The sequence below is a fragment of the Glandiceps talaboti genome, chromosome 22, assembly GCF_964340395.1.
Source record: "Glandiceps talaboti chromosome 22, keGlaTala1.1, whole genome shotgun sequence".
NCBI lineage: Eukaryota > Metazoa > Hemichordata > Enteropneusta > Spengelidae > Glandiceps > Glandiceps talaboti.
The window spans coordinates 13,476,079-13,620,257 of record NC_135570.1 but is presented as its reverse complement, the minus strand read 5'-3'; the positions used below and the strand labels follow the sequence as shown (position 1 = coordinate 13,620,257).

The 144,179-nt window shown below is 36.7% G+C and overlaps 8 protein-coding genes across 8 annotated transcripts in view; 4 read left to right on the top strand and 4 right to left on the bottom strand.

Annotated features, from left to right (window-relative positions):
* Positions 1 to 6,078, bottom strand: part of LOC144452204 (kynurenine 3-monooxygenase-like) — a 10,101-nt gene extending 4,023 nt beyond the window's left edge. The window contains exons 1-8 of the mRNA XM_078143253.1: positions 5,951 to 6,078; positions 3,711 to 3,780; positions 3,044 to 3,141; positions 2,766 to 2,855; positions 2,141 to 2,189; positions 1,790 to 1,877; positions 978 to 1,146; positions 228 to 479 (exon numbers count right to left, since the gene is read on the bottom strand). Of these exons, the coding sequence (XP_077999379.1) occupies positions 228 to 479; positions 978 to 1,146; positions 1,790 to 1,877; positions 2,141 to 2,189; positions 2,766 to 2,855; positions 3,044 to 3,141; positions 3,711 to 3,780; positions 5,951 to 5,992 (858 nt within the window). The 5' untranslated portion in view covers positions 5,993 to 6,078. The remainder of the gene's footprint in view (positions 1 to 227; positions 480 to 977; positions 1,147 to 1,789; positions 1,878 to 2,140; positions 2,190 to 2,765; positions 2,856 to 3,043; positions 3,142 to 3,710; positions 3,781 to 5,950) is intronic.
* Positions 6,079 to 36,763: 30,685 nt separating this feature from the next.
* LOC144452069 (uncharacterized) lies at positions 36,764 to 58,691 on the top strand. The gene is made up of 15 exons (XM_078143079.1): positions 36,764 to 36,973; positions 37,562 to 37,657; positions 38,575 to 38,690; positions 39,136 to 39,246; positions 39,655 to 39,804; positions 43,971 to 44,157; positions 46,018 to 46,110; positions 46,720 to 46,835; positions 47,452 to 47,562; positions 48,137 to 48,300; positions 54,620 to 54,795; positions 55,728 to 55,820; positions 56,647 to 56,762; positions 57,404 to 57,514; positions 58,521 to 58,691. Exons 1-15 carry the CDS (start codon positions 36,835 to 36,837, stop codon positions 58,689 to 58,691), a joined length of 1,950 nt encoding a protein of 649 aa, XP_077999205.1. The 5' UTR covers positions 36,764 to 36,834.
* Positions 49,592 to 53,575, top strand: LOC144451915 (putative glutathione S-transferase 6). The gene is made up of 5 exons (XM_078142821.1): positions 49,592 to 49,772; positions 51,227 to 51,319; positions 51,528 to 51,643; positions 52,281 to 52,391; positions 52,707 to 53,575. The coding sequence occupies exons 1-5, from the start codon at positions 49,640 to 49,642 to the stop codon at positions 52,884 to 52,886; spliced, it is 633 nt and encodes a 210-aa protein (XP_077998947.1). The 5' UTR covers positions 49,592 to 49,639; the 3' UTR covers positions 52,887 to 53,575.
* Positions 58,692 to 64,990: 6,299 nt separating the features above from the next.
* Positions 64,991 to 81,524, bottom strand: LOC144452068 (Golgi-associated plant pathogenesis-related protein 1-like). The gene is made up of 4 exons (XM_078143078.1): positions 81,296 to 81,524; positions 66,719 to 66,940; positions 65,567 to 65,647; positions 64,991 to 65,160 (listed from the first exon to the last, which is right to left on the bottom strand). The coding sequence occupies exons 1-4, from the start codon at positions 81,522 to 81,524 to the stop codon at positions 64,991 to 64,993; spliced, it is 702 nt and encodes a 233-aa protein (XP_077999204.1).
* Positions 81,525 to 107,134: 25,610 nt separating this feature from the next.
* On the top strand, positions 107,135 to 110,680 carry LOC144452048 (uncharacterized). Its single transcript, XM_078143056.1, has 4 exons — positions 107,135 to 107,213; positions 107,528 to 107,605; positions 107,906 to 108,544; positions 109,863 to 110,680. Exons 2-3 carry the CDS (start codon positions 107,551 to 107,553, stop codon positions 108,541 to 108,543), a joined length of 693 nt encoding a protein of 230 aa, XP_077999182.1. The 5' UTR covers positions 107,135 to 107,213; positions 107,528 to 107,550; the 3' UTR covers position 108,544; positions 109,863 to 110,680.
* A 257-nt stretch (positions 110,681 to 110,937) lies between these two features.
* On the bottom strand, positions 110,938 to 120,999 carry LOC144452212 (FAD-dependent oxidoreductase domain-containing protein 2-like). The gene is made up of 8 exons (XM_078143262.1): positions 120,983 to 120,999; positions 116,872 to 116,996; positions 115,485 to 116,165; positions 114,154 to 114,405; positions 112,911 to 113,156; positions 112,262 to 112,451; positions 111,830 to 112,061; positions 110,938 to 111,423 (listed from the first exon to the last, which is right to left on the bottom strand). The coding sequence occupies exons 2-8, from the start codon at positions 116,882 to 116,884 to the stop codon at positions 111,253 to 111,255; spliced, it is 1,785 nt and encodes a 594-aa protein (XP_077999388.1). The 5' UTR covers positions 116,885 to 116,996; positions 120,983 to 120,999; the 3' UTR covers positions 110,938 to 111,252.
* A 4,695-nt stretch (positions 121,000 to 125,694) lies between these two features.
* LOC144452067 (FAD-dependent oxidoreductase domain-containing protein 2-like) lies at positions 125,695 to 130,817 on the bottom strand. Its single transcript, XM_078143077.1, has 7 exons — positions 130,805 to 130,817; positions 129,131 to 129,811; positions 128,389 to 128,640; positions 127,745 to 127,990; positions 127,157 to 127,346; positions 126,331 to 126,562; positions 125,695 to 125,865 (listed from the first exon to the last, which is right to left on the bottom strand). The coding sequence occupies exons 1-7, from the start codon at positions 130,815 to 130,817 to the stop codon at positions 125,695 to 125,697; spliced, it is 1,785 nt and encodes a 594-aa protein (XP_077999203.1).
* A 7,021-nt stretch (positions 130,818 to 137,838) lies between these two features.
* LOC144452285 (centromere/kinetochore protein zw10 homolog) overlaps positions 137,839 to 144,179 on the top strand; it is a 20,578-nt gene continuing 14,237 nt past the window's right edge. The window contains exons 1-6 of the mRNA XM_078143351.1: positions 137,839 to 137,894; positions 139,087 to 139,283; positions 140,742 to 140,849; positions 141,151 to 141,231; positions 142,921 to 142,986; positions 143,714 to 143,849. Coding sequence (XP_077999477.1) covers positions 137,858 to 137,894; positions 139,087 to 139,283; positions 140,742 to 140,849; positions 141,151 to 141,231; positions 142,921 to 142,986; positions 143,714 to 143,849 — 625 coding nt within the window. The 5' untranslated portion in view covers positions 137,839 to 137,857. The remainder of the gene's footprint in view (positions 137,895 to 139,086; positions 139,284 to 140,741; positions 140,850 to 141,150; positions 141,232 to 142,920; positions 142,987 to 143,713; positions 143,850 to 144,179) is intronic.

Genomic DNA, 144,179 nt, shown 5'->3' with positions numbered 1-144,179 from the left:
CTTTAAATTGCATTACATTACATTGCATTGCATTACATTACATTACATTACATTACATTACATTACATTACATTACATTATCATGTGTGAGTACATTACATTATCATATGCGAATATAATAGAACATATCAGATTGTTGGGCTTATTTGTAAAAATAACGATTTATTATATTTGAAAGGGATTTTGGGATTCGTCGAGTATGCAAATTTATGCAAGTTCTCAAGTACCTTGATTGACACCATAGGCAGCGGCTTACTACCCAGAACTGTTTGTTTTAATGCCTCTTCTCCAATTAATGGAATTGAATCTGGGAAATGTGTCTGCCAGAAGTTCATAATGTCGCTTTCTGTCTTCAACTGTTTGAACGTATCAAACGGTAGGAACAAAGTACAGGTGAATGACCTATCGAGGTTGGGTAAGGCTAGCAACATAAACTCTCCTCTAGGCCACAGATGAAGGTAATTCATGTCCAACGCATACTGTAGAAAAAGAACAGAAAATCGGTACTGTAGAAGATTGCTTTCCAGGTGATGGTGGTGGTGCTGGGGCTGGTTGTGCTGGTGATGGTGGTGGTGGTGGTGGTGGTGGTGATGGTGCTGGTTGTGCTGGTGATGATGATGATGGTGGTGGTGGTGGTGGTGGTGGTGGTGATGATGCTGATGCTGATGGTGTGCGGGGTGGGGTGGGGTGGGGGCGTGGGGATTGTCGAGTGTAAGAAGACACGCAAGACAGTTATAGTTAGTTAAATAGTGACATGAGGTTTTGAAAAATAAATCATTTTTTTATAATAACTTATTTTTATATTTAATTATTTTTTTCAGGAACGAATCATCATATTTCTATTGAGTCTATTTATCACTTCGAGCATTAGCAACCCATGTATTTAACCACATTGTCGAAATTATATTCAAAGGATCCAAAAATGTCCGTAGCTACCTAAAACGACTATATCATTTCACAAAGGAAGTTTACCATACCTGTCCATCTTTGTTTGGTGGTATATGAAGTTCCATGTAACCATGGCAATGGTATTTTTGACTAAAGTCCATTTTTTCTTTTCTCATCATCTGGGTTCGGACCGTGGAGAATGCACCATCACATCCACAGATCAAGTCAGCTTGTGAGCAAACCTGTTCACCGTTTGGTCTGTAAGAAATTGAGTTATATTATGTTATAGATATACGTATTTCAAAGACACGGTCTATATAAAAAAACAGTGTCCAAATAATCCAGGTATGTCTTATTAAATCCGTCTTACTTTCGAACAAAAGACGTCATCAGAAATCACGGTTTTGTAGCCACTGACTTGGCGATAAATACCGTGCGTTGTTTTCTATTGTCGGTCGGAATTTGAAGGAGCTATTTTTTTGTTGAACCAAAAATGCAAATTATCACGTATGTACAAGTCACATGACCGGAAGTTACATAAGAAGTACATAAAACCAAATGTTAACAATTTCATTGAAAAGAGTGGATCAAGAGCTTTCAGAAAATATATAGTTATGGATGTGTAGTATCTGTACTTTCTTAACTACAAACTAATATCAACAAGGGACGTTGAGGATGACCTTTGACCTCAAGAATGAAATATCGGTGTGAATATCACTTATCTGGCAAAGTTATAGTACAAACGAATGGTCCTGTTCAACAATAATAATAATCAGTTAATTCCTTGTCTAGACTTCTTATCAACACCTACATATACCAACACCTACACATACCAACATACACTGAAAAACACTATAAAGACGGCCACTGCGCATGCGTTGACAATTGCGTGAACACTTACCCTTGAAATACAACTTCACTGGTTTCAAAATTACAACTCACTGCTTTGTGCCTAAAAGTGGTCTTGACATTGTAATTGGTCTCTGTATCTGTTACGAGAAATGTACACACTCTTGATATTTACGTATATGCATAATTATATGCTGTATATTGTAAAGTGAAACTAAATGTGAAGACAATGGTAAAACTGTTACTATGCTAATTGAAGAAATCAAAACGTAGAGTATCTTAAAACAATTACATTCCATACAATGTCGCTTTGTTTTTACAGACCTCTACCCACGTGGAGGGTCTATGGTTTTGACTAATTTATGACTATACATCTGACGATTCAATGATAGAATGTACGTACCTGACAGGAGGATCTCGTTCACTTTGTTTCTATTTATAGACATGAGACACTGAAAGAATAACCCGGAACAGAAAATATAGTCAACGTGAAAAATATTAAACATCTGCTCTAGATAGGGATTTTTATATGAGATGTACGTATATGACTGTGTTATTTGTATTAGAATACATTGATAACTAGATATACAATTATTACATTGACGGACGGACAAACGGACGGCAGGACAGATAGATAGACAGACAGACAGACAGACAGACAGACAGACAGACAGACAGACAGACAGACACGTACGTACGTACGTACGTACGTACGAACGCTCACTCACCTATAGCTACATACCAAATACCTACATCCATCCATCCATCCATCCATCCATCCAGCCATCCATACATACATACATACATACATACATACATACATACATACACACACACATACACACACACACACACATACACACACATACATACATACATACATACATACATACATACATACATACACACACACACACACATACATACATACATACATACATACATACATACATACATACATACATACATACATACATACATACATACATACATACATACATATAAATTCATTGACATGTTTAACTTACCTGTTCGTCCTTTCCATACCTCATTGTGTAAAATGGCCCCTCCGAAGGGTGAATATATCGTCCATATACAGGAACACACTGAGACAAAATCTTAGGAAAAAAAGTAGAATTATTCAATATATGCTACTGAAATTGTGCAATTTTATCATGTCTTACGGTTTATGATTATTCTAGGCATGGTTGTAAAAATATTTTATCAGGATAAAGTGTTAATTGAAATCATAATGTACAACTTATAATAGTTGGTGATGCACTGAAAGTGCTTATTTTATACATACCTTGTCTTTAACTCCTAAATAATGCAAGACCCTGATTCCTCTATCTGATAATGTTAAATTAATGCTCTTTCCTTTCGTTGGTGTGAAACCACGTATGTCTACCATAGAAAGATACAGACAAAGACAGTTAATAAATTATACTAATCAATTGGTCATTCTGTGTGTCTAACATCTACTTAAACAATTAATACGTATACAATCATGTAGATCAAATTAAATCATCCACACATCAGCCCTTTCGAGTTCTTTTTCTTTGTTCATCCATCCATCCATCCATCCATCCATCCATCCAGCATCCCATCCCATCCCATCCCATCCCATCCTATCACATCCCATCCCATCCCACAACACAACACAACATAACATAACACACAGCACAACACAACATAACCAACGCAACGCAACACAACGCAACGCAACACAACACAACACAACACAACACAACACAACACAACACAACACAACACAACACAACACAACACAACACAACACAACACAACACAACTAAGCTAAACTAAAATTTAAATTAAATTAAACTAAACTAAACAAAACAAGACCACCTTTCAATTTATTTTGTCGGAAATACAGCTGTTTTTATTTGATAGGTTGTGTTCTTTTATTTACAATTTGCGTACAGTCACGTGACGACAAGTTAAAAACTACTAACCATCTCTAGCTTCGAACATTTGTACTTGGAAACCTTTCCTCGAAAGAAAGCAGGCTTGGGCACAACCGACCTGTAAATTTGAGAAATAGAAAAATAGAGAACTGTTAAGAATGTACCATGTTGTTTCCCTTGACGTGACCGAAGTCAATACAGACAGATAACAGTAAAAACACATGAAAATGAGCATTGGACAAGACGCCGCACCAGACCAGACCAGAACAGACCAGACCAGAACAGAACAGAACAGAACAGAACATATATGATCCCCGGACATGATCAGACCTAACTGGTGAGACCACTCTCCCAGCGTTGTTTCTAAATGAAAGTTTCATTGAAAAAAACTCTCTACATTGGAAGATATATTGCCCAGGGTCAATTGTCGTATACTTGTAAAAGGCAACGACAAAATAGTAATTCAGCGCTGATCTGGCGTCTCTGCCTCAAAACCTAGCAAAGACAAAGCCAACTTTAAACCGTACCCAACAGTTCAACATGATGTCATCATTTATAGTAACGTAAATAATTAATTCGTATCACTCAGTGCCATTATCATCCCCTTTCAATGCACATGCGCAAAAATATTCGTCTGACTACTTGACAGAAGAAATCAGATTCATCTTTCCGTCCTTCGACCACTACTACGGATTTCTGTATATCATTTATGAAATGCCCTGACATTATTTCAACTAGTCATGTCGTGCAAACTCTCAACCAGGTAACTATTCAGATATGACGGATATTATTACACACTTGTTGCCTGACTATGAGGACACTAGTAGATGTCTAGGGCTGTTGCGTAATGAGTAATAAAAAAGAAAGAAAGAATGGCATAACCATTTGTAACAAAAATGTCGGGAAAATCACATACTCTCATTTACCAAGCCTGTACGGCCGCCCTAGGTCTATCACATTGTGTCGATGCAGATCTAGAGTTGATTATGAATAATTTATTATGTATTGTGATTTTTTTTACTCTGGCTTAAGAGGTCTCATTATAAGTTTATGGTTGGCAACATCTTATTTACATACGTGTATGTGACGTAAAGATTTAACAGGCAACTTCCTAACGAAGTCATTGTAGAGCTCGAGAGAATAATGATAACGAAACCGAAAGTACGAGTACAACTGCTAATTTAAGAAACTCATAAGTACCTCGTTTTAACTGGATGATGGCCGTTTTCATTCTAAATGTGATAATTGAAGCTGTGTCAGCGTGTTTATTATTTTTCTGATATCGCATATTCGTCAGTGTGGGTGGGATTTACCCACTGAGCTATATTCACTGCATCACTAATAACGGCGCTGACATCAGCCGAGCAGTTCTTAGTACTATCATGGCAAAATTGTTGCAAGGTGATGTACTTTCATTGTGCATGCGCAGTAACGAACTCTCCTTGACTTTCACTCCGACATGCGACATGCGATAGGCTCTCCGCCAAACAACGTAACTGCAACTGTCGTTGTTGTTCCCCAAGTTCGTATCGATGCTAGAAAACATCGGACTAGACTTTCTTTTTAAGTCTAACATGTAATGGTTGAATTTTTTGTTTTGGTATACTGGAGAGGAATGCATGTTTGATGATATTGAAATCCAGACCGGTTTGTTCTGAAGTTATTATTTGTGCGTGCTTTAATTTTCAGTTTCATTTTGCCATTTGTGAGATAAACAGTGGAGTGGACGCGATAAATGTGCCCAGAACTTGAAGCTAAATAATTAAGGCAAACACGGGGAAATTATTTCCATGGTAATAAAAAACTGCAAGATGATTAGTACGGTGAGAAGGCTAATATTAAGGAACTCGGCGCGCAAGTCCATATTACTCAGTCGCATGAGAACTTATTTTTACTGCGGTTCGCAAAATGCCGTTCAGGCTTTATGGTCAAACATGGCTTATCGTAGTCACATTCACACAAGTAACATCAACAAAAACAGAAAAAAAGTATTAGAACAGGCAAGAAACGTACAATGTACAACGAAGGGTTCTAAGACATCACATGTAAAGTTGTTCACTGCCCGTAAAATCACAACACAGTCAAAATAGTTTGCAATATAATATAGGATAGATCATGCGAAAACTGAAATAAGTACTTGACAATTGCTACCTTGACCACCCGCATTGCTCTCAATAAAAAGAAGAGGGACAGAGCGAAGAAAAGTGAACTGCGCGCCAAATTTATGAAAAGTAGAAAATTATATGTTAATCAAAATATTACTGTTAAACATAACATTCAACACTTACCGGACCTCCTCCGATTACGATGGCGTTCTTTTTGTTTGACATATTCTCGTTCTCTTTCTCTCAGAGTAAAACAAAAAATGGTCTTGAGCGAACAGTGTTTGAGTACATGATACGCCTTCACCGATTTCTGATTCTCAAATGATGTGGTCGTTTTAGTATCTCTGAGATATACAGCAAATCACAATTGCAAACACCGTCGTCATGTTCTATATTTGGGAAATTCCAACCGTAGGAAACTACCTACATTGTAATTTGATATATTTTAGGCGGGAAAATACCGTGCTATGTTAATGTTTAATGATAATTGATGAAGCATTCATGCTCAATGCAGTTCAAACTGAACGGTTATTGAATCCTTACATGATCTTCCACATCAGGCTGTTGTAAGCTTCTGAATGTGTGGTCATGGGCTGTTAGCTATACACTCATATTTGCTTTGTAAAATCGTATGTTTTTGCGTAGTAGTAAAAAGAACTTGAGGAACGAATCAGCTGATTGATCATCGGTTCCTTATAATTATATCTAAGACTTTCAAGTTATGAAATCAGCTACCAAGAAAAGTGTGTCATGTCGAGTTCCTGGCTTGAATACGTTATTGGGGATCTCCCAATGATAAGAAAGGTGCTCGACAAGGTTTCCGGAAACCCCCTTTCATGTGTGTATATGTTACAATGGATATTTACGTACATATCATGCACAATAAGGCACAACTGCAAGTGTATTTAGCTAACCAGGATCAACCAGCTGCCTCACAGTCCAAATTCGCACGTGAAATGTGTAAACTGCGGGACATGTGTGGGTGTAGATAAATGTACAAAGACGTACTTCTACTTTGTTTGTCCGTTAATGGATAATTTTTTACTGAGTAATGTTGAATCACCGCCTAACTGAAAGTAGGTCAGTATACTGTGACAAGATAATGACTCTGATAGGCTACAGGTTACGGATCTACACTTATATGTAAAAGTGACCATGGTTTGACGAATTTAGATCTTTATACTCTGGAAAGTAGTCTGTCTTCAGATCATTTGTTCGTTTGATTGATCCGATACCAGTCAGTGTTAATCAATCCATATGGCTAGAGGTCATCGAACTCAAAGATCATGCTTACCTGAATACTGCTGATATTTCAACAACAACAACAACAACAACAGCAACAACAACAACAACAACAACAACTACAACTACAACAACAGTTAAAACCGCCTAATCGCGCGCATGCTGACGGTTTGATCCGTGTCAGTGCACTTACTGTCACATGTCATTGGAGTCTACATACAAAGAACGTACATCACGTCAGTACTAGCGTTTCAATATTGGTCTATTGTTAGTCTAGAGTCAAAATATGTATATCTCTGTGTCAAAAACATAATGTCCCATGAGTGAAACACCAAGCCTATATAATTTGAGCTGTAAGACAGATTGAAATAGACTAACAAATCGAAAGTGAAACTAATTGCGCTGAAACAAAAACCGTCTGATCCTTTCCTTAGCTTGTGGTGATATTTTACTGAAACTAGGGTGTCCTTTTCAACGAATCAAGACAATGCCATTTTCATATGTGTGTGTATATATTTTGTGGTTAACCCCTTCAATGGCCTCTGCTGCAGCGAACCACTGTATTAGCCCAGCAGTCTTCTCGGTGCGGCTGTTGCTCACAATTTTTAACTCTGTATACATCAGAAGCACTGAAATTGATAATGATGAACATTAGTCCAACCGGTTAAGACTATACGTATGGTATGTCATTTATGTACATCTATAGTCCTATAGTCATTGAGTATTAGAAGGCAGCCAATATGTGTACCTATGTCTAAGCTTAATAAACTGGACTGTGCAAGTTAAACCTCAGACCAGTGGTCAGAGGTTAAACTGGCGTTAAATATAATGTAATTGGTTTTTTTTGGTGATAGACTCGTTCCAGTGCAAGATAAAAAACTTCAAGTTGATGAGAGATATTCTACTTCACGATATTATATGCATCGTTCGATTGTAAGAGCGAAGGGTCGATAATGTATGTCAACGTACAGTTGTCCCGACACGTATAAGATGCTACGTTCACTCAACTCAGAAAATCAGACCACATTTTTCATTATTATGTACACTGTACACTTTACCTTGTATTCGTATTTCAGACTCCTTAACTCGCGACTGATTAATCACATAAAAGATTACAATACATTGTTTCTTGGGGAATCCCAATAGGTCACGAGTAGCACGGCAGCTGCCTTCACAGACCAGTGTGTGATCTTGTCATTTTGACTCACGGGTAGTGCAATAGCTGCCGTCACAGACCAGTGTGTGATCTTGTCATTTTGACTCACGGTTAGCACAATAGCTGCCGTCACACACCAGTGTGTCACGGCCCTTGTCATTTCGACTCACGAGTAATGCACTGGCTGCCGTCACAGACCAGTGTGCGACCTTTTTCACTAAGTTCATATACATACATGTAGTCAAACAATGGCACCTCATGACCATACCTGGTTCACAACATGCTGTTAAAGTAACACATTCATAGAATAGCTATATATCTTGTAGACAAACGTTTTTAAGGGCGAACTGAATATATCGAAAATGGGTACTATTTAGTTTGAAGTTTTAATCACTGAAAAAACATTTGTTTTTCAATTTAAGATTAAAAAACAATTTTAAACAACATAGACCGTATTTGTAACTAAATAATTGCAAAACATGTATATTCGTACGTACACTAGGAGATGATTTATACACACAAAGACTGGCCATCTCAGCCAAATTGTCAGTTTAAAATGGGCACAATCTTTAACGTTATGATTCACGGTGGTCAATTCTGTTACATTGTTAGAATCAAATATACTTAATTCCAACTATTAAACCATGCTGAATCGTCAACCTAAAATAATATTTGTTTGGTTCCGGTTACCCGACCCCACCTAGCTTATCACTGCCGACCCTAAACTCTTTGTTTACGTATTCGAGAAAGAATAACAAAATCGCAAAAATTGTGGTCTCACGAGAAATAGTGGATGCGGAAACTGACATCAACTTAAAAAGACAGTATAAAACTATTCTTCCAAAATGTAATGGTTGCATATCTGATAGGAAGAAATAAATATAGCACAGAGACCATTTGGAAAACAATTGAAAACCTGAACTAAAAAAAATTTATACAATAAAATAAAATAAAAAATCTACCTACGCCACTTATTCTAAAATTGAGCGTAATCGGAACCACGCACAATTTTTCTATTAGGCCTATTAAGGCAAAATAAAAAGTATTGTGTGTTTCTGACAACCCGACCGACCCTGGTTTAATAAGCCGCCGACCCTAAACATTTAAAAAAAATTAAAACAAAAAGATAATAATAATTGTTTGTCTTCTTCACGTCTGTTTTCTTTCCCCAGTGATGCCTGTACATATTTCATCAAAGTATCACAGAAGGGGTATTCTGACCGACATTTCGTTTGCTTTTCGGTCTAAGCATTATTTTTTCAATAAAAACAATTAAAGAGATCAAATCAAATCAAACCAAATCAAACCAAACCAAACCAAACGAAATCAAATCAAACCAAACCAAATCAAATCAAATCAAATCAAACCAATTCAACCCCATATCTTGCACTAGATGTTGGACCAAACCAAACCAAACCAAACCAAACCAAACCAAACCAAACCAAACTAAACCAAATCAAATCAAACCAAACCAAACCAAATCAAATCAAATCAAACCAAACCAAATCAAACCAAACCAAATCAAATCAAATCAAATCAAACCAAACCAAACCAAACCAAATCAAACCAAACCAAATCAAATCAAATCAAATCAAATCACATCAAATCAAATCAAATCAATCTCGACCTACCTACCCTAACCTCTGAGGCCATGTGATCGGAAAAAACACATTTTCTTCGTCTAATGATTAGTTATTGGAGCTGTCAACAGATATTCAGATATAGCATTATGAAAATGATATTATGGCATAATGCTTCGCTTACCAAAACTCCGAACGACGCGTCAGTCTTGGCTACCAAACCTCTAAGGCTCTAGATCTGTACAACATCCAAAATTGTACTCCTAGACTATACGTCGATGCTAAGTTGATACTAGCTAAGTAATTTTGATAATTCAAATGAATTTTACACTCATTTTAATGACCATAGAAAAAACACCATCAACCGTAGCAGATATATAGACTGATATGGTAAACGGATCCAGGTTTCTAAGCTTTCAAGATACGCCGTGTCGGGGCGCCCTTACTCATGCATATCTGCCTATAAAGAGAACAATGTCAATAAAGGCCGATGAGGGCGGATCGACAGGATGATCTTACCTTCTAAAATAAGTGTAGCGCTCAACAAAAATCATTTCATCTGTATTATACCTCACTGCATTTTATAATAATTTCCTTGTACGTGATTTTTTTTAAATAGATGAATTTAGATTATTTCCAAGATCCATGTCAACGTTCCCTCCGATGATAATAATCTATTATGAAATATTATTTTCCCCGTCTCACTACAATTATCATCTTCAACGTCATCCAGACTATTTTTATTAGTTTTATTGAGAATAAGTTGAACTTATGTAGATCTTACTTCTGCTCTGAGTCTTACGTAATATGGTTACATATTTGCTGAGGAGAAATCCCCTCTGCAGTATTGATACTTTTTTTCAAAAAGTTAACGCCTGCCCATGGGTGGTTAGCTCGTTGATGCTAATACATTCAAGGATAACGATTATCCGTATGCAGTAAACCTTCAAACTTCCCCCCATTGGACTGTTACAGGTTAGTATGCAAACAAAGTGTACAGTGATTTTATCTAGGTTAACTCGTTATTAGCCTCTTGCCAGTCACGTGGTCACTTGCCTTGTTGTTCACATCATGCCAAACATGGCTACATGGTGTACAACGGTCAAATAATAAACAAAATAGCAAGAAGGGAGAAACTTGCCTATGACCATCTTTACGCCAAGCCTCTGACTTATTCATGTTCAATGTATTAGCAAGCAAATGCATAGCATACTTAGGCGTTCAAGGTTTGGTAGCTAGACGCGGCCCACCATTGTATACTACAATACGACACCACCCTAGTTACAGTTTACCTCATTGGTATTATTTTTAGAGTGACATAATATGTAGTTACGGGTTGAAATATGATACTGACAAAATCATCAATATGTACATATCATATTTCCATTTATGTACGTACTATTAACAATATACACACGGATGGTCTGATGAATTGTATTAACTATTCTTACATTTGATCAGTTACTTAGGAGCTGTGATATATATATTTGTGTACGCACTATATGTACCATATATTCCAAACGTTGCTCTGGTACTGTTTATGCAGAAAAAATACAACGCACTACCACCAGAAATGGGTCGTCTTGAGGAGAAGGTAAGTATTAATACATGCATATTCATGTACTGACACGTATCATGTATATGTACATACAAAAGTATGAATAACAAATGAGTTATATAATATATATAGAGTTGTTGAGTTATATAACAGTATAGTGTTGCGCATGCATACATGTAAACATACATACATACATACACACATACATACATACATACATACATACATACATACATACATACATACATACATACATAAACACATACATACATACATACATACATACATACATACATACATACATACATACATGCATGCATGCATGCATGCATGCATGCATACATACATACATACATACATACATACATACATACATACATACATACATACATACATACATACATACATACATACATACATACATACATACATACATACATACATACATATGTGTGTGTGTGTGGGGGGGTATCTGTGTATATGTGGGCATGAATACTCCCGGCATTACTATATAGGCTATTCTATCAAACTCAACAACGACAGGTGTTAATGCTATAGCATAAACACACGTTTACCAGTCGAAGGTCATCACCCAAGTTTGCAATTACCCATCATGCATGTCGTAAAGTAACGCTGTTATTCTTTTTATGTTTTTGGATATCCAATGTTAACACTCACGCTGTACCAGTATTTATTGTTTTCTGTCCGCATTGTAATGCATAGAGTCTTACGTTATATTATTTAAAATACCTGCAGCATTGTTTTATTTAAAAACATCATACTTACCATATGTTATTTCTGACCATGAAAAATGGAATTATGCATATTTCGCATTAGTATGTAACCGGGACATCATAAAGAGAGAGATCGTATGTATGACGCCGTACCAGTTGTAATTGAGAGTCTTAACCATGGGTGAGCATAGTGATCGCTCCAGGGCACGCTGTGAGCGACAATCACCATCATGTACCATCGGGACGTTGTTAGTGTTGACGCTGGCTCTTACAGGATACCTTATTTTGGGTATGTGGGTATTTTCAGAACTGGAAGGTGAGCTAGGAAAATCCAACGAGGCGTTTAACAATTTTGATGCGATTTTACAGAACTTTACAAGGACTCTTGCAAGCCTATGTGAGACCAACGTTGAAAACATTACCCTACTTGCAGAAGACGTCTTGAAGGAATACTTTAAGTTTGTGGTTGAAGTGGAAAAGGGTCCGACTGGGCCGGATTTATGGACTTGGACAGCATCTTTGCTATTTTGTGTATCGGTGGTGACAACCATAGGTATGACGCCAATTTTTTTTTCTTTTCTTATTTCAAAACCACAGGCATACATAAATCAAACAGAGTTAAACAAATATGAATCTGTAATTTTTGTTATCTGAAAGTGTTTTGTACAAATACAACAATGTTTGACCAACTGTATCTCTTAGCCTGTCTAAAGCTGTGCTACAACTACCTACTAGCAGCAAGTTTCTCTATCGATCACATTGTAATCTTTCACTCTCTGATGTTTAATTAGTGTACATTTCACCAGTGGTGTTTTAAGTAGAGTCTTCAGGATAGCAACACTGTGGGATATCTAACCTAGTATGATAAACAAAGTTGCAATGTTGTATTTTGTTCTAGTTGTTAATTCGACATCAAATGTTGGAGTTGTTTGTTTACCGTCTGAGTGAAGTGAGTGAGTGTATGTGTGTCATATTATCTGTGTAGTGACTAGCCAGTCTAGGTCTTATCAACAATTTGTTTACAATTAAACACCAGGGATTGAAAGATTACACTGTGATCAATAGAGAAACTTGCTGCTAGTAGGTAGTTTCAGTACAGCTTAAGACAGGCTAAGAGATACAGTTGGTCGAACATTGTTGTAAGTTAAACTCTCACCATTTTTTTTTTTTTTTCAAAGATAATAGCAACTCATAGATCAATTAATTTATAAAAATCTATATCATTAAGTTGACCCATAGACCGACGACTATGGATGCAGAACATTAATTATATGACGTCACCATGTACAATTGAACGTGAACCTCGAAAACATACTCAGGTTTTGAACATACAGGGGTATAACGTCACTTTCCCGAGATCCTTTGCGGTTAAATGGCAGTTTTCAGTCAGTTCAACATACCAACATGTATCTGGCCAAACTTCAAAGTCTCAAATCTTAATATGTTCGATTTTATTTGAAACAAATATCATACACATGTTGAATAGAGTCACCAGGTACTTTGAGAGTGATTGAAAGACATAAATAGCCATGAATATGTTTGGGCGGACTTGTCATCTAAACCTTTGCTGATAATTTGTTCAAGTAATTTCAACCCATTCCCAAGAAAAAAACTCAGGCCTCACCGAACAAATTTTTGAAATAGAGGTCAAAATGTTTTTATAAAAATGAAACCATTTTCTGATAATCCAATATGGCCACCGAATACTTTGGAATGAAAGATTGGTGATTTTCTTGAAACAAGACAGTGGGCCCCAAAGTTATTTTATTATTTCAAAAGGACCAGGATGAAATTTGCACATGGCAAAGTTTGGACAGATTTGAAGAACTTTTTTTTTAAACTTTGATTTTCAAGAAGTTCGTCCACGAGGTGCTTTCTACCTTAATAATTCAATTGATGTGAGTCAACGGTCAGCAAAAGTTAATTGATAAGCCACGTTGGGGGCTTTGCTCATATAGTCATGTGGTATGTATTTGGCATTTAACGTCGTTCATATATATGAACTAATAAACCTGAGAGGCAGACGACTGCTTCATGATATGTACTTCACTATACAGGTGACCTCTTTCAAACGCAGTCCACCAACAGGCTTGTGATATGAATGGAAAAATACGTTTCCTGGTAGATATCAGAAGCTAACCTGTAATCGATCACCTGCGGGGTTTACCAACCTTTGTCGTCCATGCAATAAGCTACACAATATGGCCTGAGTAGTGAACATTCGGTAAGATCGATCAGGTGGCGACGCAAAGGTTAAAAGTACAACATGTACAATTTATTTCGTCATTTCTTTTGATCAAATTTTTATTGACAGAGAAAAACAAATTACTGTAGTATCATTTTACTAGATAATACATCTGTATAAAAGTAAAAAAACAACAACTTTTAAACGTTTAGGAAGCATTCAGTAATTGCAAGGCCGGGAGGGCCAAGGGATATCTAGCCCGGTCTAGCGCGTAAAATGTGACTCTCCTTAGATTCCAAGTGAGTGGCCCTCCCTCAATTCCCTTTCCTCTAAAACATGACGTCCCGTTCAAATATCTCAAAAAAATGTGAAAATGCTGCTAGATGTAAAAAAGGGTTACCAGTTCCAGCAGAACCAATGATAAGGACTTAACCTACAGCTGCCGATATTTTGTCCTTGATAATTTTAACTGCATGGGTTGTTTCCAACTACAATTCACCACAGTTATTGTGCGTGAAGGCACTGCATTCATTAATCTACTTGATCTAATTAGCAGAGTTGAAGGCCAGAACTCCAAATACTAGACCGGTGCGCTGCCGACGTTGTCCAGACATACACACGTACATGTCGGGAAACACCCCACTCCACCACACTATCCAAAATGTGCGCTGTCTCCCCCCTCCCCACTCCTTCAACCTTGTGAGACCCACTCCTATCCTCATACCGCAACTAACAATTCACTGCATGGTTGTCAGCAGCGATTTTGACTGGTATGTGATATCGCATTACAGTACAGTGGTGGCAGCGGTTGGATCTTGCTACAGAGGGATGTGGACCCTGTTGCAGCGGCACAATGCCAAAATCACAAAATAATGCACAGTTGGGTAATACAATGAATCAGAGTAAAATGTGACGCTCCCTTTATTCCTTTCTTCTAACACACAAATGTATGTTCTTCCCCCGATACCGCAACCCCCCCCCCCCATCACCCCCACTTGTAAATATTAAAGGCTCCATTACCCCAAGATAGCTAGGTACAGTTATATATCACATTCAACTATTGGTGATTTCATAGGAAGGAACTGGGTGGGGTGATGGGGGTGGTTGTGGGTGGGTTGGTTGTTATTTATATGTGTTGAATGTCCATATCGCAATACTAATGATATGAACTTTGACTTTGTCTGTGTACGAACAGCTTTCTCGTTAATCACACTGTTCCCATGGTTACAGGTCATGGGTCATGAAACAGTAGCAATGGTTGTAAATCAACTTGAATCATGTTTTGTATGCACGTATGAAGTGAACATTATTTATGTTTGTACACAGATTTTCATCCTAGCACTCATCAAGGTTTCTTGCATAACAGAGGAATGCGACAGACAGACAGACAGACAGACAGACAGACAGACAGACAGACAGACAGACAGACAGACAGACAGACAGACAGGCAGGCAGGCAGGCAGGCAGGCAGGCAGGCAGGCAGGCAGGCAGGCAGGCAGACAGACAGACAGACAGACAGACAGACAGACAGACAGACAGACAGACAGACAGACAGACAGACAGACAGACAGACAGACAGACGGACAGACGGACGGACGGACGGACGAACTCCTGGCTCTCTAGCTAGTTGGCTGGATGGCTGGCTGGATGGATGGATGGATGAATAAACGTTTTAATGAATGGATGGATGTTAGCAGTAGATCATATGATTATGGCCAGGATGGATTGAGAGATTGATGTTTGCAATTATGGTTTCTTTACATTGGTATGGATAGTCGATACTTAATAAGTTGGATTATATGATTCATAAGTATCAATAAAAAGTGTGATGAGTCTTATTTTGATCATTTTTACTCTTCTGTTTCTACACCAGGTGATGGTTACTTAGCACCAGTGACAACCTATGGTCGAACGTTCTGTGTGTTTTACGCCATTATTGGAATACCGTTGACGCTACTTTTCCTCTCGTACGCGAGCGACGTCGTCGCAATGCCGTTTCGATTAGTCGTAGGGAAGTGCCTTCATCGCGTTTCCAACACACGGACAACCATAGCCAGAAGAGTGAGTCAGTTTGGATCTACCCTTTCAGCAGAGGAAACTAACGGAATACGACAAATAGCATACAACAGCCACCATAATGCTTGTTTTGTGGCCGAAGATGACGTCATTGAAACTGGCGATCGTGATCTATATTCTGTTAAAGTAGATGCAAATGGACATGACTTTGGATACGAGTATGTTGTCAAAGGACAGAACACTAAAACTGATGACGAACAGACGGTGGAAAATCGTGATTTCTCGGTTCATAATAAAGTGTGTGTCACGTCAGTTGTGCAAAGTGCAACGGATAAAGAACATACACAATTTAAAGAAATGTCAGAAGTAGATCGTGATTGTGGTCAGCATGACTGTGAATCTGGAGACACAAAATACGTGATGAAACACACAGGATGCACAGATAACATAGAAACGACATCGGAAGACAGCGTGAACGTAGAATCGCTAGACACTGTCATCTCGAACGCATCGATTAGTGATTGTTGCAATTGCTGCCGATGTTACCATGAAAGGGGATACGCGGTTGGCGACGTGCAGGAGAGCGTGTCAGAGTCAAACAACCTACCTTCAAATGGAGCTTTGGGTGATGCTAGATATGGCCAGAAGTATCATCATGATCGAACAGAATCCTCAAAACATTCAAATTTCTGTGAAAGCACAACAAATTCGAACGATGTCGGTCGCGTTGGTGCACTAAACCGGATCCGAATCAAGGAAGTCCCAAGAATAAGTATAGGTGTTCAGACGGATAGCAACACAAGTGAAAGTTCAATGACCTCTTACAGAGATGAAAAAGAAGTCCCATTATCTATAATTTCACTGACTGTTACTGTGTACCTCATAATTGGTGCTGTTATCTTTAAAGCTTTCCAGGGGTGGTCGTTTGGTGAAGCGTTTTATTTTAGTTTTATAACCCTCTCCACTATTGGGTTCGGGGACATGGATATGAATACGGACTTGACAGCAAAGGAGCGCAGATTAGGAGCATACGGTTTGGTGATATATGTTTTCCTAGGGCTCGTAATATTGTCACTTTCTTTCAAGTTGTCCACAGAGAAATTCATAAAAGTAGGAACTGCTCTAAATCGATGGATACATAGAATGTGTAACCCTAGGCCTATCAAACAAGACAAGAAGGCAATTACCCGTTCTCTAACCTCGTAAGCATATCCAGCATTTCACTTCAAGCATTTCACTTCATATTCAAAACTATCACAGATCAGGTTTATCAAAAAAATTTCATAAATTCGAATCCTTAGTGCGCTTATTAAGAAACAAAAGTAAGGTTGGCAAACCCGTCATCTTGAATAGTGCACTGTGGGAACTGCGGTATCAATCCATTGATAAACATGAATCACTAACTCATTAATTGTCAAATTGTTTACAAATGTTTATAATTAATGGAATGTTACCACACTTACCACAATGCACTATTCAAGATGGCGGGTTGGCTAGTCCCCTTTTCCTTCTTAATAAACATGCACCAACATATACTTAAATTCAATTTTTCTATTAGCTTCTGGATTTGTAAGGTATCACACCACTCTGTTTCATCGAAATATTAATAACAATTATAATAATTATTCAACATTTAAATCTCGTCGCAGTATTATATGTATGTGTGAAGTATGTCTCATATTATGTTTTCCCTTTTTTTCTTTCCTACCTCTGCCACATAGATTTTTATCAACCAGTTATCACCCGTGAGTTTTATCATGTTATTATGTTCACTGCCTTTGGTTATCGGACACACAGAGAGAGAGAGAGAGAGAGAGAGAGAGAGAGAGAGAGAGAGAGAGAGAGAGAGAGAGAGAGAGAGAGAGAGAGAGAGAGAGAGAGAGAGAGAGAGAGAGAGAGAGAGAGAGAGAGAGAGAGAGAGGGGGGGAGGGAGGGAGAGAGAGAGAGAGAGAGAGAGACTCAGAGAGAGAGAGAGAGAGTGAGTGCTCAATCAGCTTGGAGAGCATATTATTATGTATATATATATAACAGTATATGTAAATGTCTGTATATATATAATTATATATATATATATATATATATATATATTTATATATATATATATATATATATATATATATATATATAATTATATATATATAATTTATTGTGTCTGTGTGTGTCGTTCAAGTTTGCAATACGCTGGTATCTATTTAAGGTTGATCATATAGTACCGTTCTATTATATCATTTACCAAGTAGCCGCATATCAATCACCTCGTGATCAGTATTATTATTGACCGTTGCACCCTCTCATCTCTTGTGTTACTTGTGAAACTAAATCCAGCGAATATTCGTGTTTGAAATATGCAAATTATGTGAAGTACAGAGTTTTGTTCACTTCGCTAAATACCAACATATAGGGGGTAACTACATGGCTGTTATGCCCACAGCACGACAGTTGATGGACACTTAGTGTAACGAAAACAAAGAGCGCATTGAAAACCAGGGCAGGAGCAAACAAGACAAAAATTTTCTAGAGGTCAACAAGATAGGTCAACACATAAAATGCAACCGTCTATTTCCATACATACATACATACATGCATACATACATACATACATACATACATACATACATACATACATACATACATACATACATACATACCAAGCGCAGTTCCTTTGCCATAACTCATAATTTACAAATTATAGGGTCGAGTCAGACGATGTGTCACACAGAACACCGTATGCTTTTTTGTCTGTCAAATTTGTCGTGGAATGAAAGCTTGTGGTACAGTAACGTGAATTCATTTCACACCATTTTACTAACGTCAGGTTCTGTATCAAGGGAAAAGCGCTCAGAACATCGAACATGGCTTTCGACTTCTAAAAATACTGCCCGAACTACCCAATTTTGCGTATTCAAAAAAACAGACAATATAATGTAAACGACAGATGCAATGGGCATGTATATGTTGATGACAAACAGGTCATTGACCTATGGTTTATGTTTGTCAAGGAGTGGTTTAATTCCATTGCATGATGAATTATTCTATCTGCCTTGATATTTTTAGGTTTTATCACTGTGATTTATGCTATTGTATGATGTTGGTTTGACCCAGCCTATCTTTATAGCTGCGAACAGCTTTGACCGTTGGCACAGTCTTTTCATATTATTTGATATATGAACCTAGAAATGTAAAGACCGCGAAAGCTGTTCACAGCTATTCACAGCATAATTCCACATGGGTATCTAACAAACGATTCGTTGCAACAGTTGCAACATGTAAAGTTGTAAACAGCCTGATAAATGCATACACAGGGACTTCGGATAAGCCCCACTTATCTACTTTCATTACATATATATACCATCACGGCCATATTCCCTTTTATACACAAAATATACATAAGAGTGGCTTTGACAAGTTTATCACAAATACAACGTAAATGGTACATGATATAACAACACACACAGTCTCAGATATTGTATAAATACATGTTTACCTTCGGATATACAAGCACTTCAACAAAACATGAAACAAGTCAAATGTGAATTTCATCTATTCTGATAACCTAACATACCATGTGTTCTTAACATTGCTGGTACAATTGTAAGACTATCTCCACTCATTCCTTCAAACATTATGTTAAGTGTAACAAAGAAGTATATGGGCAGCATGCGTATGGCGCAAAAAAAATGTTCTGACTTTTGTGTGCTCATTTTTTTGTAATAAAATTACCCTAATTCACCTTGTCATCCTTTTTCTACGATGACATTAATTCTATTTCACCGTATCACTACGCTGTTTCATCGTATCACTGTGATATTTCTCTGTATCACTATGTATTTCACCATATCTTCATTGTATTTAACTGTATTGCTATCGTAGTTCACTACTTTTTATGAATAAGATATTCATGAAAAATGATATTCTTCAACAAATATGAGTCATACTCCAAATACAAATTAATAGCAATATCTTGCTAATTACATGTTGTCATTTCACGCTACGTTTAAAAGGAAAGTCAATGTCATGTCAATACAGGTGATGAGTATCGAGGTTTTAAACAGCAAATGCGTTTTATACACCCGTGAATCAAGAAACATTCCACAATAAAGACTTGGTGGTCGCAATCTTTTTCAACTGGTTGAAGAAATAAGTGCTTTGACTACATCAATTCTTATTTATCCGTGATATTACATGGACGCGTACGTTAAAGTGTTGCTTCATGTTTTCAGAAACTCATATCGTCATCAGCCTTATGTAACTGATCAATTACTGCACCAATTATAATGAGGAAGGCGTTATCAATACTTTAGTAGCATAGCTCAATTAAAAAAATAAATATATTATTATCATAGGCTCATTTATTATATTTCATATTAATAATTGATGTATCCGGTAAGGACGAAAATATTTTAGAATCCACTAAACAGCTACTGGACAGGATAATTCACCACTTAACCTAAATAACATCACAAAGCATTTCGATGATGCAAGCATATTTACATACCCGCGTCATCAAAATGATGCAATCCGTATTGCTTGGTGGTTCAATCTACTTTGTAAAATACAAATAAACCGTTGATTTCATTATTGTAAGGGTGTTCAAGACAACATTTTTTAAAACTAAAGGACAGGACAACAAGACCACACCAATGGGTTTCTCCTTGTCCATGCTGTTCATGAAAACCCTCTTACGCGGTCTTTCTTTTGGCGAAGCGTTTATTAGCCGAAAGTTATGTGTTTATTTGTGTGTATGTGTATATATCTGTCTGTCTGTCTGTCTGTCTGTCTGTCTGTCTGTCTGTCTGTCTGTCTGTTTGTCTGTCTATCTGTCTGTCGAACAACTAAACTCTACGCTATTTTGCAGCAGCGATATGGTTATTTGTCTAACACATACAGTATAGCAGAAGAGTTCCAAATAGGCTTGTTTGCCATATATTTTCTTATTTAATGAGATTGTGGTCAGTATTCAACTACCATGATGCATTGTGGTAACATTTGATAAAGGAATGTGATTTCGATCAGCTAAGTCTAAGGCCTAAAAAATAATTGTTTGGTTCCGGTTACCAGACACCACCTAGTTTTCACTGCCGACCCTAAACCTTTTTCAACGTATTCAAGAAAAAAAATAATAAAATCGCAAAAATTGTGTGAAGTCTCACGAGAAATAGTGGATGCTTAAACTGACATCAACTTAAAGACAATATAAAACTGTTCTTCCAATCTGTAATGGCTGTACATCTGATAGGAAGAAATAAATAACTCCATTTGGAAAGCAATGGAAAACCTGAACTAGACTCTAACACATGAAAAAATATATAATAAAATAAAAGAAAAAATCTACTTACACCAATTATTCTAAAATTGAGCGTAATCGGAACCACACAATTTTTTTATTAGGCCTAATTAGAATAATAATTTTGTTGTACCAAAATATACATAAAATCGAAAAAATAATGGCACGATTTTGGCGGGAAACTGGTTGGTCCTGCACAAGTTAATAACAAAAGCCTTGTAATCAATCAGGCGTGATGAGTCCTGTTGTGTCAATACATTTACTATCATTAATATTTAAAGCAATTATGTAGTAAAAACCCACAATTTGTACACACAAATATTTCATTAACCGTATAAATCGATTCATAAAACTTTCATACATTGAACTGATCTTGACCAAAGCTATCTGTGATCAAGTTCACTTCGCTGTCCATCAGATGGCATTGCTTCAACGTATCAAGTTCAAGGCCAGTACACAATTAATTGCAAATGTATCAAATTTCATCAGCATTCATGCAAGTCACCGCCTTAACATAGAACACAACAACATATTTTGAACATGGCGTAAACCTTGAACTTGAACTGAGTTTTCTCGGTCGATCACACTCAACAAGTACTTCTTGTCACGCATCCTACCTTCATAACATACAGGGTCGGTTTCAGTATCCTTGTTTGTTTGTTTGTTTGTTTGTTTGTTTAACTGACTCGATCGTCATCACTACTGTGTCTTTAAGTTGTGCGAAAGCAGAAAAGAACGAATTATGGTTAGTAAGTACAGATTAAATCAAAACAGGAGTCAGTCCATAGTATGACACCTTAAAGAACTGGAAACCGTGTCTTCCAAAACTGAGTTTTACAATTACACAATATGAGTCAGACACAACTAATTCCAATAAAAAAAGAACATTTCGATTATTCTATGATCACATCATTGGGGTTAGGTCTAAAAGCGAGTGATATTATAATCAACCAAGTTTTGATGGCAAACATTCGAAACATTACTGTTAATTGAACAGCCTTTTTATAGGGACCAGTTGCGTTATTTTCAAAGTTAGTATTTACAGCACCCGCTAATATATTAATTGGAAAGGAGGTTTTCAAAAATCGCACAGAACCGCCTAGATAATACAAAATAAATGGACGGTTTTTATTAAAGTCTTATATAAATAAAGTTACAAGGTTCCATATCATCTTCGTCCTGTGCCTGTCTTTCTGTTTCTGTAAATATTTTTCTTTGAAAATGTTCAATAAAAATCAAAATTAAAAAGGTTCCACTGTTCCTATATTCTGCACGAGTATATGGCATGTTTCTTTTGTGAGTATGTCTATTTACACATTTTTTATTTCGATCACCGAATGACCTTGAGAACTCTCAATGTAATCATACTAATGATTAATGATTAATGAATGCACATTTGCAAATTAAGCGGTTAAAATAATGATTAGTTAAGTCATGCAATAAATATTGATATTTTTACGTTGTAAATTTTATGATGGTGTCACGGTAATAAAAATGAATTAAATATTACACCAATCTCCTTTTAATCAAGAATTTAATTTAGAAAGGCAGTTTCAGTGATACCGTTGACTTATAAAAATTACGATGATATAATTATCTAAATTCCTTAATTTGTAATACAATTGCTAAATTTTAGGTCAATTACGATATAGGTAACAGAGAGCGAATTGATTGATGATGACGTAATACACTGTTTTGTTTGTTTCATAACCATTGTTGTTTAAATTTTCATACAACGAATGACGTCATTCGAATATGAATCGACCTTGATAAAGAAAGAAACTAGAACATGATATGGGATTGGACTCTCACTTCTCCAACTTATGTTTACCCGGAAATAATATTCATTTTATTAAAAAAAAAAAAAAAAAAAAACTCCAAGCACACTAACTCGTGCATTTGATTCTATATAGTTTGATAACGTCTGGCCGACAAAAAATGTACATACCCACTAAATCCATCGCAGTTTTATTTTAGAAACACTTACTACGTAATGTAACTGATACAGGTGGCACGAAAATAACAACAGCATTTGATATTTCTTTGATATAAATAACAACAGCATTTGATATTTCTTGATATAAATCATATTTGTTTTTAACCTTATTCATGGCTTTGTCTCTTTCTTGCTTCTTTCTGACTTGGTAACGTTACATATAAGCAAAATACTATATCAGGGTTAGATATGTTTACAAAATTTAATTATAAATGATAAAACAACAAATTTCACAAAAATACAAAGTATATATCACATTGACGCAGTAAAGATGCTAATAAAAAAACACACCATTACTAAGACAGTATATACTAGTATATTATTATCATCGCTGTTACTTCTGCACAACGCATACCCCCCCCCCCCATTAAATATATGCCGTGTGTTGTTATTTGTCATTTAGAATACGTATGCTTGTCTATTTCAACAACAAAATTGAAAGGTACTGGTAGATCAGTTTCGTGGATAGAACAAGACAATGAAAGAGAAAAACAACCCTTTCCTTGTCTGTAGATTTAGTTTTTAGATAGGTGTGAGTTAATTAGAACTAGGGTCTATAAATGAAGGGAGCAACTTAACACAACTACATTAACTACAGACCACTATATATATATCTATATAATTGATTTGATACTACACTTACTAATTACATATGCTGACGCTTGCAGTTGGTGTTGTTATAGGATTATGCCACTGACTGACCTGCACTGAATATATTAAATCTGAATTTGTTAAAAATAATTTCCTGTGTTTGGAACTTATTTTGACACTTGAAATATCCTTATTAACAAGTTGATATCAACATGTGAAGTAAGTATAGTGTCCATAATTTTAATCATTGTAAAAACAGTTTTTTCCTGTCACAGACTCCTTGCACGTGAAAGGTTAACATACACAACGTATAATTATGGTTATCAGATCATAAACACCATGTTTTGCTATTGCCTAGATTTTCATAAATTTTCGAAAGGTTTGTACCACACTACAAATTATTGTCGAAGCTGACTCAGAACGATTATATTGAGATTTTAGTATGATATATATATATATATATATATATATATATATATATATATATATATATATATATATATATATATATATATATATATATATATATATATATATATATATATATATATATATACTGTTATCAACTTAAATATCAAGATAACTCACATATGCTAAAAACCAAATGCCCCTTAATAATCTGTTTTGATAATAACAGAAATGTCACTTACATAAGGTTGTATTGTTTTCACAATACGGCCTGTTATTGTTTCAAGCATTCGGTTTGGAACATATTGTAAAGTACGTACGATAGGAAAAAATGATCTCCAGAAATATAATTAACTCTTTGTATATAAGCAGGCCAAGACCAGATGACACAAGACTAAAAACAAAAGAACTATTGTAATGAAAATGTTCTGGTACATAGCAGCTGATGATATGAAAACAAATTAATGAGATTTCTTCTCTAGAGAATAAATTAATATTAATAAGTCCAGAGATATACGGATACATAAAGTGGGTGTAAGGTTTATTGAAGGGTATGTTACATTTTGTGGTGCTAGAGTTTCATTTTCCATCTCATCTCTGGACCTCACACCTGTTGATGAGCTACGAAATACATCTTCTTGTTTCAAGTATCATATTGCTCGATGTGCAGTGATACCCTCGACTGAGTGAAATTCTCTGAGTGAAGTATTTACCAGTAACTCATAGAGGAACTATAGTTGTGTATATATATATATATATATATATATATATATATATATATATATATATATATATATATATATATATATAATTGTTGTTGTTGTTGTTGTTTTATATATATATCGTTTTTGGAAATATTTCGAAAATATTGAATTTCAGATTTCGGAATTTGTTGTTGTTGTTGTTGTTGATGATGTAGTTGATGTTGTTGTTGTTGTTGTTGTTGTTGTTGTTGTTGTTGTTGTTGTTGCTGTTGTTGCTGTTTTTGTTGAGTTCTTCAGACACTCGATTTCCGTAACAGGGTGTGATGGAATCTACTGGTTTTGGTCAATATTATTTGGAGTCATCACGTCAACAGTTTGATTAAGAAACACTTCATTTTTGGAGCAGTTCTCTCACATGAAACGGTAAGGAATACGTCTTACTCTTGGAGCTTTACATAATAAAGAAATATATTGAGTCATTTGTTAAACTTATGTTCAGCTGCACATATCATACGACGACAGTTCATGAGTTGCGGTGTGGTGTGGTAATAGTGGATCCGCATCATAAATAGAGCGCCTCCAACGATGAAAGTTTTAAACAAATATCATCGGCGTTGAATTCGATGTTCGTGCTATCTATCCATTGCAGGCGCACAATGTACTGTAGTTGAGTAAGCAGCTTTCATCGATTCTAAAAGTGGAGAATGTTTTGTCTCAAGCCACGAGGATTTTTTCCAATATAATGCATGAAGGTTTTACTGTTTAAATATATTTCACGGTTGACTTGTTAATTAAGCTCTGTTCTGTAATCCAATCCATTTTTTTCCTGATAAAGCTGAATTCTTGGGCAAGGCATTACATTACTACACCTACTAATAGATAACAGTGCCTTATAAACGTTTACCTGGTCGCTATCTACAGTGCTATAATAAATGTTATATATATAAAATGAACCTGGTGAAAGAAAGAATTGTATTCTCGCGAAGGAGTTTAGAAAATATATCAATTACAATAATATATCTGTCATCGGCATACTAGACATGGTAAATATGTGATATTGCTTTTATCAATAAATCACTTTTAGAGAAGTCAAATGTGTCCCAGAAATTTAAAAGAAAAGAAATATTTCCATAGCTTGCCATATATATATATATATATATATATATATATATATATATATATATATATATATATATATATATATATATATATATATATATATATATATATATATATATATAATTGAATTGAAATTTATTTCACCAGAACTTATACAGATTATACAGCTATTGAATAAATATATAGAAATGAAAGAGAAAAAAAATACAATGTCTAGGGACAAAATAAAATTCTGGTGAGGACCAAGGACAATAGTTCTTTCTGAACTAATCGAGGTCTAAGGCAATATATAAACTGACACATATAAGTATTTTTCAATGAGATTTGGATATATTTATTTGGGGGGAAACTAATGCGAACCACCGTGACGGTGGATTATCGGTTAAATACTGAATGACAGTGAGTGACGCAAACATACGAAGCCATCTTTACAAAAACCTATGGTTGAAGGTAAACATATAAAAGAAGGTAATCTTGCAATTTTACATCATTTCTTGTACGAAAGTAATAACGAAATTAACAAATGGTTCTTTTGCTCTGACATTAATCCTATAAATAGAATGATTTCTATGGTTACTGGGACTACCTAGCTCTTGAGTAGGTTTACAATCCGTAGCTACGCTAAGCCATGGAATCATAATAATGGTGAGATAACACGTGTTTTGAATTAATAATGTAACAAGACTTAGGGGTGCTACTTAAAGTGTCTGTGTTAAATGGAAAGTGTTGAATTAAACACACAGATAACTACATAGTATCCCTAGATCTCTTTCTCTTATGTGTATACATAGATGATACATAAACATATACAATACACTCACAGACATAATGTATAGAGAGATTATATACAATTGCATACTGAGATTATATATATATATATATATATATATATATATATATATATATATATATATATATATATATATATATATATATGTCTGCATATATACATATAGAACCGGAGGGAGAGAAATAGAATGCCAGCGAAACAGACATAGACATACCACAGACACTCACACAAGCAGAGACAGACAGACAGACAGACAGACAGACGTACGTACATACATACATACATACATACATACATACATACATACATACATACATACATACATACATACATACGTACATACGTACGTACGTACGTACGTACGTACGTACATACATACATACATACAGACAACACGCACACATACGCGCACACATACGCACACACATACACACATACGCGCGGGAGCACGCACACACACACACACACACACACACACACACACACAAATAAACAGAAATACATGTCCGTGTATACAATGAGGCCAATGGCGGATTATCTTTAATAGGTTTATATACTGTCGTGGCATTAATAAATTCACTAATACATTCCATTACCATATCAAAACGGACGTCAATCAATCAATTGATCACCAGCAATATTACATGCAATCCAGGAAACATTCTGATTCATTCAATTAATCATGTATCTAATAACAGAATACATTAATATAACTAATCATTATTATTTGACGAGCCCCCATTAACTGTCCTACAAGGACAAAATTCAAATGAAACGATTCAAAAGATGTAGAGACTGAAGTAAATGTCAAAAATCCCACATTCCAAAAACAGTATGCCTAGAAGAAGAAAAATCAACTGTAGAAAACTGATAAATTCTAAGCATTCCATGCAAAGAAGAGTCGATCGTCTGTCGAAAAATCTACAGTGTCTCTGCAATACTTTCAACCATTTCATAATAAATACTAGAACATTCTACAAAAACATTGAATTTTGTTCAAATTTCTGATATAAAGATTCGGATATAATGACTCCATGTAACGTCTTCTAATTACCACTCGCTTGAAGCGTTGCCATGGTTACGACCCCTGACAGTATAGTCAGTCACAGAAAGCACTTCATAAAAGAGAGACGTGATGCCTTATACATATATAGATATTGGATTTGAAGACTAGTCGTTAGCAAGATCCTTTGCAATTACTCGATCAGCAGTTTCTACTATGGAGGGACGACAAAACAATCGACAGTTACGTTGCTGTCGAGGCCAATCCGTACTGCTTAGTAAATTATGGACGTCTTTCGTTGTTACATTCACCTTGGCTGCGTATCTCCTCCTTGGTACGTGTGCGTTCAGACAAATCGAAGGTGTGCACGGCAAACCGAACGAAGCATACAAGAACTTGCGTGCAATCAAAGACAATCTGACGAGGGTGATTGGAAATTTGTGCGATGAAAATAAAAGTAATTTCACTCTCTTGGCGTCAGCAATTTTAGATGAATATGGTCGTCTTCTCGTCGAAGCTATGAAGGGACCGACAGGATCCGATCTATGGACTTGGACATCTACGTGTCTGTTTTGTGTATCTGTTGTTACAACAATAGGTACGTAGTTCTTTTGTTCATCAATACACTGTTTCATGATGTAACAATAGCAACGTCTAAATGTTTTCAATTTTTCACTTAAACAATGGCTTACATAAGAATTGATATATATATATATATATATATATATATATATATATATATATATATATATATATATATATATATATATATCCTGCTAGCAAGGATCAAGCCTCGATTGCAAGCAAAGCATACACGTTTTGAATATTTAGTTTTTTTTCAGTCTAGCTGTGTTCACATTTATTGTGTCTTAAGGTTAGCTATAACTCTTTTTTTTTAATGATGTAACTATTGAGAATAGCTTCACCCCTTGAGAACTATTTAGGTTTTTGTAATTATGATTTATGTATAAACTCGTTCATGTACAACATGAATACGTCTCATAAAAGTGTGAAAATGAAAACATTTAGAAATGTGGGGTCATTCAACAATAGAGCAGTGTGGTTATACCATGGCAAATGCAAGTAAATTGTATTTGGAAGCGACTATTAATGTATTAATGTATTTTCCAATTAGATTTACTGTTCTGTAATATTTAATAAATTATGATGCATATTTGAATGAAATCATTTCTCTCCAAGTAATTAATTCCGACAGTCGTGTAATATTAATTAATAATTATGATAACGTACGTAATTGTTATCATCTAGATAATATTGTGTGTGACATACATGTTATGTTTTGTGTTCTCTTGCGATATTCTATACACCTACACTTCGCTTGGATGACAATGGGCGAGCCAAATTAATTTCGATAGCAGTGTCGTTTCCGAATTTATCGCTGTTACATATATAAACGCGGGCTTTCATTTCCAGGTGTAGAGAGATGAGACTGACAATGTTATTTCAATGTTCTCGTATATTGTTTTACAAGAGTACGTAGTCATGGAAACTGTCACAAACCCTGTAAACATGTTAGTGTGATTATGGCACCACCTGCTTCAGACCTTTATGTGCAGTTAAATTATACCTCGAACACCTGTATAAAATCAATGGTTGTCGTTAACGAAGTCAATTACCGAGAAAAAAATATCTTCTCGCCCTAACCTGACATTTTACATATATCGACCAATATGTTTCATTAGAATCTAGTCAGTGTATTGACAGTCAGTGGTTAGATTTGTGTCTAGCTGATACTAATATCCTTTGTACCTTAACATCAAAATATGAGTTTGTCATGAATTATTGTAGCAGATAGTAGAGGCACGTGAGGTGAATGAAAATAATTATGATATTTTAGACTAGTATTCACACTGTGTTGGTTGCAGGGGGCTCAAAGTTAGATATTTGAGACAAATTAACAAAGGAATAATATCACAGATGTGTACACACAATGTTGATGAGACAAACAGACAGAGAGACATATCTAGACAGAGAGACAGACAGACAGAGAGACAGACAGACAGACAGACAGACAGACAAACAGACACTCATTCATCATGTGTATGTTTCTCAACTGTAACCATTCACGTGATCTTATTGTATACATAATGTACTGTCTCCTTGCCTAATAACTATCTTTGCCGTAACTTTAAACGTTATCTTTAATTCACTAATTTCGTAAAATTACGAATCTTTCGTTCAGATAGGTCTGTCTATATGTCGAAATGTCAAACATCATCTTTGTGATGCAATCTAATTGTTTTGACAAGGGGAAAATTACCACACATGTACGTTTTAAATAATATATATGATTGATATATAAATACATATTAGCTCATTCGCTAAAGTCATATTTTTTTCACCATGTTATTCTGCGTCTACTGGGCTACTCAAGTCTAGTAAGGGTGTTTCGAGTGACAGTAATATTAAATTCTGTATTTCTGACTTCAACAATGATTTTGTACCTTTTAACCGTACTTAACTGAGAGGGTAGGAAATGAATAAAAAGGTTCTGAAGTAAGTCAAACAGTTACTTGAACATTAAATGGATAGAATTTTCCATCTTTTGCGGAAAAGACATTCTAATAGGTCAATTTATCAATGTATCAAAGTTATCAATCAATCAATCAATCAATAAATCAATGAATCACAGAATAACCAATACACCAACCATTATACTATTCACAAACCAAGTTGAAGTCTTAGAAGGTACAAAAATATGGATTATACACCCTAGTCTGTTACGTCATGACAACCTGTGTCCACGTCACTGGTTCTGCGGTCGTACTCAAAATATGAGTCAACATTTTTATGTGCTTATATTCTGTGTTTATTTCTTCATCTCGAAAGCAAAGACACATACATATATATTAGAGAAATTAATTAACAAACTTCATTTTCAAAATGTTTATAGAAATGATCTGTTTTAAAATTAATCTAATTGACAGTCGAATATATTTTATGTGAAGATAAAACGCGCTCGCGCACGTATACACTGACATTAACTTACTATCAAGCCCCTACGTATCCTAGAAATTATCTCCCTACACCGATTTCCGCGCTTTCTGTCGAATATTTCAAGTCTATGCTATATAGAGATTATGGGATAGCTTGATACATGTATTTGTGTGTTTGATAATTTGTTTGTTTTTGTGCATGTGCGCGTGTGTTCAAATGCGCACACGCCTGTGTTTATTCATCGATAAGAAATACGACTTTTATAAATCATATATAAGCAAAAAAAATATTATGCAAGATCATATAGTTGTGTTTGAGAAATCAGAAGTATGTATTAAAACATCCTTGAACTCCCTGAAATCTTGCAAAAGGCAATCGTGGTTTAGATGGCTTGATTAAATTTCGATGTACGTATATTAGCTTACAAGGTTTCATTAAATACGTCCATTCACCTTGGATACAATTTGTCAGATTCTGTCAATTCGATTCACAATTGGCTAATAAGCACATATTCTCATAATCATTACTTTAATTTCGAATTTACCGTATTACCAAAAATAGACATATGTTCACGAGGGTATCAGGACAACTGCCCCAGGATAATTGCCCCCGTAGGACAACTGCCCCTCAGACAACTGCACCCGCATAAAAAACAAATCGCAAGAAGATTGTCTGGGCAACTACCATCTAGATGAATATCAACCTCATTGTGTCGCATGCGCGCGCGCAAAAAAGTGTATCTTTAGATATGTGCAGATTTCTTGCGCCAATTATTAGAGGCAAGGGTGAAACCACAGTGTGCAAGTATATTAATTTTCCTGGGTCATAATATATCATAGGTCTAACTACTTCACATTACTACTGCTACGATTATTGAACAAAGAGCAATACTGTAATATTTCAATTTCAGAGGTACATTCCACGTTAAAATTAAACTACGCCACTTTCATTTTCTATTTTTTCATTTCCAGGAGATGGTTATCTCGCACCAGTGACGTCACTAGGCAGAGCTATGTGTATGGTGTATGCGTTGTTCGGAATACCCATAACTGTTCTGTTCCTGTCCTACACCGGTGACGTCATCGCAATGTCGTTCAGAATTGCTCTTGGTAGATGTATCAAATTGTTTCGCAATAAACATTATCGGAAGAAAGGAGTGGCTAAACGGGATGACATACATGTAGATAAAATTCAAAATGTGGTATCCTTAGAAACGGATAACCGGGGTCAAAGTGACCCGGATGTTTCGATGGAAAGTGGAAGAGGAACACAAAACAACGGATACATCTGTGATAGCATTGACTTCGAAGACATAATAGTTAATCCGCGGAGGACAGATGAAACGAACGGTGAATTTTCAGTACACCGATTCGGAGAAGAATTCCATGAAACCAGCTTCAGTGGAAATTATGTGTGTTTGGAAGGAGACATATCAGAAAAATACACACTGGAAACAAAGAAGGGAAAGCTGTTCACTAATTGGAGGAAAGAAAAACCGAGACGTTCACATTCCTTTAATGGCTTTGACTGGAAGTTATTTTTAAATGGTCATCACTATGGCAACAGTCTGCGTCAGAGTGGAACACAATGTCTACAAATACCTTCCACATTGACGGACTCTTCAAAAGAAAATCTACATATTGGGGGAAATACTAGTAACCCTAATGAAGCAGAATTCTTAAAAGGTGTAATACGCATGCGCAAAAACCAAAAGGAATTACCACTATGGCCTAATGAAGTTAATGCTCCACACCGATTGAACAAGTTCGAAGCAAAAAGTACAGGTACTCAAACGAATAGTAATAAAATACAAACCAACCAACAAGAGGACCCGGATGTACCTATCTCAATAATGGGGGTTATTTTGCTACTTTATTTTGTAGGAGGGGCTGAAATATTCCACGGGAATAACGGATGGTCATATTTTGATTCTGTGTATTTCAGTTTTATCACCGTCACCACTATTGGGTTTGGAGATATGGATTTCGGCTATGATTTCCATACGAGCGAACGAAAAGCACTAGCAGTAGGATTAATGATGTATATATTTCTAGGTCTTATAATACTATCGGTGTTTTGTAATCTATCCACCAAAAAAATAATGGAAGGTGGGAGAAAAATTCACCAAGTTTTAAATGGATGCTTTAATCACCGCCATAATAGACTCGGGGGAGTAATGTAGTGTCCATGGACGTACAACCGCAGACATCAGACCGTTGACGAACGGAACCTGTTACAAACATGTACAGTACAGGGAAAGTAAACAAATGAATCGGATTGATAACACTGGGTATAGCATGTTGGAAGACCTGTATTACATACCAGGGTTTGATAAGAACAGTTTTATGGCCTCTTTATGTGTACATGAAATGCCAGGGAAACTTAAATTGTTTGTGAATGTGAACGCTGATGTAAATTAGCCATAAAACTGTTTTTATCACACGATATAGTGTAATACAAGTCTCTGTACTTCCAACAGGTTGTGCCAAGTGTTATTAATCCAATTCGGGTGTTTACTTTCCCTGTTTGTAACACCGAGGTTCTGTTCGTCTACTGTCTGATGTCGGCAGTTGTGGAACTCGACCAGTTGTGAACTCGGCCGACTATATACAATGTAAGTACATACCTGAATGTAATGTGTAAGTAATAATTACTTGCCACACTTGGCCAAATTGCCTTGCCGTAGACCATATACCAAATGTCTTACGATGTGCCTTGTCCATGCCAGACTATTGTCATGTAGTGTTCTGAGTGTACCATACGCACAAATCTGATACCAGCAATTCATTTCTGAATCATAAATATCAAGAAACTGCAGAATTTATAACTTGCATTCAATTAAGACTTCACTCTTATATTCTTGTTACATTTACATTGAGCCAATCCTTCATACTATGTTATAAACATTGTAATAATTTTTCTAAATGGCCGACTAGCCAACTTCGTAACTGATGGCCGACTTCTCTTGATACCATCTTTTCCCAATAGACTAGCCCAGTACTTCTTCACAGCACTGTACGGTCCCGCCGAGACGCGACCGTACGTGCTTCGTTGCGTTATCAGAAACATTTTCCGATCTCAAGCTGGCTTGCGAGAATATTTTCAAACGTTTTGATGTATCTGTTTACTATTCAAAATAAAGTAGTTATATGCTTTCCATCACCATCTCGTTTTGCTTGTCCTTTTTTGCAATCTTGGCGAGAGGCGTTTACAACCAACGACGCCCCCATGCGGCCAGATGTATTTATTTAAGTTGTTGTACATGTAACAGCGCAGACACTAGAAAGAACTAATGAAACATTGTGTTATGATAGTACATATGCAAATGCAAAATCCATAGACAATTTAAGCACCGTGTAATCTTCCAATCAACTCAATTAGTAAAATCGATAATGAATCATACAACGAGGCATAATGACGTCATATATTGCACTTATAGACATTATATTGGCGGAGGCTCGAATTGAGACATTGAACCGGACAGATTAGAAAATGTGTCGCGAACAAAATTTCAATTCGTCCTCCAAAAAAAATAACTGATTCCAAACCATACATGTTTCTATCCCATTTCAACCAGGCATATACTCAAGATAAATATTCAATGTATATATAAATCCCGGTTCCCAATATTGAGCAGAATTGAAGAAACATGAAAAGACCGTTTTCTAAAAATTGCTGGAGAAAATCGATAATTTGTTGGAAATCTAAATTCAAGGCTCGAAACTCGAAAAAATCGTGATATAAATATTACGTTGGTGTCGCAAAACATAGAATTTGAGTACTATGGCCAGCGTCTAGAGGCTGATGTTTTCTGTAGACTTAGTAGTATTCATTGAAAGTATAGGTGTGGTATATTTACTCTCTGTCGAGAAGGCCGCTTCGCAGTGACAGGGAAAACACCTTTTGTGGCAGTATACGTCAGTATGAGGCTAAACACAAACAAACTGAAAAGTTTACATTCTGCGCATGCGAGGTCATCAACCCCATACCAAAAGCAATACATATCACGGACATAACATGTTATGGACATGATATGATGTGTTCTAGATCTGCTGAAGCCATATCACTTTCCAGGCACATGTGAAGTGACAATGATTTTAAAACTAAATATTTGAAAACTATGCCATCCATTTAAAGGTATGTAATTCTATTAAAAGACCATGCCGAAATCAAGTACAAATACACACAACAAACACTCAAACACTGATAATTCGAAGTTTGTGACGTAATGCGATATCGTGATACTCCATACTGGCTCTCAGATGAGACCATTACGTAATACAAATCGATAATGCGCGTGCAAACTCATGTTTACACAGTGCCAGTAGTCCCTATATGGTATCGTTAAGATCTACACTTCCACTCACAGTATAGTCAAAGTCGTTACTCTAGAAGTCCTGGTGAGATGCATGGGATGCAATTTGAAATTCATCCACAGCCACCCACACAGTCATTAACATCATGTCTTTGTTAATCAATCACAAAATACTAACCAATATCACAGTCCCTCATAAAGTTAGTGTTTATTGGGGGCAGTTACATAATGTCCAAATGTGGTATATTTGTCAACTCAGGATGCTACTTGTACACTAGTCTATCAGCTAGCCCTCGGATGTTCTTCCGATAAAATACGACACACAGCCGAACAACGCTATCGAGGATGGAACATCCGAGTTCGGACAAGCCCTCACATGCGAATTTCGTTCGCTTATAGTTATAGCATCGAAAGAAAGCCCGAACGTCTAGCAGCAAGACTACTTGTACACCAGATAGAGTTGTACACTGTTTACCTCCCTGTAACAGTCGGGGGTTCACTGGTTGGATGAACAATCTACCATAACGGTGAATTGTCTGTTGTAACTCAGACCACTAATTATAGGTTGTAAAGGAAACGGTAGAAACTCGGTGTGATTCTGTAACTTTATTCAAGAAATTCTATTGAAGGTGGTCGCAATAAAGGCAATCAATTATCAACTTACTGTTGTATAGACATTATTGTGACAATGAAAGCCCGTCTTTTGTGCACTACTGGCGTGTACATGGTATGGGTTACAAGACAATTTTTTGTATGCAGTATCGCACAGGGTACCTACTGCACGTGTAGGTCTAACCTCAGACCTCGACCACTAAATGATTTTTTTTAGTCTGAGGTCTAACATGTTTCAATTTTAACAAGCTTTCCATATCTGCCACAAGAGGCGTTAATTCTCTGCATGGATGTCCAGTCAGAACATGTAATTACGTAAGTACATGTATTAGGGGAGACTGTGTACTTGCTGGCGGCCATGAGCAAATAACGATCCTTGCAGCCAGCTTGTAGTTGGATAATCCCTCACTCATAGTTTTTTTGCAAGTCATAGCTATTAAAAAATGCACCGAAATCTGGCTCCTGGTAAGTGGAAGGCAGGTCATGTTTCACTCGAAGCTACACGTAGCACTGTGTTGTTCAAAAATAATCCGAAATACTAATAAGCTTATGGCGATCTTTCCAAAAATGTCAATTTTGTAGCATTTCAAAAAGGTGACTCAGAATGACTTGCATTTATTTGGCGTAAACTTGCAAGGGAAACTAAAATATAAATCGAGATGGCCGTCTTACACATACAAATACCTCAGTGGATGTGATCAAGATCAAGTTGTTCACTCAAACCTTAGACCACTAACGAAGCTCAATCTCAGTTGACATTCCCTGAAAGTGTTCAATCTTCTACGAACTCTATAGCACACCGTCACCAAACACATCATGCCGAACTACAAACTTCATTACTTCGATACCACAGGCCGTGCAGAGGTGACCCGTCTTATGTTTGCGGCTGCAGGAGTTGAATTCGAAGACATTCGGCACACTTTTTCGGAATGGCCCGAATTTAAGAAATCGGACAGTAAGTATAGTACGAGATCTTCGACGCACCATGGAAGTACCACCCACTTGCTGGTATGGTACTTCCATGGATGTACCAAGTGAAATGTCGACTCTGGGCCGAATTTTTAATGTCTATATTTGACTTGAGGTGTATATTTTCACCAACACAGACAATAAATAAATTTGTATGATTTTTTTCTTAAGTGTAAACAAGCCAACTACATTTTTAAAAAAAATCATACAAATTGATTCGAGTGTCTGTGGGTCACCAGTGTCCAAACAGTATTTAATCACGGTGTATCGGTTCAAAGCCCGTCGTATTTGAAATATGTTAGCATTCCCAAAGTCATAATCAAAGGTCAAAGGTCATTCATTGCACCGTCTCCATCATCACATGTACTCTAATCATATTTGTATGATTTTTTAATGTATAGTCCATACATTCTTTTTTTTAAATCATACAAATTGATTCGGGTGCCTATGGAATGAACGTGTGAACGTTATGATAATTCCGCTTTGTTATTTTAATATCAACTCAGTGCATATGAAACATTGTCTGAAAGTGCTTAAAATAATTTATAAAAATGTTTTAATTGCTTCTTTACAGAGGTCATATTGGGGTCACTGCCGATACTAGAGGTGGACGGAAAGACAGTGATAGCTCAGTCTTATGCTATTGCCCGTTACGTGGCCAACGAATTAGGTGAGCGAAAATTTCTGATTTCATCTATGGAATAATGGTAATCTTATAATACTATATAATAATATGTTGTATGTGTACAATATAATATTATGTAATGCCATATCTCTTCTCAACTGTAAATTTCTTGATATTGAATACATATTTACATATGTAAATTTAGACCCCCTGGAATGGAACTTTCTGAAGCTAGAATTTCCAGCCATGAATTTATAAACATCATTTTATTGACATTTTTAAAAAGTTCGCTAAACTTGTAAATCAATATGATTACGCTAATATAAGTTTTCTCGACTTTTACCTATGAGATAGACTAACGTCATGCCCAGCCTGCTTGGGGAAAGGGAGGTTAGACCGCGCCCTCATACAACGGCTGATCTGTCAGTCTACCTCTGAGACTATCGAGGCTAAATATTAAAAGTTTATTAATAGCATGTGCGCTGGTATTCACTTGAGTATATAAGAACAGAAAATATCAAAATAGTTTACTCGCTGAAAAGTTTCAATAATAATTTCTTAGTGATATGTGATCCCTGGAATGCTGCCAGTGGTCAACCATGGTACCAATATTATGAGTGAGGATCATAGCAATCATAACTGCATCCATAGCAACATCCTTCTCAGTACCAATGCCATGAATGTGAATTCCATCGAGGATGACTACATCCGTATCATGGCAACATCTAATTACAAGTACCCCATCATGAACTTGGATCCCATTCACTGATTTGTAATAAACACAAACAATCAAATAATACACAATCATCAGTATAGCAATATCATGACCACAACCATGAGAATGTCAAAATGTACATTCGACTATTTCCGTATCAAATAACCATTAACTATTAAATTTACTACATTTGGGGAAATAAAATGTGAGTAAGTCTACCATAGTGATTACCTTCGTCTCTCTACAGGGTTTGCTGGAAAGACTAATCTGGAAAAGGCACGTGTAGACATGATAGCTGATGCGGTCCTTGACCTCTTAAACGGAGCAGTCAAATTTATGTTTGAGGAAGACAAGACTTTACAGGTAGGAAATGGGTTGATGGGTTGATGGATGTATGTATGTATGTATGTATGTAAATCAGTATGTATGTGTGTATGTGTGTATGTGTGTATGTATGTATGTATGTATGTATGTATGTATGTATGTATGTATGTATGTATGTATGTATGTATGTATGTATGTATGTGTGTATGTATGTATGTATGTATGTATGTTTTACATGTATGTGTGTATATATATGTGTATATTATATATATATATATATATATATATATATATATATATATATATATATATATATATATATATATATATATATATATATATATAAAACTATAACTCAATTTAATTATGTAAAATGTTTGTACTGGAGTAAACTGTCAGATATAGGTAATGTCTTTATTTGTCAATTATTGTATGCATTAAATGCGTACGTCACTGAAACTACATTTTGTATGTTACTTTACAGGAGGAGTACAAGAAGGTACACGTGACCAAAACAGTACCAGAAAAATTTGCAGCATTAGAAAAACTACTTGTTGCCAACAACGGCGGTAATGGTTTCTTTGTAGGAGATTCGGTAAGTGTGACAATCCAACTCTTTAGTGTTTACAAATATTTTTTGCTACTCTATAGAAATGAGACATGTTACAAGAAAACATTTCAAAACGATAAGTCGCAATCAAATTATACAGAAAGAGGCAGGCATGTAGAGTCGGAGAGAATCATACAGATATAGACAGACAGACAGACAGACAGACAGACAGACAGACAGACAGACAGACAGACAGACAGACAGACGCACAGACAGACAGACAGACAGACAGACAGACAGACAGACAGACAGACAGACATACAGACAGACAGACAGACAGACAGACAGACAGACAGACAGACAGACAGACAGACAGACAACACTTTATTTACAAATAGAGAGTTTCTATGGTGCACACTGAAATTTTAATTTTCCTATTTTTTTCAATTTCAGCTGACTTGGGCTGACTTAGCTTTCCTTGCCCACACCAACATCCATATCGCAAAAATACCAGAAGTAGATTTTTTAGCTCCAAACAAAAAACTGGCTGCTCTGCGTGATCGTCTGTCGGCGCTCCCTAGAATAAAAAAATGGATTGAGGCACACCCCAACTGAAAAAAAATGTGAAAGCGGTGTCCATAGCCAATGAATGAAATCGTGATGGCCTGTTGTAAAATATAGTAGTGAACCTTTAATAGACCGAATTACATTATTTTACACCTCAACTTTGAAGTAAACACATCATAAATCCCTGCGAAGAGTCAGGAAAACTTTTAACTTGCAGCACGGCTCTGAAATATATATTTCTATTCACAATGTATTCTTTGTATTTTCGGCATTAAAATTCATTTGGGACTTGACACAAACAATCTGTCCGCACTGCTGAATATTGAGAGTGTGCATGTGCATGTACTGTGAGTCTGTGTGTGTGCTAGTGTGCCATGTGTTATAGTATATCCGCATTACCATGGATACAATGTGCATGAGTTTCGGGGGGGGGGGTGAGGACTCGAATAAGAGTCCATTTTTAAAATGACACTCGACAATGTTTGTGAGGCCACATTTTCTCTTGACCTTGGAATTGAAAATCTGCTTTGATCCGCCCCTCTACCTCTCAGTAATCGGCAAAATGGAATTATATAACAGGATAGGGCTTTTCTCACTGAGCCAGTGTGACATGTTTTGTGACGTAATAATTCTAAACCAGGTACTATAAACAAAACCTTACATAAGGGCGGCCCTTTTTATTTTTCTGTTTCTCATCTCCCGACCGACCCTAATTTGCAGCTCCGACATCAGAAAAAAAAAAGTTTTTTTATTTCCGACCGACCCCTGAGCACAGCAAAATTGTAAGGTTCCCCATGGCGTCTTAGGCCAGTTCTGCCGAGGCCACGACCTTGCGACATTGGCCCCCTAAAATTACAAATGAAGCAATAATTTTCCCACCTTGCGTCGCTTTGGCGCATTCATTTTACGGCAGACATCAAAATTATCTAAGTCCACGGCCGGACCAGGCCAGGCTCTGACTCGACGTGAATCCCACAAGAAGTATACTGACTGCGTAAGGGAAAGTTTTGTTGACATCATATAAGATACAGTGACAACGCGCAGTTCTATTGTTAACATAAAAAATGCCACAAAAAGATCAACTTTGATAAACTTAATCTACAAATTAAAACATTAGAGGGATTAGATGAGACGTCGAAATGGACGTCTCTCGTCACATGTTTTGTCTACTGTCACTGTCGTGACCTCTGACCTAATCACTGACGTGTGCGAAACACTGAACTTGCTACCGGAACATCTATCTGCCATGCCACAGCTCAGAAGCCTTCGTGAACCAAATTTATGGGACAGGTTGTGATTTTCATTTGTTGATGGGTTAAATTAAATGAGTACATGTGTATTTTGATTCCGAAAAAGCTGTGTTAGGGGATCGTGTTGCATGATGTTGACAGTGCTAGTGACACATGTGTTGGGCACTGAATCAATGCGTAATCACTGGCATGGCCACTATAGACGGCCGATGCATGTGCGCCCGGTCAGACATGAAGAACGAACTTGTTGTGCAAATCAGAAAAAAATTAATGTAATATTTACAGAGCATCCCAACTTTGACTTTGTTGATAGTTTTAGTTAAAGATTCAAGTTCTGAGTTTCAAGGACACCTAATGTCAGCTTTCCGTATCATTGCAAGTTTACGGTAGGTAACTATGCTGTCATTTGATATAGCAGGACCAAATCATGATACACAGCCAGTAACGGTTAATTAATAAAAAATAAATTATTTTAAAGTTTGTTTGACTATTATTTGTAAGTTTTTCGTTCACATTTGGTACTTTTTAAAGTCAGGGATTTTTTTTCTTCAAAATGTCATGAATTTGAAGAGGGAATGATAAACACAGCAGTGTACTAACAATTTTAAAAATGAAACAAGTGGTTACAAGTTTAGGATTTCTCAAAGTTTTTATTCAATCATATGTTCACTGTGACTTATTTTGAAGTTGGTCATTGTCCTTGTCTGAAAAAAGGGAATTATAAATTTTAGCACTGCTATTCATTGATATTCAGATTAAAAATTGTGACTACCTGGCTGTCCAATCTTTCTAAACAATATATCATTCATATATATATATATATATATATATATATATATATATATATATATATATATATATATATATATATATATATATATATATATATGTACATCAACATCTCCTGACGAGTGATTTACTCACGAAACAGGCTCTACCCTCAACATATACTCCGCTCTGCGTGCAGACGTATCGAGCACTGTACTACGGACAAATCTTACCACTGACTTCCTATATATATATATATATATATATATATATATATATATATATATATATATATATATATATATATATATATATATATATATATATATATATATAACTTAAAGTTACATAATCTTAATTGCCTTCTTTTTCTAAGGTGTAATGTGTAGTACACTATTTTCAAAAAATAGCTTACTGGGAACTGTTATTATGAATGGAATTTTTTTATGTTGTTAGGTAATGGTCTATACGTAATGGAATATCTCAGACCACAGTATCTCTATAGTGGTCTGAGATAATTTATATGAATATTTCATAAACAATAATAATTGACCCCACTCCCTGTCAAATGACACCACTTTTTGGAACCAAGGGGCCTGTGTCCCCACTTGTTGGAAACCTTGGCAGAACACCGCCGTCTAACCCCCCCCCCCTCTCACCCACCCACCCACCCAACCCCTTTGTTACGTCAGAGCAGCATGTGTCTTTCATCATGGCAGAAGCCATTGAGGTTTGATGAGGGACAGGGCTCAAAATTAATACTGTCACGCGGTACATTTTGCTGCAATGCAATAATAGCTCAGAATATTTCCATCATTTTCAAAATTATGCTTAAAATTGGTAAAAGTCATAGCCGTTTCATGACCCATGACATGCATGACCTTTGAAGACATTCCAATGTTTACATTATTACTTTTAATTACTTTTAAACAGTAAATCCCAAAGGGGTTCTGAGTTCTAGAAATGCTTGACATGTTATCTGGTGGATTATTTTGACAAGTTCACACTGAAGAAAAATGTTTCATAGAAGTAATGTTTTATATAAATGAAAATTCATCTAGCACACTGATCAGTGACAATCACGTACGTGTTTCAAAAAGTTACACACTAAAGTTCAAATTGGATAACTTGAAAACATTGTTAGCGATGGCAATGCCACTTTGATTAATAGGACGAATGTATTAGTACTCCTGATAAAATCACACAATAGTTCATGGCTACAGATATACACCCATCAGGATGATAAGTATTTAATCATCTTCTTACAAAGTTGTTCTACAGACTTGTCAACCTTGCTAAAATGAAGGAAAGAGACTTGTAACAAGGAAATCAATAAAGAGAAGAGAAATGAAGTTGTATAGAGACTAACAGGACAGAAAGGACAGAGAATAGAACTGAAAAAATACATTTTTTTTTCTTGCCCCCCTTTTTTTTTTATTTCGCCCGCCCGACCCGCCTGACTATTCCATTGGAGATGAGAAACAAAAAAAAAAAAAACCTCACCCTAAGCAATTACGCAACACGAATCAATACAGTCCTAGCGTAAAATACACATACATCTTATTACTAAGTCATCGCTAGTCGAGGTCAACCCTATCACTGAGAGGTGAGTGCTGGCTGACAGCGTGGTACGAATGTCTGTATCTTTGCATATGGTCAATATACTGTTGTGTTCCCATCGTCTGGAAATGACGAGGACCTTTGTTTGGCTCGGGAACCTTATAAGTTATATAATTTTTTTTTTAAATATAACAGAAATAAATCGAATAACAAATAGAAATTAATTATATAGTTACAAGAAAACATTTCAAAACGATAATTCGCCATCAAATCATACAGAAAGAGGCAAGTAAGACAGTCAACCCATTGACTAATTGATTGATTGATTTCGCAGTGTCGTGGAATTTGGAGAAATAACAGGTCAGCTCTAGTCTGCGAGAATGACGTAATTCAGAATTCCATGTTTCCTTTTCAAAATAAAGTGGCTTTCTCGCGACAAAAATCAAGACTTTATAGTGGTGCGTATGTGGCATACGGCATGGCGTTTTACCCAGATATCAATAATGTTTATGATGTTCGCTATTGTACGCTAAACACAAGGTTAAATCCAGGTGGCTCGTTTGTATATGACAAGCAGGTCGGAAAGGGTGTTTCACTGTTGACACAACCGTTGGAGACAGTTAGGACTCGCGTTATTTCTTAAAAATCGAACTAAATTTCAACCGATACATCATGCCAAAATACGTCCTCACATATTTCAATGTCCGTGCCCGTGCAGAGGTAAGCCGCTTGATATTTGCCGCTGCAGGTGTGGATTTCGAAGACGTTCGTGTTTCCCGTGAGAAATGGGGCGACATGAAGAACTCTGGCAGTGAGTAATGATTTTTTTTTACCCAATGATTTAATGAACTCTGTATGTATCATTAACAACCTGTTAGTGGTTGTTCACAGACCATTTCAGGTGTACCTAACCTGAAAGTGTGCCTTCAAATTCTCCGGCAATAAGAACTAACAAATATAGGTTCTTGTAAGGACATTTGTGAGCCTGGATTGGTGTTACCACTTGATGGAGGTCACGAATTGTGCAATACACATGTACACGTACACACACTCTCTCTCCTTTGTGTCACCATTCACTTGTATACATGAATGTATGGCTCCACTCCCTTTAGTATGACTAGATGCCAAAATGACAAGCCATCATGTTTTTCCCCTAAACTTATACATAACGAAATCAAATTTAAATGCTTAATCACGATACGTAGGGTCAAGGGTGTCATATTATTGACATTGGCTAATAGGTAAACCTACAAACTCTCACACACTCCATATTTTAGTAGTTCTCTGTGACCCAATTAAAAACTTCACGAGCGCCTCAAACACTGCTAGCATATACGGAGTAAGTCAAGTCGTCCCTTTGTGTTGAGGGGTCGGGGTAGGACCAACTCGGCCCATTGCCAACTCGTCCCATCGCCAACTCGGCCCATTCACATGCCAACTCGGCCCATTTACATGCCAACTCGGCCCATTTACATGCCAACTCGGCCCACGCACGTCATGACGAAAATGTTTCTGTCATTTTCAACGATTAATAAAAAAAGATCAACCCATTTTAGAGTGCATGTCGTGTCGAAGTGGGCGATACGTTAGTAATAAACGCAATCATTTATTTCAAAGTGTTTCGGTTTTGAAGTTACAATCACGTCGAGTTGTACATCTTGACTATTTACGAATTGACGAATAGCGGACTAAATATCTATAGTCAAGTTGGCAGAGAGTGGGCCGAGTTGGTGGGCCGAGTTGACAGAGAGTGGGTCGAGTTGGTGGGCCGAGTTGGCAGACGGTGGGCCGAGTTGGTGGGCCGAGTTGGAAATGGGCCGAGTTGGACGTGCACCGAGGGGTCACGTCAGTATGATCTAGCTAGACCAGTGCACCGTCTGCAAGCAGGACTAATGCATCCCACAATTTTGTAAAATTTAGCTTGCCAAGAATCAAGGTTTACACAAAATCTTGCTTCTGACAGGGGTTCAAAGTTCATATCTTCATGTACCATTGACATGAGACTCGTAGTCAGGAATTATCGTAACAAATATTAATTAATGCACCATCGAACAGCAACCATCCACTGCATGCAAGTGTGTGTTTTTATGACATTTATGTGCAAATCATTGCGCTGTAGGCCATCTGATTTAGTACAATATATCAGCCAGTAGTGTGACTGACGTCATAGACACGTGATAATTAATTAAAGGGGTACAGGCTGAGTTTAGGGGCGAGAATTATGCTGCGTATTTAAAAGGTACTCGCAGTATTCTACTTACTGATGATACTTAACCATCATTTGCAAATGACTGAACTCAAACCTGGCATTAGGATATAACATATAAACGATGACGTAATTTTTGATAAGTACCAAAAATGGCATTTTTGATCGAGTCTTGCGAAAGAAACAACTACAACAACACTTTTTCTGACGTGAGAAATGCAAGCTAGTTGATACAAGCTTTGTACTTGATATATCAACTACTCTATCAATTCAATAATAAATGAAAGGTCTTTTCTTGCAAAATTTGTTTCACGGTCAAAGCTCACATTCTAGTAATAAAGATTATAACTAAAAAAGTCAAGTTTCAAGTTCATTTATTAGTCCAGTCAACAGAACAACAAATATTATCACCTGTCATTCATTGATTTAATACTTTAATATCGTCTTCATTTTAACTATTTTCAGAGTTCCCATTTGCTGCCTTACCTATCTTGGAAGTGGATGGAACTACAATCGCACAGTCTTATGCAATTGCCCGTTTTCTGGCTAATGAATTCGGTATGATTAAAGTCCAATATCTTTTCTCTTATGGGGACGGGATGCGGGGAGCTTGTATTTCTGATGTGGTGTAGCCAATATCGGCATGTGGTCACATGTCAAAGGTTACTACCTCCCTGGATTGCCGCAGAATACACATACAGCTATTGGAAGGTTTGCAAATAATGGGTATCATACATACTCCTGTATATATAAAGCGGTGTTCGATGTTCGGCAACCAGAGTACTGTATTCAAAAGCGTGTTTGTATGCATACTCGGATGAGTAAGCCGATTTGATGAAGTCAGTCTTACATAATGCTAAGTGAACAACATTAGCATGGTCTTTGAAAATATCCTTGAGTAATTATAGTGTACGAAAGACCTGAACAGCTGATAATGCGATCCACGTGCATGGCGCACACATGGATCGCAAGATTTATTGTCCGGATCTTAAACAGCCTACAAGTGTCAGCAAAAAAATTCGAAACCAAATGAAGTAGTCGACATTGAACGTGTGTACATGCATATATTGATTGTTGTTTTGTCCAGATCTATAAAATATACTTTTAACTTATTCCAAAGAGAATTATTTTCAGTATGTAGATATATTCTGTTCCTATTTGTCACAGGACTTGCTGGGAAGAATGATTTGGAGAAAGCAAAGGTAGATATGATAGCAGATGCATTCCTCGACCTTTTCAATCAAATGGCAAAATTGTGGTTTGAAAAAGACGAGGATAAAAAGGTAAGCTCACATACGCCCATGCATACACCCACGTGCACGTGCACGCACACACACGTACACACATTACACACATATGCTAAGATATGCATAACATCGCAAGTATATACACACATACACCTGAGCAGAGACAGACGGCCAGGTAGACAGACGGACGGACGGACGGACGGATGGACAGACAGACAGACAGACAGACAGACAGACAGACAGACAGACAGACAGACAGACAGACAGACAGACAGACAGACAGACAGACATACAGACAGACAGACAGACAGACAGATATATAGACAGACAGACAGAAAGAGACAACAAGCCAGATACACAATTGAACAAAATAAAATTGACAACTCTCCAGATATTGTCAAATATTATAGATAGTACATTGTCTCATCTCATTACTAAGCCGAGTCATGCAGACCCAATACAAACAAAACTATATAAACTATCAGTGAGTGAGTTTATTTATTTTGACTCTCTTCATTTTACCATGGCATTGAAAACACGTGTCTTGGTTATACGTTATGAATAACACTAGTGCGTCATCAGAACATCAAGATGTTCCACGTTGTAAATGTGCGTTCGTAGAAATACTTTACTCCAATTATTTATTTTCCAGAAAGAACTCAGGGAGGCGTACGTGACGAAATCAGTACCAAACACTTTGGCTGCTTTGGTCAAACTTCTAGAAGCCAACAACGGTGGCAATGGATTCTTTGTTGGAGACTCGGTGAGTAAAACAGTAATCAAGGTAATATACGGGATATGCGACGAGCTCAAAATGTTTGCCTCGTGACGAGCTCAAAATGTTTGCCTCAGGTTCTCGCATTAGTGTTATCTTATTCAGTAGCGCCAAAAAGGACTAGATGGGCTTCATTCTTTTGTTCAGGACAAACCCGTTTGATAAATCTGCTTGACAACTATTTTTAGTCAAATTTCAATCCTAATTGGCCTTTCCAAAGTTTGCCATGGTGGCGCTCTACTTCCTGTCTGTATGTACCTTAGGGTATGCATGACATAGGTTACTCAGTTAATCATAGAGCACTGCTGCTTTCCCCGATGTCTGAACAATATGAAAAATGTCCCTGATTTACACTTCTGCAGAATACCAAGGGACAAAGCATTTAAGAAACGGTACAATGGGGGGATGATACCCTCAATTTGAGTGAAGCTGCTGTATTCCCAATTTCCTGTTTGCAGTCTGGAATGGCCTAGTGGAGACAATATGCCAAATATTGTCACGACTGTTCGCTAATCAGTGTAAAATGAATGATGGTTCATCTGTTCTCTTCCTTGAATTTCAGCTGACCTGGGCTGACCTTGCTTTCCTTGTTCAATGTGACTACTATCTCGACCAACTGAAAGAAGAAGATGTACTTGCTCCACATAAAAAGTTGGTAGCACTGAGAGAACGTCTGGTGGCACTTCCTAAACTAAAGACATATCTCGACACAAGACCCCAAACACAGTTCTAAACTTGGACATAGATTGAAGACAACTGCGGCAACGATTGAATGATTTGAAAGTTTATGATATGCATATGTATTATTTATGACTAATACAGTACGTCATCAATGCATGCAATTCACAAAGCCTAAATGATGCTCAAAGTCAAAGGTGAAAGGTCAGCAGCCGTGTGGACATTTGTCACATTACTTTTTATGTTGTGAAATTTGTTTAAATTTTCTTATTTGAAACAATAAAGTGATATTGTTAATGGTATGTAAAGACTGTGTGATTGTATTGCCTAAGAATTCCATATTATGACAGAACCCCATGACACGTGAGTGTCAGAGTGGCGTCCTCGGGGGGGTATTTGCACGACATGCAGTGTACTCAGCAGCAGTACTTTCACGAGCATAGCGACCAAGCAAGTGCAACAGAAAATACTGCAAGCACGAGTGCAAATACCCCTGAGTATTCCACAATGGTATTCACGCTTCATAGGGTTCTGGGGTTCATATAATGGGATATGCAAATATCATGGGGAGGGTCACGTTTTACAAAATGGAACAAAGGGGAGGGTCACTTTTTACGAATGGAGAATGGGAGAGGGTCATGCATTTCATAACAGACCATGTATGATTTTCTCCGCCCCCTGTAAATACTGAAGGCTCCCAAACATTTCATTACGAAGGTCCTTTTAGAATGGAAAAAATTGCTAAGAAATGATACTCGTCCTCAATACATACAAATCATGTGCAATACAGTATTTACAAAATCTTTGGTTGGTCAGCAGGAATGTTTTCATGTCGTCCCCCCTCAATTTGCAAAGGATGCGAAGAGCTGCGAAATCTTGACAGTGCTGTTCTAAATTTACACATTTTAACACAACTTAAACATCTCTCTGGTTCAAGCATTGATTTGAAAGGGTGGTAGGAATGAAGCCTAGGAGAAGAATCAATATCTAATCTTCCCAATCAAACCCTCTGAAGATTACGTCATGATCAGCCATTGTTCAAACTCTTGTCTTACTGCAGTGTCATTGGTGCCATTTACATACAAACGATATTACTATTTATTGCCTTTTTAGTTATTTTATAAATTAATTATATTGATTTGGTAATGTGAGACACTAACGTTGTTCCCGCCAAAATTGCTTCATTTTTAAGTATCCTGAGGTACTTAGATATGAAAATAGATATGAATATAGTGTTTATGACATTCGCATTGTACACGTAACACAAAGTTAAATCAAAGTGGCTCGCATGTATATAAAACGGCAGGTCGAGTGGAAACGATTTATTGTTGGCAAGTAACAGATAGGAACAGAGAGTTAGTAACACTGAACCGAATTTCAAAACATCATGCCAAAATACGTCCTCACATACTTCAATGTCCGTGCCCGTGTAGAGGTAAGCCGTATGATATTTGCCGCTGCAGGTGTGGATTTTGAAGACGTTCGGGTTCCATTCGAGCAATGGCCCGAAAAGAAGAAAAGTGAGTATTTGTTTGTTTCATAATTTAACTCATCGTCATTTCCCACCTGTTAACAGTAGTTCAAAATTCATGTAAAGTTCAAGTGTACCTGACGTGAACCTTCAAATCCAACGTTAAAAGGTCCAGGTTCCTGTAACTTAGGACATTTTAGAGCGTGGGTGCACGTGGGTGTCATCTTTGTTCCCATTCTTTGTCACCCTATACATGAATGGAAAACGTGTAAAAAGGTCTTGTTTATGTGTGTTTGTGTTAGTGTTTGTTTGTGAGTGCGATCATCAGACAACGATGCGTGAAACTTCGAGTTACAACCAAGAAAGAGTTCCAGAACTACCAAAACTATTGCGCTCTGCCACTGCGGTATAGAGCACTGTCTTAGCAGATTGATACTCACCGAGTTATATATATATATATATATATATAGACGTCAACATTTAAGCTTAAATAGCCCCACCCTTGTCACGGTATGAGTAGTTATATAAGTCAATGTGCCAAGTCATATATTTACATAACGCAATCACTGAAACTTTCAATCACGATGCGTAGGGTCAGGGGTCATCATTGGCATTAGTTTAAAGGTACTCTGTTGGTCATGTGACTCTGATCTGACCCTTACAATCTTATTACACTGTGTACATTTTGATTAAAACTAGGCCTGTATTTTATAACGTGTACGTAATCAAGCGTGGTCATTAACCCAAAATTTTGTAAATTGCAAAGTTAAAAAAAATCGTACCGAGGTTCAAAGTTCATATTTTTAACACACACTACACATGTACCTGCGCAGCACAGTGAAATGTTGGTGCAAATCATGACAATGATTATATATTGCAGGACTACTTGTCTGTTTCCAAATCACCACCTAGTAATGTAAATGACGTCATAGACTCGTGCTAGTTAATTAGCATGCTACACAACAACAACATCATCATCCACAACCATAACCACCACTAGACTCTCTCACAGTCCTCGAAGCTTCGCTTAAATAGCTAAAACTTGGGTTGTTTTGTATATAACTACTGCATATATAATTGTATTCATATACTAGTATCCCAGTATCCCAAGCCCTGTACTGTGCGCCCTCATTGATCACATAGGGCTAACATTTTGTTGATGTGTTAGGCGAAGCCTTACCACCACAACAACAACAACATCAACAACAACAACAACAACAACAACAACAACAACAACAACAACAACATTTCAGATGTGAAAAAGACAAGCTTGTTTTCAAACACTTACTACTTAGAGCGACTACTTGTCAATTCAATAAATGGGAATCGTTCAATTGTTTTACAGTTAAAGCTCACATTCAATAAGTTTAGAGCTAAAAAGTCACGTCATGTTTACCAGTTTATTTTATTACTCCAGTCAACAGGATAACAATTATTGTTCCCACCTACCTGTCACTGACTTTATTAATAAATTACTTTCATTTTTATTTTAACCATTTTCAGAAGTTCCATTTGGTGCCTTACCTGTCTTGGAAGTGGATGGTACTACAATCGCACAATCGCTTGCAATTGCTCGTTTTCTGGCCAATGAATTCGGTAGGATTAAAATTCAACACCTTTGTATTTAATTAATCATCATGGGGAGATCGCCTTAGTTTGGGAAGGGTCTTTAGCCTAACATTGTATAGTTGTGTAGTCGCAGTTATTGAAGACCTGGACAGCAAAACTTGCTATTTACGTGCCTCAGTGTACCTATATTATATTAAATGTGTATGTAGATTTTTCTCTTTCTACATTTCTATAGGACTTGCTGGGAAGACTAACTTGGAAAAGGCAAAGGTAGATATGATAGGAGATGCCTTCAACGACCTTTTCACAGGAATAGTAAAATGGTGGTTTACGAAAGATGAAGCTGAAAAGGTAAAGACACTATATAGTACGTACGTACATACATACATACATACATACATACATACATACATACATACATACATACATACATACACACACACACACACACACACACATACATACATACACACACACACACACACACACACACACACACATACATACATACATACATACATACATACATACATACATACACACACACACACACACACACACACACACACACACACACACACACACACACATACATACATACATACATACATACATACATACATACATACATACATACATACATACATACATACACACACACACACACACACACACACATACATACATACATACATACATACATACATACATACATACATACATACATACATACATACATACATACATACATACATACAGCTAGTCAGTCAGTCGGTCGGTCGGTCAGATACATAATTGAACAAAGTATTAACATTTCACAACGTATACATGACGCTACAAATATTATCACAATATATGAATACAGACATGAGCTAATTATCCACTATGAACAGCAGTGGTACGTGTCATCTGAACATAAAGTTCTTCTATGTATACGTTGTAAATGTACATATACAGAATGACTTCAATTTTGTTTATTCATTTCCAGAAAGAACTCCGGGAAGTGTACGTGACAAAAACAGTCCCAAACACTTTGGCTGCTTTGGTCAAACTTCTAGAAGCCAACAACGGTGGAAATGGATTCTTTGTTGGAGACTCGGTGAGTAAAAAGCTCCAACGTAATATGATATTAATATGCAATTTTTGTGTGACGAGCTCAAAAATTTAGCCTCAGGTTCTCGCATTCGTACGTGCTATCGTATAAAGTAGAAAAAGAGGACTTCATTTGTAGTAGAAGTCGTTTGTTCAGAGGACCAACTTTTATTTTCCAAAATAATCTGCCAGACTACTCTATTTCGAATCCAGTTAATTCGACGCTAATACTGAAAGTGGTATTAAGACGACGATGGCTCTACACCAAAACGCCTTGGGCTAACCGAATGATGGTTCAAATTTACTCTTTCTTGAATTTCAGCTGACCTGGGCTGACCTCGCTTTCCTCGTCCATTGTGACTACTATCTCGGCCGATTGAAAGACGCCAATTTACTGGCTCCACACAAAAAGTTGGTAGCGCTGAGAGAACGCCTGGTGAAACTTCCTAAAATTAAGAAGTATTTCGACACAAGACCAGAATCGAATCCAAACTTCTTGTAACGAGTGTGAGATTCTATCTGAGACTGGCACCATTCGCGATGTGTGGGACTGTTTTTCTCGTGTCCTCATGATTATTCCGACAAAAACAACATTTACAGGGTCTTTACTCAGAGTCACGCATAGGCTCTGAGCGTGGGATCAGTTTGATATCACATTTCTTGTCCAAGACTCTCAGACCTTCCATGACGCAAGAAGTCTGTTGTCCTATCAATGCCAACACCTTACTACAAGCAATTTGAGACTGCGTTCTGCAATTTCTCAATGAGACAGTGCATTTGACTACACCTACGACATTCCATTTGGATATACAATGACACTTGCTCATTGATAACAGAAGATTTGACTACCAGTACGATGCCAATGCAGTATCAATAAAGCGCCTGTAGTAATTTTGTCATTGATTGAATTGAACACCAGAGAATAATACCCAATCAAAAATTTACGCGCGTGTTGTTATGTAATGCTCAAATCTCTACAGTTGTCTGAGATAATGTGTATTGACTGAATAAAGTGACTGAACAAATATAACATAAGTGTCATGACACTATTATTAGTAACTGTGAATAAAATTTCCATTATAGACTATTATCAAAATTAAACCGAAATCTGAGAGTAGTCAAGATTTGACATGGACTTTTAGTGAGATGTCCAAACTTTCCGAGGCTGAAATTATGTTTTGTCACGGTGATGGTGAATGACGAATTTGTGACTGTAAATTTTATGGTCAATTATTTGGAGAATGGTGTGACATGTTTCAGATGAATTTCAAGTGGAAAATGCTATTAAAAGTCACAACTAGCATAGTATATTGCATGTGCACGTGTGTTTGATCATACAATTGCTGCCCGCGCTAGGGTCGTTTTAAATGAACTTTTGATGTGCATGTACTTCAAGTTGGAGGTAATAATTATGACGTAACAATCACGACAACTTGATTAACAATCACGTGATTGTGATATTTTTAATTAAACGGAGAAATGCATTCAAATCGATCACCTTACAATTTTAACAGTCCCCCCCCCCACCCCTGGTTGTAACAGTTGTACCCCCCCCCCCATGTGACAATAGTTTACTCCCAATTTACCCCCATGTGACTATTTACCAACCCACCCACCCCACCCCCTCCTAACAGAGTACGTTGGTTTGACTCCCAGATTATAAATACTTGAAGCGTGCTTATGCCCGGCTACAGCAACGCCGCCCCCACCCACTAAAATGATGAACGTTCTCTTACCAGTATTTTAAATCATAAAGTCCCCACCCCTGCCACTGAACTTGAACACTGGACGTTAATTCCCTTACCATAATTTCAGTCACCTATTTTTCGACAATTAACTTGCTGAGTTATGTGCCGCAGGCTATCGATTGGTGATGACGTGTCTGGTGAGCAAACACACGTCACAGATTCAACATAAGCAGCGAGAGAACAAATAAATCGGCGAAGTCAAGTATTTGTTAAGCGATACAAAGAACGATTACTCCACTGAATCACCGCATTCCCTACCCAGGACCTCCATTATCCCCAAAACAACAAAATAACACTAAAATATTAAAACATGCCCTTTCTGCCTTAACGCAGGCGTTTGCGTTTCTGGGATGAAAATGTGACCCGAAACTAAAAATAAAATCAATGTGGCTAAGCTGGTATTTAAGCAACCTACGGTGTGCGTGGAACCCCACTTCAATTTGCGATCAACACCGTAGTACCCTTGAACACAGCAGAGCAGCTGATTTCTCCTAAATTTTGAGGCACAACTTACCCTATACACCATGCCACAGTATAAACTCACCTACTTTAACGCCAAGGCCCGCGCAGAGGTAACTCGCCTCATTTTCGCGGCTGCAGGTGTTGAATTTGAAGACGTCCGTGTTGAGTTCGCAGACTGGCCACCTTTGAAGGCCAGTGGCAGTGAGTAACCTTAACATTTTTCTTTCACAACCATGTACACCTTTGCTGATTTATTGTATTAAGTTCGTAAATGCACCGGTTAAAAGCGAAACAGGACCTAAACGTGAGCAACACTATCTGTTTTCTTTTTTTCACCATAATTTTGCACAGCAGGTGACACTTAATTTTACTATTTAGGTGACTGGATGCCAACTGTGGTTTATAACCACATAATCCATAACGATAACTGTATAGCAACTAGACTAGCTGGTCACATAGCATTTTCAAGGATGAGTAAACTATGTTATAAACCAAATGTATTTTTTCTCCTCAAATTTTATATGTCACGTTTTCAAAATGGCATCGTAATTCCTTGAAATTTTTAACATTTCATCAATTTTGATTGAGAAATCAATACAAAAAGTGCACTGTCATGGATTGTATGCACCGTTCAAAGCTGACATTGGTGATTAATTTGCATATGCCTACAGCACCTGTACCTCAGTGTTCAATACTTCCACTGACTGTAAAGGCGATCTTCTTTACAACAACGACACGTCACATCATATTATAAGTGGTATCGACATGATTCAATCAGGTGGTTTAACTTGACCTTTTAGTCCATCTTAAATTTGCAATTAAATGCCAGTAGACTCGCAATGATACAAAACAATCTCGGGTCAAAGGTCAAGCGCAGCCAGGCATGAACGACTTTAATAATCTTGCCTGCTCCTACGTTTTCAGACACATGCGAGAATCATGCAACATTTCGAATCACGAAAACTGACAATTTAAGAAGTAACTTAAATATAATCCCACAACTGTTTCAAACACGCAGAAATAAAAAAATTAAAAAAAAGGTGTGGCATGTTGACCTAGCAATCCGAAAAATCCTGCAAATCCTGGATGCCAACATATATTCTGGTCTAATTTACTTGTTTCTTGTATTACAGAGTTTCCATTTGGATCATTGCCACTTTTAGAAGTTGACGGCTGTTGCATTGCTGAATCCTATGCAATTGCACGCTTCGTGGCTAATGAGTGTGGTAAGATTAGAATTTCGTGTATTTTAATCAGTTCGGAATTATGAAAAAACATGGTTGAATATAGTCACGTGATCACATTGTGTTTAATATCTGTTTTCGTATTAAAAGTCATGTTTGTCGTGTTCGCAAAAAGACCCCTATAATTCAGACACGCCCTCCGATAGGAAAAAAACTGCCCCATTGTAGAAATTCATGATTACACATCTGTTACACTATAGAGAACGATTTTTACTTAACCCTAAGTAAACATTATTGGTGAAAGCGAAAAGGATGACGATGACGACCTTTTGCTCATTTGCATATCAGAAGACTAGTGGTCTGAGTATGCATATATTAGTGCCACTGACAAAAGATGTATTTGCAATAAACATGCAGCTAAGTAGATTATAGATATTATGATGTAAATTACATGTATCAAATGATTCCTAAGCAAATACGTTTCTACTTATGAGTTCAGACTCACCTTGTAAAGTTCATTGACCCTATAGGTGAGTGAAAACTACATTAAAAGGCTTATTGCTTACGGTAATACCATGTATAATATGCAAATCTATACATTTCAATAGTGAAAGTGTATACACTCAAACAACGCCAGAAATATACATGGTGACCTTTGACCATAACCTATTCTTGACATTTTTTCAGTCACATGCAGCAAAAGTTTTGAGAGTTTTAAGTGCTAGTCCCATACTACTAGCACGTCACAGATTGAGCTCGAATATAGTTAAAAGTAGCCTGACTTCTTTATTCTTGTCACATCAGTCATACGTGTGATAGGAATGTCGAGACATACATGTATCACTAGTCACTTTGTATGATTCTGTAGGACTTGCCGGGAAGACAAACGTCGATAAGGCACGGGTAGACATGATAGCAGACGCAGTCAAAGACCTGGCAGATAGCATGTACAAATTAATGTTTGAGAAAGATGAGGCGAAAAAGGTAACTGTAATATTTCTTTCATATACACATACATATACATACATACATACATACATATACACATACATACATACATACATACATACATACATACATACATACATACATACATACATACATACATACATACATACATACATACATACATACATACATACATACATACATACATACATACATACATACATACATACATACACACACACAGACAGACAGACATTATATGTATATTCACACACGTGCTCCCTCGCACGCACTGGCTTACAATTTTAGCTTATTAGGCCTAATAGAAAAATTGTACCGATTACGCTCAATTTTTAGAACCAAATGGTCTATGTAATGTACATGTGTTATTTAGTTCTTCCTATCAGATGTACAACCATTACAGATTGGAAAAACAGTTTTATATTGTCTTTTTAGTTGATGTCAGTTTCTGCATCCACTATTTCTTGTGAGACATACCAGTTTTCGTGATTTTATTTTTTTCTCGAATACGTAAAATTTTAGGGTCGGCAGTGGGGTCGGGTAACTGGAAACAAACAATTATGTTTTTAGGTCTTATGTACAAGTTAACTTGTTGAGAAAAATATGATTAGTCTACATATTACTGATGGGTTTTCGTTCTTTCACCACAACAACAGAAGGAACTCACAGATACATTTTTAACCAAAACTGTACCAACAACCTTATCTGCACTCGAAAAAATTCTCGAAGCCAACAACGGTGGAAATGGATTCTTTGTCGGTGATAAGGTAAGTTGTTTTAAGTTGAATGGTCGATCGTGCAGAATCATTACTAAATCATTCGAGTTCAAACAATTGTTTAGTTTGAGATTTTTGAAGACACTGTTGAAGTAATTTTGGAATACTTAGATGTTTATTCCGGAATTTGTTTGTCTTTGTTCAGCCAAGGAAAATACGAGTAACCGAGCTCGAGGGGGGCCTTTGATAACCCTTAGGTCACGAGTCACATATCTTAGTTGTCCCTATTTACTTGAGCAGTGTCTTCAAAAATCTCGAACTAAACAAACTTTTGAACTCGAACGATTGAATGACGACAAATATTGTAGAATAACATAATTATACCAGCGCCAGTAATATCAAAGAAATATCGGTACATGTACAAGTAATGGCAATTTTGAACGTTTTGACTCGTATTTTGAACAAAGCAGAACCAGTGACGTAGACACACATTGTCGTGACGTGGAACGACCAGCGTATATATTCCATATTTTTTTGTTAAACTTGGCACGTGCATAGTATAACGGTACGTGTGTTGTCGCCGTTTAAGCATTATCGCCGTTTAAGAACAGAAATGTCCCATGTAGTTCTTTTTATGTAATTTTCTGTATGTAACATTTAATTAACATAATTCGACGCATGCGTTCCATGCTTCAGAAGTTGTATTCCGAAGTTTTCACGGTACAAGGCCATACGTGCTAGCGCTGCTGTCAGTATCTTGTTGGGCTAGATGTTTTGTTGGTGTTTAGGATGCGACTCACCAACGCTATTTAAATCGCGGTGTCAATCAATTAAATATGTGCATTATTTCGACCAAAAGATAAAAAAGAAACTTCTATAAAGTCCCTCCCTGCATCAAACTGTGTTTCTGGATACTGAAAGATTTGTCGTTGCGGGCGCTCTTTTCACACGACTCCGCTCGCAAACAGCGCCCTCAACGACGAATCTTTTCTCTACTGATGTCACGATCTCTAAAATAAGTGTTGATAATTTATTCTTCCTTTTCCTCGAAATTCAGCTGACCTGGGCTGACCTGGCTTTCCTTGCCCATACCGACTTCTACTGTGCGCAATTCAAAGACGCCAACTTGCTTGCACCACACAAAAAGCTGACTGCGCTGAGATCCCGTGTATCTGAACTACCTAATATTAAAAAGTGGATAGCAACACGACCAGAATCCTCGTTCTAAGTATTTTCATTGAAGCGATGACAAGATGAGATATCTTCACTAATTACTCAACGGAATTATGTAGCTATACTGTACAAAATGTAGAACACGTGACCTATACGTTGTGAAAAAGTGCCAATTAAATTATCATGTGCATTTTGAGTTTATGGTTAGATTGACAACCGTACTGTAATTTTTGATCACGACTCGACACATAATGAATTGATGAGTTTGCATCAATATCAAAATGAAGTGTTTGTAAAATTGAAATAAATGTTAGTTTATTCCAAGGTTTCTTATTGTGTGGACAATGATTAAGTTTAATACCAGTATGTATGTATGTATGTATGTATGTATGTATGTATGTATGTGTGTATGTGTGTATGTATGTATGTATGTATGTATGTATTTATGTGTGTATGTGTGTATGTGTGTGTGTATGTATGTATGTATGTGTGTATGTATGTATGTATGTATGTATGTATGTATGTGTGTATGTGTGTGTGTGTGTGTATGTATGTATGTATGTATGTATGTATGTATGTATGTATGTATGTATGTATGTATGTATGTATGTATGTATGTATGTATGTATGTATAGTCCATGAGCTATGTGAGGTTCAACACTCCGTAGGGTATGCCGTGACGGGGCGCCCTCACACATCGGGTAACAAAATATTTGGACACGGTAATATTTCCAGATTGTGATAAAATAGCCCTTTTCTACATTATATTGTTTATATTATATTATATTATCTTTACATACCATTACTATCGTTACATTGTATTGTTTATTTATTATCTTTGTTATAACGTTATATTGCTGATCTCAGTTCAATGCCGATATGCTACTACACTCGTACTAAATGTGTCCACACGTTGTTACAAAAATATATCACCTGGGACGTCCATTTCTTCTAACCAGTTGTCAACGTTTATATATATATATATATATATATATATATATATATATATATATATATATATATATATATATATATATATATATATATATATATATATATATATATATATATATATACTATATCTGGTTCCCCTATGACAACGAGCTTGTACGACATTCTGTGACGGTCCCTTTCTTTAGAATGTTGTGTTTCCTTTGAGTTGTACGACTGAGGACCTCTATAGTCGTGTTAATAATATGTGGATATATTTGAATATGTAATTACATAAGTCTGCAAAGTAAAGGCTTTCGCCAGTTTCTCAAAAAGGATTGGTTTTGAAAGTGATGACTGCCCTCATACGGCCACTAATTGTTTAAATGATGATGATGGTTAGTGTTTGTCAACGGATTGTGAATGAGGTGGACTCCACGGATTGTAAATTGAGACGACACGCTTCGATGATTCTTGTTTCATCATAATGTTCTTTATTGATTGCTACAGGAATATATGATGTACATTACGTAGGTACCTTAATGATGTAAAGTGCGATTTGCACTTAATGTTAGAGAGGGTAACACATTATACGTACACAACGATTAGTTCTATATTCGCTATATCCTAAGTGGTAAATTAACGATCCAACGACTTAAACACTGATCGCTGCACCAAAAGGGAATACATCACATATTATTTGTTCGCATCACCAATGTCTTCACATATAAAATGACACAAAATGCCGATCATTTTCTTCATTTGCATATGACGGCGAGAACATTTAAAATAGCCATGTGGATGAGAAATATGTATTACTATTTACTTTTAACATAATATCTTTTAATATGTCAGTACTTGAAAAAACAATGAGAATATTTGTAAAACATACATTTGCTATTGTACAATTTAGTTATAATTTGCAAAAACGTTTGCTCTTGTACACTGTCCGTACAATATTTACTAAAAATAAACCGTCATTGGTAAACGTATAGGTCATTGCTACACTAAGTCGAGTCTGCACATGCGTCTTTCGCTTCCCTCTACTTTGAAACGTCATAATAACATACGTAGAGTGCATACTGACAAATGTTACTAAGCAGACACGTGGCTTGACGTAGTAATTGCTTACATTTGCCCGGTTTATCACTTTCTCTACGTATACAAATTTTTTTACACGGGTTTTTAATTTTTATTTATTTTTGTAATCCAATTAGTTACAAACATAGTCTATTTGATCAAACAATGTCAATGAGTTCATTGTTTTTTTAGCATTGATCTATGGAATTTGTTATTCTGATGAGGACTGGTGAGAAGTTCAATGCTAAATATATGAACTTTGAATAATTGTCATTTGGTTTATGTTGTTTCACATTGAATTGCAGTAAAACATATTTCTCATCCATATGGATACTTTTACGGTACAAATGATGTTGCTTTGGTGTTTCATTCATGTAACATGACATTTTTACACAGAGAAACAATTATATATAGATGCCGGGCACAGTGATGCTGTAGAAGTAATCAAGTTGATATGTTGATTATCAGTTAGAAAATAAACAATTGGAAATAAGCATCCGATTTTACACTATGTTATCTTCACACAGTATGTCTAGTTAATCTCGAGCTCGTTACTCAAGCACATAATTCTGTGCTCCTCCCTCGCCCTACAGCGTTCATATAAACATGACGACGTTGTTGCGTCCCCACTTGATTTTAGTTTGATTAGACTGGAGGTGGTGTTCGGTTGTACATTTGCATATCATATCAGTCCAGCTGTATCAAATGAATATTAATGAGCGATGACGACAGCCTGTCAATTTGTGATGGATCATTACTGACATGCGCCATTTGCGCTTCGCCAAGCATGGGGTTGAACCTCATTTAATAAAGCCTTGTGTAACAAGATTGACTAGATGTAATGAATGAAGATAACAAGGTGTAAAATCAGGAATTAGCCTAAAGCTCTGAGTCAAATACGTAATGTCCCATGAGTGAAACACCAAGCCAACATCATTTCTACTGTACGTATGTTAGCAATATTGTCAACCACTCCATTGTACACAGCAATATCAACTTATGACGTGAATGTTAACAAATGGTGGTGGGAAAGGAGGAAAAAAACTTTCCAATATATACAGAAGAACACAGATTGGCCTACTAGCTTACTTCGAGAGCACAATCTAGCGGCCTGTGGTTAAATTCAAATTAAGTTAACTTCAAACTTTTAAAATGTTCACACTTTTAAATCAAGCCATGTGCAATGAACATTATCAGATATATAACTGTTGCTGGTGGTGGAGAATTAATTATTCTGACCTTTGGAATCGGTCAAATAAAACTTTTGATGGGAAAGCGGGAGATTCATGCTTACTCGTCAATGAATATATAAATAGTTGAATAAATAAATAAACAAATAAACAAACAACAAACAAACAGACATACAGACAGACAGACAGACAGACAGACAGACAGACAGACAGACAGACAGACAGACAGACAGACAGACGAAGAAACAAACTAACAAACAAACAAACAAACAAACAAACAGATAAATAAATAAATAAATAAATAAACAAATAAATAAATAAATAAATACGTTTTATAAAGAAATAAGTAAATAAATAGCTAGAAAAATGCTATGATGACCGGGTGTTTTTTACCGGTCTTTTTAAAAAAAAGTTTGTTTGGCGTTGAAGGTCATAGCGCGAGTCGAAGCGTCCTTTGGTAATTGTAAACTCTTTACACTGTGGTAAAGTTCTGTGTAAAAACAGTTCATAACATCTTAAAAACACACAAGACTACTTTAATAGCCATTTTTTTTCAAATATGACTAAAATCAACAAATCTACCCTCAAAATAATGAACATTTATCAAAAACCATGTTGTGATTTTTGGAAAATTTCAAAATACTACTCTGTGCGATATTTATCCACGTGGTCACGTGAGTTATTTCACATCGCACAAAATAGGCTTTGTCATGATAAATCCAAATACACAAGAAATGTGTGCCGCAGTGTTCTAGACTATCAAGTGTCCGTTCACTGTAATATTACTCTCAGAGGGTGCAACTTACAATTAAGATGGAAGACTAATTATGTATACTCGAATGTCTACATGAGAATCACAGTGACTGCCATAGTATCCACGCCATTGCAATGACCGAAGAATGCATACTTGAAAACTCACATGTAATTGACGTAGATAGTCAAGTGACAACTGAGATCATTGAGCTGTCTAAAGTACAATCTGCGCAACATCATCATAATTAAACCAGCCGTACGCAATTGTCCATTTAAAAAAAATCAATCAGTGAGATCACATGCGCATGCGTATACTGTGACGCTTTCCATACCAGAAGTATTCGAATGTTATTTGAAAAAAAAAAACCTTCACTGAATAAAGCATATCTGGGAATGTTATATTGGAACTTTGCCAGTACCATTGTACATCATTTTCGCTGGCTTTGATGTTATAGATATTTTAGAGGGCGTGTCCACTAAGTGGCTATGTCAAAGAAAAATCATATGATGATTGATCTGATGATTCTGATGTTGTGTATAGTGTACTTGTGAACACTCCAATGATTTTGTTTGTAATCACAGTGTAAGCGAATCGGTTTTACAAGCACATTACATTTGTTATACCCCGTCTTTTTAAAAAACCATGATGACTCATCGAGGTTTTAGAGTTCGATTTGCAACTAATGATACACAGTTATGATGAGTTTCTGTCAATTACATTGCGTAACAAAAAACTCCGGTTGAAAGAACGCTTTCGGGCAGGCATCACTTCATGCATCGTGGCATCAGACGGATGATCGTGAAATCGAAGTGAAGTGTTCACATTCACTGAAGCATGAATAGCTATATTTTTACAAGTGTCTACTTTACATTTGCAGTCGAACATCTTGCTTTCGCCGCAATCTTGATGTGTGCTTTTCAAGTTCAAGTTTTCTTCAAACTGTTGTACTTTCTATTATAAGGAATTCATTTTTAAGCATCGTTGGATCGACTCGCACATTGTCAAGTCGATATTAAAATGTTAGCAAATGATAGTTCCTTTCTGGCTGATATGTCTTGTAAATCACTCGAAATATTTCCATTATTATTATGACAGCAACATAAAGGAAATGTCGCTGTGTGATAAACCACGAGGGTGACCGTTTTTTACCTGTTTCTCATGGCCCGACCGATACGTCTCTGACACAAAGTAATAACATTAATGAAAATAGTAATAATAAAAATGAGACGACGACGACGACGACGACGACGACGACGACGACGACGACGACGACGAAGAAGAAGAAGACGAAGAAGAAGAAGAAGAAGAAGAAGAAGAAGAAGAAGAAGAAGAAGAAGAAGAAGAAGAAGAAGAAGAAGAAGAAGAAGAAGAAGAAGAAGAAGAAGAAGAAGAAGAAGAAGAAGAAGAAGAAGAAGAAGAAGAAGAAGAAGATCATGATCATGATCATGATCATGATGATCATGATGATCATGATGATCATGATCATGATGATCATGATGATGATGAAAACAGTTATACATTACAAAAGATAACCTTAAGGTAGAATGCGTCTCCAGGACTAATTTCATCAAAATTCTGAAAATATCTTGTTTTATGCTTTAATACCATTTCGATAGGGGTCTTAACTAGTTGCTTCCGGTCTTTTTGACATAATAAAAGAAATTCAGGATCCACTGTCTTGTTTTCAAGGACATTTGCAATCATACATAGAGGTAGCATAGTATTCAGTGGCCATATTGGATTCTAAAATGGCAGCCATATTGAATTCTAAAGTGGCTGCCATATTGGTTTCTAGAATGGCAGCCATATTGGATTCTAAAATGGATTAATTTTGATATCATTTGGACCTTTATTTCAACAATTTGGGCGGTGACCCCTGATTTTTTTTCTGGATTTTAACTGAGAATGGGTTGGAGTTTCGTTGAGCAAAGAATAGCAAAAGTTTATTTTAAACAGTTTATTTCTGAGGTGCATTTCACTGTGATGTTACTTCTACTAATAATTATATATAATGATAATGAAATAGACTATGTCTGCGGCTGAATTTTGATAGGAAAGCATCATAACCACTTATAAACACACCATTTTTCTTTCACTTTAAACACACCACACCACCGATCTTTCATCTTTTTAGGGTGCCACAATGAGAAACAAATAAAAAGGTCACCAGACACCAAGTTCGACCTAAAACAAATAGTAAATGATAATCGTCAGAATGACGTCACTTGAGTCTCGCCAGTCACGATTGCTATGTCAACGGTTGTCATGTCAACTCTTGTCGCGTTCATTTGCATCAATCACGTGACAATCGCTTGTATATGAGGCCCCGAATTTCATCACTGTGTGCGATACACATTTAAACATATCATGGCGAGACTACAGAGGGAGTGATAGTCCTCATCACTTCTTCTTCCTTCTTGGGGGCTTGACATTTGCCTTGTAGTCACCTGGTATATTGCCAGCAGGGAAGTAATTAAAGACCGCGTACATATCACTAGGGTCATTTGGATTGATGGCTACGCCGACGCCTAGCTCCACTGAAGTTGACCAGATCATTTGTGTGAAATTTTCTGTGAAGTGAATGAAACATAATATTTATTTAAGTGCATGAAACTAATATGTACAAATTATAACCCAACATATCTGCTTGACTCTTTTCAGTTTGTAAGCTTTTATACAACTCTTGTATTTATCTATCTGTGTATATGTTCATGCATGTATGTATGTATGTATGTATGTATGTATGTATGTATGTATGTATGTATGTATGTATGTATGTCTCTCTCTCTCTCTCTCTCTCTCTCTCTCTCTCTCTCTCTCTCTCTCTCTCTCTCTCTCTCTCTCTCTCTCTCTCTCTCTCTCTCTCTCTCTCCTCAAACCATATCCTCCCATATATAACCCGGACCCCTTGCGCTAAAAGGGTGGTTATTTTTAAATCCAGGCACTATATCATTCGATGAGATAACATAAACTTACTTCCACTGTCTGCTGTTGTCGTATTTGTTTTGAAATCATACTTCGTTACGTTAGCGTAGGCTTCGTCGACTGCTACTCGTCCTGCCAAAAACAGAACGGAATATTTTTCTGAAAACGTGCTTGTCTTCTTAAATAAATTCATATGTTTAGCTTTAGCGTCCATAGTTACTCGCTGCGTTGCATGGGACCCCAGAACGCTTGTCTGTTAAAGCTGCACTAACTGAAACGGTTTTTATTAAAATGGTTTTGTTACATACAATGACTTACTCAGAATATCATACATTGTAAACAGTATTGCATCATCTGTGGGTAAACGTATTTTTTGTAGCTGCAAACACGATAAATCATATCAAATTGATTTTTCGGTCCGTAGCTTTCGTTCAAGATTTAAACTTACCTGTTCACTATCTACAGATAATATTGACCACTAATTAACAGATATAATATAGTTTTATAGGTAATTCACCAATTTTTAGTGAATAAATCTTTATTTATTTGATGAAATGTCCCTTTTGCAGCTGGCGAAGATTTCAAGATAAGTCAAGGCGATAATCTAGTCACGTGCTTACTAGACATTTGAATTACTCCCACAACTAAATTCTACTTGCTCGCATCCAGGTCGGACAACTTATTTCAGGAATATAAGCCGAAACACGAGTTTTTAACATAATCTGTCTCTTTAAACAATTCTCTGTCTGTCTGTCTGTCTGTCTGTCTGTCTGTCTGTCTGTCTGTCTGTCTGTCTGTCTGTCTGTCTGTCTGTCTGTCTGTCTGTCTGTCTGTCTGTCTGTCTGTCTGTGTCTGTCTGTCTGTCCCTCTGTCTGTCTGTCTGTCCTTCTCTCTCTCTGACAGGTCTGTCTGTCTCTCTGTCTGTCTCTCTTACAGGTCTGTCTGTTTCTCTGCCTGCCTGTCTGTCTCTCTGTTTCTCTCTCCGTCCGTCTGTCTGTCTGTCTGTATGTATGTTTGCCGGTGTGTCTGCCTCTCCGCCTGTCTGTCTAGTTGTCTGTCTGCCTGTCCGTTTGTCTGAACGCATATATGGCCATTTATATATATATATATATATATATATATATATATATATATATATATATATATATATATATATATATATATATATATATATATATATATATATATATATGAGATACCAACCTGTGAATGATTCCGAACCCTGTGAATTCCACATCCAAACAAGACACTCTCCAAACTTGTCCTGTTTTCTGTGAAGTTTCTTCCCCTTATGTGCAATTTCATCAGCCCATTCTTGAGCATATTCGTTAAGTTTCTCGGACAGACGGAGCTGTGATGATTCGTGGATATCTCTGTAATAATTGTGGGCTTTTAATGCTTCTTTTCGAAAAGTAGTCACGGGATCTATGTCAAAATACAATCAGAGGCATTATTAGAAAACAAATCAAATTTGATTAAATTATTCAAATTGGACAATATCTCCTGAATACGTACACTAGAAGCCAGTAATAACCAAACGTCGTCTGATGCGAGTAAAATTTTACCAACATCGTTGAATTTTGCATTTTCATGAACTACAAATGAACCTTTAGCAGACACCCTCAAAAGGATTAAAAATGCAACATTTATAAAAATAACTGTCGATAAAACGTAGTAAGATATTCATCGAAGCAGACAAGGTTCTGAGGTTAATTGGCTATATTGGAATCTTAATAACAACGTCACTTGAATGGACTTTATTTCAAGTTCTGAGTTTGCTAGAGTATTTAACATTCAACATTATCAGTACTATCGTGGTTTACTTGAACTTAATTTGTTTTCTTTTCATCCCTGACCCCCCCCCATCCCCCCTCCCCACACACACCCATAAACTTAAATAGGTCTAGGCGGGTATGTGACGCCCAAATGGGTAACTTTTTCCACGAAAATATCTCTAAACATCGGCGACTTTTCATCGGAAAATTTCCTAATCATGGTTCGATAACATGGGAAACGTCTTCACACTTTAGAAAATTGGGTAATACCCCCCCCCCACCACACACACACACACACACACACACACACACACACACACACACACACACACACACACACACACACTCCCCTGGGCTTCATCTCCGTGGAGTAACTTGATGCGAGTTCATCTTATACCATGTATACTTATAATCTGCAGTACAAACAACGTTGCAATAGAATTCGCCATGATTCACAATTTATCATAAAACAAATGAATATCATTCGTACCCCAGGAGGATAAAAATATGAAATTGTTGCCAAAGAAAAAAAGTTGGTTATTAATTTTAATTCATTTGTATAAAAAATTTAGAGTTAGATTAATGAGGAAGACAGGCTAATGAGTTTCCAAATTCTCAGTGGTCAGACATTATTATTGATATAAATCATTTTTGATGTTAGACTTCAATATTTTCATACTCAATTCAAGATATGGGAATTCAAATATTGAAATGAATTAACACTTCATTGCTTTAATCTATTCATTTTTCAGACCCTAGTCAACATAACAGATCTGCTATCGCCAATGATCAGTGTGTTGTCAAATTAAATCATACAGCTAAAATGATGTAGGCTTGGTGTTTCACACATGAGACATTGCGTTTTTGGCACAGAGACAGACATATTTCAACTCTAGACTAACAATAACAGAGACACAATAAACACAGCAGGATCCTTTGCCAAATCACACTGAACACGATCGGCATTGGTATTCTTTCGCAATGCAGTAGAAACAGGCTTATTCTAATGAAAACATTACACATGGACTTGGTGATTTTAATGGCTGCAAATGTTTATTTTCTAACTGATTATCAACATTTCAACTTGACTACTTCTACATCCCTACTGTGCACGGCACCTATGTAATAGTTTCTTTTGCATTAGAAGTTGTCTGAGGGTGTGTATTAAATGTCGTGTTACATGAGTGAAACACCAAGTCTACATCATTTTAGCTATATATGAGTAATCACTGAATGGAATTGAAATACACGTAAATGAGAAAGGAACACACAAGATCTTAGAACTGACTCAAGATAGCATCAAAACTCAGGCGATAGTCTATCAGGTGGTTTAATTATCAATGAATTGACATAAGTCATGTGTTAAATATCAGATCTTATCTCAGCACATACATCTACAGTAGCATATGTGTCTGGATGTATGTATATATGTATGTATAAATATATGTATGTGTGAGTGTGTGTAATTAATTTAATTTATTTCACAAGAATAGGGCCACCACCGCCATTCGACGAAAAGAGGATAAATATTACAGTAACTTTTGGAACACAGTGACAAATAAACTAGAAATTACAAAGACAAAAACGTCTTCTCTCTGAGTAGAAACGCTTTGAATACAAACATAGATAACTGAAAAGTGTAAGTTGATATCTGGTCGAAAGTAAGGTTATTGCTTTTTCTCGTGTTGGGTACTGTATAAAATAATTTGGTATTAGTTCCTTTCTAAGAAACTTGAAGTGAGTGTGTGTATGTATGTATGTATGTATGTATGTATGTATGTATGTATGTATGTATGTATGTATGTATGTATGTATGTATGTATGTATGTATGTCTGTCTGTCTGTCTGTCTGTCTGTCTGTATGTATGTATGTATGTATGTATGTATGTATGTATGTATGTATGTATGTATGTATGTATGTATGTATGTATGTATGTATGTGCGTACGTACGTATGTGCTTATTACGTACGAACGTATGTCCTCAAGTCAACTATAGTCAATGGGTTGATCTGAAATTCATCCGCCATTCTCTGTCCAGCTGTGTGTACAATACCCTGCATAAAGTAGAAACAAGAGTTATACTGATTACAGTTCAATGACGTCACTGAGGACAAACACTTAACCAGGTTTTCAAAAGGGGGTTCATGCCTGAACAGGTGTAATTTACATGTAAATTGGAACAAGGCTATTTCCATCAATTTCCTCTAATTATGCACGTTCTGGGAAATCTAATTCAATAATATGTAATCAACAGAATGCAAAGAGTGAGTGGCCAGGGATACTGTTATGTAATTAATTGGAATATACATAACGACCTTAATGAACCCAGTCGGCAGAGGGAATTACACAGATGAGATTATTTTTTGAATCATTCCAGATATCTACAGAACGGCCAAAAGGAATTTCAGAAACCCACGTCGACTCATAAACTATTTGAGAGTAATTCATTTGACTCAGTGACCTGTACGCGGGGTGTCATATTAGAGTGTCACCCTAGCACCATTAGCTGAGCATATGAAGGGTCAAATAACATATGTTGAAATGTGATACGGTCATAACCGTTGCTTTGATCGTTTTCACTGCGTAACATCACATGTTTAATACAAAGTGATAGGCCACAAACAGATGCAAACATTGCACATTCTCCAGCCTTCAGACAAATTCTACATATGCCAAAGGCAGTGGGTGAGATCGTGCAAGCATTTTCATGACAGCGATATACAGTTGAATTATCAATAAAAGTATTAAAGTCGTCAGGTTGTGGAAACTTGTATCGGTTAAGCGATTTCAAAAAAAGGCTTCGCTATATTATAGCTTACCGCCACAAAACGATGAATTGAGCATTGGTATTTTTCCTCATTAACCACTTTCCCATTTCATCACGTGACTACTCGTGCTGATCACGAGTACTCTGCGTAACTCCAGTAGACACTGAGTTATGTCATAATGGTATGTGTACACCCGGAGGACCATTCTTCTATGGAAGTGTATGTTTCACGTTACCACATACGAGCAAATAAGTTGGATATTATTAAAGCATCTGTAACGTTACGTAATATACCGTATAGAAATGTAATATCATGTTAATTGTGTGTGTTTGTATATATGTGTTGTTCGTGTTCCATCTATGATTCCTTTGACTCCTACTATAAAGGTATTATTATATCAACCAACTAATTCATCTGGACTCGAATTTTGTGTAATGATGTAGGTGTTGCAATATAAAGACAGTAACAAACTCTTTATCAAAGTCAACACCGACCCCATATCTATGGGAAGCCGTTCAGGCCAAAAGTATTTTTTTATTTTTGCTATAGTATTTTATATTTTTCGTACTTACAAACTAATTTTAACAGTTTATGTACTTTTATTCCATGTTCACATTATTTTAATTGAAATAAGTTTGCATTTATTTGAGAATATTGTTTTATTTTTCGTCAAACCAGAATTATTTTAAGGATTATATATAATTGAAAGTCAAAATATATTTTTTGTTAAAGTTTTTTATTTTATTTTTTAAATTCAAAAAAAAAAATGTTCAACTTTTTTTTTTTTTTCTTCCCAACTTTTTTTTTTTTGGCCGAGTCTGCTGACCAGCGCCTGTCACGAGTACGTCGTGCTCGTGACAGGCATGTCCTTCGACATCCATTACGAGTCGGGCGTGTTTCGGCGTCAAATACACCTTCTCATTACCTTCAAAATTGGTCGCTCAAACATTATATCAGATCTCAAAACTGTTAATTTACTTCAGCCGCGTACACACATGTGTACACCGTCACGTTAATGTTATGACCGCATGTATGATGTATTACATGATGTAGTACGTAGGACACGATCCATGTGCAATGGGTAAAGGTAGTTAATCTAAAACAACTAAAGTTTGTTGCATCAATAACAATTACATTCATTATTGTGAAACTGACCAGAATTGAAATAAGATGGTACACTATACTGTGAGCGTGAGCAAAACAGCTTTAGGAACAAAAACGTGAGGAAAACGAACGCGTATTTCCAATGGGTCAGTCAGGTACTACTTCTTGTACGAGCGCACATGTTGATGTCGACCTGCTGTATTACATATCAACCTAAACCAGCTTTTATCGCCTTGTTATCATCATCATCATCATCATCATCATCATCATCATCATCATCATTATCGTCGTCGTCGTCGTCGTCGTCGTCGTCGTCGTCGTCGTCGTTGTTGTTGTTGTTGTTGTTGTTGTTGTTGTTGTTGTTGTTGTAAAGATTCAGTTTACTTCGTCGTACATTGTAGTATACATTCTCTTGGTGTTCTGAGTACACATGCATATATCATGAAAAGTTGAGAACAACACGTCTACGTATGTAATACAGTAGGTCGACGTCAACATGTGCGCTCGTACGAGAAGTACCTGACTGGCCCATTGGAAATACCTTTGCCCGTTGCACATGGATCGTACGCGGCTGAAGTCGCGGTTGTTGGAAAAAAACAGATACTATCACACGTAAATTAACAGTTTTCAGATCTGATATAATGTTTGAGCGATCAATTTCGAAGGTAATAAGAACGTGTATTTGACGCCAAAACACGAATGTGAAGCTATCATCATATTCATATTCATCTTCCCTTTCAAAAGTAGACCTCCACCCTCAATGTGAATATATGAAGATAGCTTCACACGTTCATCATCAGTAAGATTCGAAGTCTTCCGAATATGGGTGCGAACACGCATTCGGCAAATCACATATCCTTAATTGATATGTTGAAATCATGTGATTGTAATTACTTTCCCTTGATTTGCGTGGATTTTCATGCTCTATTTTTATTTTTGTCAGAGTATCAAAGTATTGTTGTCATATAAAAAACTAATTTGGATGTTTAGTATGCCTTTCCCATATCTTTGAAAATGAAATATCAGTATATCATATGGGTGTACAAAACACCTATATGAGTAATGTGATAAAATACGGTCTGGATGGGTGTGTTTTGAATCCGTGACATCAAGTGACAAGGTGATATCACTTGGCCACTTAGTGTCATGGATTGTTTTGATTTCCCGCAGTGCCACTATCTTTGAAACCCTACTTAACACTTAACACTTACACTGGTGAAATTTACACAAATTGTCAAAATAGTGTTGTCAAGACGACAATTGTCACAATGTATGTAGTTCCCTTGATAGGGGAGGGGCAACGCAATTGATTGTAAAAAATATGGTCCATGACAACAATAATTCATGGTGCAAATTTGATACTCTGGCAAAAATAAAAAGAGAGCATGCAAATCCACGCAAGTCAAATGAAAATTAATTACAATCACATGATTTCAACCTGCCAATGAAGGATATGTGATTTGCCGAACGCATGTTCGTACCCATTTGGGAGACTTCGAATCTGATGATGAACGTGTGAAGCTATTATCATATTCACATTGAGCGTAGAGGTCAACTTTTGAACGTGAAGATGAATATGATGGTAGCTTCACACTCGTCGCCGGAACACGTCGTAATGGATGTCAAAGGTCACGCCTCGTACTCGTGACAGGCGCCGGGTACGAGCACGACGTGCTCTGCACCGGCGCCTGTCAGCAGACTCGGCAAAAAAAAAAAGTTGAGAGAAAAAAAAAAAAAAGTTGAAATTTTTTTAAAAATAATTTTAAAAATAAAATAAAAAACTTTAACAAAAAATATATTTTGACTTTCAATTATATATAATCCTTAAAAAAATTCTGGTTTGACGAAAAATAAAACAATATTCTCAAATAAATGCAAACTTATTTCAATTAAAATAATGTAAACATGGAATAAAAGTACATAAACTGTTAAAATTAGTTTGTAAGTACGAAAAATATAAAATACTATAGCAAAAATAAAAAAATACTTTTGGCCTGAGCGGCTTCCCATACATATCAGTAAAGCCGTTTCGCATGTAGATATATATACTGCCAAGTGAGACGTGCCGTGCGTCAATGTAAATCTTTCCTGAAAGGTTGGAAGGTTACAGAGAGCATAAAAATGCCACGTTATATATATAGCAGTTTACCTATATATCCGGTGTGTCATTAGTGGGTTTTTCTTTAGACAACCTTTATTGAGTTAATGGCTATATTTGGCAAAAGTGACACGTCCCAGGAGAAATATCATAGATTTCTAAAGCTATTAAACACGGCCTCAGTAAAATAAAACCTTATGTACCTGTACAGAAAACGTAGTGATAATCTATAATACGGTGACCCTTGTGTAGAATGTGCGTACTACGTACTCCGATAGTATTATAGTTATTAGAGTTTACGTTCTGTTCTCGCCTTACCAGCACGTATTCTACGCAGTATATGTCATAGACATAGTGTTCAATTCCTTCTCTGCACATGTGCTTCTCGACATATTTTCAACGTCAATACCCTGACAGCACTGAAGTGAAGTACATATCCGAAATACTTTTAAATTAATACTTGACGACGTAATACATGTACATACATACATACATACATACATACATACATACATACATACGTACGTACGTACGTACGTACGTACGTACATACATACATACATACATACATACATACATACATACATACATACATACATGTTACATACATACATACATACATACATACATACATACATACATACATACAGAACTTACATAGATAAGTTATGGCAAACATGGAATATGTTTAGAAATTACATCATACGTGTTCCGTTGATGAGGCAATATATTACCAAAAAACTGCAATAAAAGGAAGAGTTGCTACAAATTCCGAAAACACCGTCACATGATTCAGCCTCGTGAAAGACATGAACGAAATAGTATGCATAGCACAGATCGACGACTTATTTTTTATGACTTAGTATTAAGTATCGCGATGTCTGAACCATCTGCTTTTAGCGGTAAAATACTTTATTTTAATGCCATTTTGTTTCGTCTTGTAATCCCCCTACTTTCATCTTCTGGCCTACTTCGTGAGATCATCAATCATATACTGACGTCACTCTGTAGTGTTTTCCACAACTAGGCACGCACTTGCCATGTTTTTTTTACTTATTCCGACCTGAAACCCAACAATAAGGTGATACTCGCCGTCAAACGCGACATGTAGTGTCCTCGAGGTGTGCGTCATCACCTAACCACCTATATTTTTACGTGTTTACGTGCAGATGCTCGTGTTTGGATTTCGTTGTGTGCATTTGATGTTTTAGGATTTTTCCACATCTCAAGGACAAATTTCCCTGAAAGCAAAGTTCTACTATTTTCTCCAAACTTTACCCTGTGAAAGTTTAAACAAAGAGATTTGGGAGATTCGCGGTCTTGTTTTCACCAATCTGTTTATCCCGTGGAGTTCACAATGATATCGATGTAGTATTCGGCGGCCATATTGGAGTCGTTTTTAGTATTCGGCGGCCATATTGGAGTCGTTTTTAGTATTCGGCGGCCATATTGGATTCTAAAACGATTACACTTTGACATCATTTTGACCTCTATTTTATTTTTTATAAATTGTACGGTAACCCCAGATTCTTTATTGATTTTATCTGAGAATGAGTTTTCTTGGCCAAATATACTAAAAAGTTTAAAGTTTAAACCTGCACTAGCTGAAACTTCGATATTATGTTATCGATCAGACAACCAACAATTATTCACTGAAAATTCTTAAAATACCAATAATTAGGGATTCATTATACATGTCAATTAGAGGTTTATTTTATCTATAAGTATTATAGTATTAAGTTGAAATCGAGATTCATTGGGGGTGCTGATTTTCGGTGCGGACCCAAAAAGAACTTGTTTGGATATATTGCACCATAGTATGTGTACTGCTATACAGACGTGTTTACCCATTCAATCTTTGACCTTTCTAATGTGGTCAATTAGCAGATGAAACAGTATACTTTTACATTTGATATGGATGCTATAAACGATCATGGGACATACAGAAAACGCTTTACTTTGGTGCTATGGGTAAATTATCCGTGCAGGGTCTATGGTCAAATGCGATAAATACGCAAAATGCAGGTGTTTGCCGTTAATTCAGATAACCAAACCGTTATCATCTGTGTTTGTCGCCAAAAAGGTCAACGATACATACTGTATATCCTTAATGTTCTTCGTGAGCCGTAACTGTACAGTTCATTAAATTGTCAACTCGCAATAAAAGCAAACTGCAGTGTACAGTTATTAGACATTAACCTTGCGACAAAAGACACCTTTACAGAAGGCATTGCATGTTAAACATCGTATGGAACACCAACCCGTTTGTGAGAAAAAACTAAAAATAACAAAACTGATGAGTTCAACAAAGTGAGTATTAATTATGTATGATTAAATGAATGTGTGTGTGTGTGGGGGGGGGGGGGTTGTAGGGCTTTCTTCCTGCTACTTTTAGAGAAAATATTCATACACACACATACATACGTACGTACATACATACATACATACGTACGTACGTACGTACATACATACATACATACATACATACATACATACATACATACATACATACATACATACATACATACATGCACGCACGCACGCACGCACGAACACACATACACACATACACACACACACACACACACAGACAGACACACACGCACGCAGGCACACAGGCACAAATAATACATATAATTACAGTTTGTTGACGAAATAATGTTATATATATATATATATATATATATATATATATATTGTGTATAATATGTATATAACACTATATATATATATATATATATATATATATATATATATATATATATATATATATATATATATATATATATATATATATATATAACAATACATACAACACGACATAGCTGGAGTTATGTACATCTGCAGAATTTACAGCACGTGAATTATACTGCAATTGTGTACAGTTTGGTTGCTTTAAAATCAATACACAACACTTTAATAAAAATATACAGCTGTTGAAATACATTCAATGCCATCTTTGTCATGGGAGCTTACATTTTCTGACTTTTATAGCCACTGACTTCACATTTTATTGGAAATGGTACGCCTGGTGCTGAGTGCTGGGTGTTGACAGACAGTTTGGTGAATTTAGGGGAACAGACAGACAGACAGACGGACAGACAGACGGACGGACGGACGGACGGACGGACGGACATACAGACGGACGGACGGACGGACAGACAGACAGACAGACAGACAGACAGACAGACAGACAGACAGACAGACAGACAGACAGACAGACAGACAGACAGACAGACAGACAGACAGACAGACAGACAGACAGACAGACAGACAGACAGACAGACAGACAGAGGCAGACAGACCTAGTTTTAATTCCTACCACATTACATATGTGGCCGCATTAGTGTGCAATAATCAGTACAAAATAATATCTGGTCACGTCTATGCAATGACAAACTTAAGTCACATTGCCATGACCTTTGACATAGTATGACATGTAGGTCAAGTCCTTCCACATAGTATGGTTGGTTTATCAGAGTGCAGGGCAATGCCCCTAAAATAGGTGATGAATGAGGACAGGTGTTCTCAATCATATGACGTACTACTCTATAATATTTCGTATATCATTACCATCATGATAATTCCTCACATGCCATAGTCAATGAAATGGATATCACAAGTATCTAAATACACAAACACTCTAAAACTTAAACTTGTTTTACTGCGAATTCGATTACCACGTCCATTATCTTATTGTATATCATAAATTTACTGTGACAGAGAAATTTATTTTCAAACTATTAAACGTTGTGTTTTATTTTTTCACCACATATACCCAACATTCTTAGATAAAATAACACAGCACTGTGTATAAATAATGAAAAGAAATTTGACTGAACTTTGTTCAAAGTTGTGACAATAAAGCAGAATGGTTGATCAGGACAGATCAAACACTGTTATTTTTTTTACACTACACGTGTTATAACTTTAATTGTAATGCAAATTCCTGTAAAACTTGCAATTTTCGGAATGTGTGGGTTATAACAGTTGTTTGGTTAATATATTTACATTTCTAAGACAGTTTTCATCAGATTTATTCCTTAATAAAACACTTTACCTCCCCCTGTATTACCTTATATGAATAATGACCATTTCCTTAGTGTAACCTTATCTATTGAATTACAAAGATCAATCATTTTCAAATTTCATTGATACCGTGACGTCACTGTTCACTGACATTGACAACACGAAATTAAACTTGAAACAAAACGTCGTCTGGGTCCACAAAAAATGCTAACAATGTTACATTTTATCGTCTGGTTTAACAAAAACCTTACTAAAACTGCTATATTTTATCGTCTGGCTTAATAACAATCTTACTAAATTTGGTACAATTTACGGTCATTTAACAAAATTCTTACCAATAGTGCTACATTTTATCGTCTGACTCGACTAATATTTATGTTGGTAAAATGTTTACGAGTCAGATACAATGTTGCAATGTTGGTAAGATTACTGTTGGTGATTTTTTGTTCAATGTCAGCAAGACTTTTGTCTAGACAGATTATAACATGAAGCACTATTGATGAGATTGTTGTTGAGCCAGACGCTGTTTCGTTTCAGGTGATTTTTTATTGTAGTTAGCTTTGATATATTAACGGTTACACTGCATGACACTGACTCATCTTCAAATCGAAAGCAATTAAACCAGACCCAGCTGAGATTTTAGTTCTAACTAAACTAATTATCCAAATTAATCATCATACAGAATAATTGAACATCAGAAGTTCTTGATGGTTCATAAGATTGTCAAAGTGTTGCAATTGGTCGATATTATGTACCCAAAACAACTTGTACTTTCAAAATTAATTATACTGTTGACACTATTTACTCCCAATCTGATTAAAATCCGATGTAGTGTACACGCGCGATTTCTTTTTGGCTGTTACGTTTACTGTCGTTTGTTCTATTGTGAGTGCTAGTTACATATATCTGACACAATACCATAGGTTTGAACCCAATCTCGTACTTACGAGTAGCCAACTAGAATCAGTATAATCAATATAACATTCAATGTTCAAAATTGAAAGAAAGAAAAGAGAGAGAACAACCAAACAATAATGATATAAAATCGTTGTCTGCACTCTGTGCTCGTGTTCTTTTCGAACAGAGCACTCTGATGTACTGTACCCGTATGTTTTGGCATATTAAGCGTTTTCATTTCTTGTGTGGCTTGGGAAAACCTATGGTATTGTGTCAGATGTATGTAACGAGGGCTCACAAAAGAACAAACGACAGTAAACGTAACAGCCAAAAAGAAATCGCGAGTGTACACTATATCTGCTTTCAATCAGACTGATCTATTCCAAGACCCGATTCGAAGCATGTCGAAAATATCAATACCTTTGATTTATAATTAAGTTATAGTGTATGATAATTACAGTTATTCTTATAATTAAGCATGATAATTAAGTCATTGTGTTTTTGATTACCATATCTGAGTGTCATTTCCGTAATTCCACAACAGGATTCGCGTTAAGTGAAGATGTCACTTTCATATCACAACCGAGGTTTGAAAAGTGAAACGGCGCGCATATCAACAAACAACCAACAATCTACCTCGATGTATAACTGTGCATTCATATGCAAACTGACAGATCAACCAACCAACCAACAAAACAACCAAACACTGAAATCACAAAGCTGAAAGATAAACAAAATCAACCACAGAAATTAGCAAACACATCAACTAATCAACAAACCACTGAAATCAGCAAACAGAGTGATGAACTAAACAACAACCATCCAACTACTAAAATCAGCAAAGGGGCTGATCAACTACAATATATATGTATATATATATATTCTTTGGCAAAAGGCTTAGGCAAGATATATAATTATGTGTGTATCTGTGTGTGTATGTATGTATGTATGTATGTATGTATGTATGTATGTATGTATGTATGTGTGTGTATGTATGTGTGTGTATGTATGTATGTATGTATGTATGTATGTATGTATCTATCTATCTATCTATCTATCTATCTATCTATCTATGCATGTATATGTATGTATGTATGTATGTATGTATGTATGTATCTATCTATCTATCTATCTATCTATCTATCTATCCATCCATCGCTCTATGTATGTATGTATGTATGTATGTATGTATGTATGTATGTATGTATGTATGTATGTATGTATGTATGTATGTATGTGTGTGTATGCACAGTGTATGTGTGTGTGTGTGTGTGTGTGTGTGTGTGTGTGCGTGCGTGTCTCTCAGCTTGCTAGTCTATGTAATGTGGACAATGTATCACTTTGCAGTGCTTCAATAATTCAATACTTCATCACAGTATATTTATTTTAATCACTTTAATTTGCCGTTATTCCTTGTTTTATCACACCATTCGCTTTTATAATCTTTTCTACAACTAGTTCACCCCATCACTGTCATATGACCTATCTTCATCGTGATATAGTGACTATATGTTCACATAAATACTACCATGGTATTTTTATCTACACATATAATCTACCTGACTCCAGGCTGTATCTATGTCTATGTCGATTGATACCGAGAGGTCATGTAGAGTGTCATGATTTCATTGTATTGGCCTTGTGAATATTTATCATGGTGTAACTTCAAAAGGTACTATATTTATCGCTAAAGTGACACTTTGCATAATTGCATAATTGAGTTGTTTTATGACTCAGTCTGTTAGCTATTACCTTGCTATTATCATAACCATTTTAATTAACAAGCATATTTATTATCATATCCATAGTTATACATTTCTCTAATTGTTGACTTTAATGATGCAATATTCCTGTTTAAAGATTACAGATTGAATAATTCTCTAAAAGTATTTACGTATTTGTTGTATAACTATGTAATCTTCTTACTTTTTGAAGTATGTCTGTTAGGCAAACACAAAATGTTTTAAAAATGTTTCCGATGACATGACTTGAGAAAAAAGGGTAGGTAGATCGGGATTTTATTTGATTTGACGTTTATTTATTTTTTTTTCAATTACTTCGACCCAAAGACAAGATACTCATTGGTCACAATACTTCCGTTACAGTTGATGAGGTGTAAAAGAAGTAAATGAAGACAATTATGAGATTCAGAAGTAGACAAACACAATATGTAGACTGTGCTGTTATAGGCTGAAATCACATTGTTTCTCTCTGAAATGTGATTTTAAAAAAAGTAACCGAAGATACTTTGGCAAGCAAATATATGGCGAAATAGAAGTAAATTGTCATAATTTTATCTTTTTGCATGTAAAAAATGTTTAGGGTCGGCGGCTTAAACTAGGGTCGGTTCGGTTATTGGAAACACACTATTTTTTGTATTTGGCCTAAAAGCCAAGGGCCTGACATATATTTAATTCATTTTTTTACACAATTTTACAGAATGTGAATATGACATGTTGAAATTATGTATACTATAGTTACATAATTGAGAGTCTCATTATTGATAATTGCAATACAAGTGAACTCTACCAGTCCGCTAATTGGAAACTATGTACACGGGTCGAGACCTCAGCTGCTCTGGTTATTTACTCGTCATTACGTGTCTGCGGCTTAACTGAGATACGAAATGCTAATTATAATCGTCTGACTTGTAGCTATACAGCGAACATCTGCGCATTCCCCCATCCTTTGAAATATGCGGCATTTGCAAGTCTTGGTTGTACGTTTTCGCGCCGAGAGCTATTTGAGTACCCCTTTACATTCCAATTGCAAGGTATATAACGCAAATAACATAATCAAATGAACTCATACACATGAATTTATCGAATTTGAGTGTTAATAAATTTAGACCTACTTCGATTTACATATACCTGCTCATTTCCTTTGGTTTTTATATTCCAAATTATTGCTCCTCGATGAGTGAATTACCGATCATACGAAGTCTATCAGGAAAATAATCCAATTGACCCAACGTCAACTTGCCACCCTGGGTACATGACAAACTACACGCAACGTAAACTAGATTTTCCCCAGAGGTCAATTCGAGTTTGATAGTATGCAAGCCCCGTGTTCGCACTGTTTAATGTTTAAGATTATAACACATCCTGCCTGACGTCTGTGACCTTAAGAATTTAGTTTCCACGCATTGCATATTATCTGCAGATCTGCTCTCTGCCGTTCCAGAAGCTCTCAGCAGGACATGTTCGACTCTGTTGATCAGATCAGATCGGTAACCTTTACGGTTTAAGCAATTCCGTTGTGCTGAAGACTCTTTACTGGTAACACCGTCAATGTTATCGATGGCTTGATGTAGATAACGAGCTTTCCTCTTGGGCATCATTCCATGGAAACGTATCCCCCGCGAAATAGTTTTGATTTTTCATCAATAGATATTTTTCTAATACTTGTCGTGGTAGGTCTGTGTGAAGTGTTGATGTTGAAACGAAATACGTCTTCTGATTCTGAACGGATACACTTTTAACCTTTGTACAACGTGATCCATAATAGCGTACATATTTGTAAAGGATTCTGAAAACTGAACCTGTTAATAGTTTTACCAGCAAATGATATTTCGCCATAGATTAACTATAGAAAGAGAATCGAATATTATTGAATTTACCTTCTTCCGTTTTCTTACTACTTTTCTGGCCCATTGTTGAGTGTTCGGTTGATGTCGTAGGTCGGGTGAGTTGGTGCCTAAATTCTCCACAGAGAGCTACGTCGAATAGAAGCAGTGTAGCATATGCGACTTGTAACTAACTGTGTATTACTATCAGTGTGTCAACCCGGTCATCTGCTGGGCATTCCGCATCTAAATGTCAAGACATACGTTGAGAGCACTATTCGGACAACGCAGTGGACGTTTAACAAATGGAACTTCTTCGGTTTTTGCAGCCTGTGAAAACTCCCATGCAATTATGTTTCACCTATTAAATAACGAGGCTGATCTCTCTGCGGGACCGCTATCAATGATGATGACGAGTATTACAAAATCCAAAACACGTTTAGGAGTGGTACCAGTGAAATATGTATATGGCCCATTACAGAGTCGAGCTGGATCAATCCATCATGGCAAATGCCAGTAACAACTGTCTACTCACTCAGAGCTTATGCTCAATGACATTGAGTTCCGCTCCGCATTCGGTATGCGTATTGTAGCTATAAGGTTTAATTTCATAGAGTCCCGTAGCGAATACATCAAACCCCGTCACTATACAGTGTAATAACGAATTGTAGACATGTAAATTAAAGATGACGTCATCGCCAAATCTCCCCGGAGTAACCTTTTTAATACCTTCACTGACTGCAGGCAATATAGTGCTTTGCCAAGTGCAAATCTCTACCTTTGTAATTTCTTCGACATCCTAGTAAATGTTTATCGTTTTCAAATTTGAACTGTCGCCGCAGATTATACATTCGTTCAATCTATCTATAAGGTTGTATAGCTCCGAGCGTAGGCATGTTTTGTCCTGTCTTGGTGAATATATTCGGTACATTCATACTTCATTTGCGCTTTCATATCAGTCCCTGAAGCTACGACGTCGACGTTAGTGATTGGAATGATAGTGACGTGCCAACGAATGAAATATTTCTTAGATTTTCTCATTCAAAGTATGTCAAACCTGATTTGAAGTGGGCGTGCGAGAAGGACGAGGATTATATGTAATACGACTGCGTACTAGACGTAAACATTAGAAATTCTACCTCTTATTTATATGATTGAATATTTATATTGGCAAGTCGGTATATTGAAAACGGACAAAGTTCAGCCATTCTTCTGCGAGTGTGCCATCTCTCTCTCTCTCTCTCTCTCTCTCTCTCTCTCTCTCTCTCTCTCTCTCTCTCTCTCTCTCTCTCTCTCTCTCTCTCTCTCTCTCTCTCTCTCCCATCTTTCTTTCTTTTTTCTCTCTTCCTCCATCTTTCCATCCCTTCCTATCTCTCCCTCCCCATGTCTCTCTTGTTCTCTCTTTCCATCCCTCCATCCCTTGGCTATGTCTGTCTGTCTGTCTGTCTGTCTGTCTTTCTCTCTCATCTTTCTTTCTCTCTCCCTCCCCATGTCTCTTTTTCTGTCTTTCCACCCCCCTCCTACGCTCTGTCCCTCTCCCTATCCACATGTCTGTCTGTCTGTCTGTCTGTCTGTCTGTCTGTCTGTCTGTATGTATGTACGTACGTACGTACGTATGTATGTATGTATGTATGTATGTGTGTCTGTCTGTCTGTATGTATGTATGTATGTATGTATGTATGTATGTATGTATGTCTCTGTCTCTGTCTCCGTCTCTGTCTCTCTTTCCCTCCCCTCTCTCTCATCATAACATTTCAGAACAGAATATAAACAAACTTAATAAGTTACATTACTCTTATCTAAGAAGCTGTTTTCTTAAAGAACAGTGACTGCAATATCAAACTAAAATTATGTTGATCCATTAACACAGATACGATAATGAACCTTAACCCTCAGGATACTTGAACTTCTGACGTACCAACGGACTGGGGGGGGGGTACGTAAACATGTGTACGTCACTATGTTAAAACCGTCGATTCGTGTACTCTTGACCTGACTAAACGCGATGGATAGGAGAGTTTATACAGATTTCGATCAGCTATTCTTCAAATAGATCAAACTATTTGTTTGTACCTGGCATAGGAGCAGAACACATTTACTGTTACGCGTGATCTATGTTGTCATGCCTTTGCTGATTATCAATAAATATGACGATCTTCATATACATATTTTTTTCCGTCAATGAAATTCTTGTTGCCTCACTGCAAAGATCCAAGGTACATGCCACATAAAATAATGACTTTGTAAGTTACATTATCAATATGGCATATTCATACTCTAGAATAAATTGACAATATTATGATACTAAAACGATGAACAGGATACGCGTTCAACATCATTTTGACTTAATACATTTTTCACTATTTGCGACATCGCAAAAGACAAGTATTAAATGTAGTCAAGGCTCGCACCACACTCCACGCTTAATCGGTCACGTGGTCACCAGAGAGATGGGTTCTAGTCAGTTGTGTAGACATTTATCACTGAGAAGTAAATAACATTTTTAGAGTAACACTAATGACGATGTTAAAGTGCTAATTAAACCGATGTGTTTTTGCGTCCACTCATAAACACGAAATTCACACTTACTGTGCTCTTTAATAGTTTCCTACCTGCATTAAAAAAAAAACATGTCTTCATTCATGTGTATTCACTTTAAACCTGTGTGTATACGCTCTCGGTGTAGTGATAAAAACACAAAACAGAACTAAAAGGTCGGAATTATTTTTCCTCTATAAGAGATTTGCCAGCGTGTAGTCAATTTTGTTCATTTCATACATTAATATAATTTTTGATGAATATTTGACATTAATTTTATCCAGATATCTACTGATTTCTTCATTACATGCTGAATGAATTAGAAGTATATAGCGAGTGGCTACAGCAACTGACGGACGGGTTAGACATAATGGATGGGTGGGTGGGTGGGGCGGTGAGTGGACAGACCTTCGGGTAAAGGGGCGATCACTATAAAGAAAGACCCAGTAACGAAATCAAATCCGACGTACAGGGCGAGAGTGGGACTAGCAACATGGGGCTGGTGGAGACAAACAGACATAGAAATACAGAGACAGACAGACAGACAGACAGGGAGTTTGATTATGTGTGAGAAAACTTCTCTAGTCCTTTGATACGAAATCAAAGATAAACCACCGTGCAGCACTTTTGAAGAACGATCACGTACTATGAAAGTGTCAACTTCTAAAAAAGATATTTGATCAGAAAGACTACTGTACAAGCATGTAATTCAAACTGGTCTACCGACAATATACGATTTCTGGGTGCCAACACTTTTTATTGTAGACTTAGTGACCTCATAAATGTGACTTGTCTATCCTTCATTCTCAGTATTTAGGGAATATTTATTTATTTCGATAAAGTATAACAATTAGTAGGCAATCAAATGGGCTACGTGGAAAAAGTGCGTCCTATTGGTTTGCAAAGTGTGTCTCGGAAATGAGAATCTTACACCTTTACCGCCACTTTGTTCGAGAAACCGAAACCTATATCAGTTAAAACCTAACTAATGAAATCAGGGGTCAGGCACATTTGACGTTGAGGTCAAAATGATTTCAACATTTTAGGATCCAATATGGCGGCCGAATACTATGTAAACTTATTTGGAAAATGAATGATTATCGTTTCCTTGGAAATAACACAGCAACGCGTCGCGCCAACTGAACCCCAAATTTCTTTTATTTATTTCAAAAAACCAGGAACAAACTTTCTTATATGGCAAAGTTTAGGTCGCGTTAAATAAGAACGCTAGAATGTAATAATTGGCAACAATTATGTGTTTGTATGTAATGTAACAAATAACGGAATGGTTAACAGGAAATATTTTATTGGCATTCGCAAAAATCTACATTACATGCCATACATACTTTTTTTTATGTATTTTCAATTCATTGAATATTAATTCGGGTAATAAATTACATTTCAGATATATTGTATTCGATATAAGAACTTATTTTGGAGTAAATAGTTTGATTGACGTGGGCAGACAGCATAGTGCAGACAAAACATGCGCCCTCACTGGCTATTATGAAAAACAAATATTGAGCGACTGAAGTTTTGGCGATATTGACTAACCTTTCAACTTTTTTTTTTTAAAGGAACAGCCTATAGACTGATAAGTTATGTAGATTAGCGGCAAAGGTTCGTAAACATTTCTAAAAAAATCAAATTATTACTAAATAAATTGAGTGATCAAGATACACAAATATTAAATATTAAATTAAAAACAAACCTTGTCAAAATGATTTTTTTTCAATCATATATTGTATAAATAAAACGTAAATTTTAAGGACTGTAGCCGCTATATATTGAATACGTGTATCTGTGTATATATTTCTCTTAGCGGTAATTTGTGGTAAGTTGTGCCAGATGGATGCCAATGGATACTTAGTATTCTTGAACGGCAAATTACTCGATCTCTTGTCAGTATTCTGAACGCTTTTAATCCTTTGAAGAATTCGAAGTGTGGTTGTCATGACAACATATTGTTATCATAGCACACAGTTTCCAACATAAAAAGTTCAACAATATCTCCATGGTGACCATATCCAGCGATTTACATCATATTCTTGACATTCAGTGATACTCGATTGGGTCCAGCCTTTCTTCTACTCCTCCCAACTTTAAGCTGGCGGACCTTGAAATTAATGGGTACACGTGCGTGAATATAATTTCTACGACCAAATTAAAGCAACCATGCATAATTGTGTCATAGTTGTTTTTAGTCTCAGTTATACAAACTTGACGTTGAGGGCTCACGCTTAATGACTACCACCCCAAGGAGTCTAGGAAACAATAAACAAATTTATGTGACTTCGAATTCCGCTTTGGTTATCATGCATCATTTATGCAAGTATTAAAAGTTGTATATTGAGTTTGTAAAGTTATACAATTTGAAATTAACAGATACCTGTTCTAGACTGTCAACAAAATGAGGCACAGGAGAATAAATTGCCTGGGATTACACTTGCCATCCCATTCATGATAGTGAACTTTACCATGCTACATTCGTCCTAACCCAAAGCGAACGTCACATAGATTTACTATTCCCACCCACCCCCCATCCCAATACTCCCTGGGGTGGTAACCACTAAGCGAGAACCCCAACGAAGAGACCCTGGAAAACTGAGACTAAGTTGTCTTCCGTTTCTTCTCATAGAATAAATTGTGTATGTGCTCTTCAGATGGAAGAAACTAAAATTCCAAGTAGTATGGCCAAAGTATAACATTTCTTTTCAGAAATTAGCTTCAATTTATGCAAAAGAGGCAAACACCTCAACATAACCTCCTTTATTAGGTTTAACGTAACTTACATCAAATTTCCTTGTAGGTAGCCAAGAAGCCCTCCTTTTCGTAAGCATTGTCACTGTTAAAAACGACCAAAACACAATTTTTTGTTGACGTCACTGAGGTTGACGGCACATCACCACTTAATGTATCAAGGAGAACATCACTGTCACTGCCCCCATCGTAAATATATACATGGTCACAGCACGATTCCGTTGCAAAATCGACGAAAGTCAATTTCACTACCTGTAATTTATCAGAAAAGAAATAATCGTCACAATTTTTTTTTCAATAAAAATATAGCAAAGATGATTCCAAATAAATACATATTTCGCAACATAATTACTACTTCAATGAATTGAATTAAGCCATTCCTTTCATTGGACTATAAGACTTGGCATTTTGTCATGTGCTCATCACGTGACTGACCTTTGTTTCGTCCACTTGGATAATCCATCTGCAGTCTAGATCACTGTCGTAAAATCCCCTACCATAATTAGTACTGGTAAAACTTCCCATTGATCCTTCCAGCATTGTCGGTTCTTCACATCCATTGCCAACAACTTCATCTTGAAAGAAATACAAGTGTTATTGATAGAGAAATAAGTCATAGCAGCTCTTATTTAAGAGAGTATATTATTAAGGCAGCATGCGCCTTTTACACACGTTTCCCTGCAATCAGAGTTTTTTTCGAATCACATCAAACGTTGCCATGTGAAAGTTCGTTTCTAATCCCTCTGTAGTAAAAAAAAGACATCGCGGGGGGGGGGGCGCATTTTGTTGTCAAAGAAATCAACAATCTTCTATTTATATTTTATTTCCAAATTTGGAAATATAATTGTATTCATATCAGACACTAAAACAACTTCAGTTGGACGAAAAATTTCTTCTAAAAAATTATAAATACATCAGCTGAGCCAAGTTAGCCTAAAACAGAACACCATCTGATTTGATAACAACCCTACTGCTAAATTTTGTAGTTTGACTGGACAAAAATCTTACGAACATTGCTACATTTTTTATCTTGTTCGAGGAAGCGATGGAAACATTCTATTTGCTACATTATTTTACTTCTACATACAATTAGGGGATCCACATGGTACATTTTTACATTTTTGCAGAGCAGACGATACAATTAGCAATATTCGTAAGATTTTTACCGACCCAGACGATAAAATGAAAGATTTTCGTCAAGTCAGACGACAACCTTTTCTGGTTAACTGGCTTCACTATTATAAAATGGGTTAGTTAGAAGAAGTGTTAGTACGTTACCTATTGTCTTATATACTGCGGAAAATCCTGTGTCAACGACATGAGAATTGGTTACAAATCTAATGAACATTTGGTTGCCTCTCGAAGTGATATCAGAAGGAATCGACTGTCCACTCAATTTCCCGAGTAAGGCCGAAGTGTCATCTTTACCATCGTAAACGTATACAAAATCGCAGCAATCTTCTACATTGAAACTTTTAAATTGCAGCTTGATCATCTAATTAAAAATAAAATAAAACGAACAAATTACTTTATGGATAAGGCCTAAGAAAACATTTTGGTTCCGGTTACCCGACGCCATCTAGTTTTTCACTCCGACCCTAAACTTTTTTTTTTTACATATTCGAGAAAATAAAATCGCGAAAATTGCGAAGTGTCGCAAATAGTGGATGCGGATACTGACATCAAATTAAGACGATATAACACTGTTCTTCCAATCTGTAATAGCTGTACATCTGATGGGAAGAAACCAATAACAGAGACCATATGGAAAACAACGGAAAACATAACTACCTGACTAGACACTCGCACATGAAAAAAATAGAATAAAAAATCTATCTACCCTACCTATTCTAAAATTGAGCGTAATCGGAACCACACAATTTTTTTCATTAGGCCTAAGCTGAACAGGTCTATTATAACATACCATATTGTTGCAACTGATTTATGTTGACGGTTATAAAAACACTTTCTGGCAATGCAAGTAATAGTGAAGGGGTGTCGGGAAGATAAAGTCTAAACTTAAGGTGAAAGACTTAAACAGAATTTCAATGTCTTAATATTACCTAGTATATAAGCTGATATAAATAACGAAGCTAGTGTTATTGCATGACTGATCCAAACATTAGAAGGCTTAAACAGGAACTAAGAATCTTCGCTGTCATTAATGTTTGAGGCTTGATTCTGCAGCGTTGGTGACCTCCGTGTTAAAGTGACCATGTGGATGAGAAAAGGGTACTTATCTTTGGCTTTTATTAATAAAATAATCTTACTATTGTTTCTACATGAAACATTAATGTGATACAACATGGCCCTTGTCAGTGTTTGTCACATGCATTGCATACATTAAATAAATGTGTAAAAACAAACGTGTTGTTTTACTACAAGAAGTGATCCAAGTTGTGAACATACTGAATAAATATAATTAGTAAGCTCTTGTCACGGTTATTATAAAAAACCACAAGTAATCAAACTATTTCTGCATTATGACGTGTCAATATATAGGGAAGCAACAGATGCACTGTATGGACGTGACGTAGTGATTTCTTGTGTTGACGATAACTTAACCAGTCTTTTAAGTAACAAAACTGTTGTAATACCCGATCATCTTACCGCATAATATATCGTAAGTATGGCCTATAAATGAATATCTTAGTATATCTTTTTAGTTTATTCTTTTATTACAAAATGCCTTCGTTGCGATTTTGAATTTCATTTGTTCCTACCTTGTACTTGTCCGCTCGAATCTTCCATTCACAAAATAAATTGTTGTCATAGTAACCAAATATATTATAGAAATTACTACTATAAAGTTGGCCCATAGGATTGGATAATATCATTGGATTGCCGCACCGTGAGTCAGTAACACCTACAACATTAATGAAGATTAACATTTAGATATTGGACTTTTAACTTATTATAATGAGTTGATAGCAGTAATCAATACAAGTGTACTAAAGGCAGAAATAAGTCTGACTGGACTTTTCCTTTAACTTGATAGCTGTAATCAATACAAGTTTACTAAAGGTAGAAATAAGTCTGACTGGACTTTTCCTTTAACTTAATAGCAGTAATCAATACAAGTTTACTAAAGGTAGAAATAAGTCTGACTGGACTTTTCCTTTAACTTGAGCAGTAATCAATACAAGTTTACTAAAATGTAGAAACAAGTCTGACTGGACTTTTCATATAAATAACGTACATGCGTGTTTGGATTAGCTGCATACTCGTAGCGAATTCCCTGTGATAATACTTAACTATGCAACTGTATGAAACTTCGACACCTCTAAAGGAAACGTCCCGGAAATTAGTGTACAGCGCACAAACAACAAAACTATCCCTTACTGACTGTTACTTCCCCCGTCCCCATCGTAAGGATTATCGCTGTCCAACAGGCAGAACATTTTTGTAAAAGGATACTTACTAATTACTGAATATGTAGCATAAAATGTTGATACATTCATTCCCCCACCACCCATGAACTTGGCAGTGAATTGTTGACTTGAAAATGTAACAGGTGGGGGTAGTGTGTCACCACTCAGAGTAGCAAATAAGGGAGCATTCTCATCCAATCCATCACATAATAAAAGACAGTCATGGACACCCACGTTAAACTCTTCAAATTGTAGTTGAACAACCTGCAATGTGATGAAGCACATAAAGGAATCTAGATTTAAAGTTAAAATGTAAATCAGTTGGTTAAACTAACCCTGAGCTCCTCTACTCACATGACGCCATATTTGATACATTCACTGAATGATAATCTCTAAATAAATCCATTACCATTTTGGCGAATTGAATTCATCACTTCTAATAAGGTACGATAAACCATGCAGACGCATCTTGCAATGAAAGATCGCATAACAAAACATTTTTGTCGAGTTCCATTAATCAGATCAAATCTCTTGATATTGCAAGATATACATGTACAGATAATCGCTACATTATCGGATCATCTTTGTGAACATATTATATATAGCCTTGGGTAGTTACTTTATTCATTAACGGGTAGGCTTACAATATCGGTTTCAACACGCCCTCTCTGTCGACCGTACAGTAGTCGTCATCATCATCGTTTCCACCACCACCACCACCACCACTACTACTACTACTACTACTACTACTACTACTACTACTACTACTACTACTACTACCACTACTACCACCACTACTACTACTACTACTACTACTACTACTACCACCACCACCACCACCACCACCATCACCACCACCACCAACAACACCAAATCTTACAACAATCAACCTGATGATCATGAGCACCTTTTGATAAACTAATAGAGACTATTCCCGCTTGGAAGATTCATTTCATTTCTCCTTTATCATTGATATATAAAGTGCACATTTTCTCATCAAAATTGAATATGAACTTACCTCTACCATGTCAACTCTAGTGCCACTGAGAAATCGTTTAAGTTCCAACGCACGTTTCTGGAAAAGAAACAAAATATACAGGTTATAATTAAAGTTCGAAAGAATACAACAGCTAACAAACAAAATAAATAAACACAGAGCTACCGAAACAAATTTTACCTATTAGCATAACTTAGTATATAGTTTAGTTCCATAAAAATATTTATTAGTGTACACTACTGAGCATACCAGTATCTCTACATAAAAGGCACGCATATTTACTTGAAAAGTCAGCGATAAACAATATAGACCACGTCTGTGTTTGTAAGTCAATATATTGCAAAAAGCTAAAGAATGTGTAAAAAGTGTGTTATTGTAAGTACAATAATACAGATTTTATTAGTCTTTTGTAATGTATTGAGTTACAAACAAGGACTTGGCATAATGTTGTTTCTCATATATCTTTCAAGTAGGAAGGCATAATAAAATTGTTTTCAAAATTGAAAATCCAAAATAAATACCCAATCCTCATCCATATTGTTCCTTTAAATACTCTTGCCTTTCAACCACAACCTCTCCGTATATACACACCTGCATATATATTTCTCTTCTTACCTTTGAAGTGTCCAGAACACCTTTCACAGACCACTCACAATATGCGTACGAGTCATAATCCTCTTCAGAAATACTTATAACACCTGTTGATCCATTCAGGTTTCTGGGCCCACCACATCCTGACTTTTCTTTGTCTGTAATGTGAATACAAAGATTAGGTTCATACGACTACTGCAAATACCATGTGTAAATTATTAACAGACATACATTTTTTCTACAAAGTGTATTTGGTATCCACAATCAGATATTTGAGTGAGAAATCTAGATCTGTTTACCGATGGATTCATAGTCTGCATCGAAGCCTGTTAAAACAACGCCATTGTTGTCACTTGTGAATCTGATGAGGAGATTATTGGATGATGACATCACGGCATGTTGTGGAAGTTTGTCATTGTTGTACATTCCGATCAGTGGAGCCATCTCATTAGATCCATCGAAGACGCAAATAAAATCACAACATCCCTCCACATCGATGCTGTCAAAGACAAGCTTGACTCTCTGTCAATGTAGGTAGTTAAAAAATACAATGATTATCATCCTTAAAGAAATTCATTTTATAAGTGATGTACAATTAAAACTAGCTTTGAAGGTGCGGGGAAAATCTCCTTATCAGACACAGACAGACAGACAGACAGACAGACAGACAGACAGACAGACAGACAGACAGACAGACAGACAGACAGACAGACAGACAGACAGACAGACAGAAGCATAACATAACCTCCCCTTACGGGAGGTAATAAAAAAGTGCTAGCCATCTGTTTAACAGTAAAGCTAACCACACTAACTTCTATTATTCGCCAGCCAAATTCCAAGATCGACATCCAATTTTTGTCAATCTTCAGTTTAGAAGATTACATTTTTTTCAAAATCTTCACTGAAATCGAACAGGAAGTTTTGATGGGAATGGGAAATACTTTTTAACGGGTATATTAAACAGTGGCGTATGACTTTGGAACTTATGTAAATTCTTTTTTAACAATACAAACAAATACTACTACGGAAACCTCGCTTTCAGCTTAAAGTAAGATAGGCATAAACTAAACTGTGTTGTTCAAGTAGGTAGACAAGAAGTAAATAAGTTGGTGATATCGGTACCCCCTGTTGTGCGGATGTAATCACCCTGTAATCAAGATAGTGTAGACACTGGAAGTCCCCAAAGTGTGGACACTGAAAGTTCCCAAACATGTACACTGCAAGATCATGCAAGTCACCAGAAACACCGCCATACTGTGATTACAACTAAACCAACGTATGTACATTATTCTATATCAACATGTCACTGTACAATATCTTACCCACAAATCTCTCTGATTGGTATGCTTGGAGGTTCCTTATTTTATTACTTTTTCAATAATCCATACTTTTCAACATTTTAAGCATAGTAGTTAAGTTTAATTAATATGTAGCAAAAGAACGCTTAGGAATCAAAAATAAAGTTCTAAATTTTGTATAAAAATGAACTAACAACTAAATTAAGCATGTGCTGTGAATAAAACACTTTTCACTGTCAAAGTGTTAATAACTTGGGTAGTCAGTGTATATGATGAGTTGTAGTATGTAAATTTCTTTTGTCATACCTATTCAAATAAATCTATATCTTTGGCAAAGTCATAACAGGTGCATATATTTTCCTCAGTTTTGTCGAAAATATTCTGCATGTCTTTCAAGAAAATCTGCTGACAAATTCCTGAAATTGCTACTCCTTCTACAATAAATCACTGATACCAGAACCGATGAAAATGGGTATTCAGAAACTCATCAGTGGCAATTCTATGCTTGCCAAATGGAAAAAATGTTTTTACAAAACCCGCTATACACTGGTGAGATTTGTCTGACTTCATGGAGATGATGTCCAACACTACAAATCAGAGAGAGTTGTGGGTAAAATGTTGTACAGTGCATGTTGCAACATGTGTATATATGTCTTAGTTAGCTGAAAGCTCGGTTTTCACCGTCGTAAAGTATTTTACTGGATGTCACTCTTTATCGTCCCAATGCATGTACGACATATACTTGCCTTAGTACTAGCAGTTGTGATCAACCATTCACATCGAGCGATATTGTCGTAAAAACCACTCCCGAAATTCATGCTACACACACTACCCGAGTCGCCAGTTAAAAACATTGCATTGTGACACCCGCTATCCACTACAGGTGATTCTGTAAAAAGTTTTAAAAAATAACAATAGTTTGAAGTGATATGCTCATAAAAGTCACAAATCATGTAAACAGCTAAAGATTAGTGTTAACCCCAATTTCACAACATTTGAAACTATACGCCATTGTGTGTATCTATATCTATATATCTATATATATATATATATATATATATATATATATATATATATATATATATATAGAGAGAGAGAGAGAGAGAGAGAGAGAGAGAGAGAGAGACTTAATTTAAAAAATAAGGATGTAATAAGTCGTTACTCAGAGTTTCACGCTTCGAGCGATCTTCAGACGACTAAATTGGGATTGTCAAGGTCGATACATATACACTTAATGTACACACACACACACACACACACACACACACACACACACACACATATATATATATGTAATATCTTACGCCCCACAGATCATACCCCCTCTGTCGTGTAATTTATTGACGAATCAGACTGTTCCTTTTAGACCCGCGTCATTTTTAAGCGCTCTCAATATGAAACGCATTCACTTAGAAGGCCAGGAGACCTAAACTTGCTAAAGTCTCTAGTCGTTTTCAATCTTTTTTGATTATAATTTTTTTAAACACAATTGTGATCGTTTGTGTGGAATAGTGACCTGAGTGAGATCAGTCGGATGAACACTACGGTCATAAACTTGTCTCGGTGAAGGGTGCTTCCTGTACTATGAATTATGGGAGAAATGAGATGATCAAACTCACAACCTTTTACTTATCCATTCATTCATTCATTCATTCATTCATTCATTCATTCATTCATTCATTCATTCATTCATTCATTCATTCATTCATTCATACAACCTAATTACCTGTGGACACTGAAATTCCTAACGTTCTTGGTAGGGATCTGGTACTTGGTGGTTCAGTAGAGTTAGATCTGGTAGTTGCTGGTACAGTAGAGCTAGCTCTGGTAGTTGGTGGTTCAGTAGAGATAAATGTGGTAGTTGGTGGTTCAGTAGAGATAAATGCTGTAGTTGGTGGTTCAGTAGAGATAGATGTGGTAGTTGGTGGTTCAGTAGGGATAGATGAGGTTGTTGGTGGTTCAGTAGAGATAAATGCTGTAGTTGGTGGTTCAATAGAGATAGTTTGGGCATTTAGTGGTTCCATAGAGATATATGTGGTAGTTGGTGGTTCAGTAGAGATAAATGCTGTAGTTGGTGGTTCAGTAGAGATAGATGTGGTCGTCTGTGGTTCAGTAGAGATTGATGTGGTCGTTGGTGGTTCAGTAGAGATAGATGTGGTAGTTGGTGGTTCAGTAGGGACAGATTTTGTAGTTGGTGGTTCAGTAGAGATAGATGTGGTAGTTGGTGGTTCAATAGAGATAGTTTCGGCATTTAGTGGTTCGATAGAGATATATGTGGTAGTTGGTGGTTCTGTAGAGATAGATGTGGTAGTTGGTGGTTCAGTAGAGATAAATGTTGTAGTTGGTGGTTCAGTAGAGATCCATGTGGTAGTTGGTGGTTCAGTAGAGATAGATGTGGTAGTTGGTGGTTCAGTAGAGATAGATGTGGTTGTTTGTGGCTCAGTAGAGATAAATGTGGTAGTTGGTGGTTCAGTAGAGATAAATGTGGTAGTTGGTGGTTCAGTAGAGATAAATGTGGTAGTTGGTGGTTCAGTGGAGATAGATGTGGTTGTTGGTGGTTCAGTAGAGATAAATGTGGTAGTTGGTGGTTCAGTAGAGATAGATGTGGTTGTTGGTGGTTCAGTAGAGATAAATGTGGTAGTTGGTGGTTCAGTGGAGATAGATGCGGTAGTTGGTGGTTCAGTGGAGATAGATGTGGTAGTTGGTGGTTCAGTAGAGATCCATGTGGTAGTTGGTGGTTCAGTAGAGATATATGTGGTAGCTGGTGGTTCAGTGGAGATAGATGTGGTAGTTGACGGTTCAGTAGAGATAAATGTGGTAGATGGTGGTTCAGTAGAGATAGATGTGGTTGTTGGTGGTTCAGTAGAGATAAATGTGGTAGTTGGTGGCTCTGTAGAGATAGATGTGGTGGTTGGTGGTTCAGTAGAGATAAATGTGGTAGTTGGTGGTCCAGTAGAGATCCATGTTGTAGTTGGTGGTTCAGTAGACATAGATGTAGTAGTTAATACTTCAGTTGAAACAAACGTACTTTTTTCAAATATTGCTGCTGATGTGCTCTCTCCTGAAATTAAAAAAAAACAGAAGTTTACATTTTTTAAATAATTTTTGAAAAGTATTACATAGATTAACATGTTACATATGTTAATGTATAAAATGAGTGACGTCAGAAGTGCACAGAAAGACATGTGAAACTGTTGTTTAACTATTAAAGGGGCATAAGCTAGGGATTTTTTTTTACTTTTTTTAAAATTTATTTTTGAATTTTTGGGATTTTTTTATAGGCTAAATTAGTATGTTTTGTTGCAAAAAATGTTCTGATACTATGAAGTATAGTTAACCATTTGACAGAACTCATATCTGGTATTCAGATAATATATTATGAAAGATCCAATGATGTTATTGATTGTACGTACTAAAAAATGTTAAAGAATTTCCTACTATGTAATCAACTGTACAATTTAATAAAGACAATCGTAGAAGGCATGCAGCAATGTTAACATTATACTAGTAAAGCTGGATTTATATGCTCATTGTTCTACGTCACCACAATTCACATCTACGTCATTGGTTCTGTGGTGTTCGAAATGTGTGTGTCAAAACGTTCAGAATCTGCATTATTTTCCCATTGTACCTTCCTTTATTAGAGAAGGTTATGTTGTGTTTTTGTCTGTCTGACTGTGTGTGTGTATGTGCGTTTGTGTCTGTCTGTCTGTGGATACAAAATCTCAAAAACTACAGGACTGCACATCTGTCATATGGTAATGACAAGAACTGATAAGGTTTGGGAAACATCAAATGAATAGTAATTGTAATTTGCAGAATTGTTTCTAGTTAGTTAGTTGTATTTCAAGAATGCATACTTCAAATTTGGTACTTCCATAAAGTAACAAAGCAAACATGTACTATAAAGCCTGTTGGCATAGCTTCAAATAGCAAATGATTGATTCCAAGAAGCGGGCGTAAAAAAACATATTGAAAATGTCTGAATAATCATTTCATTAATACAATGGATACAAACGGTAATTTGTTTTAAATGTTATTTCAAAATTAAAGAAATAATAGTCAAATTCTGTCGATGCCATCTATGAACAGATGATGACAATAGGTTGTTGTATTCGTATCCCGAAAATCATAATGTAAATATTTGCATAACATTGTTCCAGAAATCTTGAATATCTTAGATTGAAATTCTCACCTCTTTGCCCGCAATCCTTGCAATCACTTCCCAAGTCACAGATATCATAAGATGAACCTGGACCACCATCATCACAAACACCATCATGGCTGAATTTGCAATCATTGGTGCAAATGTCTGAAAGAAAGAAGACAGTATATTTTCAGGATTTTGAAAATAAAATTTATTTCAATTCATATATCTCAAATGTTAGCGAAAGTGATAATGAAAAAGTCAACAAATTATATATATAACACAAAATGATTTCTGCTGAAGACATGAAAAGTTATCGATATTGAGGCTTACAGAAGCCGTAGGAAAGGCTCAAATGATTGAAAAGTATACTTGACTGTTTTTCCCTTATTTATTGACCAATAAGTGATAATTTTCCAAAATGTTTCACCGTTACACTTCCATTAGATTGGATATGTTTTAATTATAACCTGTAAGAATGGATAACTTGCGAGCCTGCCACGATGAATGATGCATCATGGAAACTGTAGTATCCCTACATTGCTATAACACGAATTATTCACTGATGTAGTAATCATTAAATCAGAATGTTAGCAAAGCAACTAATCATGTTTTGGTTACCCAGTCAGACGTCCCTAGAATGGGCCCTGATATGCAAATCACCTAATATAGGGCATTACTTTTATAAATGATCAGACAGTCCTTTGTAGCTGAATATGCTGATGCAGGGTTACTAACTGTCTGTAAACCCCTTTTATATAATGAACTTACCTTTCAGGTTAGGATTTACACCAGCAGGTCGTTGAGGAGCTGCACTACTTGACGACTGAACTGATGTTGATGTTACAGTACTAGACTGTGATTGAGAAGATTCAGCATTTGGCGTTGGAGTACTTGGTAGTATTGGGGTTGTTGTCTCAATGGTTTCTGGTGATCTAGTCGTTATTTCCGCATTTGGAGGTGGTTGTAGTGATGAACTTGGGGTTGCTTGGTATGTGGATGACGTAGTTACTTCTGGCAGTCCAGATGTTGTGTATGATGTGGATGATGCAGTTTTGGACTTTATTCCTGAAGTTGGTTGAGGTGTGGATGGAGACGTTGTGGTTGGTATTCCAGACGTTGCTTTTGATGACGTAGTTTTGTACGATACTCCAGAAGTTGTTTGTGAAGTAGTTGAAGGAGTTTTGGATGGTTCTCCAAAAGTTGTATGAGATGTGAATACAATAGTTTTGGACGGCACTCCAGAGGTTGGTTGAGATGTTGGTGAAAACTTTGTAGTTGGTATTCCAGATGGTGCTTTTGATGTGGGTGTCATAGTTTTTGACATTGTTCCAGGAGTTGTTTGTGAAGTAGTTGATGAAGTAATTTTGGAAGGTTCTCCAGAAGTTCCATATGATGTGGATATAGTGGTTTCGGGTGGTACTCCAGAAGTTGGTTGTGATGTTGGTGGAGACGTCGTGGTTGGCATTCCAGATGTTGCTTTTGATGTGGACAACATAGATTTGGACGTTATACCAGAGGTTGCTTGTGTTGTGGATGATGTTTGTGTTAGTGGTATTCCAGATGTTGGGTTTGGTGTGGACGGCAGAGTTTTGAACGGTATTCCAGAAGTTATGTGTGAAGTAGTTTTGGGTGGTTCTCCATAAGATGTATGTGATTTGGATGTAGTAGATTTAGACGGTATTCGAGAAGTGGCGTGTGTTGTGGATGACTTTATTGATGTTCCAGAAGTTGGTTGTGATGTGGGTTCCGTAGTTTCATACTGTTTTCCAGAAGTAGCATGTCTTGTAGATGACGACGCTGTGGTTGACATTCCAGATGTCGTGCGTGATGTAGACGACGTTGTGAATTGTTTTAAAGTTGTTTGTGATTTGGGTGATGCGGTCTTCGTCTCCATTTTCGGTGAGAAGAGCTCTGTTGTAGTTTCAAATAAAGGAACCACCGCAGTAGTCACAAGTTGTGTTGTTCCAGGTGAACTACTACCTTTGCCTTGAAATTTGAAGATAAGAAGGTTTTCGGGTGATTTTTGGTGCCATCATTTTTGTTCAATATAATACTCATCAATTGCATTAAGGGTATTCATGATTTGACATTGAACAGACCAGGCCTAGAAACAACCATTAATGTCACAACTACACATATGGGGTGTCAGACAGTAATAACTATGCACTATGCATGCATTAGTCACGTTAACGTATAAACAGTTACCATATATTTCAACCAAAACATCTTATTTTCATTTCTATTAACCCCTTATTTTGTTTCCTTCACTAATTTAAACAGATATGTATGTATGTATGTATGTACGTATGTATGTATGTATGTACGTACGTATGTATGTATGTATGTATGTATGTATGTATGTATGTATGTACGTACGTACGTACGTACGTACATATATATATATATATATATATATATATATATATATATATATATATATATATATATATATATATGCAACTACCACTGGTATTAATATTACCTGCTTCACTTTGACCTCTGACACCGCAATCACTGCAATCAGTACCAAGTTTGCAGGCAGCAAAATCTGCATCTTTGCCGCCATCATCACATGAGCCATCGTTATAGAATACACAATCGTCAGTACACAACGCATCTAAATGGGAAACAACCCTAATTACTAGTAATATACATGGGGTTCATTTCATTCACTCAAAACATTTAAAATGTGTAAATTCGATAGATTTCCATTGTCGTAAAACTCCAGGCCTCTTTACGGCATTGTCAAAGTCGTAGCATTTTTTGACTGTATCACTATCAGTGGAAAAATATGCTTTGTTTTGTGATATCTTCACAAACTGATTGCAAAATTGATGGTACATGTTAATTATTGTCTGTAGCAGTAGTTGTGTGGTGTTTCATGAGTGGTTACTTTTGTTTTCATATCGACACGCACCTACATTCGATTGCAAATGCATAATGGGAAGATGGGCTGAAGGCATGATTTAAGATTGGACGCGTATTGTGTAATTGCAGTTTATATATATATACCAGTTTTCAAATGTGGTCCCAAGCCCGGTCAGATGCATATGCAATGTGACATAATGTGACACGCCCTAATACTTAATTAACACATGATTCACTGCTTGCTTGTGAGAAGCGATTTGACTGTTATGTTCAGATATTTACGTTACAGTGGTGGCAGTAGTGAGATGTTGCACAGAAACGGCATGTGGATTCGGCGACAGTCGTAGAAGCATACCAATATCACACAAAATGCAAACATTATGCAATGCAATGGGTCAAAGTAAAATGTATCCCCCATTCATTTTTTTATAATTAATTTGTAAATATGACCCCCCCCCCCCCCATTCCCACTGTAATTACTGTAGGAATCCTAATGTGTGGTACAAGAGTGCTAGTAAAGCATAACCACAACTAGTAACCATGGTTTTAACTGTGATATTTCAACAATAAAATGGTTAGGCAGATACACAGTGTTCCAAGATTAGATGGATCTTCATACACATTTGACAGACAGATCTAGAGTTGAGCAATTTCAATATCCTGTAGCGTGTTCCTCTGCCATTTATACACATGTCGGAAAGAGCAAATCGAGGGCGCCACCAACGAGTCGACGACGTTATTGCCATTCATTGCACTCACCTCGTGATCCACAATCAGTACAGTCGTAACCATAGGGACAATCGGACCATGTCGAACCAGGACCCCCATCATCGCAAACACCGTCAGAAGCAAAGAAACAATCGTCGATACAAAGTTTGGCTAAAGTAAAAATAAGTACAACTTATGTTAATATATATATTTTAGGAATTGTGTGCATATGTCTGTGTGTGAGTGTCTGTCTGCCACACTGTGACAGCAGCACAGTCTGTCTGCTTGTGCATGTGTGTACGTGTGCATGTGTGTATGTGTGTGTGTGTGTGCATGTGTGTATGTGTGTGTGTGTGTGTGCGTGTGTGTGTGTGCAAGTGTGTGCGAGCCAGTGAGCGAGCGCTAGCACTTAGCACATATAAATCCCGAGAAAAACACTCACAAATTCGAACAAGTAGCACTAAAGAACGTGTTATCTGTTCATAGTGTACATGATCTGTGTGGTTGCCATCTAGTTGTTACGACAAAATTCTATACATATGAAATGAAAAGCGCAATTTTTATTAGGTTCGGGGTTATGTGTTTATTTTTAAGCCATTATCATAAGGCCTAGGGTAGCTGCAATAATTGAAGGAAGCGTTTGATGTGCTTTGGAGGTCTTTTACTTCTGCTTTCTGTTTGTTTTTCGTTCCGATGTTTAACTTGTGAACCAAACGCTACAATTTCTGTAACGTAAACACAAGTAGCTATCGACGGAGGCGATCAAGATCTGAATCGCAAAGTTGGGTGGTAAATAATTACGGCTTACCTAGCTGCAATAATTGTAGCGTTTGATGTGACTTTGAGGGCTTTTTCGTCTGTTTTGTGCCTTTTTTCGTTCCGACGTTTAACCCGAATCAAACGCTACAATTCCTCTAATGCAAATGCAAATAGACGAGACCACATTGAAAACGTGAGCGAGGGGTCAACGTACTACCCGTTTCAAACTGCTGCATGCCTTGCTACATTTGCCGATTCTGACGGAATGGGGTACCTCTGAACACTTTTTTGGTCTTGAAGGCGCCGTAATTAATGTTGGCGTTAGGAAATGTCCGATATTTTGCCAGGTAAGGCGTAATTTAGCAGAAAAGTCCGCCCAACTTTGCGATTCAGATCTGAATCGCTTCCGTCTATTTGCATTAGAGGAATTGTAGCGTTTGATTCGGGTTAAACATCGGAATGAAACAAGGCACAAAACAGACGAAAAAGCCCTCAAAGTCACATCAAACGCTACAATTATTGCAGCTACGGCTTACCTACCAAAACATCGGACATTTCCTAACGCCAACATTAATTATGGAGTCTTCAAGACCCAAGAAATGTTCAGATGTACCCCAATCCGGTAAAAATCAGCAAAAGTAGCAACGCATGCAACATTTTGAAACGGGTAGCACACCGACATTTCGCTCATGTGATCTCATCTATTTGCGTTTGCCCACCAGGAATTGTATCGTTTGGTTCAAGCATTGGAACGAAAAAAATGCACAAAAACTGAAGAAAAAAGCCTTCAAATCACACCAAACGCTGCAATTATTGCAGCTCGGCCTAGAGGTAACAGCAGGAGAACCCATAAGTGATGATTTTCTAAGTGAATTGACAATAATAGGAAGAAATTACAAGGAAAATAGCGATTTATTTCACATGTTACCATGGATACTGACCACATAATAACACTGGTGTATAAATATCGCTTTCGAAACAGGGTCATTAGCATTAGACTGAAAGAGCAATCGTTGCACGCGTTCCACATAGTTGGTACAGGCGACAACGTGGAACGCCCACAACGTCAACTCTTTCAGTTCAGCAAAAGAAGGAAAAGCAAATGGCAAACTTGGTTTACTTTCATTTCTGTTCAATACCACAGGTAGCTTGCGTCCAAAAATTGTTAGTCTTGTAATCAAGCAAAACGAACGACCAAGATATCAGGGATAGCTACCATTAGGGTTATTACTAGTGATGGCAGGTATGACGTGTAAAAATCCTCCGTTCCACCACCACTGGACGTGGAAGATGGTGACACAGTGAACGGAGTCTCAGGCATGTACGTACCTTTTACTGGAAATACAATTACACTGAAAACCACGTAGACGGTGAGAAATTTAACGGAGAATCTCTGCATAAAGCTTGCCATATCTACAATGTATAGTAAACAGCGAGATAGCGAGGACGGTCTTTCTCCAATTCAAGTTCACACCACGTCACCAGCATGGGCACCAGTTCAGCATTATGCATGCCTGGACGTACGGTGACGTTTGTACAACAAATGATAGAAAATGTGTGTTGTCTACTGATAGGTCCATTATGATGTGTTTGCATGTTACAGATGTTCTATGAGAACAAAATATATATACTCGTGTTTGATTGGCCATTATAAAGTATTTACATATTACAGGAGTTTAGACTCCTGCCACTGTTTGTTTTATGGTTTGATCTGTCGCCAGCCAAATTGTAAAGGTAGTGAACTGATGTTTAACTTTCTGAAAAATATTTTGTAACACTTTTGTCAGCATAAGACATGTTACAGAAAATTAAGTATGTTTGATGATACGTTTATGCGACACAGAACAGTATCTACAGAATCAACAGAATTTCGAATTAATGAATTACCTTTGGTAATTATGCTATGAGTTTTCATCTTCGAGTTATATACCATTCTATCAACATGGAAAAAAGCGAGAACTTCACAGAAAAAGGATTTTCAGGCAACAAAAATATCAAATACAAAAACGGTCATTTCTCTCTCTTTTTTAGAAGTATAATTATTGACATCCGTCCGGGCCCCTTGTGATATGTCATATCCCAGAATTCCATTCGTACTTGTAAGACCTCCAGCAAAATACAGTCGTTGATGGCGCTATTATATTCTCCGCGGGAAGGAGCACCACCATGCATTATTTACATTCATATTGTATCATCTGTGAATGAAATTCTAATCAAGATTTTACTCAAAATCAATATTTAGATTCGTACGAGAATCCTCGTCTAAATATTCGCTTTACAAATGCTAATATCATTGCCGATGCTAACAGTAACACCCCTTTAGCACCTTCTTAGACCTGTACCCATATGGTGAATAACGCCACCAGTCTACTATTTGGGGCTATGTGTGAATAAAACTTGTTTGTCTAAACTAAGCATCTAGCTAGAACTAGTTGACACCTTTTAATCCGATGTACCATGGATCACAGTCCTGCTTGCAGACGGTACACGAGTTTCGCTCAACACCATCCTACACGAAAAAACAATGTAACCGACCTCTAGCAAGTGCGAAAGCAAAATGCTTTTGTACCAATTACAAAAAAGAATTACATACGAAGGTATCAAATATTAGCAATCGATCAATCGATGTACACATTTTTCATCTCTTTGACGATAGTAGTCGCTGGTACGATCACAAAAAGTGTCGAAATTGGAACTTTTCCAGTTCCGACTGATTTCAATCGTTCCGCTACATTTGATCGGGATGTCCACTTTGGCATCGTACGTAATGCTCATATTTACGAAAACATTACGATTGAACTTTTATTTCGGGATTTCTGGGCCTCCGGACTGGGACTTTTGTAGCCAAGGCGAGGTAAAATTACTAAACAGTCGATTTATTGCTAATATTTGAACACTTGTGCATTAATGCTTTAGTTACCAACATTTCTGGTACGCCCAGGTTTCACGACTGACTCTTGTAGGACGGAGAAGGAAGGGACAAGTTACTCCGTATATGAATCCGTATGCAAGCAGGACTACATGGATCCTCAGACCACCCTACGAAATGGATGTAGCCTAGTAGAAATGTCTACATTTGTGAACAGCAAGGAATGTCTAGTCTCTCCGAGAGACTGTGTCTGACTGTACTATGCTGTGCCGATCAATGCCTCGGCTTCTCTTCGCAGGTTTGTGGCATACAAATTTATAACGCTGGGGACTAATCTCCATAACATTTTTTCGAAAAGGGAAGTTTTTTCTAACTGAAAAAAGTGTCACGAATGTTCGATTCCTGGCCACATAAAGGTTCTTTGTTAGTATAACAAAAAACTCTTCTGTGCACAGAAGTGCGATTTAGCTAGAGTATGGTGATATTCCGAAAATCACTGAGTGAGGGCGGAACGTCACGACGTATCTCACAGTCTACTAGTTAGGGTACCAGCCAAATTAACTGCGAGGGCACAGCAAGGACAACAAATACGGCATGCCATCCATTAGGGTACAAACAGTTTCGAATTCAGGTATGGCTGATCTCGAGCTCAAACATGCATTTACCTGGTATGTTGAATACCAAATTAAGACATCTCGTTCTATATATACTTACAAGAAAACCCCATTCACATGCAACATGACGCTTTCTCAGTACCTCGACAGAAACGATCTGTTGATCGGAGAATGATTGGTATATGTTTTGAATGTTACCGACCACCAGCATGTTTCAAACTTTCTTCTATGAATACACGACGGACGCGACATAGAGTATGCAAATCCTGGAGACTTCTATTCAATGTAAGCAGATGGCCCCGTCATCAATATCCAAAGTTATTTTGGATATACCTCGACCAGGTCATAGTTTGAGAATAACTAACTAATGTTATTCATATTCCCTACCTCGAGCTAGGTAAGTGTAGCAGGTAAATTCACTGCGAGTTCACAGCAGGGAAAACAAATACCCGAGGAAATATTTCTTCAAGACATTCAAACTAAGCAAACATCTGATGGTTTACGTTCATGTACATTAGTTGGTGGATATTAGTGTATTTACCAAATTATATGAAATTTAGTTTGCGTTCTTTAGATACTGTATAATTAATAAAAATCATTAATTATGCAAATGACTGATTACACTGAACATCTACATCAGCAAACTATATATATGAGTAAACTACATCAAACTCATGCGCTTAATAACACCAATGCATGACCCAAAATTATATGAAATTTGAAGTGGATATTAATCTTAAGAAATGGGTGAGTACAGTTAAAACTATATCAGAAAACTATATCAAACACTTGCGCTTATATTATCAACAATTCATGTACCACGTTTTATGAAATTTGTAGCTTGTCTTCTTAAGATATTATATAATAGCGTATTTACAAAATAAATCACTAATTATGAAAATGCAAAATTAAATCAATACCTACGTCATCAACCATAGGATATGTGAGCTTGTTTATGCATCATAGATGACGTAGGTACCAAATTATATTGAATTTGAAGTGTAGCCTACATTTGCGGTTTGTACTGGTTCTTGCATGTACCAAATTATATGAAATTTGAAATGTACATTCTTAGGATATAGCTTACTTACTGAAAATCATTAATTATGCAAATTACTCGGTGAGATGTAATTGCTACCACAACACAACATACACCATAATTTGCAAATCTGTCTCTGTATATATAATATGCATGTATATATATAGCCTCTACAAACTATGAAATGAAATGTCATAAGGCACCTTTCGTTTAGAAAAGCAGAGCTATACCATGGGTTATTTTGTTTGCAAACGCAAAATGGGGATTGCCTTGTACGCAACAGCGAAAGCATTGTGAGTATTTTCAACTGACCTGATGATACTCTTTTAACAGGGCGAAAGCTAGTCAGAACCTTTTGATACCATTTGAGTTGAGTTTTGTTAAGACCATCCAGTTTTCATGTCTGTATGTGTATGTGTATGTGTATGTGTATGTGTATATATATATGTGTATGTGTATGTGTAAACATACATACATACATACATACATACATACATACAGGTTAATAGCTTCTGGTTTAGAGTTGAACATATCTAACGAAGTGTCGGTAAAAGGTAAAATTGAAGTGAGCCGTCTACACAGTAAATAGCAAAGTTAACCCCATTAATATGCAACAGGACGCTTTCTCAGTACCTCGCGACAGAAGCGATCTGGGGATCGGTGAATTGTACTAGTATATATCTATTTTGATTGTTACCACCAGCATGCTTCAAACTTTCTTCTATGAATACACGACGGAAGCGATATACAATTATGCAAATAATTGAAACTTCTATTTAATGTGAGCAGATTTCGCTCCGATAGTCAATACGCATACATCATCAGCATCGAAAGTTATTCTTCTGACCGGAGTCCCACACTCATCAAGCACGGTTGTGTTTCTAATCAGCGTTTGGTAAGTAAGTACATAGAAAATGTACAGTATTTCAATTTCAACAGCAGTTTTCGTATATGTTTCATATTCATAGGCGATACATCGTATTTGGGTTAAACTTATAGTGTCATCACGTAGCAAAGTTGTACTAATTAAGGGAACCATTTCGATAACGATTCAACCAAGTAGCGTACACGCTATACTTTTAAAAAGAAACGCTTAACTCATATTACATAATCAAATAATTATTTTTTTATTAATATTAAACGTCGACTATTATATATTATTTATTACTTTCTTATAGTATCTTCCATTTATTTTTATTTGGTTTCTATTTAGTTGATCAAGTTAATGCTATAAAGATGAAGATTCTTCTTGCACTAGTGATGATACTGGTAGCCTGTGGCATTGCAGCAGGTTAGTTTCAAGTTCTGATATAAAAAAGTACCTTCCATTCTATACTTTTGCGAAATTATATCCTTGTGCTCTATGTATGCATGCATGTATGCATGCATGCATGCATGTATGTATGTATGTATGTATGTATGTATGTATGTATGTATGTGTGTGTGTACGTGTGTGTGTGCGTATGTCTGTGTGTGTATGTATATGTATGTATGTATGTATGTATGTATGTATGTATTGTATAACATACAGCAATCCATTGACTAGAGAGCTCTATTTACAAATTTAGTTTGCTTGTTTATTTGCCCTTAGGTAAGCTAAAACCAGTTGGGTTTTGGCCTCTTGATAGATTTTCACAGCTGAAAGATACATCAGGAAATGGTAACCATGGTGAAGCAGTTGGTGCAAGCCTTGTTACTGATATTGATGGTTCGTCAGCTGGTGCATATACATTCGCTGGTAATGCCAACTCGTACATCGAATTTCCCAATGAAGGTGGTGCTTACGATGCCCAGAAATCAATCACCATGCTAGCGTACATCAACCCTAGTGGTAATGCCGGTCCGATCTTCAACTTCAAACGAGATGGTTGGGGTGCCCATTTATGGCAAACTGCACCAGACCAGCTTTTCGTTAGATTTGTCAAACGGGATATGGTTTTCACCGACGCCGTAACAGCAGATGTACTGACGCAAAACGAATGGAGCTTTGTTGGGGCGTCATACAATTACGACACTGGAGATGCAAAACTATGGCAGAACGGCAAGGAAGTAGCAACTCTAAACATCGGACAAGTTGAGTTAGCAACACAGTATGAAGCACGGATGGGGGCACGTATAGGAGATCCCAGGTTCTTCAGTGGAATGATAACATGTATGCAAGTATATGATACGGCATTAACAGCTGAAGAAATACAGGAAGCCGAGATACAGTGTGCTGTATGTCCTTAAGGTAATGATACACCCCATGTCATGTTACTATGAATCTGTTTATACACACAGTTGTTAATCTAAGACCGTATACATAATAGCGGGGGTTTCGGACAAATATTCAAGTTACTTTGAACCAGATCATGTGTACATCACATGGAACATTGGCATAACAGATGCGACCTTTCGTCACATGCTGAGGACTTTTGACCAGATGGAAACACGCAAATACTTTAACATCGATAACAAAAGGTCGTAATTTCGTTTTTATTTCAACAACTACTGTGAATTATCGTATCAAGCAAAATAACTAACACCCTCTACCATTAAACAAGAATGAGAAATAAAAAAATTTCAACTCAGGATGTTGTATACTGAGAGCTCGGATTGTCAGAGTGCTGATTAGCATACAAATATCCTAGATCAAAGTGTTTGTCGTAATCAACAGATATGCTTATTTGTGTGGTTCCGGTTACATTCAATTTTAGAATAGGTTGGGTAGGTAGATTTTTTAATTTATTTTATTTTATTTTTTTCTGTGTGAGTGTCAAGTTCAGGTTTTCCATTGTTTTCCAAATGGTCTCTGTGTTGTTTATTTTATTCTATCAGATGTACAGCCATAACAGATTGGAAGAACAATTTTATTTTGTCTTCAAGCTTTTAAGTTGATGTCAGTTTCCGCATCCACTATTTCTCGTGAGACTTCACAATTTTTGCGATTTTTTTTCTTTCTCGAATACTTTTTTGAAAAAGTTTAGGTTCGGCAGTGAAAATGTAGGTGGGGTCAGGTAACCAGAACCAAACAATTATTTTCTTAAGCCTAATTATAATAAAATATTCAAAATTCAAACTTTTAATGCATAAATTATAATAGACGTTTAATAACGATCACATTATTGTGATAATACAACATCACTTACTGAGGTACTGGGCTTAAAATGTGACGACATAATGTTACTTAAAAATAATAATTGTTTGGTTCCGGTTACCCGACCCCACCTAGCTTTTCACTGCCGACCCTAAACTTGTTTACGTATTCGAGAAAAAAACAATAAAATCGCGAGTCTCGCGAGAAATGGTGGATGTGGAAACTTAAAAAGACACTCTATAACTGTTCTTCCAGTCTGTAATTGCTGTACCGTAGTTAAGGAATAAATAAACAACACAGAGACCATTTGGAACACAATTGAAAACCTGAACTAGACATTCATACAGAAAAAAAATAATAAAATAAAATTAAAAAAATCTACCTACCCCACCTTTTCTAAATTTGAGCGTAACTGGAACCACACAATTTTTTTTATTAGGTCTTAATACTAATTTACTCTCTCATATTTCAGGTGCTGTAAATCCAGAAGCTTACATTAACCATGAAATGCTTATTACCAACATGTGCATAATAATCCCATTTTGCTGTAGTTTTATATTCGTAGTACATTATTCTTCTTTTATCCGGAGTCTACAATTTATGCTAATTAGTTAAGTGTAAGATCAAGTCTACAAATATCAAGCCTGTAATTGTTACTTTGAATATTAAGTAATATTTTTTTTCAATTTGGGGCAATATTGGTATATTCGAATTGATACTATTTCCGTATTGAAGTTTACTTGATTTGGGGCAATATTGGTATATATTCGAAGTGATACAACAAAAATCCTGAAGCACAACGTCGCTTGGTTCGACAAACATGTCAAAATCATTGCTACAGTTTTTTGTGTGGCTAGACAAAACATCTCTTTGATGTTGTAAATGTTCTCGTCTGGCTCGACAAAAATGTAATTAATATTTCCACATGTTATCGTCTGATTCGACAAGTACTGAATTACAATTGATACATTTTAGTCAATTGACTGTCTCAAAAATACTAAAGATCACACCAACCTGAGGTTTACCAGCGATGTTTACATTTGGCGATGATCTCCCAATGGTAGCTCACGCAAAGAAATTTAAAGTGTAACAATGTTGGTTAAGATGTTTGTCACGCCAGACGATTTACGAAACGCTGTTGGTAAGATTTTATCTACCAGATAATAAAATGTAGCAATGTTAATATAATGAGATTGTTTCAAGCCTGGCGACGTTTTCTTTCAGGGTGTATGATTTTCGTTGTATTATTTCCCTATTATGAATTCTCTGAAGTAAAGTATACATGGGATATTAAAATAAAAGCAGCAACATGAACAAAATCAATGTGTTACATTTATACTAGATACCCACAAAGAGGTACTAGTAATCAACTATGTATGTATGTATGTATGTATGTATGTATGTATGTATGTATGTATGTATGTATGTATGTATGTATATGCATGTATGCATGCATGTATATATGTATGTATGTATGTATGTATGTATGTATGTATGTATGTATGTATGTATGCATGTATGTATGTACGTACGAATGCATACATTCATCCATGTATCCACGTCTACCTTTCGCCTGTGTCTGTTTGTTGGTCCCATTTTTACGAAAAACATCCAAACATATATTTCTGAATATTTGATTTCCTTAAACAATGTTTTAACGTGGTTCTCAATGAGAACTCTTCTGGTACACGGGTATAGGTTTCTAAATATCAAGTCCGCTATACATTTGTAAATCAACTTGCTGACTGATTTCTGACAATTCAAGTGAATCTAATATTGTCACAATCTATACTATAGTTTATTTACTACATGTCTCCTGTGCTATTTGCTTCGTTCTGTTTTCTTTGTGGAGATCCTTTTCTTTACTTTTTAGGTTCCAGCTGCATGAAGGCGCCCTTACATTCCACATTATCAAAGAACTCTGGTGGGAGACGTTCCATCTCTTCCTTGGTCAATGGAGTGAAATATTTCTCCATGCCATCTTCATCTTCAAGGAAATAGTCGTAATAATGCTCACCTGGGGAAATGTTAGTCTGTAGGAAAAATTATTAACTGGTTAATTTCACTGCTCAAAACGCTTTTCTTTTGTATTAAAAACTTTCTTCCTCAGCAATGTAATATCACCTTGGCAAGTATGTATATAAGAAATATCACGGTACTTCATAAATTGTCCACTTCTCGTATCAGCTCGATAGAGATAAAATAGAGAAGGTAAAAATAGGCACATGTACAGACATGTCAAAGCAAATAGATTTCCTCTTTGTATTGTATGCATTGTATTTTCTAGTCTAGACTGTTTCGTACGTAAGTATGTATGTATGTATGTATGTACGTATGTATGTATGTATGTATGTATGTATGTATGTATGTACGTATGTATGTATGTATGTATGTATGTATGTATGAGTGAATGAGTGTGTGTGTGATCGCGATACATACATGTTTGTTGATAAAGTTGCTGAATAAATGTTGATTCATCATCGGATTGGTATTCTGAAGGTTCTGTACATCAAAACGAAGTACAAGTGATTCGTGGGCCCACTGTTCTTCAATAAATTCACCTTCACGATAGTACAACAGATTTGGTCGAAGGAAAGCCTGACAGTTTGGGTTTTGATAGGGTGGATATATGTTCCACTTTACAGCCTGCTTTCCATGATTACCAAATCGACTGTGTTGTCAAGAGAAAAAAAGCAGAATGATAAATATTGTTGTGACTTCATCACAAAGGAATATTAGCGGCTAGCCTGTAAAATACTCTCAACTTGTTCCTGCTGATCAATGTTTTTCGAGTGGAAGTTGGATGGATGGATGGATGGCTGGCTGGATGGATGGATGGAAAAGTTGTTATTTACAATAAATATATCGTACCTATCAAAACTAAACTTCAGCCTAGCGATGAACAAATGTTTCGACTTCATAAATGATTCGTTCTTGACAACATGTTCAAATGGCAAATCTTCATAGTAAGTCACTTTCTTATCGGCATCTTCTGGCACTGTGATGACGTCACACAGAAATCCTTGCATCTGGTACAAACTAGCACATATACCTAACCTCTCTGGATAAAGAGAACAAAAATTAATCAACAAAGATATATAATACAGATCCCCTTAATTACGGTCATAGAAAACGTGTTCAATCCTACTAACAAAGTACATGTATGTATGTGTGTGTGGGGGAGGGGGGACGTACGTGCGTGCGTGCGTGTGTGCGTTGTGCGTATGTATGTATGTATGTATGTATGTATGTAGGTATGTACATACGTATTTACGTATGTATGTATGTAATGTATGTATGTATGTATGTATGTATGTATGTATGTACGTACGTACGTACGTACGTACGCATGTGTGTATGTATGTATGTATGTATGTATGTATGTATGTATGTGTGTGTGTGTGTGTGTGTATGTATGTATGTATGTATGTATGTATGTATGTATGTATGTATGTATGTATGTATGTATGTATTTAATTGTGTTTTGGGACCTATGTCCTAACAAAAAATAATGACTCACCTATGATGTAGGTACCAAGCTTCTTTGCGTCTCTCTCGATTTCAACTGTCGGATAGGGAACATTCTGATATCTCTCGTTAAGCATATGATACAATGTTCTGATATTATATCTAAATCCGTGAATAAATCCCGATGCTGCCTGTCTATCCAGGGTTTGCATTGCCGTCCCAATGTAATACATGTTTGATACATTTTCGACTTCCCAATTCACCTTCAGTTTTGGATATTTTCCATTCACTCTTGTAGCTAGGTAAAAGAAAGAAAGAAAGAAAGAAGAAGAAGAAGAAGAAGAAGAAGAAGAAGAAGAAGAAGAAGAAGAAGAAGAAGAAGAAGAAGAAGAAGAAGAAGAAGAAGAAGAAGAAGAAGAAGAAGAAGAAGAAGAAGAAGAAGAAGAAGAAGAAGAAGAAGAAGAAGAAGAAGAAGAAGAAGAAGAAGAAGAAGAAGAAGAAGAAGAAGAAGAAGAAGAAGAAGAACCTAAGTTAACAGCCAATAGACAATGACTAGATAGGGAAACAAGTAGAAGGTAGCAAACTAACTACTCAGTAAATCAGAATTGTGGCATTTGCATAACAATATTTTGTCATCTGCATACGTTCGTTGGTATACATTTCGATGAAACCCACTATCAAAACTGCAAGTTGCCGGGTCTTGAATGTATAATTATATTGAAGAGCTAACAATACTAAAATGCTAAGTGGACACAATTTAGGCAGAGAGAGAGAGAGAGAGAGAGAGAGAGAGAGAGAGAGAGAGAGAGAGAGAGAGAGAGAGAGAGAGAGAGAGAGAGAGAGAGAGAGAGAGAGAGAGAGAGAGAGAGGGAGGGAGGGAGGGAGGGAGGGAGGGAGGGAGGGAGGGAGGGAGGGAGGGAGGGAGGGAGGGAGGAGAGAGAGAGAGAGAGAGAGAGAGAGAGAGAGAGAGAGAGAGAGAGAGAGAGAGAGAGAGAGAGAGAGAGAGAGAGAGAGAGAGAGAGAGAGAGAGAGAGAGAGAGACCACCCACTACTTTACCTCACCTTACGAGATGAAAACAGCTTAAAAAGCCAATGATTTTAGAATGGGTATGTTATCATTGATTTGAACGAAAATCGAAAATTCAAAGACGGGTTAGATTAAATACCACCATCTTATAGAAGCTTCCATGACCAATGTCTGTCGGGATTTAATGAGTGTATTTCATAGATCTTTGTCTCTCACACCACCCAGTCCCTAAAATCCGTAACAAAATTGAGTGTATCAAATTTCTTACCGGGTTTACAGCTATCACTAAAGATGCTGAGATCCACATATTTAAATCCAGTGCAGCAAATCACTTTGTCAACGGGGTTGGATGCTTTGAAGTGCCCAGGTGTGCTCCAGTGTAAACATGGGGCTGTGATTTCAACCCGAATTGTTCCATCTTCTTGTCGTTGTAGGCCAGTTGCTTCCATGGCGACGTAGCTGTGCATACTTTTCAATTGATACATATCAAGAATGGTATTGTTTACTGCTCTCAGATCACCTGAAAGTCAATGATGAAGCTTGTTAGTTAGTAAGATATAGACGCTGGTGGCGCTAGCATAATCTACGCCTAGGATATACTTGTGCTTGCCATAAATCCTAAGAGAGCTACCAATCACTAGAGTAGAGTGTGATCTGATATAACCTACGATTGACTGGTTGACATTGAGCGTTTGATTAAATTTCCACCAGGAAGATATTCTGTTACGATGAACACTGATACAGATATGATAACACCAAATACGGGTTGTCATTGAAGTTTGACTTAAATTTTCAGCAAGAGGTTATGTTGGTGGAAAGTGCTAGCGCTACAGGTAAGATTTGTATACGAAACAGTCTGGGGATTAGAATTTTCCGAGGCGGAGCCAAGTAAACCCGATTCCTTTTTCTAAATTTCCTGTAGATTAAAAACATCACTTCCAAAAGATCTAAATCTCGGATTGTTATAAATGTACCCCAAAGTTTCCTGTCTTGACCTACAGACTTATTTTCTCACTGATCGAAGGCAGAGTCAGTCAACTTGTCGAGATGTTAACAACAATTGCCAAATGAAGCGGTGTTGTTTTAATGTCCATAATATGCGATATGATCACCCTAGCTACATTTAAGAGTCCTTGATCTCTCTATTTTGGCACCGTACCCTTGTACAATAAAAAGATGTTATAAAAATGAAAGATCTCGGTGCAACAATAAAAACAGAAAAATCTTGCATTTACTTAACATATTTATAACATATTACAATAGTAAATTACTACAAATATTTAGCCGCATAAAGAGATATCACGTTTCATTTAAAGTGGCCATATGGACGAGGATTGGGTTTTCAGCCAATTACAAATGTTTCGAAAGGCACTTTGGCAGTTTTAATTTAATTTATTTGTATTTCTTTTGATTCCTTTTTATATGTCAACTGTAAATATTTGTAAAATTTACTTTTCCCCACCATATATTTGTATATGATTGTCCTAATGTGTATATGTATATAGTTATTGTAAGATGACTGTTCATTGGGTGTACACCTGTTTGTCATCGTTTTGGTTAATAAAGAAATATATAGCAAAGTAACTGTCATGTACCTACCGACAAAGTGAGTATCCCAAGCTAACTTCAAAGGTGCGCCACCAAACAGAATCACCACCGCAGCATGTCCAGCTAGGTGGTTTGCCACTTCGAAGGCACTGTTTCCACGACCAATAATTGCCACGTTTTTACCTTTGTATTCGTTCTGGTCAATGCTATGTCCGCTGTACGTATCAGCCAGTTCAATACCAGGGATATCGGGGAGTAATTCTTCTCTGGCTCCAGTGGCCAACAGCAAAACCCTACACGTGTATTCCTTACCAGTCTTGCTTCTCAGCTTAAATTCATCTTCTCCAGATTCTGTGTTCTTGTACTTATCGATGTTTTCGATGAACGTGTTATGGACGATCTTCAGTTCACTTTTGCGAGCGAAGTCTTCGAGATATTGGAGTAAGAAGTCTGCATTCGGGAATAGCTCTTCGGTGTACTTGGTAAAGCGTAAGGAATCATCGTCGCTCAGTAAGGAATTCCAGTCGTGTCTCATGTTGAATTCCTTCTCAGGGAATGGATTGTGTACTTTGTTGATGGATATCAATGTACGATGACGTGGTTGAGTGGTGAAAAAGGAACCAGGTCTATCTGAGCCATCCAGGATCAAATAGTCTTGATTGTCTTTCTGCATAAAGTAGCCCATTTGTAGACCAGCAGGACCAGCTCCGAGGATAATGTATTCATGATGAGCTGTATGGACAAATAACGTATCTCCATTGAATTGATGGACACTGTGGATCCATGGTTGAACAAATTGTCGAAATCCTGCGTACGCACACTACACGTGTGAACGATTGAACATTGTACACTTGATATATATGAACGCTAATATATCTATACTCACAGCACTTGCACATATATATAAACAAACACAAACACACAGCCACAGACACATACGCAGACACATACACTGACACAGATGCATGTACACATAGACAGACAGACACCCGTCAGACACATACATATACACATACATACATACATACATACATACATACATACATACATACATACATACATACATACATACATACATACATACACACACACGTACGTACGTACGTACGTACGCACGCACACAGACATACATACATACATACATACATACATACATACATACATACATACATACATACATACATACATACATACATACACACACACGCACATACATACACACACACATACATACATACATACATACATACATACATACATACATACATACATACATACATACATACATACATACATACATACATACATACATACAGACAGACAGACAGACAGACAGACAGACAGACAGACAGACAGACAGACAGACAGACAGACATACATACATACATACATACATACATACATACATACATATGACATACAAATAGTAATAACTTACTTGGTCGATCCATTTTCAATGATTTTGTACTTAGAACTAATACAAAATATGTGGACGTCGGTGTTATATCAGTGGGCTCTAGTACACTTTGAAAGATATCGTAGCTGTGGTATTCAGAAGCACAGCTGCGAACATAAAGCAAATGTACACGTCAAATTATGGGTATATAGTGTATACAGCCCATATAGACATAGAACGCATGTCAATATCAAATTTATTGCCTTTTAGTGGTCAGGAATATATATGATCGTTGAAGTATATATTTTCAAAATTAGTCAGTAAAAACTGTGATAATAGACTAACGTTATATAGAGACAGCGATTAATGACAGTGGCTTTAGTTACGTGTTTTTCTTATTTAACCAGAATTCCATTCTAGTGTTAATAATTTAATGTCGCCTTAAAGAAAACTATAAACTCGTTTTTGTACTTGAAAATACAAAAATGTATTTAATGAGCCTAGGGGTGTTTAACTATGTCTGAATTCCATGTACCTTCTATAAAAGTGTTTGCCAGTCACTATAATGTCTAGATACGTATAACCAGTCTCTTCTAGGAGTATTTTAGTCTTAAGTCTGATTCACAACAATTCTTCGTCGAAGACATAATCCCGATTATGAAACACAAGTATATTTTTCAGACAAGGCCATTTTTCACTCATACTGACATCAGCTTCGATTCAAGAAAATAATTTGACTGACGTGTCCAATGTTATAAACGATTACACAAAGGAAGTAACCATATTCATGACTTGTGTGATATTATAAGTATTCTGGAATTGACGACAAAGGTCAAAGCCAAGGTCAAATCTAATGATATCAGCAGAAAGTTAGTGGCTGGTAGTATGGGATTAGACACTTGAAATGAGTCTCTATGTATTGCAATGCATGAGATATTGCACAGTTAGTAGCTTTTTATATTGAATATGATAAATGGTCATTGAAAAGTCACGAATTAATAAGCATAAGGGTAATTCATCATGTGAACGTGTTTCATTTCTCTGTATCACCTTTGTACATTGAATATGACAAATGCGCATTGAAAAGTCACGAATTAATAATAAGCATAAGGGTAATTCATCATGTGATCGTGTTTCATTTCTCTGTATCACCTTTGTACATCTACACCTAAATACTGGTATGTATAAGAAATGACTTGATTTGACATTTGAAGGTCTCTATGGCAAGATAAAATGTGTTGATACATGATGAAAGGATAGAAGAAAAACAGTTGATAGAGCCTGTATACGGCTAAACAGGTGTTACTACCAAATCAGAGTGTCTATAGACTTTCAATTACGCAGCACAATGTGTTTTACTACCAAACCAGGGTGACTATAAACTTTCAATTTGGCAGTACAGTGTGTTTACTACCAAACCAGAGTGACTATAGACTTTCAATTAGGCAGCAGAATGTGTTTTACGTCTCACACAAGGTTTTTTGTCACAAATTACACAAACAAAACACAAGCACTGTTAGCTTGCAAGCATCTCACTGTGAACACAAATCAACATCACTGTCAGATGAAACAAGGAAGATTCAAACACAGAACTGTTTATTTGTATTCACAAGGAGGTAACTGTGAGTGCACACTATCAGTGACTGTATTTTTGTCTGTGTAATTGGTAACAAAACGTGTGTGAGATGTAAAATCATCTTGCCGCCTAATTGAAAGTCTATAGTTACTCTGGTGCCGTAGTATATTATACACCACATTTTAAATCACTTGATGCATAGTTTGTAGTCCTGTACGATGATGTGTATCAGTTGCATTCGGTTTGAAAATACGAAAGACTACGTTGCTGGGAAACTATCATAGGTTGATAGGTTTGAACTTTCACCACCTGTTTGGCTGTCATGTCTATCACGAGGCATATTTATCATAAGTGTATATATGCACATTTTACACTCCTAGATGTAGATCAATATGTACTAATGCGGACTTAGGGAATATGCTGAATTCTACGGTGGAGGGGGGGGGGGGGGGGCTGAGAACAAAATAGGGATTATGAAAACAATGGGGTGAAAAGAAAATATAATGGTCTGAAATGGTGGGCACAAAATATTTCCGAAAAATTGTTGAAACCTTAAGAGCAGTTGTTTACCTTATATGTTTGCAAAATTGTTCACTTCATTTACTACCATTGAATTATGAGCCAGTCGATAACCAAGTGAATATGTGTGCCTGCCATAATATATCTTTATAGGTTAACATGTAGACAATATAGTCGTATAATAATGTATCAAGAATGTAATTTGCATATTGAAAATAACATTCAAGTATACTATGGCTTTTAGTAAAGTGTATGGTTTCAAATCTTGTGCCTCTAAATGACCTCCTAGTACATGTCTACACACAATAATTGTTGGAATGCAAAATTCTTAGCTATAGCTATTATACATGATATACCCTTAAATGGCAAATAGTTATGCCACACAATAAAACATTTGAAGTTTGTATACTTAAGATATTGCCTAATTACCGAAAATCATTAATTATTCAAATGAATAATTTAGCTTTAAAGAACACATGCAATTTTGATGTCATCAGCGAGCATGTGTGTACCAAATTATATGGAATTTGAAGATTGCATTTCTCATATCAATAATTATACAAGTGACTGAATACAATTAAAAACTACATCTGTGAACTGTATCAATGCATTGACCAAATTATGAAATTTGATGTGTGTATTCTTAAAATATAGCCTAATTACTGAAAATCATTAAGTATGCGAATGAAATATTGCAACTTACAGTTACAGCAACAAGCAGTTTAGAACATGTGAGCATTATTTTGGTTGATGATATGTGTGTACCAAAATATACTGAATGAGAAGTGTACATTCTTAAGATAAAACCTAATTACTGAAAATCAGTAATTATGCAAAATACTCATTAATATTAATAGTTTTAGAAAGTTTACCAAAATATAATCAGTTCTATCAATTACCTTAAAGAATATGTGCACCAAATGTCGTTTGAATTGAGCCAGTCGTTTTCGAGGAAAATGATCAGACAGACACACACACACACACACACACACACACACACACACACACACACACACACACCATCCCATCCATAAAATTTAACCAGCTTACGAAAGGTAACGAGTGCTCAACATGGAAGGGTGCCACCGTCCCACTCCTCCCCACTAGCGATCACTGTGATGCCGCTTCTTCCCCAAATCGAATCCTGCTGTCTAACTATCTTCAAGTATAGTCAAATGTGAGGCAGGAGTACCATACAATTGCACATTCAACACTCTGCGTAGCATTTGGGCAGGGGGTGGGCTACCAAAATTCTTGAGTTCATTCCACAGGGGGCATGAATTTATTTTAAAGCGGGAAGGAGGCTGCGAAAATATTTGACAAAAGTATTTTCTTCTCAACTATCCCCCCCGGCTGTAAATTCCGGTCGTTCCCTTAGACCAAGCATGGAGGTATGGACCAAGCAACTGCCTTGACATAATGCTAAGATCGAGTCAAAAGTTGTCGTTTATTTTTTGAAATCGAAAGATACGGACTACATTTAAAGAATTTGAAATCAAATTTTACCAAGACCCATTATTTGTTTATATGATCCTTTCCAAAGGAATAGCTTAATTACCCAACGGACAAGGGATTCTGATGTTTTCAATTTATATTAACACGAACCAATAGCTATCACGTGAAAGTTAACATAGCAACATTCGGTCTTTCTGTGTCAGAGTTCAAACTTTAGAAATGCTTTGTGCTATAACTGACTTTATACCTTTTGGCATAGTGAAGGTGCGTACAGCTGTTATCCGTTCAAAACCCCTATTCATAACCAGTGGAATACCACATGTTGGTATGACACACTATTAACCTGTAAAATAACTAAATATCGTGAGGTGTATCTGGAAAGTACTTCGACACACCAGTAGATTAGCTTGCGAGCCATGATAGCTTTTCCCCATGCATGGTTATGAATATAATGATCACGTCACCCATCAAAATATACTGAATCTTTCCCTCTCAACCACACATCACTTATTTTCGTACAATTTTCGTACGTATTTGCACACGACTACATTATGTTAAAACTGGTTGCATATTCAGAAAACAGAGAACAGAGAACGAGCTCACCTGACGGTTACCAGTTTCGTCGAATGGAAGTAACTTATTGTGTTCCACGACGTCATTGGATGTGGAGATGTTTACAGTCATACATTAACGACATGTCATGGGTCACTAGATCATTTCGCTATTTGGAAAATTACAGTCCCTGTGTGGCAGTAAATAGACTATACGTATAGAAATGTTTTTGTTTGTGAATGTGCAAACAGTTGCAATTTACCACGTTCAAATCAATAAATATAAGAGTCATATATGAACTTATGACATACACAATTCCCTAATACGAAAACAGTGAATACGATGCATATGTACATTTCAAGTCGCTGACGTTGGGTTTAATATGTATGTATGTGTGTACTCTTGCTTTAAAATTAGTCATAAGTCATTATGCTAATTAAACTAGCACCAAGCTATATGAAATAGCAAAGTAAATGGTATAGATTAGAACTATGGTCATGGTCACCTACTGTATATTATACAGAGGCCTTCAGTTTGTTTTGTGGATTATCTCAATACATTCATATACTGGCATTTCTGGTGCAAGCAAGGGACGTTTGATTGACATTTGAACTTTCACCACCTGTTTGGCTGTCATGTCTATCACGAGGCACTTTTATCATAAGTGGGTACATTTACAATATATGAGTGTATGCACATTTTACACTCCTGGGTGTAGATCAATATGTACTAGTGCGTACTTAGGGAATGTGCTGAATTCTGCGGCGGGCGGGGGGGGGGGGGCTGAGAAGAAAATGGGGATTATGAAAACAATGGGGTGAAAAGAAAATATAATGGTCTGAAATGGTGGGCACAAAATATTTCCGAAAAATTGTTGAAACCTTAGGAGCAGTCATTTACCTTATATGTTTGCAAAATTGTTCACTTCATTTATTACCATTGAATTATGAGGCAGTCGATAACCAAGTGAATACGTGTGCCTGCCATAATATATCTTTATAGGTTAACATGTAGACAATATAGTCGTATAATAATGTATCAAGAATGAAATTTGCATATTGAAAATAATATTCAAGTATACTATGGCTTTTTCTAATGTGTATGGTTTCAAATCTTGTGCCTCTAAATGACGTCCTAGTACGTACATTGTACATGTCTACACACAATAATTGTTGGAATGCAAAATTCTTAGCTATAGCTATTATACATGATATACCCTTAAATGGCAAATAGTTATGCCACACAATAAAACATTTGAGGTTTGTATACTTAAGATATTGCCTTATTACCGAAAATCATTAATTATTCAAATTAATAATTTAGCTTTAAAGAACACATGCAATTTTGATGTCATCAGCGTGCATGTGTGCACCAAATTATATGGAATTTGAAGATTGCATTTCTCATATCAATAATTATACAAGTGACTGATTACACTTAAAAATCTATTCTGTGAACTGTATCAATGCATTGACCAAATTATGAAATTTGATGTGTGTATTCTTAAAATATAGCCTAATTACTGAAAATCATTAAGTATGCGAATGAAATATTGCAACTAACATTTACAGCAACAAGCAGTTTAGAACATGTGAGCATTATTTTGGTTGATGATATGTGTGTACCAAAATATACTGAATGTGAAGAGTACATTCTTAAGATAAAGCATAATTACTGAAAATCAGTAATTATGCAAAATACTGATTAATATTAATAGTATTAGAAAATTAACCAAAATGTAATCAGTTCTATCAATTACCTTAAAGCATATGTGCACCAAATGTCGTTTGAATTGAGCCAGTCGTTTTCGAGGAAAATGATCAGACACAAACACACACACAAACAAACAAACAAACAAACAAACAAACACAGACAGACAGACACAGACAGACAGACAGACAGACACACACACACACACACACACACACACACACACACACACACACAAACAAACACATACACACCATCCCATCCATAAAATATAACCAGGTAACGAAAGGTAAAGAGTGCTCAACATGGAAGGGGACACAGTCCCACTCCTCCCACAAGCGATCACTGTGATGCCGCTTCTTCCACAAATCGAATCCTGCTGTCTAAATATCTTCAAGTATACAGTCAAATGTAGGGTCTCTCATTGCCATGTGTACAGTACATCTCCTGAATGTAGGAGTACCTTATAAATGCACATTCAAAACTCTGCATAGCCTTTGGGCAGGGGGTGGGCTACAAAAATTCTTGAGTTCATTCCACAGGGGGGGGGGGGTGAATTTATTTTAAAGCGGGAAGGAGGCTGCGAAACAATTTGACAACAATATTTTCTCCTCAACTATCCCCCCCCCCCCAGGCTGTAAATTCATGTCGTTCCTTTAGACCAATCATGGAGGTATGGACCAAGCAACTGCCTTGACATAATGCTAAGATCGAGTCAAAAGTTGTCGTTTATTTTTTTGAAATCGAAAGAAACGGACTACATTTAAAGAATTTGAAATCCAATTTTACCAAGACCCATTATTTGTTTATATGATCCTTTCCAAAGGAATAGCTTAATTACCCAACGGACAAGGGATTCTGATGTTTTCAATTTATATTAACACGAACTTATAGCTACCACGTGAAAGTTAACATAGCAACATTCGGTCTTTCTGTGTCAGAGTTCAAACTTTAGAAATGCTTTGTGCTGTAACTGACTTTATACCTTTTGGCATAGTGAAGGTGCGTACAGCTGTTATCCGTTCAAAACCCCTATTCATAACCAGTGGAATATCACATTTTGGTATGACACACTATTAACCAGTAAAAATAACTAAATATCGTGAGGTGTATCTGGAAAGTACTTCGACAGACCAGTAGATTAGCTTGCGAGCCATGATAGCTTTTCCCCCATGCATGGTTATGAATATAATGATCACGTCACCCATCAAAATCTACTGAATCTTTCCCTCTCAACCACACATCGCTTATTTTCGTACAATTTTCGTACGTATTTGCACACGACTACATTATGATAAAACTGGTTGCATATTCAGAAAACAGAGAACAGAGAACGAGCTCACCTGACGGTTACCAGTTTCGTCGAATGGAAGTAACTTATTGTGTTCCACTACGTCATTGGGTGTGGAGATGTTTACAGTCATACATTAACGACATGTCATGGGTCACTAGATCATTTCGCTATTTGAAAAATTACAGTCCCTGTGTGGCAGTAAATAGACTATACATATATAAATGTTTTTGTTTGTGAATGTGCAAACAGTTGCAATTTACCACGTTCAAATTAGTAAATATAAGAGTCACATATGAACTTATAACATACGCAATTCCCTAATACGAAAACAGTGAATACGATGCATATATACACTTCCAGTCGCTGACATTGAGTTTAATATGGATGTATGTGTGTGTGCGCGCGCGTGCGTGCGTGCGTGTGGCATAGTCGTAAACCATGCCCTCTTTTACGGCACCGTCCAAGACGCGCCGCAAACAGCTATTTCGTTTTTTCGCAGTGTCGCGGAAGAAATAGCAGCCCTGGTTTGCGAGAATGCAAAGTGGTGGCATGTTAAGTAATATCGACCTGGACATTGACTTCAGGGTGACCCCTGGCAAAGAAATCAGCGAATGTTTACTTTGTACGTGTATGTAAAGCAGTCAGTAGTCAATTAGCATATAAGATCACCCGATGTCTGAGTTGATGATAAACAACTTTATTGAACCTAGGTGAACTTTGTGAGAAGTTTAATTGTTTGTCACTGTGACAACAAGCCATCTGTAATTTTGAAGTGTATATCCTACTAGAAGTCTTAGATTGAGTAATATTTTCAGTAAAAAAAAACTGTTTTGCTGTACAAAGAATTGTACCAGTCTTGAATTTCATTCAGTGAGGCCAGTTCGAGTTAAGACTTTGACCACTTATTTCTGTGTATTCTTTCTAGTATTTCTCCAGTGACATTAAAACTCGGCTTTCATGACACTGTGCAAGTACATGGAAACACGGACATACACACACCAATATACAATCATGCATGTAAAACACAACCACACCAACTGATAACATATCTACAATCTTGTTTGGATCTTAGTATTAAAATAAAGAGGACGTCGGGTCAGAAGACCGTGTGTCACAGGAATGCCGTTTTATATTCATTTTCAAAAAGCATAGCATTTAATGAAATACGTTTTTATTTATTTCTACCTCTTTGCCTTTATATTTATACATGTGTATCTATTACTCTTCAATCTTGTTTATTTCCTTTCCTTCTTTCTTTCTTTTTCTTATATATTTCTGTCTGTCTGTCTGTCTGTCTGTCTGTCTGTCTGTCTGTCTGTCTGTCTGCCTGCCTGCCTGCATGCATGCATGTATGTATGCATGTATGCATGTATGTATGTATGTATGTATGTATGTATGTATGTATGTATGTATGTATGTCTGTCTGTCTGTCTGTCTGTCTGTCTGTATGTATGTATGTATGTATGTATGTATGTATGTATACTATGTGTCCACATGCATAAATCAGCATGGTAGCTGGTTGCATTTTTTTCTATATATTTCTCACCAACCGTTGTTAACTGGTTTTTTAGATAAAATATCTACTGGTACGCGATTACTGAATTCTAAATGGTGTATGTCTGCTAATAACCAACTTGCTGACTGGTTTCTGAATAATAGGTATACTGCAGTCATAGTCATAGGTTATATTATGGTGTGTGTTCTGCATAGCTTTGATATAATGTATTTGCTTGCGTTTTCTTCAGTGGGTTGGGTTTTTTCACATTTTCGGTTCTAGGTGCATGAAGTGGCCCTTACACTTCACGTCGTCATAGAACTCTGGTGGGAGACGTTCCATCTCTTCCTTGGTCAATGGAGTGAAATATTTCTCCATGCCATCTTCATCGTCCAGGAAATAGTCGTTGTAATGCTCACCTGGGGAAATGTTGGTCTAGGAAGTACGAAACATATGTTTACGTCATCGTTAATGACATGACTTCAATATATGCTTAAAACGCTAATCAGTTCTTGAAAACAATATGCGTATACCAAAGTTCACTACATTTGAAGCAATGGTTATAGGACACAGACATATACACGAAAACACAGGAACAGACAAATCAGACAGACAGACAGACAGACAGACAGACAGACAGACAGACAGACAGACAGACAGACAGACAGACAGACAGACAGACAGACAGACAGACAGACAGACAGACAGACAGACAGACAGACAATCGAAACACAACTATTCTGCGTACGCTGTGCTATGGAAACCACGCGCAGGTGAAAACACGTCCGATGATTAGAAGGATATTTACAGAAATGATTTTTCGTACAAAAGTAAGTCTATACAGTTACAAGTAGATGAACAATCTACAAGTGATCATGTATGCGAGTGTGCAATACGTACATGTTTGTTGATAAAGTTGCTGAATAAATGGTGATTCATCATCGGATTGGTATTCTGAAGGTTCTGAACATCAAATCGAAGTACAAGTGATTCGTGGGCCCACTGTTCTCCAACAAATTCACCTTCACGATAGTACAACAGATTTGGTCGAAGGAAAGCTTGACAGCTTGGGTTTTCATAGGCTGGGAAAATGTTCCACTTTAGAGCCCCTTTTGCATGATTTCCAAACCGACTGTTTTCACAAGAGAAATAAACAGAGAGAATGATGAATAAATGTTGGTGACTTTACACATGGATGGGTGGGTGGGTGGGTGGGTGGGTGGGTGGGTGGGTGGGTGGTTGAGTGAGTGAGTGAGTGAGTGGGTGAGTGAGTGAGTGAGTGAGTGAGTGAGTGAGTGAGTGAGTGAGTGAGTGAGTGAGTGAGTGAGTGAGTGAGTGCGTGCGTGCGTGCGTGCGTGCGTGCGTGAGTGAGTGAGTGAGTGAGTGAGTGCGTGCGTGCGTGCGTGCGTGCGTGCGTGCGTGAGTGAGTGAGTGAGTGAGTGAGTGAGTGCGTGCGTGCGTGCGTGCGTGCGTGCGTGCGTGAAGGTGGGTGGGTGGTTGGTTGGTTGGTTGGGTGGGTGGGTGGATGGGTGGGTTGGTTGGTGGTGAGTCAGTGAGTGAGTGAGTGCGTGCGTGCGTGCGTGGGTGGGTGGGTGGGTGAGTGAGTGAGTGAGTGAGTGCGTGCGTGCGTGTGTGGATGGGTGGGTGGATGGGTGAGTGAGTGAGTGAGTGAGTGAGTGAGTTATTTAATCAATTAATCGACATTCACGAAATGATAATATCTTACTTGTCAAAAGTAAACTTCAGCAAGGCGATGAACAAATGTTTCTCCTTCATAAATGATTCGTTCTTGAGAACATGTTCAAATGGTAAATCTTCATAGTAAATCACTTTCTTATCGGCATCTTCTGACACTACGATGACGTCACACAGAAATCCTTGCATCTGGTACAAACTTGCACATATACCTAACCTCTCTGGATAAAGAGAACAAAAATTAATCAACAAAGATATATAATACAGATCCTCTTAACTACGATCATAGAAAACGTGTCCAATCCTACTATAAAAAAGTACATGTATGTATGTATGTATGTATGTATGTATATATGTATGTATGTATATATATATGTATGTATGTATGTATGTATGCTCGCGTGCGTGCGTGCGTATGTATGTATGTATGTATGTATGTATGTATGTATGTATGTATGTATGCTTGTTTACGTGCATTTATGTAAGTATGTTTTTTGCTTGTTTGTATGTTTGTTCTTTTGTTTTTGTTTTTTTGTGTGTAACTATATTTTGAGTACTCTTGTGGCTTTGTGCGCTTGATAAGAAAAGACTTGACATATTTTAAAGAATGATATCTCACCTATGATGTAGGTACCAAGCTTCTTTGCATCTCTCTCGATTTCAACTGTCGGATAGGGAACGTTCTGATATCTCTCGTTAAGCATATGATACAATGTTTTGATATTGTATCTAAATCCGTGAATAAATCCCGATGCTGCCTGTCTATCCAGGGTTTGCATTGCCGTCCCAATGTAATACATGTTTGATACATTTTCGACTTCCCAATTCAACTTCAGTTTTGGATATTTTCCATTCACTCTTGTAGCTAGGTAAAACGTTCAATAAAATAAAAAGACGTGATAAGTTAGGAAGAAACTAAACAACGAAAAAGGTTTGACTTCCTATAAAATCCATGGAACTTTTTTCACTTCACATCTCATAAAACGCAAATTAATAGCAACTGAATTCAGAATGAATACGTTGGTACGATAGATGGGAGATGTCTGTCGGGAATGAATGGGTGTATTTTGAACTCTGGCACCCCATAATACTCCGATTCCCGTCAAACCCATCGTCGTAAAGCACAGCTTCTATTTACGGCACCGTCCACTAAAAAACGCGCCGTCAATACATCTGTTATTTCGCAGTGTCGCAGAAGAAATAACCGCTATGGTTTGCGAGAATGCTCAAATCTAACATAAATGAGTGTATCAAAGTTCTTACCTGGTTTACAGCTATCACTAAAGATGCTGAGATCCACATATTTAAATCCAGTGCAGCAAATCACTTTGTCAACGGGGTTGGATGCTTTGAAGTACCCTGGTGTGCTCCAATGTAAACACGGGGCTGACAATTCAACCCGAATTTTTCCATTCTCTTGTTTTTCTAAAGCGGTTGCTTCTAAGCCGGTATAAGAGTGTAGACTTTTCAATTGATACATATCAAGAATGGTATTGTTTACTGCTCTCAGATCACCTGAAATTCAATTTTGAAGCGTGTTAGTTAGTAAGATATCGTCGCTGGTGGCGCTCGTATAATCAACACCCAGGAATTTCATCTACTCCTCGGCTATGATCGAAAGGGCGCCACCAATGACTGAGTAAGGTAGGATATTTGATCTGCGATAACCTACGATTGACTGGTTGACATTGAGCCTTTAAATTTCCACAAGGAAGTTATGTTTGTTAAGAGAAACACTGATACAGATATGATAACACCAAATACCAAATGGATGCCAAAATCACATATAATGCAAAGTTAGATAAAACGATGACTCAAAGTAAACTGTCAACTCCCCCCCCCCCCAATGATCATGATTTGTCAAATCTGAATCCCTACCCAAAATTCACCCGGCCCAAACCCCTGTTGTTAAATACTGAACGCTCCCTACACAGCTTTGGTGAGAGTCCTGTATCTATTCATACTGTCACTCGTGTTTAGCGAAAATTTTATAACATGTACTCACCGACAAAGTGAGTATCCCAAGCTAACTTCAAAGGTGCGCCACCAAACAGAATCACCACCGCAGCATGTCCAGCTAGGTGGTTTGCCACTTCGAAGGCACTGTTTCCACGACCAATAATTGCCACGTTTTTACCTTTGTATTCGTTCTGGTCAATGCTATGTCCGTTGTACGTATCAGCCAGTTCAATACCAGGGATATCGGGGAGTAGTTCTTCTCTCGCTCCAGTGGCCAACAGCAAAACCCTACACGTGTATTCCTTACCAGTCTTGCTTCTCAGCTTAAATTCATCTTCTCCAGATTCTGTGTTCTTGCACTTATCGATGTTTTCGATGAACGTGTTATGGACGATCTTCAGTTCACTTTTGCGAGCGAAGTCTTCGAGATATTGGAGTAAGAAGTCTGCATTCGGGAATAGCTCTTCGGTGTACTTGGTAAAGCGTAAGGAATCATCGTCGCTCAGTAAGGAATTCCAATCGTGTCTCATGTTGAATTCCTTCTCAGGGAATGGATTGTGTACTTTGTTGATGGATATCAATGTACGATGACGTGGTTGAGTGGTGAAAAAGGAACCAGGTCTATCTGAGCCATCCAGGATCAAATAGTCTTGATTGTCTTTCTGCATAAAGTAGCCCATTTGTAGACCAGCAGGACCAGCTCCGAGGATAATGTAGTCATGGTGGGCTGTATGGACAAATAAAGTATCTCCATTGAATTGATGGACACCGTGGATCCATGGTTGAACAAATTGTCGAAATCCTGCGTACGCACACTACAGACAGTGCTAACACATCTATAAACAAGCGCACATACTCACACACACGCGCGCGCAGCCAGACATACATACATACATACATACATACATACATACATACATACACACACACACACACATACATACATACATACATACATACATACATACATACATACATACATACATACACACACACACACACACACACACACACACACACACACACACATACATACATACATACATACATACATACATACATACATACATACATACATACATACATACATACATACATACATACATACATACATACATACATACATACATACATACAAACATACATACATACATACATACATACATACGTACGTACATACATACGTACGTACATACATACATACATACATACATACATACATACATACATACATACATACGTACGTACATACATACATACATACATACATACATGCAACACCAATACACATACACCCGAGAATAAAATTGTCTTGGCGTTTCCTGCGTGTGACATGATATTTTGGACACACACTCGAACAACTTGTAAAGGTAAAATAAATGTAGATATGTATAGCTGCGCTGTACACAGTTGGGGTGTAGAATTTGACAAGCTACACCACGTGGATTACCAGTAGGAAAGTTAAACATTTGAAATCATTAAAATCATCCCGTGCAATCTTGTCAGCAGTCTGCAGCTCTTTCGATTACACTGTCAAAGAATAGCAATTCTTACTAGTATCGCTATTTCTTATCGCTATGTTTTATGGCATGTTGATGTAAAAACAAAACAGAAGACATGATTTCGATTATATCCCTTGTATGAAACTCCAAGCCAACTTCATTTTCCCTGTAAGATGTCCACGTGTGAAAGTCAAAGAATATTGAATGCAATAACTTACTTGGTTTGTCCATTTTCGGTTTATCTCTACTGGAAACCAAAACTTGAGCTTAAAAAAATATAAATGCAATTGTGAGCGATGTATCGGCGATATCTTACTAGAGTAGCCTTGCACACACAACTACAAACGTGAAACAAGTTTAACAATTTATAGAGGCTCTCTTCATAACTGATTAACGTATCAATGTTAATTTTATTTGTACTTCATGGACTACATACGATATCAAAAAGATAAAGTGTCATTTGAAGTGTCTATTGAATATATAGGTTGTCAACAATTTTTTTATATTTCTGTCGAGAATATTTTGGCATAAAGCCAAAAAAATTGTTTCTGGTCCGAACAGTTTGTCTAAAATGGTGCGACGATGCGAATTTTATTTTTATTCTCACCAAACCTGTCACTCTGTCTACTATTTATGGCAGTTACTGTTCTTTTTATTCAATACTTTAGAGCAAGTGTGTTTGTAGGGCAGATGTTATTTACTTGTTCATGATTGGCTCTGCAGTTGTCTTCACTGAAGTAGGGAAGATTTTTTGTGTTTCCCTGCGGATCTGCTAACTGGGCAATAGAGACACACGCTGACCAGTAACAATGTTTTTCTTTCTTTGGCCTAATTGACAATTTATTGTTCATATTTTAAAATGTCGCCTTGGACAATACTTTAAAGTTGGTTCGTTTACCTACTTGAAAATAATAAACATGAATTGAACTGAGTCCCGGGGATATTCAACTCTGCCAGAGTAACCCTGTGTACGTCATGTCACCAGTTGGGACAATATTGAACTATGTACACGCAGTCTGAATTCACGGTAGTTAAAAGTAAAAATCATGAAATCGTGACTTTGTGTACATATCCTGGGTTTACATGGATGGGAATTGCTAAATGTAAATGACAGATGTGCCACTCTTTTGGGTACATAAACTTTGGGTGTGAAGTTTAGAAGATGGGTCTTAGTCAGGAAAATCTAGTCTTGGACTCAAAATGTATCAACCCCTTCCATCAAAAAATTACCACTTGGTCGAAAGTGGTGTATTTTCTTCACAATCAAGTTGGTCTAAAATAGGGTTGATAAATATTGCTACAGTGAAATCATCTTGTCCAACATTATGGGATCACAAGGCGACTCATAGTATACACGTGACCTATTTTAACATTAGTCAGTGTTAGTGTGTATGTGTGTCAGCCATCGTCAACATGACACACGGGCGTCAAATGACAGCAATTATTACATGTAATATGTCTTCTCAGTGTTGGGTGATATGACCAACAAATTTTATACATCAAACATGCCGAGATCACTAACCAAACACAATACACACCCCCACCCCACCCCCACCCCCTATCCCCACCCCCAAAAAATATTCGTTACCTTTAGGTATAATTCAGACTATTCGAAACGAAAACGGTGCTGCGCATGTGCAACAAAACAGATGTTGGTTTTAGACCACGAGGAACTTCTGACAGTAACAGATTTTGTTCGAAGGTGACACCACGAGCTAGATTCATGGCCAAACCGTGATGCGCTTCTAATCCATTCGGCTTGTCTGAGGATTATTATCATATCTGAAAATTAAACCCCTGTCCGATATCAGTTGCACGTCGATGTATGACAGATATAATTACATCACGTGTGGTAAACGAAATGGGAAAATTACTAGTCCAATTTATATAATCAATACCAATCACGCCCAACCAAGTCACGCTCAAATCGGTCACGTGACGTGAAAGGACAATTTGTACCAATCATATTCAATCCAAAAGGCTAAATTCAAACACGTTATCGATTCATGGCCGAAGTTTTACCATAAATATCTGTCGAGTAGTTGGAGGAATTCTGTCATCATTCGTATACAAATATATTGCCAGTTTTTATATTATGATGTTTACTAAGGACATACATGTGAGTCAATGTGTATACATACTGACCGACTTTTTGTGTGGAGACAATGGTCTTCCGATTGACACTTGAAATATTGAACCCGGATTACGGTAAAATCTATCACGCTTCATGAGCATGAGGCATATATACACCTACCACGCTATTGTATGCAGTATTATCTAAATCATCAGGTACAAGTGTGGACAACAGTTAGTCCAAACAAGCACATGTGCACACAGCCAAATTAACTAAAATTCACGTAGTGGTAGTTTAAAAATTGAAAAGAAATTTAAACAAATCCCATTATCTATCTAATTAAATTGAGTAGTCATGTTTTGCTGAGACATTTGTAAATTAATTGGTCGTTCTTAAAACAAACTAACAAACAAACAAACAAACAAACAAACAACTTAATTACCCGATGGATAAGTAATTTTGATTCACTCATTTAAAAATAGTGTTAACTTTCGGCCATATAATCCATGTCAATCAGACCCAATCAGAACCTAACTACTTGTTGTGTCTCGCGGATTACGAACGTCAAAGAGACATGTTAGTACCGACCCCCATATTTCCCGGCTGATTAACCGTCACTTTCTTTACATTTCGTAGGAACAACTTGTACGAGTTATTTTATCACGACTTATGACCAAATCAAAGTTAATCCTAATTATATACCAAAAGTGATCAGGTGCTATTAACAGAATCTGCAATATGCTCTGTAAATACTACATCCACAGTTTCTCTACTTAACACGGTGACGTGGGTAATGGTAACTAGAAAAGAAACAGAGAACGGACTGTGGGAGTTTGAACTGGTTGTTGACGTCATGACGGGCGAATGGTTAGAGTGGCCGGTTTGGAATATGTAGGTTGCAGGTTCGAGCCCCATCTCTGCCGTTTGTTTCTGAGTGGATAAAGTCCTTGGGCAAGATTTGAACCACGACTGTGTCTCAGTCAACCCAGCTGTATATAATTGGGGACCTGGTAGGATAGAGATCGCAAATTGTATGCTTTAATCCTATGCGCTTATAAAGGCTGCAATGGATTGTATGCTCCCCAGTGAGTTTAAGAAGGGCCGTTATAGATCCGAGCCAAGGGTATTAAATAAAGCGCTATGCAAAAACTAACATTACTAGCTATTATTATTATTATTGACGTAGAAGCGAGTGGAAAACTGGAAATGCGCCTGGCGTCCAGTCTGTGAGCTTGCGAAATTGCAGTTACCACATTTGGACGCGAAGAGCTGTCAGAGACAAGAGTATTAGATGGCTGTTGATGATGCTCAGTGGCTGGCTAATAATAATACGTATGTATACTGATGCTGTTGATATGTGGCCTACGTGCGGCTAAATCCCAAGGCCTTCACCGTGACCACTGATAAGTCATTAAAGTTCCGGGAGCAAAAAGTCCGGTTCCTTGACCCTGGCCCCCTGGGGGGGATGTGTGAAGAGGTGAATTTACAACTAAAATGATGTAGGCTTGGCGTTTCACTTAATAATGTAACATGACATTAAATACACATCCTAACTTATAATGCAAAAGAAACAATTAAATACGTGTCAATGTGATTGGGCAAACGATTCTGCTGTGTTTATTGTGTCACTGTTATTGTTAGTCTAGAGTTGGAATATGTTTATCTTTGTGTCAAAAACGTAATGTTTCATGAGCAAACACCAAGCCAACATCATTTTAGCTATAAGAATGGTTGATTAGAAACCCATTTATGCTACTCCACTTGTACTATTTTAACAATATTTTATTGATTCTGCAATGTAGGCCTAACCATCTATTCTGTGCGTACTGAGCGTTGACCTGAATGAACCCGACCTTCGCTCTACTAAGCATCGATGTCCGATAGTTAACCTTACTGTATACATCAGAGCCAAGCAACCATTGCTATCAGATAATACATCGCAATGCATTTTGCCCATATGAAGCATAGAATAAACTTAGCGGTTGTGTACTACATGTAAACTCCAGGAATCGTGCAAAGGCTAGTTATACAGCTAAAATGATGTAGGCTTGGTGTTTCACTGATGGGACATCGACATTACAGCTAAAATGATGTAGGCTTGGTGTTTCACTGATGGGACATCGACATTACGTAGGTTTGGAGTTTCACGGATGGGACATTACACTGTACACGGCACCTATGTCATTGTTTCTTTTGCATTAGAAATTATCTGAGTGTTTGTGTGTGTGTGTGTGTGTGTGTGTGTGTGTGTGTGTGTGTGTGTGTGTGTGTTAAAGGTCATATCACGTGAATGAAACACAAAGCCTACATCATTTTAGCTGTAAAAAGAAATTCAAAATGACTCAATTCTTCATTCTGAAATAGTACTAGTGTTTATTTTAAAATGTGTGACAGAGACGGATTCTATCATTACGGAATACAACAAACAACCACAAGTTAATTGCTCAAATGTGGACTGATCACGTGGCCAAAAACCCGTTTAGTTGTTGCAGTATTGCAACTGTACACGTATGTTTTAAAGTGACTTTGCGTCAAAAGCTATCAAGAATCAGTTACCTCATTCAACATGCATTGTGAAAGCTGTAGTTAAGAACTTCATGTAGAAAGGTTTCTAGAATTAACACATTTCTCTTAACATTCTCAGGGTTACTTAAGGTCAATGAATGAAGTTAAAATAGCGTGGTTACTCATCGGTATCGCCTGGCATTAATTTATTTTATTGGTCCTTGACTTGATGTGAACAGTGACTACCCGACGTGAATTATTTTTACATTTGGCGTTACGCCAGGGTCCTTGCCTTACCTAAATGTTGTCTGCACAGGTACTTGACTTGGTGGCATAGATAAAGCAATGCATCATATACACTCACGTGATATGTGCATGATGCAACGTGTGCTGGATATTGTGTAACTCGGCGTTTAGTTCAAATGTGCAATTGTAAACGAGGGACCATTGTTCGCACCTCGAATATACTAGTATGTCAAAATATATGCTGGACTGACTTAACCTAAGCGATTATTAAACTTGTGTTTATCATTGAGGTCTTATAACACTAGTGGATTAAGAATGTCAAAAAGACTTTATGGCAGAGCCATATTTTCCTCATTAGCTAACAGCTTGTAACTATTTCGTAGTAGGTACACCTTGACTTGTTTTTCATCACGATTCATGTCCAACAAAGCAAAAGTGAACGATTACTTACACGGAGCCCACATGTGCTGTGTTTGTTCGGCCTGGATGACTCCATGGTAACCAGTAGATTGACTGGGAAAGTCTTGACCGTCACGTAGCTTTAGTTGTGTGATATGATATGCGTGTAACATACACCTGTGACGTAGTCCTAATTTCAATGGTACTTTGTAGAATCGAATTGTGTCTGTGTGATTATGTGGATATGTCTGCATAAAAGAAGATTGCAGGGTACAATTTCCAGCACACATTTTTTAAAGAGATGATATTAACTTGCCCTGTAGATCTAGAAGTAGTAAAGTTGAAATATTGAACCTTAAAACAATCTAGTGAAGGGATTTTAGGTGAGTGAATTGGTATAATGTACCCTCTGAGCATTGCCCTAGTCTAGAAGTATGAATATTTAGAATTGGGTTATACATCTATGACCTGGCAAACATGCTGCATTGGCCATACTGGAACTCAACCAACTCGACTGCTGTCAGACGCAAGAGCATTGGACGGTTAGTAAAGATCGTGTGGATGGCTGTAATAATTAATGCTGTTACATTTACTGTTTACAATAAATGGCCTTATTCGTACAGGAGACAACATCCTATATCCAGGGCCTCCAGATAGGCGGCTTTTACGGAGCAAAACAGTCCACTTCCCCTCTGTTCGTATCACCAACACACAGACGTTCAGAGAGAGAATTTAATGAAAGTATAGAAGATATTTATTTTTTTTAATACAGAATTTGAGTGAAACTGTGAAGAGGTTAGTTTTAGGAATTTGTGATCATAAACCCATTTACAACTGCAGACACCAGACCATGTGGACGAACGGAACCTGTTACAAACAGGGAAAGTAAACAACTGAATTAATAACACTTGGCACAGCATGTTGGAAGTACAGAGACTTGTATTACACTCTAGCATTTGGTAAGAACAGTTTTATGGCCACTTTACATAATAGTTCAAGTTCACGAACAAATTTCCAGTTCCCCTGGCAATTCGTGTACCCATAAAGAGTCCATAAAACTGTTCCTATCAAACCATGGTGTGTAATACAAGTCTCTGCTGTTCCAACATGCTAAGCCAAGTGTTATTAAATAATCCAATTCGATTGTTTACTTTCCTTGTTTGTAACAGGTTCAGTTCGTCCATGGTCTGATGCCAGCAGTTGTGTGACATTTCTCTATTAGAACAATATGTTACAGATTAAACAATCTCGGCCTAATTGCGTTTTAAGTGCGTACTGAACAATGACGTGACCTGACTGAACCGGACCATTGTACATCCACGGAAGTATAACCCACGGGTACAGCAAGTTATACTTCCATGGTACATACCCAATCATGCACGCACACGTGTATGGCCGATAGTTGACTTTATGAATGTTGATGCCAAGTAAACATTGCTATACATCTTTAAAACCTCGCTCTGCCCTGCACGTATACATTTTTCACATAAATAATTATGAAATCATTATTTATTTTAAATGAAGCAGTCACGCCCAATAGTATATTAGCCAAATGATCAATTAGGACCAAGCGACCATAGTTCCCCGCGTATCTCTGCCCTCGACGGTCTAGAAGTGGTTAGTCTATTGATGTACGAGGGAGGAACACACCCAAAAAAAATGCATGAGTATGTAAGAATCCCAGGCATCCGCAAGTTTTAACACATGCGTCTATATAAAGTCACAATATTAGCATGTATAAATGCTTGTATTTATTTATTTATTTATTTATTTATTTATTTATTTATTTATTTATTTATTTATTTATTTATTTGTGTATTTGTCAGTTTGTCTTTTTTAGAGTTCAAATTGCTTTATAATGTTGTTTTTGTGTGTATTTCATTTTTATCTATGGGATGTTTTTGAACGTTGTTGCGTTGTTTTCTTTCCCGAAATAAAGTTTTAATATAAAGGTATCATCGTGGATTGCGCCCTCTATGTGGGAGATGACGTCGAGCAGAAACCGCACTGTATTGTGGGTGGGGGCGCCAGACTTAGAATTTTCAAGATGGCTTCGCTCGTAGCAGAAGTGCTGGCCACTTCAGGTAAGTTTCGTGTCATGTGTTTATGTATCATTATTATTTTCAACAAGATATCACTATGCATGAACGAAATGAAAATGAGTTTTTACACATCGGTACAGACGAAAAATACTGATGTATTTGCATGAAAATTTTGCACAGATGTCGACTCCCGTACATCATCTCCCATCCTCTGCGATATGTCACATATATCATATGTGTAGTGCACTGCCACCAGCTGTCATTTATAGAAATACTCGTTTAGATGTTCTGTAAATTTTGAACAAGCCTTCCTAGAATTGTTTTGCTTTGATAAGACAAGAATTGAGAACATTGTACCAACTATAGATACATCAAAGAAAAAGAAAAAAAATACACGTCGATCAACTAAAAATATACCCCCTTCTCTAGCACTAGCAGATTTCTTATGGCATTGCACTCAATCTTTATCAAGACCCGAGATGAAAACTGTAAAGATACAACCTAGAATTTGAGAAGTGTGCGCTGAGTTGTATTGTATTGTACGATTACAACATGCCAATATTAGTGGGCACCCTGGTCAAGAGCAGGGATCAATCATGGTACAGTCTAGTGCTTGCACTGTTGCAGACTGTGTATTAGTTAAGAGATTACAAGGGACGACTTACTCCATCTGTAAGCAGGACTAGGTACTAGGGACAGGCTTTTCTGTAGTACTTATCTGTGTGGGTGACAAGTTGGTCTTGTATGGCCTTTAGTTTGCATGTTGTTGTTTTTTGCAAACAAACATGCTACAGCTAGTTCCCCTGTACATTGACTGTCCCAACATATCCCATCCACTAAACTGTCATAATATGTAGTGCATGACTTTCCAGCTCGCTGTGTAGTGGCCCATGTTACATATGCATACATGTATGACCCACAGAAAGCATACAACCTACCATATATTTGTCATTCTTATCTATCAATGTATGTAAGAGCTGACAAGCTAATGGACCAAATGTTATTGCCAGTGATGTAAGTTTGTGTTCAACATCAAAGATATAAATGACGATCACTCAATGTCGCACGAGCGCAATAAATGCTCTTCATCCGTTTAGGACAAAACCCCCTCCCCTAAATGAACGTTAATGAAGACATAAAAGTTGCATACACGTATGCCGCAAACGGTATTCTTAGCTTGCCAGCGCTGTATAAATGTTGTCTTTTCACTGTCAGTGTTTATCTGGTCTTATAGGTGGCCTTGAAAAAGAAGATCTTCCAACCAGAATGAGCAAAATTGCTAACAAAGTGGACTCGATCAAATACGAGTTAAGCTCGTACCTAAATACGAAATATTCAGACTTCGGCCTGAGTTTTACATCAACCACAGAACTCTACAGTAAGGTTGATTCAACCTCAAAAGAAATTTCATCACTTACAAGCAAAATACAGGTAATGTACTCCTAATTTACTCATTACTCATCTCCCAAGAAATTTGTGTTGAATTTTTGAGGATGTGCACAACATAAGAAATACAAGTAGATGGTATTCCTCAGTATTTTTCTTCCAAGTGACCTAGGGGGCTTTGTCACTACGAGTTGCTAGACTCATAGTGACAACCCTTAGGTCACAAGTATTTTCTTGCTGAATGAAGAAAGATATCAGACAATAACATAATTATACCAGCGCCAGTAATATCAAAGAAAAATCTGGGAAGGTAATGGCAGTTTTGAACGTTTTGATTCATATTTCAAACACAGCAGAACCAGTGACATAGACACATGTTGTAGTGACATAAATGCATGTTGTCATGATGTAGAACGACCAGAGTATATATTCCATATTTTTTGTTTGACATGGCTTCCACACGCTATAATGCCATAAATGATTTAGTTACTGGTAATCAGTGTATCCGCTAGTGAAAGAAAACAAATTTTGTTGTGGGTCACAGTGATAAAACTAGGTTGTTAGTCACCACATAGGAAGGAGTAGGGACCACTAAATGTTGGTGTGTCACAAGATATTTTTTGTGTCAGTGGTGCATCAAACTGGCATACATGTAGACCACGCTATCAGTGAATGTGATGTAGATAGTTGTGATTACAGACTTCAATATCTCTTTTCCTAAACTACTGGCAAATCTTTCATAGTACTGGCTCATGTATATCAGTGATTCAAGACTCTCGAATTTAGTCAGGGGAGGGGTCTTAACAGTCCAAAACAAATTTCTCTTTCTTAGTGTCAGTGTGCCCTCTAAGTCAATATGACGTGTCACTGATGCACACTATTTCTAGTGACGCACCAAAATTTGGTGTTCCCCTATCTCTTACTATGTGGTGACTCACAAGAAATGCCAGTTTTTATCATTTTGACTCACAACAACAAAATTTGGCTATCATTGCAGAGCACACTGCTTAGGTTACACTGTATAGCAATATGAAACATTTTCTATTGAATATAGTAATGAGTAATATAATAAGGGATAAATATGCCATATTCTGATTATCAATGGCAAAGTTCTCTTAATCATTTGCATACAAGAATTGCTAGAGGGCGCCCCCCAGATTTGTCCAAGTGAGGGCTAGAATTTAATCATGGCCACTGAACAAATGGCATTGTAGGAAGTCATGACAAAATGTGTAAAAGAACTTGTCATTCCCTAACCCAATATACTTGGTGTAATGCAATAAAGTTAGATGAACGAAGTTCAGTTCGTTTATTGAGCGTGTGACATTGTGTGATCACCCCTAAAATCTCCTAGATTTCGCCACATTTTTACGTGAGTTCCTCACTCAAACTATTCTCAAACAGATTTCCTAACAGGTTCCTAAATCTTAGCATAAATACTATAAAAAGAAATAACACTGTATGAGAAATGATTTATTTTTTTCTTAATATTTTACTTGGCAGAATGATGTGAGCAGTCAGTTAAGTAGTTCAACAAGTGACTTCCATGATTTATCCAAACAACTTCAACGTACCAATGCCATTATGAAGACTTTAGAGATTATTTGTAAGGTATTCTCCCATTGGATTGTTTCTAGTTAATTATTCATAAGGTATTCTCCTATTGGATTGTTTGTAGTTAATTATTCGTATGGTATTCTGCCATTGGAAACTGTAGTTAAAAGTGTCTTCCAAGAAGCTTCCCTGAGATATGTGTGTCCATTGGTGAAATATGTACCCCTAGTGTTTGGTTTTATCAATTACTTTGTTTTCATTTGAGTCAGATTTACCTGATGACACATGCATGAATCATAGCAGTGAAATATGTGTAAGTGAATAAAACAAATTATCTTTGTCTTTTTTTTTTGTCCAGGTTGACGAGTCTTTGGAGAATTTTACTGAGGCACTAAGAGTGCGGGAATATATGAAAGCTTGTGAATTGCTTACTGAGCTTGTAAGTACTCTTTTCTCTAGGGTGATGGCAGGGGGATGTTTGTTAAATGTAGTGATGTGAGTAATATTATTGTTGAGCCAGACGATAAAATGTAGCACTTTTGGTAAGATTTTTGTTGAGTCAGATGATAAAATGTAGCAGTGTTAGTAAGATTTTTGTTGAGTCAGATGATAAAATGTAGCAGTGTAAGTAAGATTTTTGTTGAGCCAGATGGTAAATGTAGCAATGTTTTCCAGGGACATTTCTGTATTAGCAGTATTCCAGGGATATTTCTGTAGTAGCAGTGTTCCAGGGATATTTCTGTAGTAGCAGTTTTCCAGGGATATTTCTGTAGTAGCAGTGTTCCAGGGATATTTCTGTAGTAGCAGTGTTCCAGGGATATTTCTGTAGTAGCAGTGTTCCAGGGATATTTCTGTAGTAGCAGTGTTCCAGGGATATTTCTGTAGTAGCAGTGTTCCAGGGATATTTCTGTAGTAGCCGTGTTCCAGGGATATTTCTGTAGTAGCAGTGTTCCAGGGGTATTTCTGTAGTAGCAGTGTTCCAGGGATATTTCTGTAGTAGCAGTGTTCCAGGGATATTTCTGTAGTAGCAGTGTTCCAGGGATATTTCTGTAGTAGCAGTGCCCCAGGGATATTTCTGTATTAGCAGTTTTCCAGGGATATTTCTGTAGTAGCAGTGTTCCAGGGATATTTCTGTAGTAGCAGTGTTCCAGGGATATTTCTGTAGTAGCAGTGTTCCAGGGATATTTCTGTAGTAGCAGTGTTCCAGGGATATTTCTGTAGTAGCAGTGTTCCAAGGATATTTCTGTAGTAGCAGTGTTCCAGGGATATTTCTGTAGTAGCAGTGTTCCAGGGATATTTCTGTAGTAGCAGTGTTCCAGGGATATTTCTGTAGTAGCAGTGTTATGGGGATATTTCTGTAGTAGCAGTGTTCCAGGGATATTTCTGTAGTAGCAGTGTTCCAGGGATATTTCTGCAGTAGCAGTGTTCCAGGGATATTTCTGTAGTAGCAGTGTTCCAGGGATATTTCTGTAGTAGCAGTGTTCCAGGGATATTTCTGTAGTAGCAGTGTTCCAGGGATATTTCTGTAGTAGCAGTGTTCCAGGGATATTTCTGTAGTAGCAGTGTTCCAGGGGTATTTCTGTAGTAGCAGTGTTCCAGGGATATTTCTGTAGTAGCAGTGTTCCAGGGATATTTCTGTAGTAGCAGTGTTCCATGGATATTTCTGTAGTAGCAGTGTTCCAGGGATATTTCTGTAGTAGCAGTGTTCCAGGGATATTTCTGTAGTAGCAGTGTTCCAGGGGCATTTCTATAGTAGCAGTGTTATGGGGATATTCCTATACTTACAATGTTCCTGGGACATATGTTATATGAGTTCTCATATTATCTCGTAGATATCCCAGGGACATATGCAATGTACCTGCTGGCAATATTTCAGTCTTAATCTCAAAATTTGCATTGTGCATGTATACATTTTATGACGTTTCCCCCAAAAAATTGACATGGCATTAGTTGATTGTTTAATTGCTGAAAAATAATAAACTACAAAATACTTAATGAAATTGAGATCACATTACAAAAATGTTGAAAAGTAACTTAGAAAGGACTAGAGTGATATGAATGTGTGACATTTTGAGTTCTCACAAGTTTACGTTCTTTTTGTACACTTTTTGTTTTTCTACTTTCTTAGCAAGAAAACCTTAAACATCTTTTAAAAGGAAAATTGACTGAAATGAAGATTATAAAATCTTTGAAGGTAAGTGAAAAATACAGGTATGTAAGGGTCCCAAAATTGACAAAGTGAGAGTAAAAGTGCTCAACAGTGAGTGTAGTTTCTTACTGTTCTGTCGTGTAGTGTACTAGTCTTTCACATCTAGTAGCCATTTTCGACAAAGTGAGCGTTGAGCACTTTTACGCACACTATGTCAATTTTGGGACTCTTACATACCTCGAAAAATAGCTTCGTATCACTTATTAGACCAAATAAAAATAATAATTGTGTGTTTCCAATAACATGTCCTCTGAAAATATGATAGGTAGTTCAGGATTTGATTTGATTTGATCTTTTGAATTATTTGTTATTTTTGAAAAATATTTTGACCCAAAACCCCAAAAAAATGTCAGTCAGAATATCCCCACTGTGATAGTTTGATGAAATATGTACAGACATCACTGGGGAAAGAAAACAGATGTGCATGAAGGTCAAGAAGACAAAGAATTTCTTATCTTTTTGTTTTAAATGTTTAAAAGTGTTTAGGGTCGGCTGTTTGAACTAGAGTCGGTCAAGTTATCAGAAATGCAAAAACTTTTTTATTTTGCTTTACTGCTGAGTAAATCACTTTCAACGTCATGTCCAAAGAATAAGTAATCGCAGTGTGTCTAATAACATGAATTGGGACACTTCCATGCAAAGAACTGTAGTACTCTTTTCACTCAGGATCTTGGATTAGCTCAGCTAATCATAATCTTTATATTTTCATCAGGCAGAACTGAGAGTGAACCAGGAAACTTTGATTTATTCTCTCGGGGAGGCATGGTCAAAGAGAGTAGTGTGGAACGTACCTGCTGTCAAAGACTCTGATAAACTGCATTGTATTCTGGCAACACAGCTAAAGATATGTGAGTATAAATGACTGTATTCTCCGTGTTTATATGCTATGTTGGAGAACCTAGGTACGACTCTGGTAATCCAGCCTTCGGTTTACTATTAAGATAGACACAAACTAAATCTATTGTTCTCTTATGTGGTAGATTACACAAGTGGGTGATAGTGATTCCTCTGTTGTGCGATTCTAATCACCCAGTGATCAAGTACACTGTGGCAAGTTCATGGAACTCTCAATCAAACTCTGTGATGCCGCCCTACTGAGAAACCAATGTCCATTCAATAGTTTATCACTGTTGTATCAACATGTTGCTACAATAGTTTTAGTTTATGTCTATCTTAGA

Excerpts from the sequence above, each read along its gene's own strand:
- LOC144452069 (XM_078143079.1), top strand. The coding sequence starts at position 36,835 with ATGCCGAACTACAAACTTCATTACTTCGATACCACAGGCCGTGCAGAG. Across the intron at positions 39,247-39,654 it reads GTTTCTTTGTAGGAGATTCG|CTGACTTGGGCTGACTTAGC; the intron begins GTAAGTGTGACA and ends TTTCAATTTCAG. Across the intron at positions 46,111-46,719 it reads TTTTCTGGCTAATGAATTCG|GACTTGCTGGGAAGAATGAT; the intron begins GTATGATTAAAG and ends TATTTGTCACAG.
- LOC144451915 (XM_078142821.1), top strand. The coding sequence starts at position 49,640 with ATGCCAAAATACGTCCTCACATACTTCAATGTCCGTGCCCGTGTAGAG. Across the intron at positions 51,644-52,280 it reads CGAAAGATGAAGCTGAAAAG|AAAGAACTCCGGGAAGTGTA; the intron begins GTAAAGACACTA and ends ATTCATTTCCAG. Across the intron at positions 52,392-52,706 it reads GATTCTTTGTTGGAGACTCG|CTGACCTGGGCTGACCTCGC; the intron begins GTGAGTAAAAAG and ends CTTGAATTTCAG.
- LOC144452068 (XM_078143078.1), bottom strand. The coding sequence starts at position 81,524 with ATGCCCAAGAGGAAAGCTCGTTATCTACATCAAGCCATCGATAACATT. Across the intron at positions 66,941-81,295 it reads CTTAAGGTCACAGACGTCAG|ATCCCGTGACTACTTTTCGA; the intron begins GCAGGATGTGTT and ends ATTTTGACATAG. Across the intron at positions 65,648-66,718 it reads GGGTTCGGAATCATTCACAG|GACGAGTAGCAGTCGACGAA; the intron begins GTTGGTATCTCA and ends TGTTTTTGGCAG.
- LOC144452048 (XM_078143056.1), top strand. The coding sequence starts at position 107,551 with ATGAAGATTCTTCTTGCACTAGTGATGATACTGGTAGCCTGTGGCATT. Across the intron at positions 107,606-107,905 it reads AGCCTGTGGCATTGCAGCAG|GTAAGCTAAAACCAGTTGGG; the intron begins GTTAGTTTCAAG and ends ATTTGCCCTTAG.
- LOC144452212 (XM_078143262.1), bottom strand. Across the intron at positions 112,062-112,261 it reads CTGAAGTTTAGTTTTGATAG|TCGATTTGGTAATCATGGAA; the intron begins GTACGATATATT and ends TTGACAACACAG. Across the intron at positions 111,424-111,829 it reads GCAACTTTATCAACAAACAT|ACTAACATTTCCCCAGGTGA; the intron begins GTATGTATCGCG and ends TTTTTCCTACAG.
- LOC144452067 (XM_078143077.1), bottom strand. Across the intron at positions 127,991-128,388 it reads TAGTGATAGCTGTAAACCAG|CTACAAGAGTGAATGGAAAA; the intron begins GTAAGAACTTTG and ends CGTTTTACCTAG. Across the intron at positions 125,866-126,330 it reads GCAACTTTATCAACAAACAT|ACCAACATTTCCCCAGGTGA; the intron begins GTACGTATTGCA and ends CGTACTTCCTAG.